Source organism: Solanum verrucosum, unplaced genomic scaffold (genome assembly GCF_900185275.1).
Source record: "Solanum verrucosum unplaced genomic scaffold, falcon-dt-bn FXZP01000182.1, whole genome shotgun sequence".
NCBI lineage: Eukaryota > Viridiplantae > Streptophyta > Magnoliopsida > Solanales > Solanaceae > Solanum > Solanum verrucosum.
In genome coordinates, this window is record NW_026020378.1 from 3,231,546 (window position 1) to 3,375,724 (window position 144,179).

The 144,179-nt window shown below is 33.1% G+C and overlaps 3 protein-coding genes and 1 pseudogene across 3 annotated transcripts; 2 read left to right on the forward strand and 2 right to left on the reverse strand.

Moving 5' to 3' along the window:
* The first annotated feature begins 95 nt into the window (after positions 1 to 95).
* Positions 96 to 956, forward strand: LOC125838886 (uncharacterized). Its single transcript, XM_049517902.1, has 2 exons — positions 96 to 350; positions 516 to 956. The coding sequence occupies exons 1-2, from the start codon at positions 96 to 98 to the stop codon at positions 954 to 956; spliced, it is 696 nt and encodes a 231-aa protein (XP_049373859.1).
* A 21,733-nt stretch (positions 957 to 22,689) lies between these two features.
* Positions 22,690 to 37,856, forward strand: LOC125838697 (protein RRC1-like). Its single transcript, XM_049517737.1, has 10 exons — positions 22,690 to 22,789; positions 25,665 to 25,741; positions 25,842 to 25,977; positions 26,133 to 26,178; positions 34,014 to 34,071; positions 34,155 to 34,304; positions 35,279 to 35,395; positions 35,485 to 35,650; positions 37,264 to 37,376; positions 37,783 to 37,856. Exons 2-9 carry the CDS (start codon positions 25,679 to 25,681, stop codon positions 37,299 to 37,301), a joined length of 774 nt encoding a protein of 257 aa, XP_049373694.1. The 5' UTR covers positions 22,690 to 22,789; positions 25,665 to 25,678; the 3' UTR covers positions 37,302 to 37,376; positions 37,783 to 37,856.
* Positions 37,857 to 46,190: 8,334 nt separating this feature from the next.
* Positions 46,191 to 111,600, reverse strand: LOC125838887 (uncharacterized; annotated as a pseudogene).
* Positions 111,601 to 125,838: 14,238 nt separating this feature from the next.
* Positions 125,839 to 126,794, reverse strand: LOC125838700 (dehydration-responsive element-binding protein 3-like). Its single transcript, XM_049517740.1, has one exon. The coding sequence runs from the start codon at positions 126,787 to 126,789 to the stop codon at positions 126,112 to 126,114; it is 678 nt and encodes a 225-aa protein (XP_049373697.1). The 5' UTR covers positions 126,790 to 126,794; the 3' UTR covers positions 125,839 to 126,111.
* Positions 126,795 to 144,179: the final 17,385 nt, after the last annotated feature.

Genomic DNA, 144,179 nt, shown 5'->3' on the forward strand with positions numbered 1-144,179 from the left:
TGTCAGCTAAAAACAAGCTGGGATTTATCATCGGAGCACAACCAATACCAGCTGATGATTCTCCAGATCTGTAGGCTTGGAATAGATGCAATGACATGGTGACCTCGTGGATCTTGAATTCATTGTCAAAGAAAATCGCAGACAATGTGATTTACTCGAGAACTGTGAGAGAGCTATGGATGAGCTTGGAACACAGATTTGGTCAGTCTAATGGTGCGAAGTTGTATCACCTGCAAAAGGAGCTCAACAAGTTAATTCAAGGCACATCTAACATTGCAGGATACTTCACCAAATTGAAAAGACTATGGGATGAACTGGATTCCCTTAATACTAATGTCAAGTGCAACTGTGTGTGCATATGTGAAGGGAAACAAAAGTTACAGAAATCTTTGGGAGATGAGAGACTCATGCAATTCTTTATGGGATTGAATGACACTTATTCACAAGCTAGGGGTAATATATTGATGATCAATCCTTTGCCTGATATTAATCTTGCATATTCTTTGATTCTGTAGGATGAAAATCAAAGAGAATCTTATGTAAATTCTACTGTCAATCCTGATTCATCTGCCTTTATGGTTGGAAATTCACATCAATATAGAGTCTCTAAACAGGGTCAGAGATTTATGGCTTCTTCAAGCAAATTTGGAAATGTTTACCCCAGACCTGCACCTACTGGATCTCAACAGACACAGCTACAAGGATTTCCCAAACAGAACCAGAATCCAAAATTCAAAGGCAAGAAAACAAAATACAACCCCAATGTCACCTGCACTTATTGTGGGAAAACTGGACATGTGGAACTTAACTGTTTCAGACTCATTGGTTTTCCAGATGATTTTCAGTTTACACATGAGAAGGGTTTCAATAATCAGGTAAAGGGAAATGGAGATCAAATTAGGGGAAATGGAGTCATGACTATGGAAGAAACAGACAACAAACAAAATTTTGGATAGATATTTCAAATCAAAATTACTCCCAGGAACAATACAATCAGTTTGTGAAGATGTTCAAACACATGAAGATGGAAGAGGGTACCAATTCAGGGATGGAGATCAATGCTAATGCAGTAGCTGGTACGATTATTAAATATCTTGGTTCATGTTTTTCTGTGACTAACTCCAGCACCTGGATCATAGATTTAGGTGCTTCTGAACATATGTGTTTTGATTCAACTTCTTTCAGATCATTATCTTCTCTTACTCCTCCCTTGACTATTAATCTTCCTAATTGTCAAACTATTCTTGTCACTCATATTGGGACTGTATCTCTGTTTTCTGATCTCATTTTAGAAAATGTGTTGTACGTTCCTAGTTTCAAATATAATCTTATGTCTGTGCATAAATTTTGCAGTCAATTTTCTTGCACACTGCTCTTTACTCTTAATCATTTTGTGTTGCAGGGCCTTTCAATGAGGAGGCTTCAAGTTTTTGGTGAAGTTTCAGAAGGTCTATATCTGCTCAAGCCTAAAGTCAAAGAGTCTGTTTTCAATTTCAGCAAGAACAAAGCTGTTTTACCTTCTATAGTTTCTAATAGTTCTTCAGCTTCCTTTCCCTGTTTCAGTAATGCTAGTTCTTTTTCTTTACCAAATTGTAGTAGTACTACACCTAATGTAAAGTTATGGCACATCAGATTGGGCCATCTACCTTTCTCATCAATGAAGAATGTCAGTTTCATTTCAATTCCTTCTAATTCTGATTGTTTTTGTGACATTTGTCCTAAGGCAAGGCAGTCAAGACCAACTTTCCCTATCAGTCATATATCAACTAAGTCACTTTTTGATCTTACTCATATAGATACTTGGGGACCCTACAAAGTATCTACACATGATAATTATAAATACTTCCTTACCATAGTAGATGACTATAGTAGAGGAACATGGACTTACCTCTTAAGCACCAAAAACAATGTTTTTTCAGTTTTACAAAACTTCTTTTATATGGTAGAAAGGCAATTCAATCTTAAAGTGAAGAGGATAAGATCAGACAATGCAATGGAGTTGGGCAAAAGTATTGTAGCCATCAATTTTTTCAACTCACAAGGTATTTAGCATGAAACTTCATGTGTTGCTACCCCTCAACAAAATGGCGTTGTTGAAAGAAAGCATAGACATTTACTTGAAATAGCTAGGGCTCTTTTGTTTCAATCTCAGGTTCCTTTAACCTATTGGGGGGAGTGCATCCTTACTGCTACTTTTCTAATAAATAGATTACCTTCTAGAGTGCTTCATGGAAACACACCTTATCAAATACTTCATGGGAAAACACCAAATTATGACATTTTAAAGTGTTTTGGTTGCTTATGTTATGCTAGTACTATTTCTCATGGAAGGGGCAAATTTGAACCAAGAGCTAAGGCCTGTGTTTTCCTTGGATATCCTTCAAATCAAAAGGGTTACAAAATCTTAGAATTGGATAGCCATAAAATAGTCATATCCAGAGATGTTTCTTTCTTTGAGGCTATATTTCCTTTCACTGTTACTTCTCCTAATTCTACTTCAATTTTCTCTACTCCATCTCCTGATACACAGTATTCTACTGTCACTGATTCATCCTTTGATGTTTCAGTTCTTAACATTCCTCCTCCAGAGTCCTTCTCTTCAGATTCTCCAGATTCTTCCTCTTCACCTCCAAACTGTCCTTCTCCTCAAACATTTCTTGTAACTGATTCTAATTTGCCCACTGGTTCTCTCCCTTTAAGAAGATCAGAAAGATCGACTAAAGGGACTTTACCTGTTCATTTTTAGGATTATTTTTGCAACAATATCTTTCTTACTCCTGTGTTCGAATCATGTTTTGCTGCCCCTATCACCTCTACTGGTCTATCTCCTACTGGGATTTCATCATCTAATCATCTCTTACTAGAGTCAGTTTCCCATATCACAGAACCTAACAGTTACTATCAAGCTTCTCTTCATCCAGGTTGGTCCAAAGCTATGCAAGAGGAGATAGCAGCTCTGAGATCAAACCACACATGGGATGTGGTTCACCTTCCCTCAAATAGAAGGGCATTACCTTGTAAGTGGGTATACAAGGTAAAACATCGTGCAGATGGTTCCATTGAGCGACTAAAGGCAAGATTGGTTATTAGAGGAGACATCCAGCGAGAGGGTATAGATTTCAATGAAACTTTTTCCCCTGTGGTTAAAATGACCACGATCAGGTGTCTTCTATCTATTGCAGCTAAGAAACAATGGCCTATATCACAGTTTTATGTCAATAACGCATTTTTGCAAGGTGATTTGCAAGAGGAGGTGTACATGAATTCCCCCCCGGTTTAGCTCCATCTAACTCTACTATGGTCTGTCGACTCAGAAAGTCCTTATATGGTCTCAAGCAAGCTTCCCGGCAGTGGTATGTCAAGCTTGCTGGTGCTTTGCATTTCAAGGGGTATACTGCATCTCTGAATGATTATTCTTTATTTTTTAAACATACAGGAGATTTGGTTTCTATTGTTGCCGTGTATGTCGATGACATTCTCATTACAGGAAATGATTTAATAGAAATTCAAAGTCTCAAAGCTTTCTTACATGTTGAGTTCAAAATCAAAGATCTTGGTTTGCTTCATTATTTCCTAGGAATGGAAATTTTGCGCGAAGACAGTGGGATCATAATCAGTCAACGGAAGTATACCTTAGATCTTCTTGAGGAGTTTGACATTTCTCATTTGCATCCTGTGTCTTCACCAATGGATCCTTCTTGCAAATTAACTGCAGATTCAGGAAAGCCTATGTCAGATCCAACAATTTATCGGCATCTTATTGGAAAGCTTAATTATTTGACACACACACGTCCAGATCTGTGCTATGCTGTTTTGAGCCTCAGTCAGTTTATGCAACAACCTTTTGAAAATCATTTTGCAGCTGCTTTAAGAGTCCTTTGTTACCTGAGAGGATCACCTAATCAAGGCATATTTTTATCAGCTTCTCCTTCTTTCATCATCTCTGCTTTTTGCGATGCGGATTTGGCTTCTTGCCCTGACTCTCGCCGTTCAATTAGTGGGTTTTTTATTTGTTTGGGAGGTTCTTCGGTATCCTGGAAGTCGAAAAAGCAAGCTTCTATCTCTTTGTCATCTGCAAAAGCCGAGTATCGATCGATGCGTCGATTGGTTGCCGAGTTGACTTGGTTAACTCGTCTACTTGCTGATCAGTCTGTTCCTCCTTTGTTGCCGATCCCTATTCGTTCAGACAGTCAAGCAGCGATTCATATTGCCAAAAATCCAGTGTTTCATGAACGAACGAAACACGTGGAGCTCGACTGTCATTTCGTCCAACAACAGTACCTTTCCGACCTCATTTCTCTCCATTTCGTTCCTTCCAAGGATCAACTTGCCGATGTTTTCACTAAATCTCTTTCTGGGCCTGCTCATCATCGAATTCTTGGCAAAATGGGTGTCATTTCTCTCCCCTCCATCTTGAGGGGGGATGTTGAAATTACAGATAAAGAAGCTCCAATTTTATCTTCTCCATCTTTAGAGATGAAGAAGAAAAAGTATCATGGTCTGAATTTGGACTCACAATCATCAAGCTATATCATGGAAGAGATCTAATTGCAGCCATACATTTAAGAGATTAAATCCTAACCATCCACCGCAAAGGAACCTAAAAGTTTCCACCAAGTCACGTGAGAAGCACAATGCCAGCATAGAAAGGAATAAAAGTTGTTATAGAAGTTACATAGACAACCAATAGGATTTAGACAAATATATTTGTATTTAGAATATCTTAATTTATTTATTATTTTTCAGTCTTATATAAGGACATGTATTCTGTACAGAGAAATACAACGAGAAAATTTCCCAATTACTGCTCTTCAATTTTCTACATATCTACTCTTGAATTATTTGCGTTTAATCATGCCCGACTAATTTGTACATTATTTTTAACCTATAGTAGTATCACTTGGTGCCATTTTGGAATTTGCTTACACTAGTGGGAGATTAAAGATTCCTTGGAAATATTTTAAGTTTTCAAATATAATTGAATGACATTTGTGATTGACACCTAATAGAAGCAATGTAAGAGAAGATTTTATTAAAACTTCGATATGGTGGAAACTCCAATGTGTTGAAGGGCTAAAATAGAAGGTGAAACAATTAGTGACCCACTTGATCTAAAGTGCTATGAATTCATGTCATGTCATGTCCTTGCACTTTAAAACAGTTATACTTCACCCGTTTTATTTTACTTTATTTTTATATTAAAAAATATATATTTTTTCATAAATTTATATCATTAGACAGTGTCTTGTGGCATTTATTAAAAATAAAAATAAAAAACTCACGGATAAGCACAAGCAAGGAAAGCTAGGTCTTACCTTACTAAATCCTAATGAAGTATCAAACCTCTACTAATTAACAAACATGAAGAAAATAAGAACTAGAGAGAACTAATTATATTATGATCACCACAGAGTTTGCTCATTTTAGTATAAATAAAGAATTTTTTTTTTCTCATATTACTCTCAGTATTAAATAATTATTCTCTCTATTTCATATTATCCTTTGTTGACCTAACACACCACTTAAGATAGCTTTAGTTAGAAGAGTATATTCACAAACTAAAAACCTTATATGATGCTTTGAAACTCTAACTTTGACGACTATGTTATTTTTATGGTAAAAATAGAAAGAAAAAGATATACTCAAAAAACTATTTTTATAAATCAGACAAATAAATCAAAATAACTATTTTTAATACGAGGATTAATTATAGTATGAAACAGGGAAGTATAATTCAAACCATTTTATTTGCTTCTATCTTTTCATGCCTCCGTTGATTCCCACAAATTTTAAGCAAAAATAATGGAATTTCTTTCAATGGTGGCAGACAAAATTAGGGTTTCCCCACAAAAGACAACACTAATAATAACATCAAAATAAAAAATTACTTCAGCTCATAATTGAAGATTTAATTTAATCAATGGACAATAAATTCCCTAAAATCATGATTAGCTAAGTGCTCACTTTTGCTACTTGTTTGATTCGGTACATTATATCGATAGTTTTTTTATTGGTGATTATATTTTATAAGATAAATACTTAATCTTAATTAATGATCATATAGACTTAAACTTGGTTGAATTGTATCTCACAAACACTTCATGCTGACATGGGAAATAAAATATATCTAAGTTTGATCGATGAGAAAGAAAATTTTAATGTTGGAAAATGGAAAAATGAAAAGATGGAGAGTGGTGTTCTAATTAATTTGTCTGGGCTAAATTTGGACGAGACACACTTTTAACAAATTCAAGTGATTAAATTTGAGTTATTCAAATATATATTTAGTTTTTTTATTTATTAAGATTAATAAGACTACGATTGAGATTCTTGATATTTTCTAAGGATTTATCCAAAGTCAAGAAAAAAGGGATCATTATTTCATAGTGAAACGGAACTAGACAAAGAATCAACGGAACATGACTAAAAATACCATTTTTATGTATTGAAAATAGAGTGATTTTGCTATATGTTATCTTATTATATCAAAAATGTCCTTGCCGTCTCAAAATTGGACCATATCAAATCTTAATTCTTATCTACTAATTAAATTAATTAGCATAGTTGAAAGGTACTTGACCCTTTTCTGAAATCTTAATCATTCTTGGTACCAAAAATGACGTTGTAAAGATAAAAAGACTCCTACATGCATTGTATCATCGTAAGAATTACTATTTGTTGCAATTCAGCCGTTAAGAAATAAGAGTAGAGGTGGTTCAATGTTTTGATAGTAAGTACGTTTTTTATACCAAAATATAATAAAGATCAAAAGCGCTCTCTATTTCTTATAACTGAAAGGTAATTTCCGAAGAATCAAAATGATGAAACACTGCAAAAAGCTAATTTGCTAATCGTCGTGACCAAAAAAAAAAGAAGATAATGTAACAGTTGTGAAAAGCTAAATGCTAAAGGGAATAAGCTTCTTTAATTTCACTTGTTGTTCATTTGACTTGAGTGATTATTAACCCATTATTAAACACTTTACTCCCTCTGTCCCAATTTATGTGACACATTTCGCTTTTTGAGAGTCAAACGAGTTAAGTTTGACCGAGAATTTGCTCATGGAATCTTCAAATTATTTAAAATGAAATCTATATATTTGTAAACTACATAAAAAGTACTATAAGTCCCAATAATTGATAATTCAAAATATTTAAAAGATATATGAAAAATTTACGGTCAAAGATAGACTTGTTTGAATCTCGAAATCCGAAATGTGTCACATAAATTGGGACAGAGGGAGTACAATGGACTGGTTTGACATATTTTTTAGTGCGAAGAAGTGTTGGAGTATAGCGTCTGGCCTATAATGACATACGGTGTGGGTCAAAGATGGGTTAAATTCACCAATTATTGTAAGGGGGGAATTACATAAGCAGAGGCAGAGGTCAGGTTTAAGATTTATGGATTCCATTAGGGTGTAAACTAGTGAATCGAGTCGAAATATAGATCACCGATTGAAAATAAATCGGATGAAAACAAATAAAATATCCGACTCATCAATATTTGATCTAGATTTTAATAAAATGGTTTAGACAACGAAAAATGTATATCTATATTATCCATGGCTTCTTAATATGTAAACAAAATTATTATTATTTTCTCCTTTTAGAGTGTTTTTGATATGAAGGAAAATATTTATGCATCTTTTTGTAGTATATAATAACCTAACTTTAAACAATGAGTATTGATATTCAATAACAAATCCTAGATAATTTTTATTTATTTTTTGAAAATATGATTTTGGATTTAAAAGGAAGAAATGATAGTCTCCTTTTGGGAGCAAGTGGGTTTTGTCTTTGGGCCGCAAAGCTTTAGTACTTGGGTTAGCAAGTTAAATTTTATTTATATTTACTAGTGTTTCTAATAGGATTTACAAAAAAGTTATTGAATTCGTTCAAATTTCATGATATACGCTAATAGTCTAGTTCCGTCTCTATACATAAATGGCCTTTTGACCCAAAGAAATACCAAGCATATATCATAAAAATTCAATTGACGATTTAGTTACCAAATTTAATCGAAATTGCAAGTCTCTCCCCCCTCTCTCTAAATGTCCAAACAAACTGGATTTGAGCTACATTTACCGAGTTCATTGAATGATTGAAGGAGTAGAGAGACACTAGCAAATTATAGCTTATTGTATATCTACAGATAAAAATATATATAATGTGTGTACATATATATGAGATAATTTCAGAGATCTCTCTCCAAGTTTGACTCTATAACACTTACCACTCTTATGATTTATAATATTCACTTTCCTCTATTATTTTGATTTATTTGCAACGATTCTTTTAATGTATTTATCATTAATACAAAATATTTATGAGATGACTATTTTGCCCTTGTTTAATTTATCGGTAAACATCAATTTTCAAGAAGTCCATTAGACCCAAAAACGTAACTGCCTATATTATGGTATCGCCCAAATAAGAATATTCTACTATTTGTTCATTAGAATATTTTGAAAAATAAATCTTCGTCAAAAGAAGCAAATTGCAATAATTAAGAATATTCTACTATTTGTTCATTAGAAAATTTTGAAAAATAAATCTTCGTCAAAGAAGCAAATTGCAATAATTGAAAATTCACCTTTTAATGTATGTAAGAAAATTATTCACTTGTTAATTTCTAACATGTAAAATAAAATATATCTTTTTCTATTTCTGCAACAAAAATAAAAATAAATTCTATATGGTAATAGTAATGACATGGAAGAGAGAATATATAAAATTGAGGTATGAACATGGAGAATATTGTTTCTCTTTTTTTGAAATAATAACCAAGAATTCTTAAAGATACTAACTTAAGTTGGTCATCCTAATTAGTGTCATCCTATGAGTTTTTTCGTTATCATTCGTGTCAAATTTTGGTCCCAAATACATATATGGTGCGTTTAGATACATAAGCTCAAAATTGGATGTAATTTATTTTAGATACATTGTATCCAAGTAGATTTACATGTATATGAGATATATTGACTCTCTCGCTTACCTCTCTCCCTGTGTATTTGTATTTTAGAATGTATTTGGTATCCCAAATACATATACCTAGTGTGATTCACATGTGTATGAGATGCACCTCCTCTCTCGCTCTCCTCCATCTATTCTCGCTTTCCTCCCTCATCTATCCTCTCTTGCTCACCCCTCCTCCACTCTCACTCGGCTCTCTCCCTATGTATTTGTATTTCAGAGTGTATCTGGTAGCAAAAATACATGTATCTATGTGTATCTGACTTGAACTCTGATATAACATTATTAATTAGTGAGATAATATGTAATTATTTCAAACTATAGGGAGAATTAATAAATATGACGGAAATATTTGTGTAATTATTAATATCAAATAGATTAAAAGAATTGTTGCTAGAAGATGAAAATAAGAGACTTAAGTATAATATCGTAAACCACAAGGAAAATCAATGTTATGAAGTGAAATTTGAAGGAAAGTCACTGAAAAATGACCATGAAGTGTATATAAAAAGTCTATTGATAAAAATAGGCAAAAGTACTCATGACCCCCCTGAACTTGAAGCTTTTTCGATGTACATCTAAACTATATTTCATTTTAATTATCCCTCCGAACTTGTTTATTCCTCCATCACGTACACCTTTATTGTCCACCTGACGTAGAAATTGACAACAAACTCTGCTAGGCGCGTGAGGAAGTAATTTTTTGCCACATCATAAAGCTACAACGGTAAAAAAAATGTAAAATCTCCATTTTTCTTGAATATTTGACATATTTTTAGAACTTTCTCTCTCTATTCTCTAACTATTTATTCTCCCTAATCCCTTCTCCCTTTTCAAATTTCAGAATTTTTCTCTCTTTTTTGTTTTAATTGCATTTGCTAAATTCATGAAATATAATAGGAGACTTGTTTGTCTATGTGGGACTCCTCCAATTCTGAAAATTTCATGGACAAATGACAATCCCGGACGTAGATTTCTCGGTTGTAGACACTATGGGGTATGTATTGTTTCATATTTTTTTGCTTTTTATTTGCCAAGTTCGTATTATGTAATTTTTTTAACTTTGATTTTATGAAATGCAGTCCTTATTTCAAAATCCTTGTAAGTTTTTCGATTGGTATGATCCAAAATTTCCTAGATAGGCAAATGCTGTGATTTTGGGTCTGTTGAAGAAGACCAACAAACAAGAAAAACAACTGAAGTGTAGATGGATGTTGAAGCTGATTTTGGGCATTAGTTTGATATGTAATGTGATATTGTTCTTTTATTTAGTGTGTCGTTGAATTTTTTTTTTATGAATGTAATTGTTATTAACACAAGGTCTTTTGGTTCTAGGGTTCTCATTTTGTGGATTAGTTTGGTTTGGTGTTTTAGTGATGTATGTTTCTATTGATTAAAGCTATATATATATATATATATATATATCTTTGTGTATGTTCAATTGACTTGTCATTTTTTCATAAAACTGCAGTTACATGTAATAGGTAATATGATAACAAAACACGGAATAATAACATAAAGGCAGCCTAACATAAAGACATAACATAACTAGTGTTTTCTTGATCATCAAACACAAACATCAGTGTTTCATTGTTTCAACCAACAACCACAATAACTTAAGTTCAGAGGCGGATCTAGGATTTGGAGGTCCTGAGTGCCACATTGTTAAGGTAAAACGGGTTGGTTGCTTTAATTTTAGGTTACAATCGAGTTATTTATCTTCTTTTTTTTTATAAACAAATCGATTAAACATGCATGTTAGTAATATTTTCTTTTAGATATTATGAGATTAAAGCTAACTAAACAATTCAATGTTTATTTTTTTTTAGGAATTAGTGGTCTTATTCGTTGAAACTTTGAGGAAAAAAAGATTTTTCATACTAAAATTTGAGCTTGTATAAACTATCTAATAGTGTTAACTTAATATATTCTTCCATTGACTTTATGTGTTGTTGCAAAATGTAACAAAGAAAATATAAATTTTAGTTTCAATCTAGTCCCTATTTAGCAAGAACGTTGGTGAAGATCGAAAAAACCTTCAAATTAAAAGAACTCCAATAATAATATTCACCAAAAACTATTATTTAAATATATTCTTAATAATATTTATGTCACATTTATAATTCAGTACTCATTAATTGATAAAAGAATAAACACGCGACACTCATATCAAGAGATTAATAATTAGTGAAAGAGAAAGTAAAAGAACTTAAGAATTAATTATGGTGAATAAGAGTCAATTTGAATTAATAAAAATACTAGTAAATAAATAAGAATGAATGAAAGAAAAAAAAAAACCTTCACACATTAATAAAAATGACAAAAAAAAAAGAAAGAAAAAGCTTAATAAAAATGACAAAAAAAGAAGAAAAAGCTCCAGCTTCCAAAAATTATTGGTGCAGGCAAGGTTCGAACTCGAGTTGCCCGTGTGACAAATGGCATGCTTTGTCAATTGGACTGTTCACCACATTGTTTTGTGGGTGGCAAAGAAAATATATACTAATTTTCTTATACATATATACAAAGTTTTTTCCGAGATCAGTGGGTGCCGTGGCACCCCATGGGTACCCATAGATCCGCCCCTGCTTAAGTTAACCACCAAAACAAAAAACAATCACTATTGTTTGGTTGAACAACCACACAAGCACCAAAATACAAAACAATCATTAATTTAAGTTTGGTTGTTACAACCACACAACCACAAAAGCACCAACACACATTGAACTAAGAAGTTTTCTTTGAGGGTGATTTTTCCTTGGCTTGTGCCGTTGTTTGAATTCCAACAACTTTTAATCTGGTTTGAATACGACGCATAACACTTTGGACTTGAAGTTCTCTTTGAGTCATGACCTGTTTGCCTTTCCATTTCAGTTCCTTGGTAGGTTTAAAACCAATATCACCTGTCACATACGCAGAACTCACCACACCAGTATTAACCCTTCTACTGCTAGACAATCATTGCTGTAATATTAACAATATAGTTATTTTGGGGATCACATTTAAAAATATAATTTTGACAGTTTTATAAGACACTTATATTAATACATGTATATCCAGTATCAGCAACAAATACACCTTGTCCAACAACTTTTGTCCTCTTTTTGTAACCACTTCCTGCACCTCTTCTTGTACCAGTGTTGTTGCTTGCTCTTTCATATTGACCTCTACCCCTCTTTTTTCCAGTAGTGGACTAATGTGAGTAGAAAAAGAATATACAACAAGAGACTAAATTAATATGTAACCTGATCTAATTTATAAAAGCAAATTAATGTGAATGTACCTCTTGAGTGGGTGTTGGTGTAGACTTAGGTTTAGGATTTTTTGGACAATTCCTCTTGTTATGATTTGGTCCTCTGCAAATTGAACATGTCATTATTATCCCCATTCTTGGCAACTTTCCAACTTTTCTCACTTCACCAATTTCTCTTCTTCTGTCTTTGGTGGCCTACCAAGCATTTGTCTTGCCTCAAGTGGTTCAACTATTGAGTTTCTTCTTTCAGGCCACATTTTCATGTTTGAGACTGATTGAATGAAACGAGAATATGTCTTCAGATATGTCTCTTTTCTATACCAGCTTGAAATTGCTTGTGATGCATCCATGTTCAAGTGGTTCATTGCTATTATACCATGTGCACATGGGATACCTTTTAATTTCCAAGATCTGCAACTACATTTCTGTTGACCCAAGTTCACAGTATGTTTGTATACCCCTTCTAACACTTCAAATCCATCATCACCATTCCATTCAATGTTGCACTGCATTGATCTTATTACATTGGTATTGAATACCATCATTGCCATTGGAGATATTCCATATGTCCATGTTTCAGCAAATGATCTTGACTTACTCACCCTACTCATCAACTTAACTCTAATTTCTTCCAACATAGTTACAATAGTCTTATTCCTAGGTCCCAAGATCCAAGCATTGAAACTCTCCACCATGTTGTTATCTATACTATCACATTTTGAAAAAGTTTGGAAAAAAGCTTTGCACCATTTCTCCTTGTTGTGTTTGATAAGGGCTTCAACTATACTTGTTCCCAGCTTGTATAGAGCATTTATATTGTACTTAAATTGTGCCTCAAAAGTGGATCTAGCACAAGCCCAAAATTTCTTCCTTCTCTCTATGCCTCTGAAGTTTTGTGACCAATTTGCTATTATGTGTCTAGCACACATTCTTGAAATACTTCATCTACAACAACTATTAGTCCACGTAGTTGCAAAATAAAACAATAAAGATTGCTAAATTCTGATCAAATTAAATTAAAGACAAAAATAAAAATAAAAATTCAGTTACCTTTTGCATATCACTAATGATAGTGATCTAGGAACCATCTCCTAGATTAATTAAGATCATCTTGCAGAATGGTCATGAACCATTTCCATGTGAACTTGCTTTCAGTACCAATTACTACCCATGTTATTGGATACATTTGGTTGTTTGCATCCTTAGCAACAACTATCAAAAGTTGACCCTTACAAATTTCTTTTGGAAAACACCCATCCAGCCCTATACATCTTCTGCATCCTTGTTGGAAACCCTTTTTCATAGCATCAATATATATATAAAAAGAGTGAAACTGTTTCATCCCATTTTCTGATTCTGAATCTTTAAGCTTCACAGCACAAGTGCTACCAGGTTTATTTGGAGTAACACATCCCTGTAGTTTAGGATTCTGTTAAATTCTGCCACATGATCCCCCATAATTTCCTTTAAAATATTTTTTCTTGTTTTTAAACAAACTGCCTTGCCTACATAAACATTCAACTCTTTCCTCACAAAATTTTGTATTTCCCACGTTTTTATACTAGGTTGAGAAATAATCCTATCTTTCAGATACTTACATAAAAACTTTGAATTACACAAAATATTATCAGTGGTCCTGGTACATCTGTACCTTGGGTTGTATGTCTTGATAGTGAAGTTCTCATTCCTCCCTTCCTTGTTTGCATACAACAACCATGGACAACCACTTTTACACTTGACTCTTACTCTAGTACTCTTATTCACATACTTATCTAACTCAACTCTTTTTTTATAGCATATTTTGTAACTTCCTCTCTAAATTTCTTTACACTTTTAAATACCAAACCACACTGCCATATTACAACTCACAAGTAGAATCATATATCACTATATACTCTCCCCCCCCCCCCCCCTTAAACTTCCTCCTTCAATTTCATCATCAGGAATAGGTTCTTCTTCATCACTTTGAAAACTATCACAGTCAGAACTGTCATAGTACGGCTCATCCTCTGTTAGCTTACCCTTGAATTTTTTTTTGCCTTTTTCAATATCTTCATACCCTTTATCAAGTCCAACTTCACCTAAAAAACCTTTTGGTTTTTCCTTCTTCTTTCTCCTCCTACTTTCTCTAAACTTTCTCACATCTTCCTTAACAATCCTCAACTCCTCATGCATATACTTCCATAGTCAATATATTGGTCAGAACAAATAGAATCATTGTCTATGTCTTCCTCTGTATTTTCTTGGGCACTTGGTTCAACTTCTTCTTGAATAGAAGGTTCAGTTCCTTGTTGGACAGTAGGTTCAACTTCTTCTTTAGTATCAGTCTAATTTATTGAAGAATAATTATCATCAGTTTCTTGTTGGACCCTTGCAACCCCATCATTCTCAACTCTTTCACTAGATGGAAAGGAAGAAGAGAAACCTAACCATAGATCTGGTTTTTTTGGTTGTGCAGTTAAATAACCATCAGATTTCTCATGTGCATTAAAAGACTCAACCACTTGACTTAAAAATTGACTAATTTGACCTTCAGTGGGACCCACATCCTCCAGAATAGTGTCATCACACACATAAATATCTATTGTGTCCCCATCATGCATAAATAATGCAACGTTACAAATGCCCATGTCATTTTTTAATTCCACCAGATCACCCCTTAGAGAAGGAACTGCATAAGTTTTTCCTAACTTACTAATCCCAAAAGACTTAGCATAATCTGCAAGTTCAGGAATTGACAAATGATCTTCATCCACATTCTCTACATATTCAGTCCTACCTCCAACATTGTAACGACCTAGAAAACTAGTAAGTGAAAATAGAGCCTAACGAGTTTGTTGTGGGGTTTGAAGTTGTAGAATGTCTTCCCGAGCTTAGGTTGAGGAGTTTAAGGGTTAAACGTCAAGGTACGACCCCCCAAGGAACAACCAAGGGTCCTTGAGGGGTACCCTAAAGCCTAACCCCAAGGCTTCCCCAATTAGCCAAAGGCTGTCAAAATTTTGGGAGCTACGGATGGGACCTACGCCCCGTGGATGGCCTCCGTGGGTCAAGGTCCCAAAATACATATTGCAGCCACGAACCACGAAGTGCCAGTATGGTCCGTGAACCCATCCACGATCCGTGGGTCGATGGGGTTCGTGAGTCACACCTGTAGAAAGCTGTCAAAGCTCGACCTAAGTTTGGGTAAATTGGTAAATTCCTTTTTAGGTTAGTTAAGTTAGGGGCGATTATTATTGATTAATTAAAGTATTTTAATGCTTTTATTTTCGTGGAGTTATTCCCTAAAAGGTATGGTAGTCTTCATCCTTGATTAAGTTTCATTCAAGGATCCCTTTCAAAGATGATTTCAAGTTTCCAAAATCCCCCAAAAACCTAAGGTTTTCAATATATGCATGGGTTCAATTCCAAAACGTTTTCAAAGGCTTATATATGATGAATTATGAATGGATTGTTGAATTGATGATGAATTATGGTGAATTTCTCCTATGAACCCATGTTTTCCCAAAATCCTAAGTTGTAAATTGTGATTAGGAATTGATTGATCATGAAAGTATGTTGAATTGTTTATATTTATATTGAATTAGTTATTGAATCATGTTAATTCCCTTATCTAATGTAGTATTCTAGATGGTTTGGGTTGATAATGATTCATAGCCTTGGAAGGAAATTTCATGAAGGATTTATGTATGATCATGATGTGAAGTATATGTGTGTGATCTCAATGAAAGTATTATGATCATGTTTAGAATATAATTGTGTTATTATTGAAAGAATATTCTCAATTAACACTCATAAATAATGATGATATAATGTAAAGGGTTTCTATAATGTTATGTTACATCTTGAATTAGTAGGCGTATGCATCATTTTCTTGTATAAATGAAAGTAATGTGGATTAATGAAGGCATCATTTTCTTGTATTGATGAATGTGGTAGTGATTGAAGCACCTTGAAGCGGTAGGCTTAGACATCCTTCTTGGTAATGAATGTGTCTTGACATAATGAATATGAATCGATAGGCCAATGGCATTGCTTTCATAAATGACTAATGAATGTGTTCTAAGGCTAAATTTTGAATCGATAGGCCAATGACATTCCTTTCATAATGAGCCAATGAACTAATGTAATGATGACTCTTAAATCGATAGGCCTATGTCATTCTTTTCCTAAAGAGTCGATGAACGAATGTAATGATGAACCATGAATCGATAGGCTTATGGCGTTCCTTCCATGAGAATTCAATGAGCTATCTTAATAATGTACCATGAATCGATAGGCTTATGGCGTTCCTTTCATGTGTAATAATGCACCTTGGGTCGATAGGCCTATGACATTTCTATCAAGTGTTAAATAATGTTAATGTGAATGAACTACTCTATGGGAATGGAGGCTAAGCACCGAGTGGATATTGTAAGATGGAAACTCTCTCAACGTTAGGTTAGGGTTCCAATGAACATCTTCATATCCCATAACTATGTGCCCACATAGGATATTAGCTAGTGGATTCATTAAGCTAAAATGTTATCGGTCCTACCTTAGGCAAGTAGACCAACCCTTATGATGTGGGATAGTACATTGGATTCCATGTTAAGCTCACATGGTCTATGTCGGCTAAACGCTTATTCCCATCATGTGAGATGTGCATTATGGTTACTTGAGAGGTTCTATGAAGTGTGGGTGGTAGTATGGGATGCCATCTATGCATTGCACGAGTAGGCTTTGAGGGGGCTATAGCGAGTTCTCTAATGTCTTAATGACTAATGAATGAATGTGCTTTTAAAGAATCTAATGAAGATGTTGACTTAAATGCTTAATGTAAAGATGCATGCTTTACTTAGATTGTATTATGAGTTACTTTCCTTGTCATGACTTATGAAATGTGTATGTTCCTTATGTATGAGTATTGCCTAAAGGTGAAAAGGAAGAATGGTAAGTTCACTTTTGGTGGCATTAATGTGGTACTTAGTGTGGATGGTGGTATGGGATGCTATTCATACATTGCACAAAGTGTAGCTTGGGGTTACTTAAGGTGAAGACTTTAATGTGATGAAATGGCTTATATGTTGATTATGTTCTAAAGTGATGAAATGGCTTGTATGTTGATTATACTTGTATCTTATGCCTCTTATACTTATGTTCATGAAGTTTTCTCAATCATACTTAGGACATTAAATGTGCTAACCTATATTTCTTCGATTTTCTACAAAGTATAGGTTTCGGCAAGTGAGTTGAGTTCTTCTAGTTGAAGCTTGGATTGAGTTCTTCCAAGACTAGTGGTATGTCCTCATGGATTCTAGGACAAGTACTTTTGATTCGAATATTGTTTTTAGATGGCCATGTGAGACTAGTAGACTTCCGCTGTTTTAAATGATGTTTTTCTATTGTATGGATTTAAAGAAAAGTTTTAATTCTGTACCATTTTCCTTATATCGAATGTTATGAATGCTATGAGGCCTGTATGAGGCTCTTCGGAGTCTTGTACGCCGTGTCGCGTCCAAGGTGTAGGCTCGGGTCGTGACAAATATATACTGGACCTACCTCACTCACCAAGATACTCCCAAATTTGAACTTTAAATTGAGGCACTTAGTAGCCATAGTGTCAACCTATAACTACAATAATAATTAATATATTGTACAAGGCAACAACACCAAAACATATGCAACAACAACAAAACAGAGGCAACAACACCAAAACAGAGACAACAACAGGAAAACAGAGGCAACAAAACCAAATTTTACTCATAAGCATACAATTATACAAGGAAATTATAATATTTAACAATACAAAAACAAAATAGATTAATTGGAACCTTAAAACCCCTACAATATTGATTTTACTCAACAACATACAAATATACATAAGGAAATTACAAAATACCCCAACATTTAACAATACCAAAACAGAATATTTAAATCAAAACCCTAGAATCTTAATTTTACTAAAAAGCCCTAATTTTTTGAAACCTATCAAACCCCTAATTGGAAGATCAGTCGGAAACTCAATCGGAACCCTAGTCGAATTATGGCGAATCATTAACGAAAAATAGGGCAAAATATAAATGAAAAGTAAAGGAAATAAAGATTAACACTTACTTGGTAAGAATTTCAGACAAATTTGAAATTTAATCGACCAACTTCACGTCTAGGAAGACCCAAATCCAGAAGGAGTTCCGCGAAATCTGCCCTTTACTTCGCGAAATTGACCAACTTCACGTCTTAGAGAGCCAAAAGCTTTGAAATCTACAAGAACTTCACATCGTTGATTACAATTCTTAGAGCTAAGGGAGAAGTTTAGTCCGGAAGTTATAGTGAGAAGCTTAGTCCGGAAGTTTTAGGTGAGAAGCTTAGGTGAGAAGATGAGAAGGTTTGATATTTATTTTTTGCCATATTAATTTATCTAAGTGGCTATTATTTATCCATCTGGAAATCCACATCACCACTTTTGTCAACCTGTCACGTGCGTGTAGTCACGATTGGAGCAGGTGGACAATAAAGGTGTACGCGATGGAGGAATAAACAAGTTCGGGGGGGGGGGGGGTAATTAAAACAGAATATAGTTTAGTTGTACACAGAATAAAAAGCTTCAAGTTCAGGGGGATAATGAGTACTTTTGCCATAAAAATATATGTAATTTGTATAAGTGAATATGAGGTATATGTGGAAAGTCCATTGATGAAAATATTTATATGAAAATCCTCTAGTCTTCATAGAATCGAAGGTTGATGTAGACCCTCATAATGGATAAGGTATAACTAATTCTCTAGGATGATGCATGTCAGTGAGACAAAGGAATGTGAACTTTTCCCCTACCAGCTAAAAGATATAACATCCACTTAGTATGAATATTGAAAACTGATTCGTGGAGAAGAAACATCTTCTACTGTATGAGATAGTTTTATAAATGTGTTTCTTGATCACCTTTTGCCAATGGAGTTGAAGAAAACTAAGATTGAAAAATTCATGAACTTCAAGTAGGGTAAGAAAAATGTGAGGGAGTATAGCCTTAAGTATACTCACCATTCTGATATGCTTATGAAGTCGTGTCGATCACGAGGGCAAAGATAAAAAAATTTCTTTCAGGAATAAGAATAATTGTTCTAAAGGGTATGTTGCACTATTGCTTCACAATTTTTTTTCAAACTTTTGATTTATGCTCAGCAAGTTGAGAAAGAGAAGTTGTAGGAAAATCAAAGTAAGAGGCCAAATCAGTTAATGATGGAACTAGTCATCAAAAAAACGATAATAGGAACATGTCATTCTTGTATACAAGGTCTCCAGACTAGCTCCATCGTCATCCAATGCACCAACACCCATGAATCAGAAATTTGAAGCATCAGACTCTCAATCTCAAGATAATATTGTATATTTGTATATGAACTCTTTTATCTTGTATGTAAAAAGTGTGGAAAGAATCATCTGGTGAGTATCATTATGGTAAAGAAGGGTGTTTTAGATGTGGTCAATTGGATCAGTTCTTGAAACATTACCCCTCTAGGAAGGGAAATAAAGCTCACTTCACTTCATCATCTGCCCCAACATGCCATGTTGCTTAGAAAGATACTACTTCATGTACATGCAGAGGTCAAAATCACTTGTATACTTTGTCTAGCCGTCAGGATCAAGAGATTCTCCATATGTTGTTATTGATATGTTGAAAGTTTTCTCTATAAGTGTTTAAGCATTCCTAGAGCCCAAAATCCACTTTATCATTTGTAGCCTCTTGTGTTGTCCGAATTTTATCCCGAACAATTTTTAAAATCCTTTGATGTTTCTATTCTTATCGGTGAGTGTATCTTAGTTAAATGAATTTATACAAACTACATTTTATTAATCCACCATAGAAATACAAAGCCAAATTAGACATAATAGACTTTAATGTTATTCTAAACATGAATTAATTATATGTTTATGGAAAAAAAGATAAATATACCCCTGAACTATCGTAAATGGTATCCAGATACCCTCCGTCATACTTTTGAAACATTGGTGCTCATGCCATCCAAAAACTAGAGCATATATACCCTTTATATAACAGACATACACGTGTCATAATCTTATCCACCAACTCGACATTTATTAAATATCGGATCGACGGATAAGATTGCGCCACGTGTCCCTATTTAGTCTTCCGTTAGAGTGAAGGGCATATATGCTCTAGTTTTTGGATGGTAGGGGCACCAATGTCCCAAAAGTATGACATAGGGTATCTGCATACCATTTACGATAGTTTGAGGGTATATTTGTCCTTTTTTCCTATGTTTATTATGCCACAATATAATAAAATTTTAATTTTCTAATGAACCCATTCATAAGGTGGGAAGATAAAGGAATAAAGATCGATTCATTTCATATCTAAAAGTTAGAAAATTAATTTTTATATAGGTGTATTTATCACCTAGTTATTATTAAAGAAATAAGCGTCAAAAAACACACTTAAACTATCTTTTTTGAGTTTCATACTGAACTATTAAAAGTGTGAATTTCATACATAAACTATCACTTATTAATTTGAGAATAGAAAATACATAAAGTCACCACTAAAGTTATCCCGAATTTTCAAAAAAGATACTTTAATAGTCACATTATCCCACTTTCTTTAACTTTGCAACTGTCATATTATCGCACTAAACAATTATGAACTGATATTATTATATCATTTTTCGATCAATCCCAGATTTTAAGAAGCAAGTGTGTTCACACACCAATCATTACATGACACGTGTTAATTTAATTAAAAATATAAAAAAAAATCATTTTAAGTTTTTTCTTTATTTCTCTCTCTCTCTCTCTTAATTTTTAACTTATTTTAATTTTAATTTCATCTTAAAATCCACTTCATCTTCCACCCCCCCCCCCCCCCCCCGCGCTTTCAAGTTGATCCATCCTTCCATTTTCTTTCTTTTTCTTCACCTCCCACCCTCACCGCACCCCCACGTCAAATTGAACCCCTCTCCCCTTTTTTTCTTTTTTGTTTCTTCTTCTTCTCCAATCAAATTCTTTATTTCAGTGATTTTTTATAAGAAAGAAATCATACTATTTTCTAGACTTAATTGAATTATTGATAACAAAACTAATTATTTTTCTAAGAAAATTTAAAATTTTGAAGGTATCATCAATTACTCCTTTTCATATAACTTTGAAATTAGAAATGATAATTTTAAAAGAATCAATGGATTCCCAAAAAATTGAATGAAATTGATTAAAATCGAATTAAAAAAACTACATGATACATCCTAGTCATCTTGAAATCTAATGGGTATCAAATTATTCGAAATATAAGAAAATATTTGGATAAAGTTTTAAAATTAAAGAGAGTAAAACTAATAGTGGTAAAAAAAGAAGAAGGTGAAGTTGTGGTAAAAATGATGACATTGAAAGTGAAAAACTTCAATGAAGATGATAATGAATTTTTGAAGAAGAAAGAAAAGAGAAAGAGAAAAAAAAAATAAGCAAAAAAAGTTAAAATAATAAGAAAATATATTTTATAAAAAAATACTTGTAAAATAAAATTATATTAGTTATTTTAGGTTACTCACTCTCTTTGAGAGTGCACACACTCTCCATGTAAGGTGGACAAAAAATGATGTAATTATATCAATTCAACATTGTTTAATGGAATAATAAGACGTCTACATAGTTAAAGTGTTTTTTTGAAAATTCGGACAAGTTCAGATGTCACTTTTCTCATTTGAGAAACACATGTCAAAAAATTGTTCTTGGTGCACGTTAAGTAACAAAGTTCTCGATGCACGTTAAGTAACGTTTGCTAACGTGAGATCATCGGCGATGGTACACAAACAACAACGAGCTGCTCCACGGCCACCGGCAAACATGGAAAATGCTTGAACAGTTAACCTAGACTCAGTAGTTGCTCATACACTTTCTCCATTGAAACTAGAAAGCTGGTTACCTGGCATGGGCAGCAATGCAACAGTGTATCCATTCTGGAGAAATAAGATGGGACATCGGCTCTGAATGAGACGGAACCTGAGTGTTCCAGTGCAGTGCGGAAGCTTTTATTCTCGGTTGGGCTGAAGGATACACCGCCGGCGGGGAAAGCTCAGTAAATACCTCCCATCACTGCAAATACAGTTTGAGGAAATCGTCAATTACTAGAAGGTATGAACCTGACCATCCATTTTTTTTTTGAAAAGGCTTAAGATGGTTTAAGCTAAAGTGTTAAAAGTGGGAAAATGCCCTAATTCTTCAATCTGTTTTGTTCCTTAATACGAACACATATTTATGAGTTTGAAAATGGGAGAGAACTCAGAGTAATGAGGTTGAAAATTTGCTATAAAACTCAAATAGCAGCTAGTATATTTATGTATGATAAATACACTATATATATAAGTTAGTTACAGTATGCAATTCTGTATTTTCTCAAGCAGATCAACAAACTCATGATCACCCGCGAGCCCATTCTTGATTCGCCATACAGACAGCAGAAAGAGGAAAGGCTGCAGGGCTAACCGGAGAGCTAATGAACGACGTGAGAAAATCGTCCAAAAGAGTTTAGAGTGGGTGCTTTCCGGCAAGCCCTGAATTCAATTTTCTGAGCTCCAAAGTAATCTCCAATTTTCTCTTCAATGTCTCAGCTTATTTTCTTGGAAAAGTTTTGTTTTTAGTAGTTGTTTAGATGCTGTTCTTTTGTTTGTTTCCACTGATAATTTGACTGTTTTCTATGTGCTTTTATGGATTGCTTTCTGGGTTTTGGGCAAGTCTTATCTAAAAAGGCGGCATCTTTTGTTCTTAGTGGTACAAGTATATTTACACACTTCTAACAGGTGGAAACTGACACATATGTCAGAGAAAGTCCCACCAGTAGATGGACAAAGCCAGTAGTAGAAATCTAGGAAGCTTAGAATGAGACTGGATTTTGATTTTATTTATGACAATTGTTGTCACACCCCGATATACCCCGAGACGCGGACACGAGACCTAGGACCATAAGTGATCCCAAGCTAACCCTGCTGGCATGATCATGAGCATACTAAAGAAAATAAATTGATGCGGAAGCTAAATCATAAATAAAATGAAAAAGATGGGGAATGCCCATATACTATAATTGAGATATATGAAAACTGATGAGTTTAATACAAGGAAGATATTAACTCAATACTAAGCTGAATCTATCTATGTCTGAAATAAGCCTCTAAACTGACTAGAAATGTTGGGACATGCCCCAACTAGGTCTAGCAAAACTGAAACTAAGACTAAAAGTAATAAAAATAAACATGTCACTAGTCCTCGAAGAATGAGGACTCACCACTGATGCTGCTGAACTGAAGATCGGGAATCGATCTAAGCGTGATCTGGATGCTGAGAACCTGAACCTACATCACGAGAAGATGTAGCGCACGTATGCGTCAGTACTTGAAAGGTACTGAGCATGCAAGATAGAGTAAAGTTGAAAGAACATATAACTGAACAAAGCAATAAAACAATGAAATAATCTGAACATGATATAGATACTGAATACTGAATACTGAGCTAACTGATGCAATGATCAAATTTATAACATGTTGAGACTGAATACTGACTGTACTGAAATATGATCAATGCAATAGAGTATGACTGAACTGTGGGAGCTACTAATAACCGACATAAAACCACATGAGCTAAACGTGGAGTCCGATGTATACGCCCCATCGAAAGGACCCAATATACCCTACCAGAGGTATATAGGCATGCAGGCGTGATCACTAAACTGATGTTGCCCATAGAGGGGACTTACACCTACGTGGCTCGTAGTTCTGGGACTATATGGGTACGCTGAACCCTATTCCAACTCGGTATTATGCTACTCCCAATGAATTAAGTGGTTAACTGATTATGACTGAATTTCTGTAAATACTGGATAGCTTAAAACTGAACATGCAAACTGAGAATGCAACAATTAGTCTGATAATGATGCATTAATAACTGAGGCATGTATAACTGAATAGCTGAGATATTTGACCTAGCATGTGTAATTCAAGAACTAAAGAAATGCATAGCTAGGGTTCTGAAATTCATACGAGAAATGATGTAATAACACGATAATTTGATTTGGAACATATTAATAACGAATTCATGATGATCTGCTGTAATTTTAAAAACCCTAGGTCTATTCATAATAAGGGAATCAAGAAACTGATTGAATTCTAGGGACCTAATGGGCGAAAGGAACCCACTAGTGAAATCCCACATACCTGGTGACGAATTCCATGGAGAAATCTTTCGATTTTGGGGATGGAACTGATGGAACCTTGCTGCGTTCTTGAACTAGGGTTCTTGACCTTTTTCTCCTCTCTAGCTTCTAATTTTCTAAGTTTTGATTAATGATTTTGACTAAGGTAAGTTCAAGTTATGTTTCTAGGCTAAAACTGACTAAAACCTTATGATTTAGGGTCTAAACGACGTATCTTAGGGGTTAAATAAAATAAAAAAAGACCAAAAGACCCCTGACTTGACTGCTGTCGGAGTGACCGACAGATTGGACTGGCGGGCCGTAGGTCAATCGACGGTCCGTCGATTGGAGTCGACAGTCGAGTATCTGCCCGATAGGGTTTCACTAAAACGAGCATAACATTTTACTCGGAGGTCAAAATTTAGCAAACTCGGTGGCGTTGGAAAGATAATTCAATTATCTATCATATCATAGCTTATGGGACACCTAATTCATTTTGTGCTAAAATTTATGACCATCTGAAGTTGACCCATCAAAATTTTCAGCTAACTGGCTGCTACCCTCACCTACGATCATACCTACGGACCATGGATCGATTGACGGTCCGTGCTGGTCGATCATAGTTTTTGTCAGAGGCTGGGCTTAAGGGGCATCAATCCACGGACACGAACCACGGTCCGTGACCTGACCTACGGACCGTAGGTCTAGACGTGGGTCAACACTTAGCCGAATTTCTGGCTGAGTTCTGGGGGAGTTTGCTGACATGAACCACGGACCTGCAGGACGGACCGTGGGTCCTCCTACGGTCCGTGGATGGTGCCCGTGAATGCCACCTGCAACACCAAAAATCTGCAATCTGGTCTCTTTTCGGATACGGGGTGTTACATTTGTCTTGCACTTTGCACTGGATATTCTGGTTTTAACTCTCAACCTTAACCTGCTAATCCCTAAGCCAAGGATTTGTTGACAATTTGTAGTTTAAACCAAAATTTCAAATTTTCTTTTAACTCGTAGATGGTAATGTCTATAATAAAATTCCATAAGCACCACAAGTAGTGTTCAGATGGTTTTACTAAGATAGTATGACAAAGTCAAGAACCCTTGTGGCTAGTACAAACTTTGGAAGAACGACTCCCATTTTGAAGAAAATCTTTGGAAGCACAAAAGATGGGAAAAGTGCCTTCCAAGTTAGTTGTTGGAATATTACTTTGTTAATGATGTTTTTCTGAACCGAAACATGTTTACCAAAAGTTATGCTTTCCAACTGAAGTATTTGGTGAGAAGATGAGTGCCCGGAACAAGACACCTTTCCAAAAGCATAGAGAAGAGGAAGAGGCAAAGAAAAAGGTATGAGCTATAGCAATTTTGGTTTGTTGTGAAAATGGGATGAATGATTAATGGTCAAGCAATTTCCATTTTGCTCACTATGTATGTCTTCTATTGGCAGAGGGCAGAGGATGAAACAGCTCGTCTGTATCAAGAGTTTGTGGAATCGTTCCAAGCGGACAATATGCCAGGTTCCAAAGCATTTATTAGAGGGGGAATCATCAATCCAAATGATAAATTGAAGATGGATTATGAAGGTCCGTTGCAAGAATCTGTACTATGTTTAATATTCTTCTTTCTTTGATTATGTATACAAGTCTTGTCTTATTAATTCTTACAAATAAATGACTTTTTTATTACATGAACAAATTATTAAACGTATGAACCTTTTCTATTCATTCGAGGATGGCAGATGTAAAATCTAAAGATGAGGGGTCAGGTTTAAAGAAGGGAAGTAGGTAAACTAATGCTTTTGATTGACCATGTTGCAATGTTGCTGTAATTTAGGATGCTGAATACCAAGATTTTCGTGATGATATCACTATTCTTATTAGGCCTTTATATGTTTATGTGTTTCCAGGTTGCTTTGTGTCAGTTAGTCTCCTTAAAAATTTGATTTATGCAAATTCAGTCTTTCTTGGAGGCTTGGACTTTACCTTCAAATTGTAACTATGTTGGTACTATGTGTATATGGAGAGGGAGCTTGGTGCCTCCACTATCTGCTATATGACAATTTCTTATGAAAAAGTCAATTATAGATTGGGGTCACTAAATTTTCCTTTTGACTATTCCATTAGGAGTTTGATCAATCAATTGTTAGGGAAATTTCCATACAAACAATTTCAACGAAATTCTGATGATCAATCTTTTTCTTTTTTCTATTTTTAGTTTTAGAACGATTCAACCTCCAATAAAAAAGAGATACCTTTGTTAAATTTCGTCTCTTCAACAAGTTCAATAATGACCATAACAACCCTATTGTTTAAGTGTCAGTAGCATAACATTTTGTTAAATAAGGTATACATGTTTTTGTGGGTCCTAGTGCAACTGGTTTGTCTGGAAATAGACGTACCCATATTTTTCCCACATGACTTGCTTTTTGTGTCATTGCCCGTCGACTTGCTTCTATTTGTCTAGGTATAATCCAAATAGGTTGAAGTGTCTATTTTTGTATATACGCCTAAACGGTCAATAATATCAGCATATGATAAATGGGATCAAACCAATTTACTAATGGGATACCCTAACAGGGCATGAGTTATAGTATCAGAAGCATTTCCTCATAGGCATACTCTTCGTGCTCTGTTAGACCTTCAAAGATGTGTGAAAAGAACTTAAATGAAAAACATAATAACATGGATATATATTTATACAAACCTTCTAACCTTAATCGAACTAAGGGTTTTCATTTTTTATTTGAGATAAATTCGAAATTGTTCGAATTGTATAATCATCAATTACTAACATTCGGTTGAAAATTCCCTCTGCTCCCATAGTCTAACACATCACAACAAAATTGATTTAATATTTATAGCTCATACTTTTTTGTTCTTTTAGAAAAGCAACAGAGTCAATTTTTCCCTTGAACTATTTAATGGCAAGACGTAGTAGAAGCCAGCAGAGCCTCACCCTCTTCAGTAGATCTTGAAATCACAAAAATAATGGAGTATATTGATGGGTTTCTTACCATATTACATTTCGATCATGTGCTTATGTCTTTGATTTTAGGATATGAGCTTGAGCTAGCCTTGAAACTGAGCTCATCATTTTATGCATTAGCACCAGACTCCATCACCTCTCTCACATTCTCCCAAATCATGAAAATTCTTGCTTAGTTAAAATTTCCACTAATGATGATTGTTGGACTGCTCCATACTAATATTTGATGCATCTGGAAACAATGTCAAAGCATACACTAGTCTCTTCCTTTGAAGCACTTATCAAAATTCTCCTACATTTCATCAACATATTGACAAATTATGATAGAATCGACAATTGGTTGGACTCTTTCGTTGGGTCTTTTGTCAAGGAGACTGATAAAAGCAATTCAGTGTGGAGGGCTTTTACCCAAGTTTGAATTCCATCTTTGCAAAAAAATGATTTTGTTAATTATTACCTTCTAAAAAAGTGATTTTGCAAAGTTTTAATTGAGGTGGGGCATATGTGAGGTATGTGTCTAGCAACAAGGGTATTTTGAGCTAAAAGAAATAGAGGGCAAAATTATCCTATTTCAAATAGCTTAAGGGTAAACTTGATCCTTTTTCTCTTTGTAAAAGTATGATCTGACGTGTTGTTAGAGACTTAGAGGAAACATAAGTGTAATGGTCTAATAGTGTTCAACAGCAGAGTGCACTCAAATCTTTACTCTTTAATGATTAAGGTGCAAATGAAGAAAAAAGGCAGAATGGTCTGATGGACCCTAATATTTGTGCGAGTTTGTATTCTGAATCCTTTTATTTGATCATTTGTCAACTAAACCCTTAAACTTAATGAAACTCAATATTTTAAGCCATATTTCTGACCATTGACCAAACTTATGTGACAACTTAATTATTGAGTTGACACAAATACGTGATATCAGGCGTTGAAGGAGCGTGAACATCAAAATTTACACTAAAAATATTTTTTATAAAAAAAAAACAAAAAGAAAATTAAAAATAATTTTTCTTACTTCTTTCTTCTTTTCCTTCCCCACCAACCCTTATTTCTCTCTTTTTTTCCCCTTCCCAGCCCTCTCCAATTTCTTTGTTCTCTTTTTTTTTCACATTTTCTTTCAAATTGAAAAACGATAATGTATTGTTGATGTAGATCTGTGTTCTCTTTCCATTTTTTTGGTAATTTAAAACCCATGAGGTGACAAAGATTCAATAGTTTTGAAGGATGAAAAGTGATTGTTGGATATTTTTGTGAAATTAGGTGAAATGTGTTATGTAAAATTGTGTACAAATATTATTATATATTGAAGTATTTTAATGGTGATTTATTGGCATCAATGGTGAAAAAGGATTTATGGTGGTTCAAATGATGGTAGATGGTTACATTTGCGAATGATAAAAACTTCGAGAAAAATTGAACTATGATTTTTAAGAACTTGAAGGGCCTTGTCACGGCAATAGACAATGACGGCCTAAAGAAGAAAACATAATTAAGGAGAATAGAGATGGTGTTAATGGTAGTTGTGGGTTGAGGAAGAAGAAGGAAAAGTGGAGAAATAACTATTTTATTTTTAAAATAGAATACGTATTTTTGTCTTTTGTGGAGTAACATTTTTGGTTAATAATTTAAAAATAGTCATGAAATAATTATGACATGGCATTAATATATGTGACGTGGATATGACATGTCATTTATGTAAGAAAGAGTGAGCAACACACATAGTTGAAGGAATTTAAAAGTCTCATTTTAATTGAGTTTAGGGCTCAGCTGAAAAAGGGTCAAGTAAAAGGTTCTAAAATATAAACTCATACAAGTATAAGGGTCCATAAGATCACTTCACCAAGAAAAAATAATGCAACTCTGGGAAAAAATAATTCTAAACTAAACAACACATTATATGGGGGAGGATTTGAAAAATTGCAATTAATGCTTACTTTTAGTAGACGTTTGGAAAATATTTGGTTGAAGTTGAAAAAGAGTATTTGAAGTTGAAGTTGAGAAAAAATATATGGAAGTTGAAATTGTGCTTGGAGCAAAAAACAAACCTGATATGAGATATTGCAAAGTGAGAAAATTTAAGTCAAAATAATGCATGTCTTTGGTTACAACAAGAGGATGAGTGTATAAAAATAATGCTCAATAGAGTGTATTAGTTATACTTGCATTAGTTATGCATAGACTATTTCTTATGCATTGTTTGGTTTAGTGTATTAAAATAGTATGCATTGTATAAAAATATTTATTTACAAAAGTATCCTTCACAATTATGGTGGAAAAGATGTAAAAGTACTTTTGAGGGGTAATTGGGTCTTTAACCATGATGATGCATGTATTAAATCATTTGCAATACTAATACCTAGAAATCCATGGTATTAATACACTGCTCAATAGACAATAGAGTGTATAACTAATGCAAGCATTAGTTATACATAGCATGAAAAAATGCACCAAATAAGGGACTACTAATACATATAGCTAATGCATGCATTATTTTTGCTAATGCACACTACCAAACAACCCATATAAACATTAATAACGCAAGGATTAGTAACACAGGGATTAGTAATGCCAAGATTATTTTTTATCAAGTGTTTGGTTCTTTGCTTCTCACCTAATCTTGTGTTTGATTTAGAACTCTACAAAAAAAACTTCTATCCAGTTATACCCTTGAGTATTTATGAAATTTTCTATTTCAAGTAATTGGGTCAAGGTAGAAAACTATTGGACAATATTAAAAGGTCATTGAACTTTATTTTGTATCAGTAAAATATTCAACTTAACACTTATATTTTCCAAAATCACTCAACTGCATTTATCAATAAAATAAATTTGATATAACAAAATAAATGATTTTATATGTTATATAAGTTGTAACGATTGATTTCCGTCGTTATAGAAAAGCCAACGGGGAAAAAATTTGGGCCGGAAAACTTTTTGATAGTAACTTGAAATTTCCCAATCTAGTCCAGAAATTTGGACGAAATCGGAGTCAGTGATGTGTTAGATTCATTATAGACATGGGATCATAGGATCTGGATTTACTTGTAAATATGGCCCTAGTACAACCTATGTACTGATCTGTTTCTATCAATAGACACAAAGTTACCAGTTTAAAAAAAAACAAACTATACAGTTATCCCCTAGTCTATTATAAAATGGAATAAATAACCCTAAGTGTTGAGTTGGCATAGAGAGTGCATTTCACTCTCTCAAATAGAATGAGTTGGCTATTTATTTTTATATTTATTTATATTGTTTTGTTCTCTTTTAATTCAAGAAAACATTTTGATTCCCAAAAAAAGGAAAAATAAACTTTCAAGAATATTTTGATGGGTCATCATGGATTTTATTGGGGTTCCAATCTCGTCTTCTATCCCCTTCATTGTTCTCCATGGTAGTTGTTCTTCATTCTCCTTCTTTTCTTCTTTCCATTTTTCGATATGAAATTTGCCATGTTTTGGATAGTGTGAAGCGAGAAAAAGACCAATGCCCTTACTTCATTGAAGTGAAACACAATTAAAAGAAAAGACCAATATATATTATATATAGAGAGAGACCATAGGACAAATAAAATCAAAGCTACTAATGGATTAACATCTAATTCTTATTCTTCTATCTCTACTAGATTGTCAAATTTTTTGTATTCCTCCATTATATTGATCATCAACTTCAACTCCATTATCACTTTCAACTTCATCAACTAGGGATAGGCAGCCACTTATTTTCTTCTCTTATATAAGCTGGAATTATTCCCCCTTAAACCATTATGGTTCTCCTCAACTCCACTTGGCAGCAACACCAGCAACACCCCAAGTGAAACTAGGATCTCCCTAAAAAATTGCTTCATCTTTATGATTTTCAGGTAGCAACACCTCAATGTTCTCACATCCGAATGAACTAAAAGTAAGACTTAGAACTTGGATGGTGAGCTTTTGTAAATCAAGAATTTTTGAACAATAATTCCTCCATCATTCAACTATTGAAGTAGAACAAATATTAAAAAAAATAGTAAGTGTAAAGAAATAACTTAAAGTTAAAGCTAAAAGGAACATAGAAGCACTTGGTCCCTTGGTGACTTCTTCTTTCTCTGTCTAATAGCCACCGGTAATCCAAAAATTACATCAGCGTTCCTAGAAGCTATATTATTCAGACTCTTCATAAATGTCATCGTGTGCATGTTGGATTCTTCAAAAATAGTGCACTTTTAGAGTATCCGACATGGGTGAGACAATATTTTTTGGAGAGTCTGAGCAACTTAGTGTTTAAGTGCTAATCTGATCTGGTATTGTATCTTGCACATCTTTATCGGCGACCAACTTACCAACACAATCATGGAATCCCTTCCACACTTTTTATCGTGTAAATCCTTCTCACTCTTATCATAAGAGTGATGGGCTCAAATAATCATAGCTTGCATGCAAAGGTCGATGAAGTTGATCTGATCACCTTTTATCAATGATCTCAAAGACCTTTGCATATTTTTGCTTGTCAAGAAATGATGCTTGAATAGCCTCTTACCCTGTCTGTAGCTTTATATAGATAACCCATTTGTGGTTTTTGCACCTCATTAGGGATGGCAATGGGGCGGGGGCGGGGGCGGGCTTGGTTGAGCTTAACCCGCAAATTTTTTAATCTTCCCCGCATAACAACTTTTTTCAATTTCAACCCGCCCCGCATAATTCTTTTAATATTTTCTTTTTCTAGTTAAGTTTGATAGTAAAAATAAAATTTATAAAAGTAAATTCATTTTTTCATTAAAGTGTATTAATATAATAGATAATGACTTAAAGAAATATTTTTTAGAGGTCAATTGAGAAACATGTAAGAAATTGTATTATTTTTATTAAACCAGTTTCATTTGCTATCTTTAATATTTTAGTAGCTTTAAAGAAATTATCTTAATAAATAGTACTCTCTCACTCTTATAACATGTAAAAAGTTAAAATTAAGTTTGAACCCACATAAAACCACATATACCAGCAACCCGCCCCGCATTAGTTTTAAAAAAAACACTTCAACTCTCCCCGCACAACCTTAAACCTGTTCCGCCCCGCATAGCCTTAAATCCACCCCGCCCCATTGTCATCCCTACTCCCCATCCATCAAACGAAGTACTTTAATCAAGGGACCACCAATTTTAAGAGCATCAAAAACATATTCCAAAACGAATAAGAAATAATTATGCGTGCAACTTCTTTCCCATCACTTCTTTTGCAAATTTACTAGTGTTCTATTTTTCTGAAATGAACAAGCTTCTCAAATTGGTGGCCTTTTGCATGTGCATACTATGCAAAGGTCTTGTCAGGTTTCACCAAGTTCTTTTCTTTTGTGAATCTCTTCATATTTAATAACAAAGGCCTTTGAACAATGTAAAAATGTACCCCATAGAGAAGGGTCTTTCTTCGAAAATGTCCCTGAACATAAATATATACCATGAGCTGCACATGGAGTCCATTAAACTTACGGGAACACTCTCTTCAACATATCACCCGCTTTAACATTTTCATTTGCATTGTTTGTTACAACTTGAACAACTTTCCTTTCTTCAACCTTCTCTATAGTGTTCTGAAACAAGGAGAACATTTTGATGGAATCAGTGGACAAGTCACTCGTATCAACAGATTCAAGAATAAGCTTCCTTTTGGAGAATTCACCAACACATTGAAAATCATTTTTCCAGTTCTTGCCGTCCACTTATCCATCATATAGAACATCCAAACTTGTTTCATTCTACCTGATGCTTCTCCACAATTTTTTGTCTCTTCCACTTTAGTTAGATAAGGACCTTTAAATTCATGATAAGTAGGGGGCTCATTCTTGGACCAAATTGGCCTACGGCCTCAATGAAGACTCCAAAAGTGTAAATATAATTGACACAATTAAAGGGGAATCCTGCATCGTACACCCACCGTGAAAAAGCCGCAATTGCACGATCCCTCAAAATATCCTTGGCAACATCATGCAAATTTCTTTTAAGCGCTTCGCCATGTCCCGTCTCTTGACTTCTGCGGAAGTAACAATCTAAAGGACCTTTCCTGCCGTTGATCCAGAACTTGAAGAGATTGTTTTTGCAGAAAGCGATAAATCAACAGCTTCACCTTCTTCCATTTCATCATCATCAGCGCCAACTCTACTGACCACTAGGCACCCGTTGGTTGCACATATATCTATTTTTACAGAAATGCATTACGGTCTTTCAAGAGTTTAGCGCATGGTTCTGTAACCTTGGATTAATGCCCTTTTCCCCTCAAACTAGTATCAAAATGAGCAATAAGTTCTCTATGCCCATAAGAAGAAAACACAGTGAATTGATTAAAAGCGTTTTTGCTTGTTATTAAATATGCTGATCACTGGCTTCTTTCTTCTTTAATTGGTTATATTGGTGCAAATTAATGTGTCATTAATGGTTTCTTCGTCTTTATTGCTGCTCTGTAGAAACATACTAATACTTACTCATGGGTGGTAATCATGTGATGCTACTTTCGGTTTACTTGTATATATGTATAATTCATCTTATATCACGTCTCCTTGATCCTTTATCTTTTTCGTTCTTTCCCTTTTATTTATTGATCCTGTCACTGTTCAAGGATAAGATTATTGGTAGCAATTATTCTGGAATGTATCTTGTGTACTGCAGGTATGTGCCTTCTTTCTTACCACCTCCTATGGCAACTAAGGGCAGAGATCATGAGAAGGTCAGTGGGTGTTTGAAATCTCTTTGGTGCAAGAGTAGTAAACTTGTAACTTCTAGATATCTAAATATGTTGGTTACTTCTAGCAGAAGGAGGACAAGCCGAGGGAAAAAGAGAAGGGCAAGGCTAGGAACATTGATAATTTCATGGAGGAACTGAAACACGAACAAGAAATGAGGGAAAGGCATAACCAAGACCGTGAACAGTGGCGTGATCGTCATACTGAAAATTCTGCTGTAAGTGGATTACGATCGGCAACGAAAAAAATGTTCAGATTGTTTTTTTTAATCTTCTGTTTTTATTCTTGAATTCATGAATCAGATCTGAGGAGATTTGGCAAAAAGTCAAGATAACGTATGATGTAATAGCTTCTATTCAGATTGAACGCGTTAAAACTTGAGGAGTGTTGGGTGCATTAAAAAAAGTTGTAGACAGTTAGTTACATCATGTTCTCTCAATGATATCTGGATCTGAATCTTTTGTGGGAACTGGAGAAGTTATTTACAGTACTTAGAAGATTACTTTTACCACATCTGGAGTAGATACACAAGTTTTGCACGAATCTTACATGTACACATCTTGTTGTAATTTCTGATGTGCTATGAGTGCGCACTGTCAGTTTTCTCAGAGCAACACTTCAACGACTATGAATATATGATATTATCACATGATCACAATTTGTCATACTATTTGCATCTATGATCCATTTTCCTTCCTTAACATCTAGGATCTGAAACATAAAATAATCTTTTCATGCATTTGGTCATCTTAAGATGAATTTTCCTTTATGTTACCCTGTGCAGTTAGCAGTTGCGAGTTCCCTTGTCATTAAAAAAGATGAATTTTCCTTTATGGATTTGTGTTATATATCGGATGGAGGAAAACAATTACATCTTTGATGATCCTTTCTTTAACTTTATCACTTTCGTCCACAAAAAATATAGGACTCCTTCTCACTCTCTGCTACTCATTGGATCACTAAACACCCCAAAGGCCTATCCCAGCCCTCTATAGTCTGAACATGCCTCCAATATCTACCTCTGGTCTATACCTGAAAACGTTTTAGGCAATGATCATTTGTCAAATATATTTACTTGGAAAAATAGTGATTTAAAATATGTTATGCCTAACCAAATGGAGGTTTGATATGACCTCTTGTTGTGTCGCAATGATGATATTTATATATCCTAAAATCTTACTCTTTCCTCAGCAATCTAGTCAGTTTGATGAACTGCCCGATGACTTTGATCCTAGTGGAAGGCCTGGATCATTTGATGATGGAGACACACAAACGACGAATTTCTATGTAGGAAATCTATCACCTCAGGTAAGGTTTTCGTGCTTAATTTTCATATCATTGGTTTTTGCTTTAGGTGTTTCTTTTGTGTGATTCCTATTTATTTTATTTATTTGCAGGTTGATGAGAATTTTCTTTTGCACACATTTGGGAGATTTGGCCCCATTGCAAGTGTAAAAATAATGTGGCCAAGGACAGAAGAAGAAAGAAGGCGGCAGAGGAATTGTGGTTTTGTATCTTTCATGAATAGTGCTGATGCTCAGGCTGCAACAGATGAGATGGAAGGTTACCTTCAGCTTCTTGATTTGAATGTAAATTTATTTCTTTATCTATTCTTTTGTTTAATAAGTGTGATTTGTGCTGCTCTTTGTAGAACACTTCTATTGCCCCCCCCCCCCCCTCCCCCCCTTTATTTTCCCCCCTCCAGACGTTTAGGAATTGTTCATTAGGTTCTTAGTGCTTGACCAAGTGGACTTTTTTTTTTTTGAAGTACAGAATTATAGGATCCTCAATGACAAGTGGTAGCCTCAGTAAGATGACAGCAAGTAGTTAAATAGGATATATGTCTGTTTAAAAACATACATATGGAGTTCCCCTAAGGCTTCGTTCTAGTGGTAAGAGCGCAACACGTGATGTGTAGAGTAGGCTCATGTCACGGGTTCGAACCCTGCCGCAAATGAAAGACTGGTATTTGAGTGGAGAAGGGCCATTATCCAGCAAATTCCGAACTGTGCACCACCAGCCTGGTGGGGATTTCTCGGTTTATAAAAAAAAAGAAAAAGAAAAACATACACGTGGAGTCTACAATGCATAAATGTATGAAGCAGAAAAAAGGAAGAAAAATTATGTAGCCAATGCTTTTATATTCTGTATTAACACAAGCAACAAATGTTGCTGATCTTACTTGTTTGTTTGTCTATTGGTTCCAGTTGACTGTCTCCATCCTTGTCCTTTTCTTGGGTTTCCTCTCCTTGTTCTGTGTCTATTCTGATTCTTTTTTTGTTTGAGATATACATCTGGTAGTAGAAGGATATTCACAAGGAACAAGGCTTTGGATCAGTGATTTTCTATTCTTTGTTTTGTCGATAGTCTTCTTCATGAAGTAGTCAAAAGAGAAGCGCAGAAGTTGAGGTGCGCTCAAGCTGGCCCAGACACCACAAGTATATATATATATATATATATATATATTAGCGAAGTGCAGAAAAGCGCTAAAGTTTGTTGGGATTTTAGGTGCAAAGCACAACCAAAATGTTGATTTCAATGAAGAAACACTAGTAAAGAAAGAACTAGCAAAATATATGAAGTAAAAATCATGTCCAATGTTTAAAAGCCATTTAAATTTCTGAATTTAGATGGGAAAAATGTAGTTTTTCTTATATGGTTAGTTTTCTTGTACTAAATTTATAATATCTAATTGCTGATCACTAACTATTCATTCATAACGTTTTTAACAGTTAATGAAATAGTTTACCAAATATATTTATAATTAAGTGCTGTCCTGTTAAACGCAAAGTCCATAGGTGATGAGGTGCTGTCTTAGCACGTGAGGATTGAGACTAAAACACCACCTAAGTTTGGCAAAGTACATAACCTGGCTTTAACTGAGCTTCAGGCATTAGCGCCTCAACTGAGCCTTTAATAACTTTGCTTCTTAGGTGGTGCCTCCTCTAGTTTCAACTATGTGCTCATTCCAAAAGTGTCTTTTCCATGACCTGTCTAAATTTGGTATGAAGTTGGAAATTAAATAGTAGTGTGGTCTTGCATGGGGATGCTAGCATGTGTACTAATTCCTTGTGCACCCAATTTATTGCTTATATTCTGTATCTTCTGCAATACTCCAATTGGATTTGATTTTAGCAATGTTTGTCTGATATCTAAACCACATTATTCTTATCCAGGAGTTATTGTTTATGAATACGAGTTGAAGATTGGGTAGGGTAAATCTGTCTCTTTGCCTTCTCAAGCACTCCCTGCTCCTCCTCCAGGACATATGTCTATCAGGAGTACGGCGGTTTGTCTATTATTTTGAGTACAATGCCCTGTTATATACATGTTAAGAATTTGATAAATGGTCAAGTCGAGGAAAATTAATAATCAATAAATAATAGAGTGAATGATTTGATGAGTTATGTATATTAAACTATTGTATGATCAGTTGAATACATCTTAAAAACAAAGACAATGGAAGAAGCATATGTTTCATGTTGGAATAAATTGTGTCTTGCATGTTGGTTTGATATGTATAGACATCCTGTAGTGGTGTATCTCACCCTTTTTCTTGGAAATGTTTCCCATGTAATAGCTGCTGTTAAAGCTGTAGTTCAGCATGCTTTCTATTGTTACCTCCCAGTTTCTTTTTATGATATCAGATTATGCTCATACACTTATTCAAGAGGTCTATCTTCTTTGACTTTCAGGGTGCAACTGTTATCTTATCTGGTCCATCAGGTCCTCCAGTTACTACTGTTCCAGGCCAGAATACTGAATTGGTATGGTGATTAGTTGATCGTTGCACATTTCCTTGTTCATTCTTTCTTTGTTGGATAATTATCTGATCTCTATAGCTCTTCTTTACAGTGTTATTGAAATATATCATGATTGAGTGAAGCAAAATGTTCAGAGAGTTTATGTCTATTGGAGTAGATTTGAGAGGGTTCTTGTCAGTTTTGTTTTAAATTGCAATTTTTGCCTTATACTATATAGAATAGGCATTTCACTTGGTATGGATTATTGTTTGAATAACAAATATGATCAAAATTTGAAAATACCAAGAAATCAAATAGGTACAACTCCGTATTTAGTTATTTTTAGCAACTTTGTTCATGGGTTTTGCTTAATCATGTGTTTTTTCTTAATTCAACCATGAGGACTGATGTTGCTTTAATCATACCATTTTAATTCTAACTTCTTTTTTACTGGATTTAACAAAGAATGTGAAGGAAGAGGACATTTTCAATAGGTGAATGAGAGGCGATTATGACAGTGTTTGGGGAAATGGAGAAGCGTTTAGAGGAGAAAAAATAGGGATAAAGAGAGATATTACAGATCTCTCATGCGCTTTTAATGAGTGCACTACATTCACTATGCCAGATCAGCAATGTGTGTCTAATAGACACACTTTGAATATACATTAGGTGTTTAAAAGGAAGAAGGCCTTGCTAAGGTGTCTAAACGGAAAAAACGTGCAAGTTCAAGGGGATGCTTATGTGTTAAGCCTTGATACTTTAAAGGGATATATAAAAAATTGACAATTATGTACTTGAAATAATAGATACACCCAAGCCAGATTTAGTACATGTTTTTGAAGTTACTGGATGTTAAATGGTGCATGCGCTAAAGACCTCTACCAGTGTTGTTCAGTTCCTTCAAAATCCTTGCATCTGACACAATTTTGGTGTGGTGTGGAATCTCTACATGCTTTAGTCAACCCAACTTGGATGTTTTGACTACACCTAGGGCCAAGAAGTATATATTAATTGGGTATTTGTTTTGATTTTTGGTTATATCATATATGTGTTCATATAGGGGCTGTTTGGTTTGAAAACATGTTATGCTGAGATTAGTTATATTGAGATTAACAATTAAGCCATGATCAGTTATTGACTGTTTAATTTATTGTATTAACATACAAAAATACTCTCTACCTTATTTAGTAGAAAAAGGGGTTTGAGGGACCTCACGTGTATTTTCGTCATTTTCATTGTTTTATCCCGGTATAACTTATCTCGGTACTATAATTCCACCCTCTGGCAGGAATAACTTATCCTAGTACTAATTACAAATCATGGTATATTTATCCCAGAATTAGTAATCAAACAAGGGATAAGGCAGTACTAAATGTTTATCACAGGACTACCTATGATTGTCCAACATACCAAACGACCTCATAAAGTATTAATATATTTTGCTATTATAGGAGATAACTTATGAACATAATATTTTGTGTTCACAAAGAACTTAATTATCCTAGCTTTAGTTTAAGAACCTCAATTCAGTGCCAATATATATATATATATATATATATATATATATACTTATTTATGTCATGATAAATTATTGGTTGTATCTTAAAACCTGTACTCAATACTCCTCTCCTCATCCCCGATTCCTAAGATTTAAGTGATGGCAATCCAACTTCTAGATCTGCACCTGTGTCAGGTGCCCACAACTGTATCCTGGCAACATAGTCTGCTGCATTGTTGGAATAGAAGATGACCACAGCAAGATCTGTGGAACAGTATACAAGTGGTTATATATATGGCGCACTCTGTGGAATGAAAGTAATTAGAGATAATTTGTTGGCAAAAACAAAAATATTTGCAACTTAAAGCACAAATGTTTAGCTCTCTTAGTCAACAAAAATGAAAATATTTGCACTCATATTTAGCTCTCTTAGCCTTTTGGTGTAAGATGAAAATGTACAGGATGCCTAATGTCCTTAGTTCTTTTCACATGTAGCTAGGTGTACTGAGATGCAATCATATTGTTGATGGTTGTACTACTCATCCATTGCACTCTCTCGGTGCTAACTAATTTTTGATAAAATTTTCATTACATTCTCAAAAAGGTATCAGCAGAAAGTTTTCTTAGTACATGAGAAAATATTGAATTAGGGAGTACTCTATTTGTTAATGCTTGAGCATATAAAGTAAATGCTTGAGTGTATATTCTCGTTATGAACATTTGATATGGAAATATAGCAGTTGAGTGGGTTAAGTCTGATGTGGACCTTGACTTTCCTAAGATTTCCAAGACATGAAAAGAAGATATGTATATTTCAAGAAAGTGCCTATATATGCGGTATAGAGAAATAAGTCCGACGAAGGTGATGGAATGTTTAAGGTTCAAAATATAGATTACATGCATGAGTTTGTAAGGGACGCAGAATACATGTCTTAGATCTTATAAATAGGGACATTTAACTTTTCTTTTGGAAGCACTTTCTTAGTGCTATTTCAATTTTCAATCAGCATGTCTTCTGATGTGTGATTTTGTACACATGTATTATTCTTGAGTATCTCCGATCTATAATGAAGATGATTACTAAGCACCTTTTTCCTATTTCATCTGATGCATTTTTTTTGGTCACTCCAAATGTACTTGATATTATGGTTGTTCCGCCTGAGGATGATCATCTATGCCACGTTATTGATACTATGGCTCTGTGTGTTCTCGACGGAGGTTGTGCTTTTGAACAAGCCATAATGGAGCGAGGCCGTGGAAATCCTCTCTTCAGTTTCTTGTTTGAGCTTGGCTCAAAGGAGCATACTTACTATGTTTGAAGGCTTTATTCTTTTGCTCAGGTAACTTGCTGCAGCTGTAAAGTCTGGATATATATTATTGCAATTATCAATTGGATGTCTGTTTTCTTCATTTTGATTTTAGTAGTTTACCTATGGAATGAGACGTGGGTGCACTTTTACGAAATGAAAGACTCAGCATGTTGACTTTCATAATATTCTTCAGAGCAGGGATGTTAATATGCCAAGTGTTGGAAGCTTAGGATACTTCCCTATTTCCAGAATATTTGGAGGCCCATTCTCTTTCTGTTTCAATTTTTTTGTGGGATTCTATGCCTCATAAGTTAAATATGTTGCTTTCAATTTGCTATCCTCAGTTTTTCTCTTGTTTGGATTTTTTTGATATGGTCCATAACTAATTTATCAGACAAAAGCTGAGGCGTCTTGAGGTTGCATTGATTGAATCTCTTGAAGAAGTTCGGATGAAATTGAGAGTAAAGTTGAAATCCATCGGCAACGCCTACAATCTGAATATGGTTTATTGAATTTCAGCAGAGATACATCAACAAAAGGTAAAGCTCTAAAACTGTCAGTAGTTTGAGATGTCTGTGTATTTATTTATTTATTTATTGAAAATTAAATCCAATAGATCAACATTTTGTGTTGTGATTTAACTCCCATGTCGTTGGATATTCAAGAGAGCGAGGAAGCTGATAAACAGCACTAATGTGTATTTAATTGCATGTGCAGGTCGAATCTTAGGTTTATACTGCTGTGTCATACTCCAATTCTATCTTTTTGTTGACAATTATTTTTTTCCAGAATCTTTTTGCCTTATGCCCATGTCGTCCCTTTGATTAGTTCTCAGATGCTTTGTTGATGTATATCTCATTTCATGGTAAACAATAGCTGAAGCAGTCTGGTTTAATTGCTCTAATTAATATTTACTGCGTTCAACAGCACTATCAGGACATTAAGCTGCTTCTTAGGAGACTATATTTTTCCTAAACTGTGTCTGTTAGTACAAGAAATGGTAATACAAAGAGGCAAATAACACATCACACATTTAAGCACTTAAGTGAGGATTTAGCTGTCACAGTATTATGTTGTAGATTCAATGTCCTTTTAACAATATTTTTCTCGGAATCTATATATAAGATGAATCACTTCTTGCTGGATAGAGTAGGTCATCATCATATTTATGGGAAGATTAGGTATCTGGTGCCCATAAGGATTAGGTTTGGTGGTAGCTTGTGGTATGGATCAGGAGCATGTCACGAGCTCGAGCTTTGATGCAGACTAAAACTTGGTGTTCAGGTAGAGAAAGGTAGAGGAGTGGGCCTATATCATGAGCGTTGTGCTACCTGGTTCTTGGAGATTTCGTATTAGAAAGAAAGAAAAAAAAAGACTTGGGTATCTGGTTGAGCAGGATACTGGTCAGGCAGCTTATATTACAACAACAATAACATACTCAGTGTAGTGTGTGCGCAGATCTTACCCCTACTTTGGGAGGTAGAGAGGTTGTTTCTGATAGACCCTTGGCTCAAGAAAAAGCATATATTGGGAAGCTTTTGTTTGCTGTAAGAAAGGCCACTTGACTGCCTCCCTTCTATTCATTGTCATCACTCTTTTCTGGGGTAAGAAATATTGCGGAAGAGTTTTTTCACGTTATCGATCAAAAAGAATTATTGTCACTTCTTTCTTTGTTATATTATTGATTTTATGTTTTTGTATACAAATTGTCTCATATTTCTGCTTTCATATAAACAGGAGGTAGGTCGTCTGTGGAGAGGAGAGAGAAAAGAGATTATTCTCGTGAAGCGTCGGAGCAGAAGTGGAAGCCCTCCGTGGAAATCTTCCAGCAGAGACCACGATAGTGACAGGGAAAAGCGTCGTGAGATGGAAAGGAAGAGTGGAGGCAGGGAGAGGAGACGGACCAGATGAATAGATATGCACTGTGCAAAATTAGAGTAGTTGCACTTACATTCCTCGGCAGAGATAGATGCATTTGAGCATTTTATCTTTGCTGGCAAGGTTGCACGATGACCCTCAATGGCCCCTGGAAGTAAGGTTATCTTCTGTTAGTATTCTCTATGCTATGCGCCACCCAAGAAAACTATGTTTCCCTATTCAGCTCTGTGGTCTAGCAAATTGTACAATTGCAGAGAATCTCATGAATGATCTGTTAGTACGTACATCTTTATGCTTCAAATTTTAGCTGCATTTGCTAATCCGTTTACTGGAGATTTTTTGCCTTCCATCTAAATTGGACTACAGTAGTTAGTGGTTCCTAGTTTTCATGTAATGTAATCTCATTTACATTGATTTACTGTCTGAGATAGTATTGTAAGTTGCATCATGCTTGTCCCCTGTTATTAAAGGTAACGTTGGTCTTTTCAAATAATTCTTGAAATATTGTTTCCATTTACCCCCTTCGTAATATACCCTTAACTCTTAAGGTAGATTAGGCCAACTTGTCGACCATGCAGGTTATTTGGGTAGCAATTGCACCCGAAAATCTATTTTCACGCATTTTGGCTGCATCGTGTTTTTTTTCCCTTCAAATTACTGGACTTGTTATTCCAAAAGAATTGAGAAATAATCTTATGAAGCTGATCAATGACACATTTAGGAGGCTTCATATTGATTTTAGATAAACAAGCATAAATTTCAAGACATACGATATCAATATATATCTATATATTTCTCAAAATGATATAAGTCTTTTCTGCTATAACTTAATCTTCTTCGTCACGTTACTCACCAGGTCTTTATAGTGTCTTTTACTCTTTCATTCATAGAAGATTGGACACTTAAGATTAGTGAAAGGAAAGGAACCTTTTCTTATTTCAATGATTCTCTTAATTCTACTATACTTTGCCATAGGCATTTTCTCATGCAAATAGACAAAACTCTTTATCAAATTGATGAATTGTTCAAAAACTTTCTTATATTTTCTTAGAATCTTCATTATTTTGTTCATTCATCCTTAGAGTAGAACAAAATAATATAATGTCATATGCATATGATAGATAATTGATTACTGGGCTCTATTTTGAGAATTATGAACCTGTACTCAATGTCTTCATGTAATTAAGTTATTGAGCTGTCTAGCCAATTTTTTTGTTGCAATGATGAAGAGAGTGGGAAATAAATGATCTCCTTGTTTCAATCCCCTATGAGATTGAAAATTCAAATGAGTGTTCATTAATTAGTATAAAGTATCAATTATTAGAGACCAACATTCACATCATATCAATAATGATTTCCAAAAAAGTAGAACATTCTTAGTAGCTTAGTTAAATCCAAGAGATTCTATCATAAACATATGCATGTCCAGTTAAACTGCCACATTATAGATTTTTTTTCTTTTATTGGTGTCTTTTATGATTTTAGGTCTAATAACATATTTTTAGAGATGCCTTTTCCTTTAACAAATCTTACATATTTCCTTGAGATTAGTTTTTGCAACACTGTCACTAACCTCTCATTTAATATTCTAAAAATGATCTTATTAATAAAAGTACTTAAACTTATGAGCCTTAAGTCTGTGAAATTGATATCTTTCTCCTATTTGAGAATGAGTACCAACTTAGTATGAGTTATTGTTACGCCCCGAGCCTATACCCTAAACATGGCCAGTACTCGAGAACCATTGCTGGTCCCGAAGAAAATCATTAGCTTAACTGACTACTTAACAAAAGTTTTACTCAAGTGATGGTAGGCTCAAAACAGAATTAAATTAGTTAAACTCAAATACTCATCTCATAAAATCTTTAAAATACTCAATAGCAATACTTCTAGTTTGTAAAACAACTCAAAGAGAGTAAATACTGAGAGACACAACGACTCTGTCTATCTATGAAGCCTCTACTATCAAAGAAGGATGTCGGGACTTTAAAGCAAAAAGTCTCACATTGGTGGTTAATGAGATGGGTGGACTCTTTATAAGGCTTGGGCAATCCTCCTCCCTTTGAGCTAGCTTTTCGGGTGTGAGTTAGACCCAAAACCTAATTTACCATGGTATCAGAGCAGGGTCCATCTCATCCAATGTTGGGGCCCAAAATATCAAAAATTGCCCAAAAATAACCCATGTACCAGATGCTAAGCACGGGGCATGAGGTGGGTCAAAAATTTCCCAAAAAACTGTCCATGCACCAGATGCTAAGCACTGGGCGTGAGGTGGGTGTTAAAGAAAAAGTGTCACATTTGTGGTTAATGAAATGAATGAACTCCTTATAAGGCTTGGACAATCCTCCTCCCTTTGAGCTAACTTTTGGGGGTGTGAGTTAGGCTCAAGACCTAATTTAACAGGGACAAGACCCACGACATCTCAAAACTACTAACTAGAAAGTAAATGAGCATTCCTCTAGAATGTAAGGAGGCTCACCAAAAGTTAGCTGAAGTGTAGGGTGATCTCAACAAAGAGTCTATTGATGATCGTGAACATGTGGATGGGGAGCATCAAAGGATTTTTCACAGTAAAGTTAATTTAGAAGATAGTGACCACAAATAGAAGAAAAGGAAAGACTTTGATTAAATATCTGTAAAGCGCCTACTTTTTAAGATGAACTTCTTCCTCTAGAATACTTGAAAGAGAAGAATAGCCACAAATAATAATTTGAATCAAATGATGATTAGTATTGTGTCAAGGTGTTGGTGTTGTGAAACTTACAACCAAGAAACAATGTCACACTTTTTTATAACACTTACTGTAGCCACCAATCTATGAAATTATTTTCTTTATGATATATATGTACATGTCACGACCCGATTTCTCGAATCATGATGGCACCTACTATGCTCTATCAGTAGGTAAGCCAACCCGTAACCCAAAACATCAAGCAATGAGAGAAAGGGCAGAAACTAGCAAAAACAATAATCTAAACAAGGACAACAAGGCGGAAGCAAACCAAAATAAATATATACAGAAATCCCTCCCAGAACCTAGTACAGAGCTATCTAATAAATAGTACAAATCCCAAAAGTGAACCACAACAAAGCGTGTCTCAAAGGCAAGAAGACTAGCTAAAACAAAAGAAGGAGACAAGACAAACCCAAAACGCCAACTACTAGCCCTCGTCTCTGAATCACAGCTGCAAAAGAAGGCTGGAACTAGTCACCGCTGGTAACTGGTACTGGGACCTGCATAACGAAGTAAATGCAGAGTAGCATGAGTACCAAAACAACATGTACTCAGTAGGCATCACAAGCCAATTGAGCAAAAAGGGTAAAAACAATAAGAAAGGGTAAAATCTAGACACATAAAGGTCAAAGCGGATATGAAAAGAAAGCACACGAGCATACCAGAAATAAACTAAGTACAACTAACCTAAACCTAACTGGACCCCCATAAGCCCGACAGGTACACAGAATAACTAAGTCTAATGAGAAAGAAGAAGACCGGGCTTCCAGCCCAAAGTAACAAAGATAATCTATCAGACTCCACCCAGCGAACAGTGCACTCCCAGCCCAGCTAGAAAGAGTGACCCCAAAGGACACCCAACCAAGCAGTCCACTCCCAGCCCAACTAGAAAGAGGGACCCGTGAGTGAGGTAGATATCGCGAGTCGTCCTACCATACAGTCAGCTCCCAGCCCAGCTAGAAAGAGCGACCCGGGGACACCCAGCCAGCAGCACACTCTCAACCCAGCTAGAAAGAGAGGTTCGGGGGCGATCGCCAATATCACCAAGTCTACCCAGCCAGCGATACGCTCCCAGCCCAGCTAGAAATAACGACCCCGGGGGTGATGGTATCTCTAATAGGATCCAATCCAACAACAGCCACCATGGAACGTCGTCTACTCTAAGAATTCACAAAAAAGGCTCCAAGCCTATACTATCTCAATCCAACACCTTTAGTGATGCACCAAACCTTCGAGAACGCGTCGGAACTAGAGGGAGAAGATACGAAACTGCAGCAAGCAACGATAACACCTACTCTAAGGCTCAAACTATCAGATTCAAGTCTGCTACTCCAGTCTACAACGAGCTAAGTCATCCGAACGACGTCGGCATAAAGTCAAGGTTATCCAGTCCACATGAGGCATAAGTCTAAGGCAATGCTAGCATAACCTAAACTAAGGACATCATGCTTACGGTTAAGGATAAACAAGGCATACAACACATAGCATACAATAGTATTTAGCACATAAGCATGCAACTCTACTAAACCGATTAACATGATACTACACCCGAAATATGACAAATCGATCATAACATAAGGTATCTAATCAAAGTAAAGTAGGAAACTGGTACACACCCCCAATTCACTCCAATCAACATGCTTTTACACAATTAAGCTCAATCTAAAAAAAAGGAAGTCGTAGCCTACCTTAAGTCTGACCGCGCGCGCTCCAAATCACTTTACCAGAGTTTGTCCTTCCCGAACGACCCTTGAACGATGTCACTCTATCAAATATAGGATCACAATGTTAGTACGGTCGTTTAGATACCAAAATCATAACAAACAGAGACGGGTCAATTTTGGAGTCACAATGGAAATCGTGAGACCCGCACCGAACTGTTGGGATTTGACTCCGTCAAGAGACTCAAAACAGCAACCCGAACTTGTGTTCCAAAATGGAACACAATTCAAGGCTTAAAACACAGCAAAAACCAACAAGCAAGAAAACCACACTTTAATCAACTTAAAAGAAAACCGCAGCAGTCTAAACTCGGAATTAACGAGAATTGGAAATTTTCCGGCACTCCTTGAACACTCTACTACAAAGCCACAATAATTCCCAACACGTGGGACTTCGAATCACCCAAAACTGAGCTAAAATGAGTGAAATATGGCCAAAACAAGAATGCCAAAAATAAAGGCTCGAAAAGGGTATAACAGTCAGAGTAATAACCAAATTTACCTCGAACGACGTGCACTCGAAAACTTTTAAACACTCTACAGCGAAGCCACCAAAAATACGAAGCTCCCGCACTTCGAATCCCCTAATTTGGTTGAGAGATGAGAGAGTTATGAGTGTTTTAAGTTTGGAAAGGGTTGCTTATATTTTCTGCATTTATAGCAGATTTTTCTGCAATTTCTTTCCAAAACTTAAAACTCCGACGAGGTACTCTGAACTCATTCGGAACCCCGTGCACGCAAACGAGATATACAATATACCAAATACGATATTCCGGACTCAATGGTGCAGTCAAAATTTCCATAAAAGGTCATCTTGACAAAAAGTGGGTCTCACACTAAAATGTCATTTTAAGTCAAAAATCACAAAAGGGCTCGGAAAAATATCGAAAACCTCGGGACACAAAAAAAGGGTCAATTCAGACCAAACTCGACATTCTAGAGCTAACTGCACTGACGAAATTCTCATCCGAGCGCATTTACTCAGAATGTTGACTAAAGTCAAACTTAGGCTTAAACTTAAAGTTAAAACGCCTAATCGCACCGACTCACACTGAAAATCTCAAGAGTCATGCCGACCATGCTACTAGCCTAAAATGGCCCTTCCGGAGCTGATGGAATGGCCAAAATTGGATTCTGATGTCATCTTTTGAACTTTTGATCAAAAATTATCGTTTAAGGTTTATAAACTCCAAAAACACTAAAACTCGCACAAAAGCCAAACGAACGACCAGGTGACCAAACTATTAGTCCCAGCAAGTCATAAATGACTTGGGGTCGCTATAAGAACGCTCTAAACGACACACAGAAGACATAACACAAAAATGACCAGAATGGTCATTACAATATTCACTACTACAAAGGATTTTCATCCGCGAAAGTAATGGTCAAGAAGTACCTGAATGCTCAAATAAGCCGGGAAACTGCTCTCGCATCTCCTGCTCGGTCTCCCAGTAGCCTCCTCGACTGGACGATGCCTCCAACAGACCTTAACAACAGGAATGACTCTCGTGCGCAATCTTATCATATCTCTGGCTAGAATGGCAACTGGCTCATTTGCAAATGTCAAACGGTCATCCAACTCGACTGCATCATACTAGAGCACATGGGACTCATTAGGAACATACCGCCGCAACATCGAGATATGAAAAACCGGGTGAATGGCTGAAAATACTGGAGGTAGGCCCAACTCATAAGCAATCTTCCTAATTGTCCGGAGTATCTCAAAAGGCCCAATGTATCTGGGGCTAAGCTTGCCCCGCCTCCCAAACCTCATCCAGCCCTTTATGGGTGACACACGAAGGAATACCCGATCACCAATAGAGAATCTCAAAGGCCGACGCCTTTGATCCATATAACTCTGGTGCCTACTCTGAGCCGTCCTAAGTCTATCCTGAATCACTCTCACCTGGTCCAAAGCCTCCTGAATCAAATTCGTACCCCGTGGCCTAGGCTCTGTACACTCAAACCAACCCACCGGAGAACGACAATACCTACCATACAAGGCCTCGAACGGGGCTATCTGAATGCTAGAATGGTAGTTGTTATACGCAAACTCCGCCAAAGGCAAGAACTGGTCCCAATGACCACCAAACTCCAAAAAACAAGCCCGCAGCATGTCCTCCAAGACCTGAATAGTACGCTCCGACTGACCATCAGTCTGTTGGTGGAAAGCTATGTTAAGGTCAACCTGAGTGCCCAACTCATCCTGAAAGGTCCTCCAAAAGCTAGACGTGAACTAAGAACCTCGATCTGATATAATAAAAACTAGCACCCCATGAAGTCGAACCACCTCCCGAATGTAGATACGAGCCAACCTCTCGGCGCTAAATGAAGACTGAATAGGAAGGAAATGTGTTGACTTGGTCAATCGATCAACAATGACCCAAATGCTATCAACACCTCTAGAAGTCCGCGGTAGGCCAGCAACAAAATCCATAGTAATGTGATCCCACTTCCACTCTCGAATGGGTAATCTCTGAAACTCACCACCAGGCCTCAAATGCTCGCCATTTACCTGCTGGCAGCACAAGCAACGGGAAACAAAGTCAGTAATATCTCTTTTCATGCCACTCCACCAGTAATGCTGCCTCAAATCACGATACATCTTCGTTGTGCCCGGATGGATAGAGTATCTATACTCATGACCCTCAAAAAGTATCAACTGTCTCAAATCCCCAACTCTCGGAACACAGATGCGGTCGACGAATCTCAGCACTCCATCAGGATCTAAGGTAGCCTGACCACCATCACCCGCTAATACTCGATCTCTAAGGGTCACCAATGCCTCATCCTCAAACTGACAACCACGGATCCTATCAAGCAAAGAAGATTGAACTCCCATATACGCCAAGACGCGTCTAGAATCTGAGATATCCAACTGAACCATGCTATTAGCTAAGAACTGAATGTCCAAAGCCAAGGGTCGCTCCTCAATAGATAAGAAGGCTAGACTACCCATACTTACCGTCTTCCGACTCAAGGCGTCCGCTACCACATTCGTCTTGCCTGGATGATAGAGAATAAATAGGTCGTAGTCCTTTAGGAGCTCAATCCAGCGACGCTGCCTCGAATTAAGGTCCCTCTGGCTCATGATGTACTGAAGACTCCCATGATCGGTATAGATCTCACATCGAACTCCATACAAGTAGTGCCTTCAAATCTTAAGCGCGAAAACTACCGCCGCCAACTCCAAGTCATGAATGGGGTAGTTGCGCTCATGGACCTTAAGATGCCTTCACGCATAAGCAATAACCCGGCCCTGCTGCATTAATACACAACCCAAAACAACGCCGGATGCGTCACAATAAACCGTGAAGCCCTTGCCCTCAACTGGAAGAGTCAATATAGGAGCAGTGGTTAATAACTCCTTGAGCCTCAAAAAGCTCGCCTCACATTCCTCTGACCAAACAAAGGGAACATCAACACGAGTCAACCGGGTCAGAGGTGCTGCCAAGGTAGGGAAACCCTCCACAAATCGTATGTAGAAGCCTGTTAGTCCGATGAATCTCAATAACTGAGGTAGGCCTAGCCCAATCACGAATAGCCTCAATCTTTGTAGGATCTACCATAATTCCCTCCTTGGATACAACGTGCCCCAAGAACGCTACAGAGTCTAACCAAAACTGGCACTTTGAGAACTTGGCATAAAGTCGTTGATCTCTCAAAGTCTGGAGCACAACTCTTAAATGCTGCTCATGATCACCCCTACTCCGCGAGTATATCAAAATGTCATCAATGAAGACTATGACGAAGGAATCAAGATAAGGCCTGAACACGTGCATCATCAAGTCAATAAAGGCAGTAGGGGCATTAGTCAACTCAAATGACATCACCAAGAACTCATCATGGCCATAACGGGTCCTAAATCTAGTCTTAGGGATGTCCGCTGCCCTAATCCTCAACTGGTGGTAACCGGAGCTCAAATCAATCTTAGAGAACACTGAAGCTCCCTGTAGCTGGTCAAATAGGTCATCAATCATAGGCAGAGGATATCGATTCTTCACTGTCACCTTATTCAACTGCCTATAGTCAATGCACATGCACATCGTACTGTCCTTCTGAACAAAAAGAACGGGAGCGTCCCAAGGTGATACACTAGGTCTGATAAATCCCTTACCCAAGAGATCCTGAAGCTAAACACTGAGCTCCTTGAGCTCTGCAGGAGCCATCCGATATGGCAGAATAGAAATAGGTTGAGTACCCGGCTCAAGCTCAATCGAAAAATCAATATCACGCTCTGGGGTAGGCCAGGTAGGTCAGTAGGAAACACATCTAAGAAGTCACGAACAACAGGAACTGACTCAATCGGAAGGACCTCCCTACTCACATCACGCACAAAGGCCAAATATGAAGAGCATCCACTAGCCATTATCCTCCTAGCCCGAATAAAAAAGATAACCCCAACTGGTGTGCTACCACGAGATCCATGTCACACCACCGAAGGAATACCAGGAATGGCTAAGGTAACAGTTTTAGAGAAGCAATCTAAAACAGCGCGATAATGGGATAACCAGTCCATGCCCAGAATCATATCGAAATCAACCATGTCAAGTAATATAAGGTCAGCGCGGGTGTCACGCCCCTGGATAGTAACTAAGTAAGATCAAAATACCTGATCCACAACTAAAGACACACCCACGGGGGTCGACACACGCTACGACGCTACCAGAGGCTCAGATATCATACTCAAGCGAGAGGCATAAGAAATAGAAACATACAAAAAAGTAGATCCCGGATCAAATAAAGCCAAAGTGGGCTGCTGACATAAAAGAATCGTACATGTGATCACATCATCTGATGCCTCATCCCTCGCTGGAGCTGCAAAGAAATGGCTATGTCTGTCTCTGCCCTGGCCATCAAACTTACCACCTAATCTGCCTTTTCGGGGACTACCCCGTATACCCTGATGACCACCTCTACGGTCCTGACCCTGACCACGGCCTCTAGCTGGAGGTGATGGTAAAGATATGGGAGCTGCCTGAGAAGCGGGAGCAATCTGACTATGCTGAGGGAAGTCCCTGGCCCAATGAGCCATCTCACCACACTCATAGCAACCCTGTCGAGGATGACTCCCAGAAGAACGACCATCATGGCCTGAAGAACCCGACTGAAACACCTCACGACCCTGAATCGAACTGGCCTCACTCCGACCACCATCTAATGCCTGAAGAGAGGCCTGGATAGGCCGGCTAGACTAACCCTGTCGAAACCGTCGCCCGGTCCTATCATAATTGTCACGCCCCAAGCTACCCCCAAGACGCGGACACGGGACCTAGGACCACAAGTGATCCCAAGCTAACCCTGCTGGCATGATCATGAGCATACTAAAGAAAAATAAACTGAGGCGGAAGCTAATTCATAAATAAATCTGAAAAGATGGGGAATACCCATATACTATAACTGAATATATCAAATCTGAGAGTTTAATACAAAAGAAATATCAAACTCAAAATACTAAGTTGAATCTAACTATGTCTGAAATAAGCCTCTAAACTGACTAGAAATGCTGGGACGGGCCCCAGCTAAGTCTAGCAAAACTGAAACTAAAGGACTAAAATACTGAAAAGAAACTCGTGACTATTGTCCTCGGAGAATGAGGACTCACCAATGATTATGCTGAACTGGAGATCGGGAACCGATCTAAGTGTGATCTGGATACTGAGAACCTGAACCTACATCACGAGAAGATGTAGCGCACGTATGCATCAGTACTTGAAAGGTACTGAGTAGGCAGGATAGAGTAAAGCTGAAATAACATATAACTGAACAAAGCAATAAAGCAATGAAATAATCTGAACATGATATAGATACTGAATACTGAGCTAACTGAATGCAATGACCAATTTATAACATGCTGAGACTGAATATTGAATACACTGGTAAATGGTCAATGCAATAGAATCTGACTGAACTATGGGAGCTACTAATAACCGAGATAAAACCACATAAGCTAAATGTGGAGTCCGATGTATACGCCCCATCGAGAGGACCCAATATACCTTGCCAGAGGCATAGAGGCATGCTGGCGTGACCACTAAACTGATATTGCCCACAGAGGGGACTTACACCTACGTGGCTCGTAGTTTTGGGACTATATGGGTATGCTGAAACTCTAGTCCAACTCGGTATTATGCTACTCCTAATAGATTAAGTGGTTCACACATTATGACTGAGTTTCTGTAAATACTGGATAGCTCGAAACTAAACATGCAAATTGAGAATGCAACAATTAATCTGATAATGATGCATTCATAAACTGAGGCATGTAAAACTGAATACTGAAATATCTGACCTAGCATGTGTAATTCAAGAACTAAAGAAATACATAGCTAGGGTTCTGAAATTCATGCGATAAACTGAGCAATAACATAATAATCTGATTTGGAACATTTAAATAACTAATTCATGATGATCTGCTATAATTCTAGAAACCCTAGGTCTGTTCATAATCATGGAATCAAGAATCTGACTGAATTCTAGGGACCTAATGGGCGAAAGGAACCCACTAGTGAAATCCCACATACCTGGTGACGAATTCCACGGAGAAATCTTTCAATTTCGGGGCTGGAACTGAAGAAACCTCGTTGTGTTCTTGAACTAGGGTTCTTGACCTTTTTCTCCTTCTTGATTCTAATTTTTCTAAGTTTGATTAATGATTTTGACTAAGGTAAGTTCTAGTTATGTTTCTAGGCTTAAACTGATTAAAACCTCATGATTTAGGGTCTAAACGACGTATCTTAGGGGTTAAACGAAATAGGAAAAGACCAAAAGACCCCTGAATTAACTGCTGTCAGAGTGACTGACGGAATGGAACTACGGTCCGTCAATCAATCGACAGTCCGTCAATTGGGTCCATAGGTCGAGTCTGCCCGACAGGGCTTCACTAAAATGGGCATAACTTTTTACTCGGATGTCGAAATTTAGAAAACTCAGTGGCGTTGGAAAGATAATTAAATTATCTATCTAACCATAGGTCAAGGGACACATAATTCATTTTGTGCTAAGAGTTATGACCATCTGAAGTTAACCCATCAGAATTTTTCATCTAACTAGCTGCTAACCTCATCTACGGTCAGACCTACGGACCGTGGATCGAATGAAGGTCCGTGCTGGTCGACCGTAGTTTGTCTCAGAGACTGGTAAGGGAAGTCTCTGTCATGACCCAAGCCTAGGGCCTAGACGTGACATGGCGAATGAGGAACCCGAAGGAACCCCAAACAAGCCTCTCAAACTTGTCATCACACTTCATCGGTCGCGGAAGTACAATCAACATTAATTAACGGGAAATAGGGACTAAGGGCAAACCATTTCAAAATGACATCATAGAACAAGAGTCAAGCTCATTTACAAAATATTTGTCCAACGCACACCTCTACATACATAGATAGGACGGGGGCCATGACATACTACCGGCTCCCCTCATAGTCAAAATACAATTGCAAGCTAAAGTCCCAAAACATAGGAGTAGGAAACATAACATAGCCCTCGAATCATTGAGGACTCACCAACAAACTCGGATAAGCACCGTACTAGCCACGTGAATGGAGAGAAGGATCAAGAGTAGCTCCGGTCCCTACATGGTGACATCATGTAGGCAAAATATGTGTTAGTACTTGGAATGTACTAAGTATGCGGGGTGCAACACAACAATAGACAAGGATACAATCGAAATATAAGAAATAGTTTCATAGGCATTATGAATAACAATATGAGGATGCATGATCAAAGTGAAGTCAAAACATGTTTAAGTAAATCTATACTAATAGTAGATATCATATGTGTATGCATGATCCAACCAATCTATAACCCCAACTTAGGATGGGGGATGTCGTTCACACCCGGACACCCTGGTGGCAAGGTATAAACCCCTCACATGGTTGATGTTGGTCACACCCCAAGCATCCTAGGTGGTGAGATATAAATCTCTCACATGGTTGATGTTGGTCACACCCCAAGCATCCTAGGTGGTGAGATATAAACCTCTCACATGGTTGTCCGGTTCTTTTCCCCCGGACCGGGCATGGTCATGCAACACTTTATATAGGAAATTCTCATTAGGCTCTAATGCAATCTCACGTATGGAATGAACATATACACAAGCTTAGTTTGTCATCAACACATCTCTGGATTGCCATACATCTCATAACTCAAGCTTTAAAGCATGATTCATCAATTCTCCATAGTTGGACATTTTGTCAAACACCTTGAAGGCATGTAATGGAATCAAAGAGCATGGAAAATAGGGTAGTAATTATGCAGCCAAACCAGTGAACAACCTACAACAACACCTTTTAACACCCACAATACCACATGAAAATCTCCACATCCATTCCAAATTTAGATTCAAGTTCTAGAGTCACAACATGCTCAAAACAATCACTTTTCATGTTTAAAATTCAATGTGCAGGAAATTATTACAAAGAACAAGACTAATTTATGAATCTTAACTTAAACCATGAATTAGTGAGTAGAATAGAGTCTAGGAACTATGAGTGGAAGGACCCATGAGTTCAACACCACATACCTTGAGTTCTTATGAAGGTCTTGAGAGTGTATTCAATGGAAGCTTGGAACTTGGAGCAAGAGTCTCTTCAATCTTGAGGAAGGTTTTGGATTAGGGTTCTTGAGAGAACTTGAGAGAAAATGTGTCTAAGTATGGGAGAGGTGTTTTGGGAAATGTTTTAGAGATGGGAATTGAACTAATGGTATATAGGAAATAACATATGCCCTTTGGAAAAATGGTCCAACACTTAGAAAAAAAAATGAGGCGGGTGAACAGTAAAAACGCTCACTGGAAATTGCATTTCCTGCCGGATAAATTTTACGAAAATGGGCATAACTTCTTCGTCCGAACTCCGAATGAGGTGAAACGAAGTGCGTTAGGTAGCTAACTCCAAGGGCTTTCCATGGATATGTTATGCGCCACCCAATTATTTGTGTGCTAGGAGATATGACCCTCCAAACTAGACCCTCGAAAAAGGCTTCACTTGGAAATTTCGGATTTTGATACGGTTGCTCTAAAATTTGGGTTAGACCCATTTCCCACTCAATTTGACCCCCTAAACAAGAATATGAAGTCGGATTTTCGAAAAATGAAATGAATTTTTTTGATATAGCTAAACAAGTTTCCGGTAACTTTCGAAGCACATTTTTAAGAACCTTTTGGGTCATTTCAGTCTCGATCCACGGACACAGACCACGGACCGTGGTCTGATCTACGGACCGTGGGTCTGTCCGTGAGTCGGGACTTAGCCAATTTTTTGAACTGGCTGGGGAGGGGTTGCAGTGGTGAACCACGGTCCACCAGCACGGGCCGTGGTCTGACCTATGGTTCGTGGATGGTGACCGTAACCTGCAACTTCTCAAAATCTGCATTTTTGTCTATTTTGAATACGGGGTGTTACAATAATAATCCCTAGACCTGGGGCGGAAGTCATTGTAGCTGCCATCATGCCTAGCCCTCTTACTGCTGCCCTCTTGGGCCTCGCGATGAAGATGCTCCATAGTACTGACATGGTCAACTACGTCTAAAAAAGATCGACCCGTAGAAACTAATGATTGGGTTTCAAGTCAAAGCTGTAATCTCAACCCACGAACAAAACACTTAACTCCCTCATCCTATGTAGGTAATATCATCTCGGCATGACAGAAGAGCTCGTGGAACCTAGTCTCGTACTCTGCCACCGACATGGAGCCCTACTCCAACCTACATAACTGATCCCTAAGGCGGTCTCTGACGCTACGGGGGATAAACTTGGCCAAGCCTCAGAAAACTTATCCCATAATACCGGTGGAGATCTAACTGGTCTGGTCTGAATGAATGTGCCCCACCACTGCTTGGCTGGGCCATCTAACTGGTAAGCAATGAAGTCGGCCGCTCTAGACTCCACTAGACCCAAAGTGTGAAGCCTCTCACGACAAGTAGTAAGAAACGCGTGGGCATCCTCACCCACATCCCCAGAAAACCTCGGTGGTGTCAACCTGAGAAACACACCAAGCATCTTCTGGTCCTCGAGCGGCATAGGTCTATCCGCTGCCAAGGGTTGTACTCCCTCAGGTAGTACCTGGACCTACTCCCTCAGGTGGAACCTGGACCTAAGGTGCCCTCACTATGGGCTGATCCTGCAATACTGGTGCTAGTGTAGCTGGGGCGGGTGGCTGCTGCATACCCCCAAGCACACCCAAGAGCTGCCTGGAGATCTGGAGTCAAAACTAGTTCGGGTGGCGACTGGGCTGGCCCCGGCCCCACCGGCTGATCTGGTATACGAGGTGTTGGAGGGTCCGCTATTGGCTCTGGATCCTCATCTCTCTCCTGGGTTAGTGCAGCGGCCCTGTCTCGACCTCGGGGTCAGCATCTACCCCAAGTTGGGGCTCTATCTGCAGGCCCGGGTGCATCACCCCTAGCCGCGCCACCTTGCGAGCGAGCCATCCTGCGAAAGAGTGAAACAAGTGAATTTCAAGGAACCAATAAAACACACGTTGCACGAAAGTGAAACAAAAGAGGAAATCTTCCTAAAGACATCATGTAGCCTCCCGAAGATAAGTTATGGACATCTCCGCACCGATCCGCAGGACTCTACTAAACGCTAGCTCTGTACAAGTGAGACCAATGAACTTGGGGTTCTGATACCAACTTGTCACGACCTGATTTCTCGAGTAATGATGGCACCTACTATGCATTACCAGTAGGTAAGCCAACCCGTAACCCAGAACATCAAGCAATGAGTGAAATGGCAGAAACTAGCGAAAATTATAATCTAAACAAGGACAAAAATAAAGAAGCAAACCAAAATAAATATGTACAGAAATCCCTCTTAGAACCTGGAAGTCACTGGTATATAGTTATCTAATAAAGAGTACAAGTTCCAAAAGTGAACCACAACAAAGCGTGTCTCAAAGGCAACAAGACTAGTTAAAATAAAAAAAATAGACAAGACAAACCCAAAACGCCAAGTGCTCGCCCTCGCCTCCGAATCACAACTGCAAAAGAAGGCTGAAACTAATCACCACTGGTAACTATTACTGGGACCTGCATCATGAAGTAAATGCAGAATGTAGCATGAGTACCAAAACAACATGTACTCAGTAGGCATCACAAGCCGACTAAGCAAAAAGGGTAAAAACAATAAGAAATGATAGAATCTAGACACAGAAAGGTGGATATGAAAAGAAAGCACACGAGCATACCAGAAATAAACTAAGTACAACTAAACTAACCCTAACTGGACCCTCATAAGCCAGAAGGTACACTCGTGCGCAAGTTTAAATAAAACCTGAACGGACCCCCATAAGCTTGATAGGTACACAGAATAACTAAGTCTAATGAGAAAGAAGAAGACCGGGCTTCTAGCCCAAAGTAACAAAGATAATCTATCAGACTCCACCCAGACAGCAGTACACTCTCAACCCAGCTAGAAAAAGTGACCCCAGGGGGCACCCAACCAAACAGTCCACTCCCAGCCCAACTAGAAAGAGGGACTCGTGAGTGAGATAGATATCGCGAGTCGTCTTACCATACAGTCAGCTCCCAGCCCAGCTAGAAAGAGCGACCCGAGGACACCAAGCCAGCAACACACTCCCAGCCCAGCTAGAAAGAAAGGCCCGGGGGCGATCGCCAATATCACCGAGTCTACCCAGCCAGCGATACGCTCCCAGCCCAGCTAGAAAGAACGACCCCGGGGGTGATGGTATCTCTAATAGGATCCAATCCAACAACAGCCACTATGGAACGCCGTCTACTCTAAGAAATCACAGAAAAGGCTCCAAGCCTATACTATCTCAATCCCACACCTTTAGTGATGCACCAAACCTTTGAGAACGCGTCGGGACTAGAGGGAGAAGATACGAAACTGCAGCAAGCAACGATAACATCTAATCTAAGGCTCAACTATCAGACTCAAGTCTGCTACTCTAGTCTACAAGGAGCTAAGTCATCTGAATGACGTCGGCATAAAGTCAAGGTTATCCAGCCCACACGGGTCATAAGTCTAAGGCAATGTTAGTCTAACCTAGACTAAGGACATCATGCTTACGGTTAAGGATAAACAAGGCATACAACACATAGCATACAATAGCATTTAGCACATAAGCATGCAACTCTACTAAATCGGTTAACATGATACTACACCCGAAATATGGCCAATCGATCCTAACATAAGGTATCTAATCAAAGTAAAGTAGGAAACTGGTACCCACCCCTAATTCACTCCAATCAACATGCTTTTACACAATTAAGCTCAATCTAAAAGAAAGGAAGTTGTAGCCTACCTTAAGGCTGATTGCGCGCACCCCAAATCACTTTACTGGAGCTTGTCCTTCCCGAACGACCCTTGAACGATGTCACTCTATCAAATATAGGATCACAACGTTAGTACGGTCGTTTAGACACCAAAATCACAACAAACGGAGACGGGTCAATTTTGGAGTCACAATGGAAATCGTGGGACCCGCACCGAACTGTTCGGATTTGAATCCGTCAACAGACCCAAAACAGCACCTCGAACTTGTGTTCCAAAATAGAACACAATTCAAGGCTCAAAACACAGCAAAAACTAACAAGCAAGAAAACCACAATTTAATCAACTTAAAAGAAAATAGCAGCAGTGTAAACTCGAAATTAACGAGAATCGAAAAGTTCCCAGCACTCCTTGAACACTCTACGACAAAGCCACGACAATTCTCAACACGTGGAACTTCAAATCACCCAAAACCGAGCTAAAATGACTGAGATATGACAAAACAAGAATGCCAAAAATAAAGGCTCGAAAAAGGGTACAATAGTCAAGTTAATAGCCTAATTTACCTCGAATGATGCGCACCCAACAACTTCCAAACACTCTACAGCAAAACCACCGAAAATACGAAGCTCCCGCACTTCGAATCGCCTAATTTGGTTGAGAGATGAGAGAGTTATGACTGTTTTAAGTTTGGAAAGGGTTCTTATATTTTCTGCATTTATAGCAGATTTTTCTACAATTTCTTTTCAAAACTTATAACTCCGACGGGGTGCTCCGAACTCGTTCGAAACGTCGTGACGCAAACGAGATATACAACCATACGAAATTTGATATTCCAGACTCAATGGCGCAGTCGAAATTTCCATAAGAGGTCATCTTGACAAAAAGTGGGTCCCACACTCAAATGTCATTTTAACTCAAAAACCACAAAAGGGCTCGGAAAAATATCGAAAACCTCGGGACACAAAAGAAGGGTCAGTCTAGACCAAACTCGATATTTCGGAGCTAACCGCACTGATAAAATTCTCATCCGAGCGCGTTTACTCAGAATGTTGACTAAAGTCAAACTTAGGCTTAAACTTAAAGTTAAAACACCTAATCGCACCGACTCACACTAAAAACCTCGAGAGTCATGCCGACCATGCTACTAGCCTAAAATGACCCTTTCGGAGCTGATGGAAACGTCAGAATTGGATTCTGATGTCATCTTCTTGAACTTTTGATCGAAAATGATCGTTCAAGGTTCATAAGCTCCAAAAACACTAAAACTCGCACAAAAGCCAAACGAACAACCAGGTGACCGAACTATCAGTCCCAGCAAGTCATAAATGACTTGAGGTCGCTACAGGAACGCTCTAAACGACACACAGAAGGCAAAACACAGAAATAACCAGAAGGGTCACTACAATATATATATTGAAGAATTGCATTTGCAACAAATCATAAGAAAATGGTGAACTACCCTACAAATCCTAAAGTAATGGCTAGCTATAGAGATATTCATGATATTATGGGAGTTGTGAAAGAGGATAAGCTCAAGAAGATATGAATGAGATATCACTCTCGAAAGGATGATAAAACTTAGTTAATTAACCATTCAACAATTTATTTAGGTAAACTATCCTTTCTAGATTTCTTTCAAGTGCACCTAGCTAGAGTGACCTAATTTGATAAAAAAATAAGTTGTTACAAACCCAACTTACATTGTTATGTTGCGAAATTAAGGATACTTAGGAGAACACAATATAGTGTAACATTGATGGAGACAGTAAAAATAATCCAAATCCAATATAGTGTAACACTGATGGAGATAGTTGTAATGACCCAAAAGGTCATTTTTGGAAATTTTAAACTATTCGTTGACTTTAGTTAATTAGTTGATGGGTAATTGTGGATAATCGATAGTTAATAGGCTAAAATGATAATTTATTTAAGACCCTATACTATTTGACCCATTTATATTAAAATAAGTAATAGGGATTTTCACTTTTAACATATAATTAATTTAGAAAAAAAGAAAGGAGAGGCGGAGGGCACGGTTCGCGGCCACAAGATAAGCGACCCATGCTTCAGGTAAAATCTCAAGTTTATTTTGTTTTTGTATTGTTGTTATAGGAAAAGAATAGTATATTAATGGTTAGTGATAAGTTATATTATTATATTAATATGTCAAATTAGAAATTTGGAGGATTATGGCGGTTTTGGTTGAAAGTTTTAGGGGACAAGATCTGTATGTTGGCATTAATTAATGGTTCATTCTTTCCATAGTGAAAAGTAAATTGAAATTGGAAAATGCACTTGTGCAGGTGATTTAGACAATTAGATGGATAAGTTGTTAGTTAGGGTGCAAGTATTAAGGGTTAGTATGGTTGTCGTCACTGGTTCATAACCGGTTGACTTTCATTTTTAATTAATATTAGTATACGTGCTCGGGCGATGCGCAAATAATATTAAAGTATTATTTCTAGTTGTTTCAGGTTGCAATGATTGATCATGTTAAATCATATTATCTTAAAGAAAATGTAACTATTGTATTCCACAATGAAACATACTAACCTTCATTCTTCTCTACCTCTAACTCCAATAATCGCATCTCTATATATGAATAGAGACAACGAATCATGCAAGCATCAAATAATTTTTTTATTTCACGTTTTTGTTTTTATTATATAGTTCACGATTTTAAAATTAAATTGCCAATATTTATTTTCAATTAGTTTATTAATTTGCACGATTAAAATAAAAATAATTGAGCGTACATGCAAGCTCTTTAAAAAATATTAAATTGAAATTCGAATTTATCTGATATAGAGTTAATTTTCAATTCAAATTAGAGAAGATCAATATGTGACTTCCAATTCAAATTCAAAATTTAAAAATTTACATTTAACACTAATTTAATTAACTAATTTTAAGCAAATATTATCCTATATAAATATTTTTTTAAAATAAAATTTATCCTTTTATAGATTCAAGTTAGAACTATAACTTATTTCAAACAAAATAATTTTATTAGTAAATTTTACCATTAAACGTAAATTAATTTTAATAAACATAATATTTTTGTAGTTGCAGTTTAGAAGTAAAAAAAATTATAGAACACTTTCTTAAAGTTGTCGTCCCCCAAAATACCTACTATATTTATTGTAAAAAATGACATACTTTCTTATTATATTTATATTGTGTGTTTAAACGCAATTGTTAAAATAAGAAATTCATATGTATGCCATTCCATGATGGAATATATTACAATAATATCATACATATGTTTAATAAGCTTCAATAGCAAAGTAAAAATCTAAAATTAAACATTTATATCGTTAGTATATCCAAGTACAAAATTATTCAAAAAGTTATTTAACTATCACATATTGTGTGATTGTGCTTATGATAATTTAATAAAATATAAAAAAGTTGGTTAAAACATGCATGGCACAGATCAAAAGTTTATTTGTATGATGATCAACAAAGTCTATTAGAATTGGTATCGAAATGTTTGTGCTCCTTAATCATAAAGCAATTTTATTTTTTTATCGAAGAAGATAATAAATAATTGATGAGAAGTTGTCACCAATTTGAAAATAAAAAAACATCAATTAAATTAGGATTTAAACAATTCAAATTATAAATTAAAAAGAAATAAATAAAAGACGACAGTTTTTGTATATTTTTAATATTTTTGTAATTTTTTTGGTGGATTATATAATTGAAAACTGCTACAGTAATTTTTATTTTATATTAATTTTAAATTTTGAAATTATTCCTTAAAATTCTCTACCATTATTCCTAAAAATTCTCCATCGACAAACATGGTGCATTTTTTTTAAAAAAAATTCTTAAAATAATAATTATTTATATATGTGTACATACATAATCATGCATATTATATACACTCACTCCCCCTACGCATTCTACATTATATCAACAAATTGAGAATCTTCACAATCAAGATTACTAATTTATAATTTTATAGAAAGAAAAATATGCAAATTTGTAACAAAGACTAACGCGAAAAAAGATAAAAAGAAATATCAATTAAACTATAATTGTTGTTCATTACTTGAATGGACGCTTATTTATATAATATAATAAATAATAAAGGGAATATGTAATTTTGCAACAAAAACATTTTACAACAAATAGTTGTTCATTACTTGAATGGATATATATATATATATATATATATATATATATATATAACCTTAGTAACTATACTAAAGGTAATCAACATACATATAATTGCAATAAAAACATATGTTTAAATAATTGAGAAGAAAGTAATAATAATTATAATAGGTAACTGTAGTTGTAGAATACTTGGATTAACATAAATGAAAATCAACTAACACTTGTACCTATCAGTATTTTGTCAGTTTTTTTAATTAATATATTTATTTATTGAGAGAATCTATAAATCTATAAAATATAATAATATATAACTATCAATTTTTTAACCATAAAACATTGAAACACACCGTAAGGGTGAGGACATGAACTCCATTCATGTGGAAGTTTATTCTTTATCATCCAAAGACTTCATTACATCTTGTGTATGCTTTACTTGCTTCTGAGTTCTGATTTACTTTTTGTTTTTGATTTGATGAATTGATTTTGTGTTACCTGCGACACAAATAAAAAGAAACGAAAAATTTAAATGATGATGAATATATAATAAATCGAAGAAGATGAAATTTTTACTCCCTAACTTTTTTTTATCTCATTTCATTTTTGTGCCCTCTCTTATTTTATGAGGATGTAATATATGTTTTATATCTAGTACAACTATGTGGATAATTTATGAAAGTGATTATGCAATAAGGAAAATGAGTAATGGAAAAGTAAATAACTATAAATTTTAAAAGACAATACCTATAATGCTTGGACAGAGGTTGATTTAAACTCTTATATAACACTCTTACCTTCATCTAGTATAGCAATTTGACAATATATTTTTTCGAATAAATAATCTATATTAAAGAATCAAATCATAATCATAAACTGAGCAAAAATAGTCACTAAACGCATGTTAAATTGTGACAATAAATATAGAGATTTTCTCAAATTTCTTCAATTTCTTGGTGAGGGTGAATAAGGAGCATAAAGATACTACGTTGACAATGTTTTCTCTATGTCTTTATTTACTAATCAAAGAACTTTTCGTTGATTGAATACTTAAAAGCCAAAGAAGAAGATTTTTAAATGAGGATTAGTGATTTGCTATAGTTAAGATTTGAATTTTAATTGAAATATAATTGTGCATGGGTTTGCAAGTTAGTGGGGGCAATGAGAGATAACAATGTGCGGTTTTTCTTTCTTCTTTTAAATTTTAACTTTTTAATTTAATTAATAACTTCCAAATAAAGAAAGTAATAATTTGTATTTTTTTTTAAAAAAATCAGATTTTAAAAAGGAAAACATACGTTACTTTGTATATCTTTCTATTTATTAGTTTATATTTTCAATTTTTGATGATTTATGTTTTTTAAAGTTTTTTTAAGTGATTGCAAATTTTTATTTTTATTTTTATTTTTAGATTCTTAGATTTTAAATTAATTCTTTTTTTGTGGTGAGTTCTTTTTACAGATTTTCTATTAATTTTAAAAATGAATGAAAAATAAACTACCCCATTTCTACAACTAACTATTAATTGACCGTTTTAACTTCTTCTTTTTTACAATAAGTTTTTAAATTTTTTTAATGGCAATTATTGTTTTTTTTAAAATCAGTTTTTTGATTGATTTTTTAATAAATAATTATTGTTTTTTGTGGTGCTAACACGTGGCACTTTTTCTTCTCCTTTTATATATAGATAGATTATATGAACAGATAGATATGATATTGGAAGAATTATTGTGTAAATCATATCAAGTGGATTGTGATTAATGGCTGGAAGTTGGGGCAACGAATTGTATTAGCAACTTTGGCTATTAAGTTGGAAAAAAAAAAAGATTAGATTGGAATTGGAATTATGGTTACAGCTTGTATACCTTTGACATAATTTAGTGGTTTCATTGGGAGAGGATGGCTTTAGATGGCTTAGATGTGGTATGCTATGAATTGGAGTAGATTACATAGATCAATTCACGTAATTTGGCTCTGGTTTTGGACCTTTCTTATAGTTATTATATTATGATTCAAGTTTTGATAAATTGAGTTATACAATTAAATATTAGGTATATTATATTATATTATATAAATAACATTAGATTGGTGATATTGGAGAAAATTGAACGAGTTGTCATGTTAATTGACATCAAGATTTAAGAACTTGATTATAATTTTGAGTGAATTTTTGGGTCTAGGCTAGACCTATAGTAATATGAGTATTGTTAGTTTTGAAAAATTATTGTGATTATTTATTTGAATAGATCGAGTTGATTTAGAAGTTCAACGAAAGGGGAAGGTTCAAGTCCCGGAGTGATTATTCGACTATTTCAGGTAAGTGGATTTCTAAACCCTTGTTAAGTGTATGGAATTCGTGTATTTTCTTATAATATGTGTTTGGGGGTAATGAGACTTGGTGATGGGTTGCCTTGTCCACATTGATTAATTCTAATGATGAAAAAGGGGTAATAAAAGGCAATGTGATTAATTGGTTGTAGGTGATGTGTTGAGAATGGTTCGTACCAATGGTGTGATGGGCATTGGTAAGAGTACTGGTGTTATAAAGGGAAAGTTTATTACTATAGAATGTGGATTGTAATCCGAGAATGCCAAAGCATATGGGCATTAGCTGATATATTATTGACTTGATTTATTATATGTGATTGTGTTCGTTATTGAACCCGTATACTTGTGATAGCTGAGGTGATTACATATCATATTGATATTTGATTGAGATGCATCATCCCTTTTATTGAAATCATATTGTGCACATGCATTGAGATGAGATTGAATAAAAGTTGGGCACGTGGAGATCGTCTGTGTTGGAGATGGTAAATTTATAATTTGGGCACGTGAAGATCGTCCGTGCAGAATTTGTTTGATTTATGATAGTGCGTTGAGATCGTCCGCACAGACACGTGGAGATCGTCTGTGTCAGTATATGGACCTCGCGAGTCCCCCATGGGTCATGAACTCTCGATGTATTTCTGAGGAGTATCATGTATATACGGTTGAGAGAGTACTTGGTATTCTGAGGCATATCATTTCATGGTGTCATATTGCATTGCATCACATGACATCCTTCATTCTTGATGATTTGTGTTTAATTTTATTGGTGGTTGGAAAGTACTTGATAATTGATTACCTCTATTTGATGAATTTGATCTTGTGTGTTGCTGATATTGTGAGTGCCTTTTTGTGGAAGTTGTGATTGATGAATATTGAGCTTGTTGTTGAATTGTGAACTGTTAGGTTGGGTTGATTTTATGCAAGTTGTAGTTGTGGAGGTTCGGTTGGGGTGTAAGGAGTACTCGTATTCTATCCACTTAGTTTGTGTTTAGAGGTTTACTTGCTGAGTACCGTGTGGTTTGGTACTCACCCGTTGCTTCTACAAATTTTTTTGTAGGTTACGAGCCTAGATTTTGTGATACTTTCTATTCTCTTATTTTTCGAGGCTTCTTGGAGATTCGTGAGGTAGTTGTTTGTAATCTCAACAGACCTTCTTACTCCTATTTATGATCTCGTTCTATTCTAGAAACAAGGTCATTTGAGACTTGTGTTTTCTTTTGAATCAATTGTAATACTTTAGAGGCTTATACACGTGACAACCAGATTTTGAGGGTATTTTTGAGTTGATTATGAAATTTCCGCATTTTATTGTAATGGTTGAGTTTTAGGCTGACTTGTCTTGGTGGAATAAGACGAGTGCCATCACGTCCATTTTTGGATCGTGACAATAGTAAAAAAAATCCAAATCCAAGATCTTGTGAATTTTGGCTAAGGAATAGTGGATGAGATCTGGTATATGCACATGCAAAGGGTATAAGAATATTATCCAACATAAAAGCATAAATTAGAGTTATATTGAAAAACTTAAACTATTGTTTGGCACAAAAAATACATAATGTCATTCTAGAAACTGAGCCACTCAACCTAAAGAACATTTTGCAAGAAGTGTGAAAAATACCTTAAAAATAGCTGAGAAAGCGAAGAAAATCAGAGATTATGTTGAACCCTGGAGTTCAAATTCATCATTTTCTCAAAGAAGGTGATCAACTAGATAAATACCTTGTAAACACAACTAAAGAATAAGAGGGACAACATCAATATTATCATACATTTGAAGACCTACCAATTGTCACTGATAAAAAAAAATTGAACATAGTACGTCAAGGCCCAAATACCATCAGTCAGGATAAGAACATGCACAATCAAGCAATAATAAATATGCGAATTGAAGGATTACATAATTAGAGGTTGCAGTAAGCTAAGGAGAGTTCACAACAAATATATTCATAGGAAGACAGAGAAAAAAAAGAATAAAACAAACATATTCACATAAAATTGTCTCATTTTATTTTAGGTAATACAATTATGTACGCTTTAGGTATATTAACGGAGAAGAACAACCTTTATTTTATTTTGCATAATTTAGGAGTAAATGAAAATTTATAGTCTTAATTATTCATAATATTAGTAATTATATTGCTATAAAACCACTGAAACTTAAAGTCTTAAACATATTACTCTCTTCCTTATTTTTCACTTGTCTATTTTGAACTGTGTACACTTCTTAAGAAATACTTATTAATGGTAGTATTTTATTATAATATTCATATTAACTAATGTATAGTCTTAGATCTTAAAAAATGATTTGAAGAATAAGTAATTAATATTGAGGGTAAAAATATTTTAAAAAATAATTATATTTTCTTAATATATTAAAATGACCAATAAAATAAAATTTTATTTGAGATTTTGCCAATTTTCCTGCTTGTATGTTTCCATATTTAAAAGTCACACATGATGTAATGAAAGTGAGTCCTCAAAAGTTGTGGGAAGAGAAAGAGCCAAAAGAGGGAAATATATTATTAATGAGTGAAAAAGAGAAAACTAAGATATGTAGTGTTTGTTTGCATGCAAGTTACTGATAGTTTGGAAGCAAGATAAAAAATAAGGTCCATTACTTTTTTTTGTCCCTTCAATTATTATTACTAGGTCTGTTTCTGTCAATCACATGGGACTTGGTAATTTTGTCTCCACTGCAACTATATATTGTATTATTTACTATATTAATTAATAATGAAAATGATGATGCTATAGGACTATTTAGCTATCATATTCTCAGCGTAAAACATGCATCTTGTTTGTGTCAGATTTTATATCAATGTTATCATAAGGTACGTATCATTTATATGACGTGCCCACTCCAAATTTCATTCATTTTTCACACAAAAATATGTATGTTTGATCACTATTCTGTCTCTATACTTTGGTTTTTGCACTTAACTTTGATCTTGCATATTCACCTGCAGTTTGTCGATTCTATCATTTCACATTTTTTGTCCTGCTGCAATCAATAACTATTTTTGTGATTTTCCTTGAAAGGATTTAATTTTTACATTAATAACTACTCCTTCTAGTACATATTAAAAGTGTATTGTTATTCATAAGGATTGTAGTAGAGTGGTAATTATTTTTTCATCCTTAATCAAAAGTTACGGGTTCGAGTTCTCCTAGGTATGGAGTCGTTTTTATAGGGAGTGTTTTACCCCTGATGTGGGATTTTTCAAAGCAAATTCGAATTTAGTCGAACTCCAATGCAGATATTGAAGTTCATTTCTAATCATATATCTCCTAGAATGTTCATACATCCATCTCATATCCTAATTATTTCCACAACTTACTTCTTCTAAAAGTGGAAGTTCTTGACTCGCCAACACTCGCCTCATACAACATAGTTAGTCTAATTACTATTTTATTGAACTTACCTTAATGTTTCGATTGCACATTCTTGTAACACGAAATTTTAGATGTGAACCTTCATTTATTCGCTCCACACTAATATGAAAATTGTCGTATACAACAAATGGGATACATTGGCACATGTTATAAGATGTACCATTGGTTCATACTTTTGACTATGTGGAGGCAGATTCATCTTTCCCACCTCAAATTTACTTAAGTCGTTTGGCATAGGGTGTATAAAATTAAATAGTGTTAATTAAAGTGTCTCACTTCTATGTTAGCCTTGTTGGTGTGAGCTAACTAAGTTTAGGCAAGTCTCGATAAAATGGGGAAAACCTCAGTGTTGAGTCTTAGCAATTCTCATGTAGTGGGACAAATCTTAGCGAGGACGATGAGTCCATAAGAGAGGGTGTATGTGACACCCAAACTTAAGATAAGAAGTCTCATATCAGCAAAAAAAAACATAAAAGATGTTGAATATATAAGTAAGCAGTGGCGTACACAGGATTTTTTGTAAGCAGTGTCACCTTTTAAAATGAAAAAATGAATAAACAATATAACATCATATTAATATATATATATATAACTATACCTTTTTATAAAAAATTAATAACTTTCGATAATTTCCTTTTTTTAATAAAATGTATTCAAAATAATACCATGTGAGAAAGAAGGCAAATGAAAAGAACCAAAAAATGAGGCCAGACAGATTCGAACCCGCGACCTCACTTGCAAATTTCAAGCCTAAAACCAGTTGGGCAGCGGACAACTTCGATTGAAGGAGTGTCACATTTATAATATATAACTGTATATCTGTTTTTTCCCTTCTCACACTGTACATTTTTCGTAAAATTTTCCGACGAAGCAGTGTCACGTGACACCTCATAGCCCTTGCTAAATCCGCCCCTGTAAGTAAGAAGGTTTTACGCACTAGTAACACATTTTAAAATCATGCAGACCCAAAATGAACAATATCACTAGTAGGTTATACCATTACATTGAATGAAGAAGAAGTGAGCAATTTTGATCGAATTTCGGATTTGTATTTGAGAATAATGATGTTTGAATATTCAAAACTTAACATTGAACTTGTAAGATTTTTAGAATCCCATTGATTATGGAAGATTGAGTTATCACATGAGCATGATTTATGCTAAATTTTCTTTTTTAAAAGATCCTATAGCGCACTTCACGCACATTATTAAGGGTTGTATTTGCATTTCAAGTCAATTTTTGCTAATAAATATATATATGATTCATATGATAACAAGTTATAATATAGCTACAAATTATAATTAGTATAACTTACCTAAGGAGCTAAATTACATTTTATCCCTATTCTTTTTTAATTTACAAAAATTTCTCAAAATCAGTGTTATCTGGATACATAGCAAACAAGTCAGATACATTAAATTTGATATATTAAAACAAATTCAGTTACACTTTTAAAGGAAAAAGAATATTAAAATAAACTCAGTTACACTTTTAAAGGAAAAAGAATATTAAAATAAATTCAGTTACACTTTTAAAGGAAATAAAATATACAATTGAATGTGAGTTTCCCAAATCACGCTAATCTAATTGATTTTTTTTTAAAGATAAATAACAGAAAGTTTCAAACAATTTCAATGAATATGAAAAAAAAAATCATTAACTAATTAAACCAACATCACAAATAGTAAAAAAAACCCCAAAAAAAATGAGATCAACAATAGAGAGAGTTACTAGCAGGGAAGCATTTTTTTCTGTTCGGTGGTGATTTTGGAGTTGAATCGGAGGTCGTTTGTGGTGGCTTTTGGTGATTTTGTTTGGCTAAAAAAATCACCCCCAAAATCTTATCTACCAATCTAGTTGATTTCAATCTCTCACAAATCTTAACAAATTCAATCAAATCAAAATTCAAATTTCTTCTCTCAATTCTCTTCCAAATCCGCTCAGCTTCAATTCAAAATTCAAATTTTCTTCTCTCAATGTTATTCCAAATCCATCTAGCTTCAAACAATTCAAGTTTTCTTCTTTCAATTCTCACCCAAATTGTAATAGATTGAAAAAATTTGAAAACAATAGCTGTTACATGATGAATACATTCAGGAATCTGGAAAAGCAAGGTGAGTTATGAACGATACATAAGTGATGGATTTTAAATTTCTTCTCCAGTTCATCGAAAATCCTTTCAATTTTGTTAACAAGATATTGCTGCATCTTTCAGGTTTTTTCTATAACAACTGTTATTCACTGTGTCGTCACTGAAAAAAGATCTATATACCCTATGTCCTAATCAAAGCCGAAGGCTGAGTCAAAGTCTATTATACCGAAACTATTTTTGAGATAGATAGATTTATTAATATATTACTATTTATGTATCTTGTTTAAATTGATAAGTGTTGTATTTCTACTAGTTACATTAAATAAGAAATTATTGTCCATAAGATGTCAGGTTTGAGATCGATACATTATTGTTTGGTACTTGTTATGTATCATATACATTTAGTATAAATTCAAATTTACGTATCGTGCTTAAAAAATTAGTGCATATTATTTATGTAACTTATTTTGTTTGAGAGCAGAATCCATATGTATCAGAAATTTGTAGATGAAAAGGTTGATACATGATAAATGATACATTTGGTAGAGTTTTTGTCTCAAGTATCAATACTAATTAAGGTTATGTATCAAAATTAATATTTGAACACAATACATTGTGCATGACATAATTGTAATGTATCATAATGTTGAAACGAAAACAGTATACATTAATTTAAGAAACAAAATCAACTAGATACATTAAAAATCTGAACCTATATTTATCAGAAAAGATAAACAACCAAAAAATAAAAAATAAAAAGACAACAATCTAATCAACGGAAAGCAACGAAGATGTATCCTTCTCAGATTAATTGGGTAGGCCCAATACTGAAAGATCAAACCAATTAATGGAATGAAGTGTATCAAGACCGCCATTAAAATTCCTGAAACCATTCCAAATGCACTCTAAGATGAACTATCTGCATTAGCAACGTTTTTCACCCCTCTTCCAGTAAAGAGACTGGGAGTAACAAATTCAATAATCTTTTAAGATGAAAAAAAATTTAAAAAAAAGTTTAAAAGAAATTGAAAATTGACGTGATGGAAATAAATTTACCTCTTGAATAACTTGAAATCATTAATTGGAAAAAAAAAGATTTGAAATTCAAAAATGGATTAATATAGGTAACGGTGGAGAGATTTGTGGCTTGAAAAAAGGAAAGAAAATCGTGGGTATGAAATTTCAAATTAATGTATCCAAAAAAGGGGATCATTGAAAGGATCTTCGATGAACTGGAGAAGAAAAAATCTTGAATCTCAAATTTTTTGACAATCTTGAATCAAAATTGAAAGTCTCTTCGATGAACTTGAAGATTCAAAAGGAAATCGCCTGTCCAACAACAATTTCATCACTTTTGTATCATTCATAACTCACCTCGCTTACCCAATATTTCGACAAAAGTTTTTGAATCAATCAATCTGAAGGGTTTCTTCGTTGAACGGGGGGAGCAATTTGAAATTTTGAAATTCTTCATTCTGTTAGAATTTTCCTTTGTATGATTGAGAGTAAGAAGAAACGTAAGCGTAATTTATGAGATTTAATTAATTTTTAGATTTTATTCTCTTTTTAGCGCAACAGAAAGATTCTTCTTGTATTAGAATTAATGTATCCGGATGGTGACTTATATACCGGAATGTACAAATTTTAAGGGATTATTGTAATTAGAAAAAGAGTAGGGATAAGATGTAATTTACTCTTTACACTATGAGATTTGTGTAAGTTATACTTTAATTATTACTTAAATTTTTCTCTTCATTAATTAGGTAAAATGGCAATTGAATTCAGGCCCATTGGCTCATTTAAGAGTCATGCTGTCCTAGGTTGAGATTTTGGAGGGCAGTAGCAATTTTATGGAAAGGAATTTGTCTTCCACTCTTAAGCTTAAAATGAGGAAAAATGGACCACTTTCACTATAGTGCCAAAGAGTCAAAGTGCGCTCATCCACACAGTCTACATTTATCACAATGATTGATAAATCATAGTAGTAACTAGTAACTACTCCCTTGTCCCAATTTTCTTTTAATCCGTTAAAACAAAGAATTATACGTTTTTATATCAATTTATAATTACATATATATCTATCATTTATTTAGATCATAAATTACAAAAAGGTTCTCTTTTTTCCTTAAACTTTATATCAAGTCAAATTAACTCATATAATTTAGGACAGAGAAAATAATAAGTTTACTGTCCCGAAAGGAATTTGACACAATTAATATTTTAGAAATTATCTACTACTTATTGCGTTTCATCCTATATCTTCTTTAATTTGTTATAAACAAAAAGGGAAAAGGGTCTGATATACCCTCTCAACTTTGTCAGTTAGGCTAATATACCTCTCGTTACAAAAGTAATTTACATATACTTCTATCGCTACAAAATGACTCACATATACCCCTTCATTATAAAAGTGGCTTACATATACCCTTCATTATAAAAGTGGCTCACATATACCCCTATCGTTACAAAAATAAAAAAATAATTTTAAATTTATTAATTTTTAAAAAAAATCGTGTATTTGATCTTTTCACACCTAAATTATCTGTTGACTTCTTTGATTATTATTATTTGAGTTTTTGTTCTTATTTTATTTTTTTTCTTTCATTATTTAGTAATAAAAATCAGAGAAATAAAAAAAAAAGTGTGAATGGAAAAAGATTAAAAATTTAAAAAATTAAAACTATTTTTTTGCGGCATATTGTAATTTAGTTTATATCTATAAAAATAATTTGGGGGATCTATAATAAATTTTACAAGAAAATAAGTGAAAAATAAATAAATTTGATCATCAAAATAATAAATTCAAATTAGTTGATGAATAAAAATAGTCACGGAGAAAAAATGTGTGAGAAGGATCAAATACACTCCTACATAGATTATCTTTTTCTTCAATAAAAAAATAATTTAAAATTATCTTTTTCACTTCCGTTAGTGGAAAAGGATATATGTGAATCATTTGTGTAACTAGTAAAGGTATATATGAGTTATTTTCATAATAAAAGGTATATTAGCTCTAAATAATAAAATTGACGGGTATATCAAATCCTTTTCCCAAAAAAATATATATATATTTTCAAAATTGAGAAGAAGAAATATAGTTTATAACTTTAGAGGATAAATAGAAATTTTTGGAGGCAAAAGCCCAAAACTATTATAAGGAGAATATAGACTTTTTTGGTTTTTATGGGTATTTTCTTCCCACAGGTTGCTGACAAATAACATTAGCCTTAAAATTCAGAGGTCAGAAAAAGCGAAAAAGTTGAGTGGATTGTGGATCTTGTCTTCACAAATTTAATTTAGGCCCATTGGCCCATTTATGACTCACTAGCTTCCCATTTTAAAGCCAACTGCCATTTTTATTTTATTTTTAAAAAAAGGAATTTGTCTTTCACTCTTAGGACTAGTTTGGTACCAAATAACAATGAATAACTAATTTCAAGATTAAATTTTGAATAAATATAATATATAGTTGTAATAAATTATGAAATAATTTATTTTGGATTTATTATTTCAGAATTTAGCATATTTTTATTTTATCTTAAAGGTGGAATAACAATTCTAAAATAACTAATTCCAAAATAATTAATTTTAGAATAACTTGTTTTCCAATCAAACCAGACCTTTCACTGGTACCAAAGAGTCAAAGTGGGATCATCCAAACCGTCTACATATATCACAATGATTCATAAAAGGTAACTTACAGAAATTTCACTAGTTTATTATTTAATTACCTTCTTTTCATTAATTATGACGAAACTTATCAAAATTTGGACTTCAAATACATGTATCTAGGATATACGGGATCAAAATTGTGTATAATTTGTTTTAGATACATTGTATCCAAGTGAATTTGCATGTATCTGACTCTCTCATTCACCTCTCTCCTATCTCGCTTGCGACTCTCCTCATGTGTCTGGTATTCCCAGATACATGTATCTAGTGTAATTCACATATATCTCGAATACATAGACTATATCATTCGCTTCCTTCCTATTTCGTGTCTCTCTCCCTGTTTTAATGTATTTGATAACATAAATATACATATCTAGATATATCTATTTTGAAATCTCGCATGAAATTAATATAATCTTTTATTACATTTAAAAGGTAATGATGCCAATCAAATCGAGACAAATGAAGTAAATAGGTGACCTTTCACAGGCACCCCAAAATAAAGAGTCTAAAGGCTCATTAATTGGGTTTGGGTCCATTCATTTATACAATTATTATTATGCCTAAGTAAAATTATTAAAAAGAAGAAAAATCCAAACCAATATATTGAGAAACCAATTTCATTCTTAATCTATTGAAATGAGAAACTTAACTCAGTCTTTTTCATATTGCCATGTATTCCCCTGATTTCAAAGTCTTCATCTGAATTTGGTCCTTCATCTACGAATTGTAACATGGCAAATACCATTAAATCCTTATGAATCGTCAACATTTTTCGCCATAAATGTTTGAAAAATTCAGGTGATAAGTCAGAATTTGTTGCCAAATCTCAGCGATTATCATAACAATATTGGCAAACTTTTATGCAATATGTTAGGGTGATAACTAAAATTTAATTAGAAATTTTGATGATCATTCTAGCAAAGAATTATCTTTTGCATAATTTTTTTTTAAAGAGGTTAAAATTTAAACTGTGGCACCAAAAAATTCTTGGTTTCCATATGTCCCAAATAAAAATGGTAATTTTACACAAGTCTCGTAGTATTGAGAGCTAATTACATCTTATCCCTATTCTTTTCCAAATTACAAAAATCCCTTAAAATTTAAGGATTTCAAATACATCACTCAACGACTCGATATATGCATTCTGGTTTCTGATACATTATTCAACATCCGATATATCGCGTCCCGATTTCGGATATATCATTCAATGTCCCGATACATCGTGTCCTGGTATATTACCTTTGTTGATACAACACACACTTGTCCTGATACATCGTGTAAGAGTGATGTATCCGAATATAGGAGAGAGAAGGAATTTTTTTTTAAAAAATTCAAGCGGTATAAAATTTTAAAAATATATGGTAAAATAAGTTGTGTATTTAGCTAATAAAGGAACACTAAATGAGCCTGTACTTTTCAGGATTTTCTTGTTCATTTGTTTAATTTTCAATGTTAAAATAAAGAGTCTATTTGGATTATAGACTTATAATAATATTATACACAAAATTCTAATTTATAATTTATTTTTGTTATTTTAGCGTAAAAACAAGTTATTTATTTATTTTCGTCAATCATTATAAAAATAGTTTAAAGTTATTTTAACTTAATTTATTTTGAAAATAAGTCAATCCAAAGTTACTAAAAGGTAAAATTGATCAAAAGGAAAGCTGCATGGTGACAAGTGAAGCCTTTCTTTGCATGTACCTGGATTTAATAATTTAGAAGAATGGGATGGTCCATCTCCATCACCTTTTGTATTGTGTTTTCACAAACCCTAATATTGGGATGTCATATCCTGTCACTCACATGGGGCTTATTTCTTATGTCTTTTGCGCGCTTGCAAAAATCATCCATCCTCCCCACACTATGGACTTACATGTTATATAATAGCAAAGTCAGAAATTCAGGTAAGAGAGATTCAAATAAATTAGATCGTTATATTTAAGATTGAAAGTTTAAACTTATGACCTCAGATAAATTAACTTAAAACTCCTCATTCTATTTTTAATGAGATGATTAAATTGAAACTAGGGTATATACACATGAATGATTCGATAAACCACAAGTTTAAAAATCTTATGTTCTATCTTAAACTTTTCTGCGCCACGAGTCAGATTATCACGTGAAAAGGGGGTAATTTCTTGGTGTATTTGTACGTATGACATGACAAATATAAACTTTTTTTTAATTATTCATTCATGTTTTAGGTCAACAAAATGTACCCAAATAATGCTAGCTCATGTGTACCCTACACCCCCGCGCAAACACCCACTTCTGGAATTCCCTAAAGTATATGCTGCGTCTATATATTGAAAACGCCCAAATGGTGTGTGGATTTTCTTGGCTTTACCAATTTTGGTCCATCCATCAAATCATAAACTTAATTTGTGGTGTTCATTGTATTGAGCCAAAAATTAAAAAGGGGTACCACAAATATCAAATTTGTTTGGAAGTTGAGGCCTGAAGGGGGATCTTATGACATTACCCTTAATATTTCTAAAAATAATGGACCTTCCACTAGTTTATATGGGGCACATTGGCACATGTTAAATTATAATTGTCGAACTCATGAACATCTTCTCATGACACTTCCATTATACGATAACATTGAGAACAGAAAATGGCCTCATATATTTTTTGAGTAAATTTTAGGTTTAGCAAACATAAAATTATACTTTTATGTTATAGCTATAGTTTGTATAATTGCGCTTCATGGCAAATTTTATGTTTGCTATGGAGCATCCGATTTGTATAAATCGCAGGCAAGCATTTCGTTTGTATAAAAGCGCAACGATTGTATATGTATATCAGTTAGATAATTGTATATATGTAACTACTATGTATATGTATCAATGATTGTATTTGTATATCTGCATAAAATTTGAATTTGTATAAAATTGAATCGAAATAAAACATTTGTATATCAACTCTCTCTCTCTTTATACAACACAAATTATACATTGTAATTTGTATAATTTGTGTTTGTATAAAGCGAGAAAGAGAGAAAGGCAAAAGAGAACTGGTAGGGGAAGATTTGTATTTGTATAATTATAAGTGTATATGTATTTATATTTGTATATATAGTTTTCTCTCGCATTATACAAACACAAACGCAATTTATACGTTTATGTTTGTATAAAAGTGAGAGAGGTGAAGGAGAGTGGCGAGCAAGATTCCTGGGGAGAGAGGCGAATGGCAACTGTTTGTTACAAATTAGAATTGAATGAAACTGTGGTTATAGAATCTAATTTGAATTAATAGTTGGCAATTTTATACAATTTTTCGTATTTTTTAACTATAAAAAATAGTTTGAATATATCTCTCGTTATATTTTCATGCCAAATATATTTATCTCATTATATTTTTTATCTAAATATATATATATATATATATATATATTATTTTTATGCTAATTTATCCTTTGTTTTTTAAATGACAGACACGTGACAAACTTAGAAATAAATAACATTATCTCCAATTTTAAATATCTGATTCACTTTACAAACTCACCCATTTAACCATCCTTGTCCAAAGTGAATTAGGTATTTAAAATTAGGGTTGGATTGTTTGTTTCTAACCTCGTCATGGGTAAAAATAAGAATAAAGCAACATAGTGCAAGAAGTATATATATTTAAACTATTTCTTATAAAATACAGGATATATTTAACACTTTTCCATATTAAAAGTTAGAACGTTACTTTGATAATGTGCAAGGGGTCTAGTTCATTTGTCCAGCTTAAATTCACCAATTATTATAAATGAGTCGAGTCTGTTGCATAGGGCTTACCTAGTGCACATGCGGTTTAAATCCATGTGTGGTTTGCAGGCAATTACACAGTGGGAGGTTTACTCAGTGCGCACAAAATGCTCACCGCATAGTGCTCACTCAAAAGGCAGAGGCTTTGACAGAGGTTATAGCGGCGCGCGCGTTATCCTGAGATCAATTTTTTTTTTATAGATCTATGGAATGTTTTAGTTTTACCACTAATTAGTAAATGCCAAAAGTAATTCTTGAAATCAATTTCATTTCTTTCCTATACTATACTAGAATAAAACGTAAAAGTATCAGTTAAGGGTGTACATGGTCGGGTTGGTTCGGGTTTTTCAAATATCAAACCAAATCATTTGTGTTGGATTGTTAAATCTATAAACCAATAAAACTCGGGTTTTTCAACCTCGGGTTTTTTCGGATCTTTTTGGGTTTTTCCGCTAAAGTATTCATACAAACATATAATTTACTTGTACTTTAAATATTTCTTCAGTCCTACCAAAATACAAATATCTAAGGTATTTCTTAAGAATACAACACAAACAATGATATGATTTATGACACTAAAATATCCAAAAATAATAATAATAATGAAATCGCGTAAAATAAATACTGCAAATTAACAAGTCATAATGAAAATGATCATAATTTAAAAGTACTAAATCATGCTAAAATAAGTTTAATAAGTATTAGTTACATGACTAAATATTAAAGGAAATTAAAATTAGATTATGTACTTTAATTGTCTAAATCAATGTAAAATCAAAGAACAAATATTCAATATTATTGTCATTCTTAGTGTTAAATTAATTTTCTTTTTGCATTAGTATTAATTTGATTTTGATTTAAGTTTTATTATAATTACAAACATCTATGGACTATAATCTTTATGGAACCATTCAAAATTCTAAGTTTCAAACTTGAAATAATATATTAAAAGATAAAAACTATGAAAAAGTATAAGAAATATTTAAAAATTATATCAAAGTAAATATTTTTATGTATAAAATAAAATTTTAAAATTATATATATAATGTCGGGTTGGTTTGGTCTCGGGTTGGTTTTTTTTAGTTAAAACCAAACCAACCCAAATATAGTTGGGTTTTTTTTCAACACCAAACCAAGTCAAACCAACCACTAATCGAGTTTTTTTTCGGTTTGACTCGATTTGCAATTTGATTTGATTTTCGGTTCGATTTTGTACACCCCTAATCAGTGTTTTGCTACCAACCTTAGGTAAGAACAAAAGTCTCAGATGGAAACATATTATAAATATATAAGGTATGTTAATATTGTTATTAATAATGTGAAAGTACATTTTTATTTACTCAAAATTATATCTTCCATATTTCCTCACGTAGTGCCGCTTTGATTCTTTTTTATCGATTGAACATGTGATTTTTGTTATTGATAATGAATGACGATTAGACTCAAACCTAACACTTTTACTTATTCTAATACTATATTAAATTGTATAATTACTTATCAAGATACATAAATTATTAAAAAAAACATACTTTTATTTATTTTATTATACCTTCAACGGACTAGATTAACCTAACGTACCAAATGTCATAACAAATGATGAATTGAACTAGAGAAAAATCCAAACTTACCAAGGCAGTAGGGGTGTACATGGCCGGGTTGGTTCGAATTTTTCAAATATCAAACCAAACCATTTGTGTCAGATTTTTGAATTTATAAACCAAACCAAACCAATAAAACTCGGGTTTTTCAACCTCAGGTTTTTTCGGATTTTCGGGTTTTTCCGGTAAAGTATTCATACAAACATATAATTTACTTGTATTTCAAATATTTCTTTAGTCCTACCAAAATACAACTATCTAAGGTGTTTCTTAAGAAAATAACACAAAATATGATATGATTAATGACACTAAAATATCCACCAAAAAAATTATAATGAAATCGCGTAAAACAAATATTGCAAATTAATAAGTAATAATAACAATGATCATAATTTAAAAGTACTAAATAATGCTAAAATAAGTTTAATAAGTATTAGTTACATGACTAAATATTAAAGGAAATTAAAATTAGATTATGTATTTTAATTGTCTAAACCTATGTAAAACTAAAAAACAAAAATTCAATATTATTGTCATTCTTAGTGTTGAATTGATTTTCCTTTTGTATTAGTATTAATTTGATTTTGATTTAAGTTTTATTATAATTACCAACATCGATGGACTATAATCTTTATTGGACCATTAAGAATTCTAACTTTCAAACATGAAATATTATATTAAAAGATAAAAACTATGAAAAAGTATAAGAAATATTTAAAAATTATATCAAAGTAAATATTTTTACGTATAAAATACAATTTTAAAATTATATATATAATGTCGGATTGATTTTTTTTAGTTGAAGCCAAACCAACCCAAATATAATCGGGTTTTTTTTTTCTAATACCAAACCAAATCAAACCAAACCACTAGTTGAATTTTTTTTCGATTTAACTCGATTTGCGATTTGGTTCGATTTTCTATTCGATTTTATACACCCTACAAGGCAGTATATCGTCATCCCTTTATCATTGCAGTGTGAATTATGAGGCTGCCTGATCATAAAAATAAAAAATGAAATGAATCCAAATAATGATATGATGAGACCACCAGCAGATAATATCTTCTTCTTTTTATATATATAATATAATATTTGGTTCGAAGCAGATATATATATCTTCAATCATATGCTATCGAAATTCAGTTATTAATTATGAATTATGATACACAATTGTTTTATTCATGAATTAGGGAAGGTAAAGTAAATCCTACGATTAAACTAGTGTATTAGTAAAAGTTCATATATACTATAAGAAAATCTATAAATACCTACGTATGTAGTTCAATTATTTTATTTAATTATGAAAATTTGTAGTAGTTTGGAAGTGCTCGTCCTTCTTAATTTTTCAACAGATTTTAATCCTTATATTCTTTTTGTTTCAATTTTTAATTTGGTTCTCCTATTTTTCTTTTTAGTCTGTTTAAAAAAACATGTTTTTTTTTTACTTTTTGACAATGTTTTAATTTTAATTTCCACATTACCTCATGACATGTTTAAGATCATAAACTTAAAAGGTATTTAAGTACATTTGATATATATTTAATTTCAGATCATAAAATTCAAAATTTTCACTTTCTTAAACTTCATACTAAATTAAAATAAGACGATCAAACTAAAATGAAGGAGTTGGAAAAAGAATCATTTCTTAATTACTTAAATTGGAACTCTAGATCTCATCCATTATGCACACCGTGTATGTTCATCATATTTTTGTCTTCCGTCCAAGGAAATATATATTGTCAAAACACATATATACGTAGAGGTGAAATTAAGATTTAAAGTTTAAAATTTTGAATTTGTTATTAAATTCATAACTTGTCTTAGTTATCAGATTCACTACTAAATATTTATAAGTATTTAATAAATTTTCTAATAACACAAATACATAATCAAAACAAAAGTTGCTTGAGTTTATCTAAACCCACGACTTATTATTATCCTCTGATTATTTACGAGGCATGGATGTGACATTTTCCCCTCATATAAACAAAAATAATACAACACACTCTACCCTCACTTCAACACGTTTTCTGTTGTTTTTGCACCCCATGAATATATATAGTACTAGAGACAGCATAGCTGTTTGATGATTTCAGAAATTTAATTATTATGGCAACCCGCTCCCCTACAAATAGTGGGGGTGCTAGCAGAGCAGGAGGTGTCGTAGGACCATGGTTCATTTTTTGTGTACAAGAAGATATATGGCTATTTTTGCACCTCTCAAGAGCCACTTGTCAAGAGGGCTAATTAATTCAATTTGAGAAAACAACACAAATTTCACGTGTTTATGTGTTAATAAGGTGCTCTCACATTATTTTAGGGATATACTATTTGTGTCACTTTTATCTTTGTCAGGTACGTGTATCTAGTGCACTTAGATACATATACATAAGAGTGTGAGTTGAATTAGGAGTGATTTGTTTTAGATATATTGGTATCGATTCTTATATAGCTAGGATACATTAACTCTCTCGCTCGCCTTTCTCCTATCTCGCTCGTTTTCTCCCTATGCATCTGTATATCTAGTATCAAATATCATGTGTATATCTCAGATACATGCGAGTAAAATTAGGAATAATTTATTCCCAATACACTATATTCAAGCGTGATTCGCATATATCTAGGATACATTGAATCTCTTGCTCGAGTCTTTCCTATATCGCTCGCGTCTCTCCGAATGTATTTGTATATCTGGTACCAAATATCATGTATATCGAATACATGCGAGTCAAATTTGGTGTAATTTGTTTCGGATACACTATATCCAAACATGCTTCACATGTATCTGAAATACACTGACTCTCTTGCTCGCCTCTCTCTCTATGTACATGTATATCTTGTATCAAATATTTTGTGTATTCGTGCATCAATACATGTATCTCGCTTGAAATCTACTATTTTGAAGGAATGGTGTATCTCACCTGAAAATTCGTACAAAATTATTAATTACTATAGGAAAATTTAGTAGATATGGTGGAAATATTTGTCCAACTAGATAATTCCCATTCTTTTTCTATTTCTACTTCTATTCTCTACGGTATTATTATAACTTCTCACATTTTTACGCCATATGTCGTAATTTATATGAGCATTTTTTTAGTTAATCTCAAAAAAAATGACATATTTTTATATTTAATAATAATTTAATTTTAAAATATTCATTTTATTCTTAGTACGTAAAATAATTTATAGTCAGACAAATATATATATATGACTTATTTTAGATCATAAATTTCTTTTCATTTTAAAATTGTGCTAAATTAAATTATATCACATAAATTTAAATGGAGAGAGTATTAATTAGTTGTCATATTTAACAAACATAGTTATTTCTTCTCTTTTTAAAAAAAGAAAAAGAAAAAAAGAAACACTAGAAAAATCTCTTGGAACTTTTTTGAAATTGGATAAACGTATTTCTGACTAACATGTTACATAATATTTTATTTGAAAATTCTAACAAGTAAAAGTTAATGGTGAGTAAACAAAAGTAACATTTTGACTATTTTGTTTTTCAAAATAACGAATTATTGATAGTGTGTCAAATTAAAATTTGCATATGTGAAAATACATTATTAGGTGTTCTATTTTATTTTCTTATTGAGATCGAATCTAAATTGTGCTTAAGAAATAGTTATCCAGGGATGTATGAATTCTCAAGAGTAAATAAAAAATTGGATACAAATTACAATTCTAGTGACCGTCGAGGATGATTTAACTACATGAGAAAAGTCACATGAATGCAAGAGATCTAAAAGAGAAAGAGAAGAAAAACTAACTTAAAAGTGTCAATAGTGTGATAATCCACATAAAAAACTTGATTACAATAATAATGTTCTATCTAGAATGTTTTCGTATCTACATGAATTATATATTGACAACAAGAATGACCGATTAAATAAATTGTTGTGGTATGAAATATTCTTTAAAAAAATATCTAAAAGAAATTAATTAAAAAGTAATTTAATAATATTCTTCTTTTGATTCTTTCCAAACTCTTTGTAAAATTAACCATTATTTGAGATTTGAAAATAGTTTATTTCCTAAAAACCATTACAAATGATAATTTTGAAAAACTAGGATAAATGAATATATTTTTAAATTCATTTATTGTAAACTATCAGAAAATGTCAACAATTACTTTCTCTGTCTGATTTTATGTGACATCATTTAACTTGACACAATCCACAGATATATGTTTGATTATAAATTATTTCACAGTAAAAAGAGAATTGTAAAGTAAAATCATTACTAATTATAATAAGATAATATTTTTTTATAAAAAAAAATATATTAAAGTAGAGGGAGTAATCTTTATATTGAAATAACTCTCTTAAAACCAACTTAACCGGCTTTAGTGATTGTAAATGACAAGTAAGATTTCGTTGTCGACATGAAAAAGGTGCCTAAAAGAAGAGCTGAATTCCACTATGGAATCAAATTTGATATTTTCTTGTCTTATACCCTCTTTATTTCGTACTAACTGGATTTTTGAGGTTTTCTTATTATTAAAAGAATTAAATTATTCAAAGTTCAAGATAGATGTTTGAAACTTTTTTATATTTATTTTTTTCTTTAAAAAATTAGATATTTTTTAGGAAATAAATTATGTTAGTTACAAAGTTATATTTATGACTTCACAACGGACAATAATAAAAAGTAGGGTTTAAATTATATATTTTTGTGTTTTTCTTAATGAGTATGCATTACATTACAAATTCAGTTAATACGTCCATTTTTTTTCTCTACAAGATTTTTAAAAAATAATAATAAAATTGACATTCTCACTAATTTATCCTTTAATTCTTTTTAATATTTTATTTATATGTCTTATTCATCAATATCAAAATTATCAATGAATAGTATTATTGAAAACTTTACGATATTTTAAAAGATAATTTCTTTTAAAAATAAAATAGAAACAACTTGGATAATTCTATTTATTTATTTTTTAAAATAAATTAAAATAAACACTTTTAGTAATGTGGATAAATTTATTATGCAGCTATATTATCTCTATAGACAGAAAGATTATCCACAAAATTTATTATTCAAGTACGTGTAGTAGGTAGGAGAAAACAAATGCCCCCTCCACTTTATTTTATGACTCATATTATTGAGGTCTCGGGTTCAAGCCTTCTTGAATACGGAGTCGCCCTCAGGATGTTATGGCGCGAAATTAAATTTAGTCGAGTTCCAATATGAATATCGAATACCAGATGAAAAACAAAAAAAACACTACTTTCAAAAAGATATTTATTAAAAAAAATATTTTTATTAGTTATGCTTTAAAATTTAAAAATAAAACAACTTTTTTAATTTGCTAACATGAACAAACAAAATATAAATTTATTTAAAATATATAATTCAATAGGTATATAAAAAATGAGATGGGTGAAAAAACCATTTGAAGAAATAAGGGCCCACAAAATTTTGAGAATCAGTAGCTGATGCTGACACTGATAACGACTGTCGGCAAACGGATATCCCGCTACGTGTACCTTCTTTAGCACATACATTTACGACATTAATATATTGTATTCGTTACTATTTAGCTATCGTTCTTACGAAAAATAAATGTTTCTTGTTTCATCTTTTCTTTTTAATTGTTCTTAGTTATTTGTCCATTTTTGACAAATCAAAATAAAAATAAAAATTTAACTTATTATATCATCAATTAGTTACTTTTTCAAAAAAGATAGACTTCTTAAAAATCTTAAATTTTTAATTCATCTACTTCATAATTAATAGGGGTAAAATAGTAGACTCACTATATCAATAATTGTTTTCTTAATATGCGTGTTAATTCAAAAGTAGAGAAGTAATTAGGGACAAAGGGAGTGATATTTTTTGTACATTTTTATTTGTCTTTGTCCAACAATATTTGTCCAGTATAGAAGAAAATCAAAAGATAGGGCCTAAAATGCCCCTCAAGTATTTGAATTGGTACAAAATTACCCTTCATCCACCTATCGGCCTTAAAATACCCCTGACGTCCACCTTTCGGCTCAAAAATACCCTTATGTCTAACGGATCATACTCATTAGGTGGATGGAGGGTAATATCGTACCAAATTTCATAGTTTAAGGGCATTTTAGGCCATTTTCCGTTAAAATAATTTGAAATTACTTAATATATAAGCTCACATGATTGACTTGATTTTGAATTTCATAGTAAACTTAAAATTATAAAAAGGTTAGGCATCTACTCTCTACACTCCTCCCTCCCCGACCCTTTACTTCCTATCTCTTTCTTTTTTTTTCTTTTTGAATCTTGCCTACCGTTTTAATTTTTTTTATTTATGACAAACAAGAGAGAGAAAAAGGAGGAAAATAATGATGCATTCATATAGAAATAATTAATTCAATAAAAGATGACTTAATTAAGCAAATATGTACAAATATTACGTTTTTCTTTTGTATGTACCCAAAATTAAAAGTAAAAGAATAAAAATAAGCATTTCTCTTGTCCCCACCCTCATCCCATCATAACAATAATACTAATTAAAAGAATATAAATATGTGAGTTCATTTCAAGTTTAAGTCCCGAATATCCTAATTAATTAATAATAAGAGATTACAAAAAGGAATAAAAGAGAAAATGAACAAGACATTTGGATAATTGAGAGAAAATTTTATATTAATGAAAATAATATTTTTTTAGATGGACAATCATTCGGGGTAAGTATGAATTTAGTTGGAACCTCATTTATGAGTTGGGTTACGTTATAATAAATTCGGGTCAATTTAAAATAGGCCAATAGAAAGATATCATGAAATGAATTAATTTTTCAATATTATTTTCAAGTATATCGGGTCAAAATATGACTAATAAGTAGTTTTATAGAAAAATATCATTTTTAAAAATATCATTTTTATTATTTATTTGAGAAGGGTTTAAATTTGGACCAATCACATTAAGCAATATAATAAATAAATATTTAATAATTTTACTTTAAGGGAGCTATTAAAAATAAGTGCATATATGAGTCAAAGGATTAACATCGAGGGTATTTTGAGCCGAAAGGTGGACATCAGGGGTATTTTAGGGCCGATAGGTGGATGGAGGGTAATTTTATACCAATTCAAATACTTGAGAGACATTTTAGACCCTTCTCCGTTTATTATTTTGTGTCTATTTTATCGTTGTTATTAACTATCATTCAATATCTAATACATTTCCAAAAGTATCAAATTTAATATATTCAAAGGATAATACAATAATATTATATTTCTTAAAGTAGTGAATAACTATTGTTGGACAAATGAATTACTTTATCATTTCATAAAATCAATGTATAAATGACAACATTCTTTCTATTTTATCATTGAGCTTTGAAAATATGAATTTGACCAATATAGAAAAACAAAATAATTTATTCATGTTCATTGGTCAAATTAATCAATCAAAATAAATGAAATAAATATCAAAAACACACCTAAACTATCTTTTTTTTTTTGAGTTTCACCTTAACTATTACTTATTAGTTTGAGAAACACAACTCAGAGGTGTGTGCAATACACTCTCTCTTTTATTTGAAAAAACTTTGACACATGACATGCCACATAAAATATTTCACCTTGATAAAAATTAAATAATAAATTTAGTATTACTTAAAGATTAAAGTATTATTATCCCCCAAAAAATAAATTTTTTAAAATAAATAATTTTTAAAATATATATTTTTTCCTTACCCACTCTACCACCTCCTCCACCTCCCCCTCCCCCCCCCCCCCCCGACAATCTCTCAGTCCTTTTATTTTATTAATTTTCTTTTATAAAATATTTTAGACAAAATTCATACTTCACCCCCCCCCCCCAATACCACCCACTCATTCCCAAAAAAGATATGATATTATTTTAATTTTTTTAAAAAGAATTCTACCCTATCCTATCTAACCCTCAGCTCCAAATTTATTTATTTACACTTTTTCATTTTATGTTATATATGTACATTTTAGGAATTATTTTATATTTGCGGCATGTAAAAAATATTTTCCTAAAAAATATATGTATATATCTAACACAAAACGAGGAAAAAAAAGAATCGAAGAGTTAGGTGGTGTGGAATTATTTTTTTAAAAAATACAATAATATCTAATTATTATTGAAGAGGGAGGGGCGGGAGATGAAGTAAAAAAAAATTTAAAAAAACTTTTATAATTTTTTTAAAAAAAAATCTAAAAAATTGGGGGCGGGGGGTGGGGGAGAGGGGAGAGGGGTACGGTGAGAGGAAGTGGGTGGTGGAGTGGGGTAAAAAATATTTTACATTTTATTTTATAAAAAAATATTATTTTCTTGGAATAATATTTTTTTTAATCTTTAATTTTTAAAATGTTTTGTCCATTTGGAATATGATGTATCAATTTTTTTAAAATAAAAGAGAGTGTAGTACACACATCATGAAGAAAGTGAAATAAAAGAGAGGTGTGTGTTTTTCAAACTAATAAGTGATAATTTAGATATGAAATTAACAATTCCAAAGATAAGAAACTAAAAAAAATAAAAAAATATAGGTGTGTTTTTGACACTTATCTCCAAAATAAATTAATTCAGGTTCATTTATTTGAAAACCTGATTTCAAGAAAGCTCTAAATAAGAGTATAATGATGAACTTACCTAGTTTCTTAAGGAGCGTGAAATCTAAAATGATGACAACTAAATAGGAACGAGGGGAGTAATATTTATGTTGTCTTGTCTTATATTATAAATATTTAATAATTTATAAAAATAAAATCAACAGAATTTTACCTTTAAAATTAATTCTATTTGACAATATAAACAAGTTTGTAAAGTTTTTTTAAAAAAATTAAAAAGTAACTTAGTACGATTATCTTTTTAATTTATATTTTTAAATAAACATGTAAAAAAATAAACAACTAATATATAAGAGAGGCAATAAAATTTAATTATAAAAGTATTTCCGAATCTAGCGGCATCTCTCCGTGGATTTCTCAGTTCATTATCACTACTATTAATTGAAATAATAAGGGTAGATTTAAAAAGTAATTAATGATTTATTTTTTGGTTAAATATGTCAAATATTTGAATAAGCCATTTATCAAAACAATTAACATGTGGGACTAAAGGAAGCAGAGTTTCTTTCTAAAGCAAAATACTTTTGCATTCCAGAAAATAAAATTATATTAGGCAAAAATTAATTGGAGTGAGTAGAGAATTGGAATCAGCAAGGATATTCCTACAAAGAATTTCCGATGAATTGGCCAAAGAACAAAAAATAATAATAGATATGTGGGTATCGTACTATCGTTTTATAGATATTTGAGCACGGTAGAAAATTATTGACTGACATCATTAACGACATTAATCCATTAGGTGTAGTATTTCAGGGTTTGAGTAGAACTTTTTCATTAGTTGATATTTTATTTTTTGTAATCAATAAATAGTTTGTTTTCTTGATTTATAGGGTATTCTGATTCCAAATAGTATAATGACGATAAATATTTTTTTGTGTTCAAACCTTTTTTATTACATTGATTTTCACTGAATCGATTTTCGTAACTAAAGCTAATAGCATTGAATTCAGCTCTCATCTACAAGATGAAGGAAAGCTCACATCTACGATAAACACTTATTATACTACAATTTAAAAACTCATATCTTCTCAATCTCCTTCTTAATTATTTCACTGGTGTAGTTAATCCAACCGGCTCTAAGAAGCTTAAAAGCTTCTTCCAACTTTATATTCGTTTACTTTAGCATTATTTCCTACTATTTAATCTATTAAAATAGCAATATTTTAATCGATAATTAATAATTAAATCAAAGATGCGTGTCCTTATTCTATATAAAAACTGTACCATTTTTCCAGTACACAAAAATATAGAATTTTTAACTGTCCGTTGTAATTATCCAACGTATGAAACACTAAACAAATAATATGATAGTTAATTATAAAATATATAAGGAGGATGTTTTGAATTGTTGCAACATTGACTTGTCTCAACACATGAGTAGATAAATAATAAACAAAGAAAAAATTGTTTTTTTTCACTTTTCCCAATAACTTGACACAAAATTAAAAGCCTTTTAATGAATAATTAATAATACTACATGTACATTGTCTACCATTTCTGAGACTGGAAAACAATTGTCACAATCAATTGTTTTAAATTGTGGTATATATCCTAAGAAAATAAAAACCCTATTTCAGGTGCCACAAGTATGAATTCTTGTATCAAAATTTTCAATAATTTCGGCTAAAAGTGAGTGACATTTTTTCAAATAACAAAATCTTACCTAATTGTACTAATAAAATAAAATAAATAAAATCTTACCTAAATTTGTTTTCTTGTTTTCTTGTTACCGACTGTTTAGACAAGAATATATATATGCCTTTTAGTACTTTTCAATTAAATAGTTTTTCATTGACTCGTTTTTAGTACAAGGTGCTGTTTGATATGATTTTTAGTTAAAACAAACAACCAATAAGAATAATATTATGGTACTCCGATTAACTAGTAATCATTAATGTTAACGTTATTAATATTATGGTGATTAAATAGTAATCATGATCACTAATTACTTAAATAGTTTGCCTAAGATTGTACAACTAAAAGCTTACTATCCTGTCAAACTTTAATTATCGTGAGCTTTGATTAAATTCTTCTAATGTTCTTATAAAAACAATTCATAATTCACACATAATTTTACAATCAAAATTTATTAAAATTATTTTGTCATAGATATAGATTGCATTTTTTTTTAAATACCAAAAATTGCCTACGTACTCTACGTCATTAAAAAATAATGTCTTTGTTTTTATTTTCTTTACCTTTTAACGCTATAATTATTAGAGTTTCGGAAATAATTACTTAATTATTTTTTCTATTTCAAAATAAGTGTCTTAAGAACTTATAATAAAAATTAATATATTTTTTATTACATCCTTAAAGGCTTAAACGCCATCTTAATAAAGTTTATTTTTTATAAAATATTTGTTAAGTATAAATAATTTAATAAAATATATATTATATTTATTACTAAGATGATATTTTATTTATTTAGAAGCGGAGGAATACAGCTACTAATACTAATAGCCTCATAAAAAGAGACATTACTTTCAGGTTTTATTTTTCAACATACGTGACATCGCTTTTTTCCTCAACTTGGTAACAATGAAGCTGCCGACTTCGTAAATAAAAATATTAGAAAACTGATTAATTTTTTTTAAAAAAAACAATTGCCGACTTGAAATATTAATTATTAAATATCTCCTTTTACCAGGTACATTTTTAAAAGAAAATTATTTTTAAAATAAGAAGGATAAAGGTATAAAAATATTATTAAGCATAATTTACTTTTCCCACGAGTTCTTTTCCTTTCGGATAACAAGACTACAGCAATCCACTGTTTTTTCTTAATAAATTTTTTTGGAGAAATAGGGAGATAATTACAAGGGAAAATTAAAATCTCACCTACAAGATTAAAGTTTAGATAGTCAATAAGTTAAACTATTAAAATTATTAATTCACTTTACAACTTGTTTCAGTGAAAAATATAATAATTTCTCGACTGCCTAAATTTCAAAAATAGGTCAATTAAAAGGAAAAATGTTCTTATTACTCAAACTTTAATTTAAATAGAAGTTTTGTTTAAGATGAAAAAGATAACTAGGTTATCAAAAGAGTGTTAAATTTGAAGCTTTATTTTTGATGAATAATGGTGCTTTTCATCTAAGTTTGTAGCCATTAAATAAATAATTGGGTTCAAGAGACATAAAATTCAGCATACAAACTTAAAATCATGCTTCTATGAGAGTGACCGCAATCTTTATACTATCAATTAAAAGTGTGTTTAATTTTTTTGGTAAAATTTTTAAGGTGATTTGAAACAAATTCATGGATAATTTATCCTTTTAGTTAAAGAGAATTTCGTTTTCTAATATTTAAAAATTATCTAATTTTAATTTTTTTATTTCACTTTTAATAAAATAATTTATAACTGGTTTCGAATCAAAAGTATTATCGCATAATTAATATTACATTATACTTGTTTCAAGAGTGTTCTTATTTTCGTGAGTTTCTATAATAAATTATTTAAACCATCGATTACAAATTTGTGACGCACACATGACACAATAGAGAGTGTGCTGAATTACGTATGACAGAACAATTTCTCCCTACATTTTATTTTTGTTTTGATCTAATATTACTTTGATATTCTTCTTAAAATAATACCCCTTATTAAGTGTTATTTTATTAAAACTTTAAATATGACTATAAATATTTTATGTCATTATCTAATAATATAGATACAAATAAATAATATTAATTGAAATTGATATATCTTAAGTTCTTAACTCTATCATTTTTGACTTATAAATTATAAGTTATAAATTTATCTAAACTCGGTATTACTAGTTTAAATTATTTTTATTTGTCCACTTTAAACTTTGCACGATCATTAATAAGTAGTAATAATTAATATCTTATATAATGTTCATATATCATTAATAAGTAGTAATAATTAATATCTTATACAATGTTAATATAATTGATGTATAGTCTTAAATTTAAAAAATTAATTTAAGTAATAAATAATTAATGTTAAAGTAAAATAAGAAAAGATATTATTATTATTATTTTGATATTTAAAATAAATAAATAAAAACAAAAGAATTTTTTTTTTTAAATAGTGAATAAGTTAAAATAAAATATAGAATCAATTTTATTGAATGGAATTTGAAGGTGTAAGAATCTTCGGGAGATCTGTGGGATGAAAAATGAAATTACAATATTTTTTATTTTTTTTCTTAAAAATCGGAAGGATTTTATTTATTTAGTAAGCAGGGCTTATTCATACAAAAGAGGAACTAATCTAAATGATGTAGTTTCCATAGCATCTCCATCTAGAGGATGTTTTACAAATAATGGAGATGCATCAAAAAGATATAGTTTACTATTATCTAAATTTGGATCCCTTGCTTTCCTTTCGTATGTTGCTAGTAGGTCTGCCACTGTATTAGCCTCCCTTGGTATGTGCTCCGTCCTTGATTCCTCCATTTGTTTTAGTAACGATTTGCAATCCGCATAAATAGTGAATACATGTGAGTTTCACATTAAAGGATAAAATATTCTCTCTAACAAAGACGACTATGTACTCATGAGGATTCAATCCAAAGACTTTTTAATTAATGAGGATTCAATTCAATTTTTTTTAATTAAGAATAAAAGAATATTTATCACTGTACCACAATCGTTATGAATGACAAGTTACAAATTAGAATAGGTGCAATGTGGCATAATTAATCAAAAGCGATTGTCTTATCTTAATAATGAGAATGAATAATGATGACTCAGAAAAATGACTTTAATGTGTTTGTCTTTTACAGACAATTTAGTTAATGCAAAATGAAAGGAATCAAAAAATAATGTCAAACAATTATGACGAATTGACCATATTAGACGTTCAATATACGTGGGACTCGAAGATTAGTGAATAAACTTGTACTATTATTTTATTTATTTCAAAATAAGTGATATTTCATATTTAAACATATCTTTTAAATTTTAAAAAAATAATAAGATTTTTTAAAATTAGTTTATTCTTTTGTAAATTGTAAATATGTTGATATCTACTCCGAAATAGCTTTGACAACCCCACAATTTGTCTTGTGAAAGCATAATTTAGCAAACATAAGGTTTTTTTGTTATTGATGATGTCTTATTTGCTTAACCCTAATTATCACAAGATATTTGTTTATATGACTGTAATTTGCATAATGACTTTTGAATAATATAATCTAGTATATTATAAAATAGTAATTTTACACCAAACTAATGAATAATTTTGATCATTTTAAAATTTATGAATATGAATCATGTTCATATTTTTATATATAAAAAAGTAAATATAATTTTAAAAATCATGATCAAACAATACTTATTATAAAAATAATTAAATATGATATGATAAAATTATTATTTTTCACGCGATAGAACAAGTTAATATGAATAAGTAAATATAGATCGAGGAAATAATTCCAACTCCCTCCCTTGCCACACTCTAGGGCGGGACCCTCTGAGGATTTCTAAGTCAAACGGATGTAATTAAATATATTTAAATATTGATTGAGAAAAGCAAGTGGTTTTGAAAGTGGCACGTAATTTAAGTTTGTTTTTCCGTTTATTTTTACTTATTTATTTTATTATAAATAAATAAAAAATTTATGTTCCATACTATTGAGTATTAATCATTTTAAAATCACGGCCTAATATGTCTTATTTTATTTATTACTTTTTAAGAAATATCTCAAATTAAAAACGAACAACTATAGATAAACCGAAAAAGTAATTAATAAGAACCCAAATCTTTTTCAATGATATAATTATAAGAAAGATTATCATGAAAGATTCTTCACTTCTAAAATTAACGTTCGAAAATGATCCTATTATTGCAGTAATCAATCAGTTGTACTTTATTTATTATTATTGCCGTAATTATTTTTATAGGAAGCTAGCCGAAAGCTACATTCATTTTCCTATTATTATTATTATTATTATTATTTCTTGCCTCTTTTTTCTTCCCATCCCAAAATTAATCATTTAGGTTCCCACTAGGTTGATAAATTTATAAAAATATAGGATATAGAATCTACATTCCTGCTAAAATAATTAGAGACAAAGATGTAGTTACCAATAAGAGAACTTTACTTTTAAGAAATTCCAAGTTTGTGTTATTTAATTAAACGAATAATTCCTCTTTAGGGGTATTAGAAACTTATACTATTATACTTATGTATTAGTGCGTCTGACGCTAATGCAACGATTGCTTATTAGGAGACAAGATGCAAACGTTTGGAGTAATTAAATATTTCATCTTAATTAAGTCTGGTTTGTAGTTGGTTCAATTAAAAAATTGAATTAGAAAAATAAATTAATAACAAAAATGATTATACATTTGTTAATTTAAAGAATAATTCATACTTTGAATATCATATTTTAGGACTATTTGATGGATATACGTGGACTTCGTCTTACCAAGCATAAATGTTTTCATGGAATGACGTTTAATTAAACACAATACATGGTCGATAAAGTTAATTTATGAGTTGAATTTCTTTTATAAGTATTAAAATTGGTAAGAATTTTATAAAAGCTAATATACGGTATAATATTGGCATGTCATACAGAAGTGAAATTATTACTCCCTCCGTTTCACAAAGAATGACCTCATTTCCTTTTTAGTCAGTTTAAAAAAAAATGACCTCTTTCCTTTTTTGGTAACATTTTACTTTTAGCTTTTCACGTGGCATGTTTAAGACCACAAGATTAAGGGCAATTTTGTACATTTGACATAACTTTAATTTAGGACCACAAAATTCAAAAGTCTTCTTTCATTTTTTAAACTCCGTGCCAAGTCAAACCAGACCATTCTTTTTGAAAAGGAGGGAGTAAAACATTTTTCAAGACTATTAAGAGTACAGATGATGAATATATAGGTCGACAAGCTACATGATTGACCAATCTACCAAACTTTAAAAGCCAGAAAGACATTATAAATTATTGTCAAAAGATATATTCATCTATTTGGTGTCAAATCAAAGAATACAACTCATGCATTTAAAGGCATGTCTTTTACTTCCTTTGGGAATTTATTCATCTCATCTTTCGTTTAATTTTTGTACGTACATATCCAGCTAATTTTTATTTATTTTTTATGAAGTGCTTGTTTTTTCTTCAAATGATTATTAATAGGTGAATAGAAAATATCTAACTAGACAACAATGACTAGAAGGTCCCTCAAATTCAAATTACGAATGAAGTTTTTCACAGATAAGATTATTTTTTAAATATATTTTTATTTTTAGAGTCCGTTTGATTTAGCTGATTAAAATAAGTGTGAAAAGATATATTCAAAGTGTTGAAGTGCTTGGTAGTATGTTATTAAGCATTTTTTTTCCTATTAAAACGACTTAAATGTGTCGTCAAAGTTACTTACACAAAATATAAATTTTAAAAATATCTTATTATGAATTGAAAAGAACAAATGACAAAAATGAAATGTAGAGAGAGATAGGGGTTTTGTTTTAGAAGGAGCACTTGATTTGAAGAATAAAAACTGATATATTAGAAATATAAAAAAAAATAGTAAGAAAAAGGTTGATCAAAGTAAACTGCTTATAAACTTTAATTTTTTTATTTTTGGTTGATTTAAATATAAGATAAAATATGCTCTAATTTAAGATATTTTCAGGGATACCCTTTATTTATTTATGTTTGTGCCTTTAGATGATTCTTTTTTATATAAATAAAAAAAGTAATCAATTTTGTCATATTTTTATGATTATAAAAGCCAAAATTTGATTGTATGCATTTGATGTACGAATAATGAAAAATTACAAGGAGATTTTGTTTGTATTAAAACTACGTATTCAAGTTATTGACAAACCATATGATAAATGATATTTCTGATACTCTCTATCATGATATGGATAATCCAAAATGCAATATCAACTCAAACTTTATTAATTATAAGATAATTCAACAAATAAATCTACCTCATGCATGTTTAAGTGTTATGAGCAATTTTCTTTAGCCGTAACTATTATCTAATGAGCTACTATCAATCCTTAGATGTACCATTACTTTGTTTTAAAATCAATTCGAAAATATGAATAAGGTAATGTAACATGGTATCAGAGTAAGCAGAGGTCTGAGATCGGATCTCACTACCGCCTAAATTAAAAAGAATTTCTATTAGCTTGGTCCATGAAAAAAAATCAGACCCGCAAGTGAGGGGGCGTGTTGAAAATATCATTAACTAATAAAAGTGTGCTCTCTCTAATAACTTAAACTTTTAGATGAGATGATCTCACACTTTTAACATTTTCACATCTTTAAATAAGTATAGAAACCCAAAAAATAGTGGAATTAAAAAGAAAACAAAAAAATTGTGAAAAATAGCACAAAATATCCCAAATAGTAAAGCCAAGAAGCTACTACAAGTCTACAACTTTGGATGCATCGTCAAGGGTCGCTATCTGAAAATAAATCAAAGATAGAAAATAGAAATGTTATTTTAAGATGCTACCTATGTACTAAATAATCGGGTTTTTCAATAGTAATCAAAAAGTAAATCTGGAATATAATAAAAATATTTTCATGTTTGGTTGGGTAAAATGTTTTGGAAAATATTTTTCAAATCAACTCATATTCCTCAAATTTAAGGAAATTGACTTCCCTTCGTAAATTTAGGAAAACATTTTCCAAAACTCTCTTCCAACTTCATATTACATTTTTTTGTTGAAAAAATAAATTTAAAGTTTATTTTTAAAAAAATATTTTCAACTTTAATTTTTTATTTTTTACCCCACCCCTACCCCGTCAGCCCCTAACCCCTCCCTCCCCCCAAAAAAATAAAAAAATAAATTATAGTTTATTTTTAAAAAATATTTCAATTTTTTATGTTTTCACTCCAGCCCCCCACCCCCAACCAAAAAATAATAATTTATTGGTTTTTAAAAAAAAATTTCAACTTCAATTTTTTATTTGTTTACCCCACCCCTCACCCCTACCCCATCCCCCTATCACCCCTCTCCAAAAAAAAAAACTAAAATTTAAAGTTTGTTTTTAAAAAATATTTTCAATTTCAAAATTTTATTTTTCACCCCACCCCACCCCGCCATCCCCACTCCCCCCCCCCCAAAAAAAATAATTTAAAATTTGTTTTTTAAAAAATATTTTCAATTTTTATTTTTTATTTTTTATTTTTCACCCCACCCCCTACCCTCGACCCCCCTTCAACCCCCAGCCCCCCAAAAAAAAATATTCTTTTTTCACCCCACACCACGCGACCTCCCTCCCCCCCCCCCCCACATCAGCCCCCCAACCCCTCAAAAAAAATAATTTAACTTTGTTTTTAAAAATATTTCCAATTTGAATTTCAATAATTATTTTCTACTCTCTAATAAAAATAAAAGATATTTTTCATTCATAAATTAAACACTAAAAAATATTTTCTACTCATCAACCAAACATGAAAAAATAAGTCAATAATCTACTTGTTTTTGAGAAAAACATTTTCCTTCGTACCAAACACACCCTATAGCTAACTCCTTACGACATTTCCCTACTACAATTCTCTGATCGTAGCTACTTGTTTCAAAATTCTACCCACTCAAGAAATTCCTTACAACTCAATGCAACACATATTACAAAACCTAGTAAAGTAAATAGGTTTAAGACTAAAAAAAAATCAAACTAGACAATTAAAGAACTGTAAGCAATAATCTTCTTATGAACAAGTTCTTCTTCGTTGCTGATCGATTGATACTCTCTCACAATAATACTTGAATATATTCTGAATTCATATAGTGGTATCTATCGTATTCAACAAAGTGATCTCCCGAACATTTTAAGGTTTAGGTTGAATTTAACAATTGAAATTGATTTCAGAAGATTGTATATCAAATTTCGAGTTGTTGAACAAAATTCAAAGGAAAAAGATGTTATGAAATTTTCATAGAGGAAGTTATGGTGTCCCGTTAGGATCTTGTGGTCGAATCTAGCGATTTAATACTCCCTCTGTCTCTAATTACTTGTCCACTTTTAAATTGACGCGCCTTTAAGAAAACAATAATTGGCATAGTGAGTTTACCATTTTATCCCTATTAATTATGAAATGAAAGAATTAAAAACTTAAGATTTTCAAAAAGTTCTACCTTTTTCAAAGTAATAAATTGAGGGTATAATAGGTTAAAAAAAATTGTCCTTTATTAATTTGTCAAAATAGACAACTAATTAGAGACAACTAAAAAAGGAAATGTAGACAAGTAATTAGGGACAGAAGGAGTATAATTTATGGTCAAAATTATGGCAATTCATCCGAATTTGTACATTAATATTTGTGAGGCTGCATGCTTTGTTCATTAAAATTTGAAATTTGACTGGCTTTGGGTCAAGTTTTAGCAACCTATTAGAATTTTGATCGTAGAAATTGATATTTTTATAAAAAATGATAAAAAAATAATTCATTAATTTAAAATTATGACGATTCACTAAAATTTAACTTTGACCGCAAATTATTCTTACAACTTTTTTTACGGGATTCAAACTTAAATGATGGTAAGAAAATTATTATTTGTGCAACCACACACTTCCCTGATTCTTGAAACAAAATTTTCTCCCGACCAGAGTAAAAACTAGTAATATTTTTAATTGACAATTAAGCTTTGTTAAGTAGCACCTTTCTCATATAATTGATTGATTAAACTCTTAAAAAATTTATTCTCTTAAATCACAATGCAAGAAAACAAACTATCTTGTCATAAGGACAGAATGTCATGTGCTTTACATTAGATTAAACTAATTCTATTTCTTAGTGATACTCAAGAATAAAGAATGATTATCTTTTAATTTGTAGGAGTAGTAACCAATAAGGATTTAATAGAAATGATTTTTCACAAAATCAAAGTGGCCCAACAATTGATAACGATATTTCTTACTTTATGGAAAAATAGATTCTCAAAGGGAATGATTAGTTGCAGTTGATTTTATTTGATTAAACAAAGTTTGTTAATTATCATACTATTATGAGTAAAATTTGAAGAAAAGTCGCAAATTTCGACTTTAATCACACAATTAACACCCTAAGAAAGTTCTAAGTTTTTCTCTTCTTTTTTTTTTTGCTTAAATATGGAAGGTGTTTTATTTAATTAATTATGAAGATTTAACCATACAAAACAGGGGAACTAAAACTAGATGATCTAGTCTTTCTCTTTTAGGAATGGGTAAAATTAACACATCTCTTGAAAGTGTACATAAGAAAATGGGTGTTATCAATTACAAGCTCTCTTATTAGTTATCCAACAAATAGTTTTCGAAACAAATAAACTTTGACTTATTTTAAGGATAATAATATTTTTGATACCTAAATTATTGGTAAATTTTACTTTTGATCCTTGGGACACGAGACTCAACAATTTAACCTTTAATTAATTAAAATAAGTATTTTTGTCCTCTTTGTGTATAAAATATATTGTAATGGATTATATATTAAATTATATTACCATCAAATATGAAATATTGATACAAATTAACATATCACATGGGTAGTTGAGTAGTGAAATGATTAATGTTTGTGATAAATTTGTGAATATTCACAAGCTAAGAAATCAAAATGAACAATTCAATTAATCGAAATTTGAACGTCCATAGTCATATATCATAGGAACTAAAATAAAAATTTATCGATAATTGAGGGACTAAAAATGCAACAGCCCTTTATTAGTATATAAATATGAAAAGGGTCAAAAATGCTCTTAAACTATGTCAAATTGAACAAAAATGTCATCACTTATTAATAATTTGATCTAGAAATTTCTCTGTCATAAATAGTTTGGTTAAAAAATATCTTTACAACAAAAAGTTTGGTCCAATAATACTCATATTGTTACCTAATGAGTCAAAAATGCTTTTTTCCTAATGAATCTATTAGTTTTCTTTTTTAGACACACTCTAATCCTAATAAAAACATTACTTTCAAAGAACATTATTCTTGTTTTTTAATTAAAAAATCACTCCATATACCTTTTAACTAATAATATACGTTATATATATATATATATATAGTCACCCCATACATATATAAAAGATTATCGTTGCCCCATCATTAATTTTCATTTAGAAAACAATAAAAATAAAATCCTAAGTTTTCGTTTAAAGGGATAAAGTATCCTTTTCCACCAAAAAAAAATTACACTCATAGTTGAGTGAATTTCTGAGAAAAAAAATCCATAATTGAGTTATCATATGAGATATTATCTTGAGAAAATAGTGTATAGTTTAGTTTTGGTATTACTAATCTCTTATTTGGTTCAATTTATGTATAACTAAATTATGCAAGTATTCGTTATACAATATTTAGTATTATCCTATGCAGTGGCGGATCCAGGATTTAGAGTCCGTGGGTGCCAAATAGACTTATCGATTAAATTAATTTTATATTTGATTAAATTATTTGTCTTTTCGATATATATCATAAATCAATCAATAAAATGTAAATAATAAGATATTACACTTTTATTGAGTATTTAATCAAATAAAAGACAAGTCAAAGGAGTAATAATGTAATTAATTTAATTTAAGTCAATAACAATTATAAAAAAATAAAAATAAAAATCGTGCCAGTGCTTGGAGCATTTTTTTTTTCTTAAAAAACGTCTGCATCAAATTTCTCAAAAAAATAGGTACAAATGGGATTCGAACTCGCAACATCAGCCTTCTAAAGTTGCCCTCCTACCATGGCACCACAAGACAATTTTGTTCTGTGGGTGACACGCTTTATATTTATATAAATATTATATATATATACCTATGTATATATAGAGTTTCCGTCGAAGTTCGGGGGTGGCGTGGCACCCCCAAACCTCTGCATAGATCCGCCACTGATCCTATGCATAACTAATATATAAAAACCATTGTATTAGCAATATCAAGGTTATTAACATATGTATATATTAACATGGTTAAATATATTGTTACTCCTAAAAGTGTACAAATAAAATAATGTGGAGGATATTTTTGTATACAAATAATTTTTTGTTTAAAATTATGCAATGCATGCCATTTTTAAGGAAATTTTTAATATATCAAATCAAATATTGAATAAGAAATAATGCCAACATAACTAGTTTCAGCATTACTATTCCTCAACATAACTACAACAATGCCCTATATTCATCACTATTCTTACACTCTACTAGACCACCCCTAACCCCCCCCCCCCCCCTCCACACCCCCACCCCAAAAAAAAAATGAAAGGAAAAAGTTGAAAGTTGTACATTATTAAGAGGGATATTATAAAGCCTATATAGATGCAAACGGATATGAGGGACCATGCCATAGAAATATCGACACATGTTTACGTAAATAATTCGAAAAATAATATGAAATTTCCATCGAGAATTTTAGTTTTTTGGTGTTTATAAGTTTTTGAATTTCCATATTAGAACAAATTTATGATTTTCTTTTCTTTCTATATTTTTAGGATGTGTTTGTGCTTGAAAGAGTCGAGTGAAGTGTAGATATACTCGATTTTTAGGATGATTTTAATCATTTTACAAATTTAATCACTTCGAAACACACAACGGTTAAATAAGGAGACCAATTAAGGTGACCTGTGAAATTTTTACGAAATAATTAGCATGCACTAAATATAAATAAAACATACTTCCTCCGTCCCTTTTTAGTTGTCCACTTTAGAAATGGCACACAGATTAAGGCAACAATGATTAGCACAGTGAAGTTACAATTTTACCCTTATGACAACTTTTCACTTCAAAATTACAATCACTTCTTTGAATTCAAGTGAAATAAATTGGAGGGAAACAACATACACTTTTTCAATTTTCAAGAAGTGTAAATAAGGGTATAATAGGAAAAAATTTGTTGTCCTTTCTTGATTTGTCAAAATGGACAACTAAATAGGGACAACTAAAAAAGGAAATATGGACAACTAAATAGGGACGGAGGGAGTATTTACTTTCATTTTCAGTCTACACCCACATGACTCAACATATCATCGTAATAATAGATTTATAATTATGGAATTTACTGTCGAAGTCATTGTTATTATCCGACACAATTGGCAAGTCATCTCACAAAAATATCATGAATCTCTTTCTGACACTCACTTTCTAGGTAAAATAACATAATAAAAGTGTCTCAAAGTTCAAAACTCAGCACATATGAAAAAAATATATTAGATGATTCCTTTTATCTGTTCTAATTTAAATGGACTGAGTTATCTGATATTTGTCATTGATAAGAAGTGACAGATATCTTGTGAAGTTAGTTGAAGTGCGCAAAATTAAGCTAGTCATCCGAACATAGTAATCATTAAAATAATAGTAATAATAATAATAGCAAAAGTGATATAGACTTTTTGTTAGTAAATTATTTATCTTTTTGAATTTTGGGGTAAAGTGGGGATAATGTAAGAAGACAAAAAGGAGAAGGAAAGTAAAGGCTAATGGGACCTAAATACATGAGGTTGAAAGTGCCCTCACAGCTAAGGTTTTTTTTTGTTTGTTGATGATGGGGTCTCTTTAATTTGGTTGATTTGATTTTTTGGTACGGATGAATCTACATATAGTGTCCAATAATAGAGAATTGTATTATGGGCATGAGGATTTTGGTGTCTGATTGTCATACATTTGCATATATAGTTGATTGAGTGGGTGAGATGGTTCTTCAATTTCACTTGGCTAGTTTTTCCTTGAGCTTCCTCTCAATTATTATTTAGTGGGTATCCAAAAGTTGAATTGTATGAGTAGAATGGCTACTCCTTGAAATGGTGGGGTAAATTAACTTTTGAAATAGATGTGTACATACAAAATACTTCATGTCTACCTATTCTCCCTATTTTAAGAAACAACTTCATATAGGCTTTTCATAGGGATGACTTTGTGTACCGCCTCCATTTTACTTGGATTTTTATGCAACACTCTTGTTTAAGGAAACACCCCACAACAAATAAAGAATTTTGTGATAATTATTTAGCAGCAATAATAAATATATATCGTTGTTCTATTATATTTTGTAGCAATAATAAATATGTGTATTTATATCCAACACCTTATATAAATATCGTTAAAAGATTTAACGATTCTAAATATAATGACATTAACTCAATTATTGCAAAAAATATTTTTATCACAATATATATATACTGGGATCTTTTAGAGTTAAGATTGCTCTTTCATGATTTTGTTCCCATTTTTCTAATGGATTTTCTCCATAAGATTTTTGTAAATTTTCTTTAATTTTCCTTTATGTCTAAGTAAAGTATATGCATATAGTGTATACGTAAAAGTTATAATATGAATAAAAAGTTTGATTTCCTTCTCTTGCATTTCTGAATCTTTCATCTGATAGATTTATCACTATCGGACAGTTAATTCCTTCTTTGAAAGTCGATTTGACTAGTATTTGGATTCCTCCTAAATGAACATAATTCATTTTCTTTCTTTTCTTTTCAGGAATTTTCCTAAGAATCTGTTCTATCATAGGTTTTCATTCTTATTAATTTTAAGTTGAGTAATTCTTTGATTTGAATTTTAAATTCAATTTTGTCGTCTTCATTGTAGAGCATGGGTTTTACTCTAATGATTATACTGGGATCTTTTAGAGTTAAGATTGCTCTTTCATGATTTTGTTCCCATTTTTCTAATGGATTTTCTCCATAAGATTTTTGTAAATTTTCTTTAATCTTTTCTAGATTAAGGCATTTACACTTATATATATATATATATTGTTGCTAAAAGAAAAATCTATTGCTACTAAACATCTCTTTTATCGCAGTGACAAGTTGTAGGACAAAGTTGTAAGAACTAATTAGAAAAGTGAGAATGGACTTAATTTTGTGTTATTTAAAATATAAATAACCATAAAAGTATATAATCTATTGATAATTATGATAGTAGTGGGGACTTTCCACTTGTGAGTTTGATTCTCACTATCCCTTTTCCCCTTGCTTCTCCTTCTCTCATGTAATATAACAACACACTATAATATATTTATATGATAACCTAAAAAGGTAAGGGAATTTTTTGTGGACGGAAGATGTATATATTTGTCCATATTTAATAATTGGTATATGAGATAATTAAATATACTGCCATAGTTTCTTTTTTCAAGAAAATATTTGTATTCTTTATTAAAAGTGGAAGTTGTCCTCAAGAAGAAGAGATCTTGAAAGGCCCACTATTGTTTGATTAACAATGCACCTTAGGATAAGTTGACTTCTATCGCTCTCTTAGCTTTTTTAGTGGTTGGCACTTCCATTGGACACTATTTCATTTCTTTTAGGCAATAACCCAAGAACATATCTATTGCACCTAAAAAGGCAAACTGGTTGGCCTATAGACGTGTGACCCTGTCCTATTTCACACACAATGCAAGACGTTTGAATTTAGTAACTTTCCAAGACGTGCAATGTATATGGTTTTTTAATTTATTATTTTCCATGTGGATTCTTGGTTCATATTAGTTACTAGTGTGATCACACATACAAGGATTATTGTTTGTTGGGATTTGGGAGGAGTAGCCAAAGTCCCCTTGTATGAGTGTCACGAAGCTAGGGTTGGCTACCCTACTCTCAAAAGTATTATTAATTGTTTGGGGAGATAGGCTAATACTTCCTGATGTACCGTGGACTTCTAGTACTTATAATATTTTAAATATGAAGCTTTGCATGTGTCTTAAGCATTTGCAAGTAGATTTGATGGTATTTTAGCTATGTTTGCAGGAAAGTAGGTTGCGACAGTCTGAGGATGAAACTTAAGTGAAGAAACTAGTTTTTGAAGACCTACGGGTCAACCTACGAGCCGTATGATTGACTCGTAGATGAAGGCTGAAGATGATGGTGATATTTTGGCTAAGTATAGGGCAACGAAAGCAGACTACGAGTTGTAGAATGATCTATGAGCCATAGGTCTGAGTCGTAGAAAAAGTTAGAAATTGTGAGTCCCGGTACATTGAACGATGAGTTGTTAGGACGGACCGTGCAAAGGTCTACGAGTCGTAGATCATGTCCGTAAGAAGAGTCCAAATAGCCTTTGAAGAAGCTGCATTCTACGGGCTTGGTCTACGAGCCGTAGACCATGAACCGTAGACTTGACTGTCGAAGCCCACTTTTCTATGTTTCCTTTTCCTAGTTTATTTAGGATTAGATGTTTATAAATAGTCATTTTCTTTCTCTTTTCTTTTTACTGTTAGATAATTGAATACTTTGTTTTTGGTTTTGAGAATTATTTAGTGAACAATTTGTCCATTTTAATTCTTGAAGCATCAATTTATAATACATCTTTTGTTCGTCAATGTAAGATTACGAAATTTAACTACTCTAATTATAAGTTCACGATTTATTTTAACAACCTTATTATGAATTGTGATAACTCAAGCATGAGTAGCTAAATCCACAACTAGGGTTAGGGGAACCATGATGAATTAACAAAGTAGACCTAATAATTAGTAATTCTTGAATAGTGTTTATGCATGGATTGTTAATCTCTTTGCTATAATTGCCTTTTGTTGGGTTTTAAAAGGTGTGAATAGAAAATGAAGAGTTGCGACTTTTATGAAGAGTTGTGACTTTGATGAAAAGTTGCGACTAGTATGAACAGTTGTGACTTTTATCAAAAGTTGCGACTTTTATGAAAAGTTGTGACTTTTATGAAAGGTGGTGACCTTTCCGAAAGATTGTGACTTTTCAAAGGTTTGTGACCTTTCCGGTAAGGCACAATAAAAACCTTTTCACACTACCCTCTGTTTTCTATAAATTGAGGCATTTCCTCTCATTTTAAAAGAACCAATTTCTGGACTTCTTCTTCTACTACTAAATCTAGTATTCTAAGTGTACTTTACTGTCGTTGAGTGGCTCGCTGACACCAACGTTTCGGGTATCAATACACTGGTGATTGAGATCATTCTATCTTGGGAGGACATATTCCAAATCAAACCTCGGATACTAGAGGGGAATAATTTCCTTAAGGGGACACTGTGCATCAGTGGGCTTGATCTTCTTTCTGTTTTTCCAAATTCTGGTATGTGTTACAGATTTTAGATTTGTGAATTAATTTATGTTCTTCTATTCTTCACTGGTTCATTAAACTTTGGTAACTTCGTGTTTCTGCAAAGTTTGTTGGAATCAGTAAGATTCTTTAAACACAGATTGACAACAATTCTTCTTTAAGAAAAAATATTTCGTATATTTTTTCTAATCTGTTTCTGATTCTAGTTTCTCTACTAGTTTTAATTTTCTAGTTGTGAAAACGTTCTTAAACTTTATTGTGTCTTACGAAGTTCTTCAAAGTTTTGTTCTAAGTATCTTAGGAATACAAGATCAACAACAATCTTAAGGAAATTATTATATTGTTGGTATTTCTTGTATTCTACTGACTAAGAGAACCAGATCATGGAAGCAGAAGATTAATGCATTACTTCTCCAAAATTCGGTGCTTTGTTTAGCAAGGTCGAAGTGAGAATGTACAGAAAAAATGGTGGTATTCCGGTTAAAGATTACACCAGGTAACCTTCTTATTATTTTGTCTAAGGAGGAAAATAGTTTCTAAGAGTTAACAACTTTGATTTTTTATCATGTGTATCTTTGGATAAAGATCTGCAAACCATATATTGTGGAATGAATTTTGCTTGGCAAATAGTGTTGCCTTTAAAATTCTTTAGTTTGAAAAATGAGATATGCATATTTTTATTTGATAAAATAGTATGTCAAAATGTTATAGTTGGAAGGCTATTGAAAATAAAAACATTTCTATGTGATAAAGAATATGTTTAATTTTGCTTGGAGACGGAAAAAACTTTTGTAATTTTGTACTTCATGTGAAATTTGATTGTGTCTAATTTTTGTAGACTAAAAACTTTTGTAGTTTCTACTCTGGATAAATCAGACTGTGCAATTGGTTTGAACAATATGAAAACTTCACATAATAAATCAATGTTGTACTTTTGACTTTCTATAAACTTCACTGTTATATAGAAACAAATTGTACAAAAAAGTTTATCTTTATTGTTAGTATTCTAAATACGAAGTGGTATGTCCATTTGTGATAGAGGGAAAAATACCAGTGACTTAGAGTTTGTGATTTTGTGCCTCTATGGAATGAACTTTGACACTATGTAAAGATTGTCAAAGAGAATTGAAGCAATATAATTCTTTTGTAGAATAATATTTCCAAAAGAGATTTCATACTGCTGATATACCGTGAGTTTACGGTATTTCTAATACATTTCACTAACAAGTTGTGTGTGTCTAGGGCCTTTTTGTATTGGTTTTTATGTGTTTTTATTGTATTTTGCAGGAAAGATGTTCAGACGCAGAAGTATAGAGACAACTGAGAAAAATGCAGAAAAAAGGCATTCATGGAGGTGATCTACGGACCGTAGGTCCATTGACGGTCCGTAGGTGATGATCGTAGATCATCAGGCAATGTATGGATGACAAATCAGGGAAATCTGACCAAGTGTTGAACCACGGTGGCCATTGACGGTTCATAGATTGATCTACAGACCATACTGATCGATCCGTAGAATGAGACTGCGAGGGTTCCAGTACCTGATTTTTGAAGATTCTAAGTGCGAAGCTACGGAGGGGATTAACGGACCGTAGATCGATCTACGGTCCGTCCTGCAAGTCTGTCGTTTGCTTCAGAGAAGCTGATTTTTGAAAGCTGAAATATTTTCTAAGTCCTGGCTGACGGAAGGGACTTACGGACCGTAGATCCATCGACGGTCCGTAAGTCAGTCTCGTGGAATGAAGTCGCGTGCCTGAACAAACTTTCCTTAATTTGTTTCCCTTTTAATTTAGGATTTGTTTTCTATAAATAGGGCATGTAAACCTTGTTTTTGGGGGTTAGACATTATTATTCTAGTTTTACTTTGTGACTTTGGGAGATTTATTTGCAACCCTAGCAATTATTAATTTCCTAAGTTCGTTTTGAAGATTTTGGCTTTGCAATTCAAGTTAAATTTCTGGGTTTATTATTCTATTTACGTAAGTTCATGATTTCTTCATCTACAACTATGAATTGTGTTCTTGCTAATATGGGTAACTAAATCCACAACTAGGGTTGTGGTAACCATGAGCGATTAACAAAGTATGAATAGTAAATAAGCAATTCTGGAATAGTGTTTTGCATGCATTGATAATTCTTTTGTTTAGAAGTCTTTTTAGCGAGTGCACGCGTTAGAACTCGCCTTGTTGCTACTTGCCGGACCAAGGAGGTAATCAACAAGAAAAGAATTATCAACATAGATTTAGTGTGATACTATCTAATAAGCTAGTGTCGATTGGTGCGAAGTAATAACTAAGCCAAACATCCACTTGAAAAATATGGTGTCCGTCACAATGTAGCCACTCCTTACCATCCACAGACTAGCGGTCAAGTTGAAGTATCCAACAGAGAGATCAAACAGATATTGGCAAAGACTATGAATGCTAATAGAACGGATTGGTCAAGGAAGCTTAATGATGCTCTATGGGCATATCGCACTGCATACAAGACCCCCATAGGTATGTCCCCTTACCAACTTGTATATGGAAAGTCTTGTCATTTACCAGTAGAACTAGAGCATAAGGCTATGTGGGCAATGAAAAAGTTAAATTTGGATTGGGGCGCCGCATCTAATCAAAGGATGAATGACTTGAATATGCTTGATGAGTTTTGCCTAAAAGTTTATGAAAGTTCAGCCTTGTACAAAGAGAAAATGAAGAGGTATCATGATCAAAGAATTGAAAAGCGAGAATTTGTGGTTGGTGATCTTGTGCTGCTATTCAACTCTAGGTTGCGCCTGTTTCCAGGCAAACTCAAGTCCAAATGGACCGGGCCATTTTTGCTCAAGAAAGTGCTCCCTCATGAAGCGGTTGAGCTTGAAAATAAGGATGGAACAAGGTTCGTGGTAAATGGGCAAATGATCAAGATCTATCTAGGAAATGCTGAAACTGTGCAAGAAGTGATTGAGGCCTACAATCTTGATAAAGTCTGAGTAATCAAGACACTTGCGTCGTGCCGTGACGTTAAATCAAGCGTTGCTTGGGAGGCAACCCAAGATGTACAATCTAGCCAACGATAGGGTTCTGTTTCACATTTAGTAGTTTAGCTTTCACTGTTTAATTGCGTCTTTGTATCAATTTAGGTAGGTGTTTTAGTTCTTAGTGTTGGCTAGAATTAGTATAGGGTCCGTGTCTAAAAAGTGTCCAGAAAATGTAAAAAAAAATAGCCTAATGGTTGCTATATGTGCAGGTACACCACGAAATAAATCTGCAGAAAATGGTCTGGTGCTGAGGTCTACGGACCCCATCGACGATCCGTCGATTCATCAACGAACCGTAAATGGTGTCCGTAGATCCCAAGTAAGCCCCTACATTTTTCTAAGTGTAATAGTGATCTACGGACCGTAGATCGACTCACGGACAGTAGACGGGGTCTCGTGAGTCCAAACCCTAAGGCTGTCTGACCCGACCCGGACCCCTCTATTTAAAAAAACCCCATGTTTTAAACCATTCCCCTTCCCTCCATTACTCCCAAAATCGTTTCCCCCATTCCTTAAACTCCCTAAATCACTCCATAACTCCCCCATAATATCATCCCTTCCATAAATTCCCAAATCCCCTTCCTTTTCAAATACAACCCATTCCATATTCCACAAGAAGGGTCCGGTGTTTGGTCAATAGGGAAGAGGTGATTCATTGGTCTTGCTAAGCTTAGTGGCGTCACACAATCACCCCACTCCTCATTGCTTGTAAGGTAATAGACTTTCCCCTCACTTTGATTTTCGATTCATAGATTGAATATAGAAAGTCGAGAGTTGGGTCTTGACCTTGGGTAGTTGTTAGATAAAATTGCATGATAAACTTCATAATTACAATGCCTTTGGAACGATAAATAGTGATTGTATAACTTTATTGTATGTGATTGTAAGTCTATATGTAAGTTTCAACTTAGGGTTCCAAAATTTGTCTAAATTGTTTGGTAAAATGACCAGTCGGAATCTTAAGAATGAAGAACTAGCATAATTGAATGTTGAAATGCATGATGAAGCTTTGTTAATGTTGGAAAATAAGGCCAACTATGATTGATCAGAAAATTATGGATGAAACCTGGCACAGATGGCATCCACGATACCCCGTCTACGAAACGTAGATCCATCTACGGACCGTAGATGAGGTTCGTCACTGGATGCACTCAAAAAAATTATCAAATGTAAAACCACGGACGTGGACTACGGACCGTTCTGCACATCTGTGGTTTCCATTTGCAACCTATATAGTTGGCCCCCTGATCCACGGAAGAGCTCCACAGACCGTAGATCAATATACGGACCGTAGATACCCTCCGTGGATGACCACTGTAGCTTATGTCTGAATTTTTTTTGGGACTTTGTTATTGTTCATTTATAATTCTCAACTTCTTCTTAGTATAGTTACGGTTTGTCTTGGGTACAAATATCGCTCCCACAGGTAGAATGGCACCGAAAAAGCTGGTCACCCACTCAAAACGGGGCAACTCAAAATCTATTGCCCCTAGTTTTCGGTTAAATGATGAGGACACAGACACCGACACAGATCCAACATATGTGCCTCTCAACACTAGGACTTATTGCACTGCACCTCGAGGCATCCCCCGAAAGGTGCTTCCCGACGTAGTCACTGTCTTTCAGTCTGATGAGGAGCACACACTGATCGGGTCACCAACTTGGGCTGCTTCCAGTTCAGAGGGGTCTATGTACGGGTCCGAGTCTGCCCATGCTTCAGGCTCCGAGTCTGCCCACTTTTCACAATCCGAGTCTGCCCATGGTGCAGGGTCCAATGCTAAAGCAGCCACAGAGTCTGGAAAGAATGACCAAACAGCCTCGTCTGATGAGGCAACTAGCTCGGAGTCCATACTTGCACCACGAAATGATGACCCCACTCCTGTAGCAGGCGAGCTAAATAGGTAGTGTGTAGAAGGCCAATGGCAAATTTATCGGGATGCCAAGATGGTAAACGACAAACAGAAAATGGCCCGACTAATTACAGAGGAGCGCAGAGTCGTCACGGGGAGCTTGCATACTGTTCCAGACATTCACCGGTTGTTCAACCTTCACAAGTGTGACTGGATGGCCCGATACCCAGGGACGCATAGCGAGGAGATTGTGCGGGAGTTCTATGCTTCCTATGTTGCCACTCTCCGCGGTTCCATTTCCAAGCGGTCAAAGCCCCTAGCTCAGGATCCGCTCACTTCCACTTTGGTTTGAGGTTGTCCGGTGGACATATCACCTCCCACGATCAGACGCTTTCTCTATGGTCCTACCACGAGTCACTCTTGGTCTCTCAACACTGCTGAGTTTGACTATAGATGGGACATCGTGTGGAGTGGCACTTTCCAAAGGAACGCTGAGCAGCGAGAGGCTATTCTACTATGGTTGGCCAGGTACATTGCTGCAGATGGCGAGCGTGCGGAATGGGTTGCCGCTCCACGATTGGGCATCCGAAAGGCCACATTAAATTTTGTGGCCAAGTTCTTCTAGCTAGTGGTGCGTAACAGAGTGTCGCCGACAAAAGTTGACAATCAAGTCACGTGGGACAGAGCGGTCATGGTTGCGACATTGGTAGCAGGAGTAGAGATTGACTTTGCCCACATGTTGTTGGCAGAGATTCACGAGAGGGCATTCAGGACCTCCACTACTTACCCCTTACCCTGTCTAATTTTTCATTTGTGCAGGGATTCTGGAGTGCCGATCTGGCATTGTGACAAGTTAGTCCACCCTACAAGGGGATTGGACATCGGCCTTATTCGAGATGAGACAAATATGATAGTACCTCGCAGAGAGCCTCAGGTTGAAGTACCTCCCTTGAGTGTCGATCTTGCAAACACAGTGGGGCAGGCACAGGGCAATGACCTCAGTATCCCAGATCACACCGACACTGTCCCGGGCTCCTCATCTCAGGCAACTAGTATGGCTCCTAGCTCTTCCCGGTCCACACCACAGTTAGGAGCTACTGTTGTCCCATTGGCCAGAGTACACAAGTTAGACGCTCAGATGGCCACCCTGCTGCATCACATCCAGCCGTGGATGCAAATATTGATAGCCGAGTCCGAGGCCAGAATGGAGCGCAGGATGGAAGAGATGATGGACCGGAAGGTCCAGGCTGTTAATAAGCGTCTTGATTCCTTTGAATTGCGAGTCCTCGAGCGATCAGCTCCGGTCATAGACCTATCTGCTTTGTAGGCTGACTTAGCCAGCCTCCGGACTGACGTTGATGCCATCCTTGCCGCATCTTCAGTTGAGCCTCAGGTTGCACCTACTGCACTGGCTGATGATACAGTGCTGGATGCTCTATTCAGTGGGACCGCCGAGGAGGAGAAAGCTCAGAAGAGACAGCGTCGGCAGGAGAAGGAGGCAATGAGGGCTTCAATGTTAGACGAAGAGTTGAGCCAGCAAAGGGTGCGCGAGAGAGTTGCAGGGGCATCGAGTTCTGCCCCAGTTGTAGAGGTGCAGCCCGTTTTGGGGGACGTTGTGAGCACCACTGATGGTGCGGAGAGATTGATAAAGAGCACTACTGAGGGTTCTATGATTGTTGATTTAGGCGCTACTGAGGGTGCACCCACTGGTGCTCCAGCGGGCTCCGGGAAACCGGACCCCCCTGCTTGTTGATGATTCGCCAGCGCTTTGCGCCACAGGTTTGTTTCACCCAATCCATTTTGTTTTACCGTTTTTGTATGCATTGGGGACAAGTGCATCTATTTTTGTTGGGGGTGGGTAAACGGATTGTGAGTGATAGGGTGAAGTCTGAATAACCCAACTCATGAATCCTCTCTTGGGGTTTTCTTGCCTGTGTTCTTTTCCCCCAGGAGAGTGTTTAATTTTTGTTGAACCGGCATGTCTTAGGATTGTATGTGTAGAAGCATGATAAAGAAAGAAGCATGATAGCTTATGAAAAATGATACCCGTCAAATTTTGAGATGTAAGCCAAAAGTTGTAGGTTACGATTAGTTGAATATGTTGGCTCTGAGTATGACATAATAACGAATCAACTCGATGGCATGACTTGAGCTGAAACTTGAACTGGGTAATCTGATAGTCTGATAATGAAACTATGTGCCAAGAGTGGGTGAGAATCGTTGAGTGTTCAAACGGTTTTGTACAAAACTAGAACTTGCCCGGTTAGTCCTGCTAAGATAATTCAATCTAGAGGTTAGGAAGTGATCATAGACCATTGTTCTGAAAAGTCCACAAATTGCCTAAAAGAAGGATCCAACCAAATGAAATAACTGCTCCCTTTGATCCAACTTTGAACCTAAAAGTAAACCATTTCTTTCTAAAACCCTGAACTCACCTTCTCATAATCTACTATGTTGGCCCCGGTCCCTCCTTGGACATGTGCACTTCGACTTAGGCCAAAAGCCTAAGTTGAGGGTGGCTAATGTAAAAAGTAACTTCAATATTGGCCTTGACCCGACATCGGGTATTGTGCACTTCAACTAACGGAAAATCCATAAGTTGAGCGTGGCTATGAAAGAGGAAACTGAAAGAAAATTGGGTATGAAAAGAGTGATGTGACAAAAAAAACGTGAGGAAAGGATGTGACTTGTTGAAAGCTAAAAGAAAAATAAAATAAAAGTAAACAAAGTCTAAAGTCACATCCGTGGTTGAAGAAAATTCAGGGAAAAAAGGTAAAGCGATAGTATGACAAAAATAGGGCAAAAAGAGGTTAAAAGCCTAGTGTAATGTCAAGGAGGGCAGAAAGTTACTAAGCAGTAACCAAATGTACCACACCTGACCCTGAGCCTACGTTACAAGCCAATAAAGTTCTATAGTGATCCTAGAGTCTAGTTTGGAGAGTCTAAGAAGTGAAAATAAGGGCAAGCTTATGACATTAAGCACTAACTGTATTTGAAATTACTTCTGAGCGTAAGTGTTGAATAAGTCCTTGTACCATGAATGACATTCAATTTTTGTGAAAAGGGGATTTCGTTTGAAGTAAGGGCACTAGTTACATTGTCGAAAAGTTGGTACCTTGGTGACAGTGAGAAAATGTCTGTTGTGTGTCAGTTGGTCGATCAGTGTCATGGTCTGATTTGCATGGATTAGCTTGTCGAGTCTAAGATAACGAAGTTGCATCTGAAAAGTGAGGGGGTTAGAGAGTCATGTGATTGCTTGGGCCTGAAATGCTTGATTCTATACAAGTGTCGTTTAGAGTCGTAGTGCATCGCTTGAGGACAAACAACGAATTTAAGTTGAGGGTGTTGATATACCGTAAGTTTACGGTATTTCTAATACATTTCACTTACAAGTTGTGTGTGTCTAGGGCCTTTTTGTATTGGTTTTTATGTGTTTTTATTGTATTTTGCAGGAAAGATGTTCAGGTGCAGAAGTATAGAGACAGCTGAGAAAAATGCAGAAAAAGAGCATTCACGGAGGTGATCTACGGACTGTAGGTCCATTGACGGTCCGTAGGTGATGATCGTAGATCAGCAAGCAAGGTATGGATGACAAATCAGGAAAATCTGACCAAGTGTGGAACCACGGTGGCCATTGACGGTCCGTAGATTGATCTACAGACTGTACTGATCGATCCATAGAATGAGACTGCGAGGGTTCCAGTACCTGGTTTTTGAAAATTCTTAGTACGGAGCTACGGAGGGGATTGACGGACCGTAGATCGATCTACGGTCCATACTGCAAGTCCGTCGTTTGCTTCAAAGAAGCTGATTTTTGGAAGCTGAAATATTTTCTAAGTCCTGGCTGACGGAAGGGACTTACGGATCGTAGATCCATCGACGGTCCGTAAGTCAGTCTCGTGGAATGAAGACGCATGCCTGAACAAACTTTCCTTAATTTGTTTCCTTTTTAATTTAGGATTTGTTTTCTATAAATAGGGCATGTAAACCTTGTTTTTGGGGGTTAGACATTATTATTCTAGTTTTACTTTGTGACTTTGGGAGATTTATTTGCAACCCTAGCAATTATTGATTTTCTAAGTTCGTTTTGAAGATTTTGGCTTTGCAATTCAAGTTAAATTTTTGGGTTTATTATTCTATTTACGTAAGTTCATGATTTCTTCATCTACAACTATGAATTGTGTTCTTGCTAATATGGGTAACTAAATCTACAACTAGGGTTGTGGGAACCATGAGCGATTAACAAAGTATGAATAATAAATAAGCAATTCTGGAATAGTGTTTTGCATGCATTGATAATTCTTTCGGTTAGAAGTCTTTTTAACGAGTGCACGCGTTAGAACTCGCCTTGTTGCTACTTGTCGGACCAAGGAGGTAATCAATAAGAAAATAATTATCAACATAGATTTAGTGTGATACTATCTAATAGGCTAGTGTCGATTGGTGCGAAGTAATAACTAAGCCAAACATCGATTATGATGTCTAATATGAGGTAAAGGTAAGGGTTAGTAAATTATACATACGTAGCCGGACCAAGGTGCGTGGTGAAATTCTTTAGATGCCGGACCAAGGATTTAGAGATACCTAACTTATCACTTTGCATGTAATACACTAGAAAATGATTGCTATTATTAGGATTACTACGTTATGAACTTGTGGGGAACACGTATACCCTAGTTATTTCTCTTATCTTGATAACAACCAAAGTTGAGTTTTGATTACTGATTACTTATTAAATTCTTACTATTTGTTTCACACAAACAAAACCCCCTTTTTATTACCTGTTTCTGGAAGTAATTTGACTAATTAAATATAATTGTTGGTTAAAGTAAAGTCTAAACCATTTTCCTCGTGGGATCGACCCCAACCTATAAGTTGGGTTCTTTACTTGATAACGATCGCTTATACTTCTGTAGGGAGGTGTAATTGCCAATGACATTTTGATAGTTTGGGAAAATATGTGGAAAAACTATTTTCAAATACTTGAAAAATATTTTTGAGATCACATTTAAAATGTGGGGGTTCTTTGCTTATGATAAATATAAAATTAGACTTGGTGTCTAATTTAATTTTGGAGCAAACGATATGAAATTCAATGATACTTTTGTATTATGTTAGATCCACAAAATTCTTGGAATATATTCGGCATTGTGGTTGTTTAGTTTCTCTATTACTAGTATATGATGTGACTAGTATGAAACTACCAAATTATATATATGCTTGTTCAAAATAATTGTGTTCGTTTATGATAAGGTGTCACTTAAAATGTTGTGATTTTTCATGAAAAGATATGTCTATTATAATAAAAGTATTTGCATAGACATGAATATTGGTGAATAGTTATTCGTTATGTTTTGTAAAAGAAACATTTGGACTATATTACCTTTATTGGACCTGATAAAACTTTGTTCATGGTAGCTCTATAACAATCAAATTGAAAGTTATAGAAAGGTCGTGCTGAAAAGGACATTTGACAAGGTGATGACTCTAAACAATGTTTGTGTTATACAAAATTCTAAGAAATAGGAACAAATATCTGTGAGGAAAAGCTACCTCGCGAAGAGCTTTTCAAACTAAATATTTTTATTTGTTCTTACTTGCTTGAGTCAAACTGTTTGTGACATGAACACTTGGGACATGTCAATTACAAAACTTTGTAAGGAAAACTGATCAACTTAGAAATTTTGTCTAATTTTGAGTGCAATAAATAAAAAATGTCAAGTTTGTGTGAAATCTAAGTATGCTGAGCATTCTTATAAATCTGTTGAAAGGAATTCTAATCCCTTAGAATTGATTTACACTGACATTTGTGATATGAAGTCAACACCATCTTGTGGTGGAAAAGAGTATTTCGTAACTTTCATTGACAATTGCATTAGAAACGACTATGTCTATTTGCTGAATGGTAAGGATGAAGCAATAGAAACGTCTAGACAGTATAATACTGAAGTTGAAAATCAGTTGGAAAAAAGATAAGAAGTGATAGGAATGGAGAGTATAAATCTCATTTTGCAGAAATATGTTTGAAAAGTGGAATTATCCATCAAACTGCTGCCCTATTCGCTTCAATCTACTGGGGGGAAAAAACTGAACTTTGAAGGAAATGATCAATGCATTACTTATAAGTTCGGATTTACTACAAAACTTGTGTGAAGGAACTATCCTTACTGCAAAAGGGAACAACAAAAAGTTTTGCCTTTTCATAAAGAAAGCAATAAAAAGTTTTGTTTTTCCAGGACACAATCTATTCCATATGAGAAATGGAAATGAAGGAAATCCAACTTGAAATATTTCAAAGTGTGGGGGTGTCTAGCCAAAGTCCAAGTTCCTATTCCTAAAAGGATTAAAATAGGACCTAAGACAGTGGACTGTAATATTAGACTTGAGTAGTCTAGTGAAAGGTCTAAACGACCTTGGAAAGAACAAAAGGAGAATGTACTTAATAAAGAGATTCCGACCTATAGTAAATGTCAAAGGACATCTACTTTCTTCAAATAAGATTTTGTACATTTCTTGTGTCCTCTGTAGACTCATCCTTTTGGACAAATGGTGTTATTAGTGAGATTGATTCAATATTGAGCAATCCTATTGGAAGTTGGTTGATCTTCCCCCACGAAATAAACTTTTGGGTTCAAAGTGAATCCTCAAAAAGAAAATGAAACTCGATAGAACTGTTGACAAATATAAAGCAAGATAAAAACAAGGCCTTGATCTTTTTGACATATACTCGCCAGTAACTAAAATTACATTCATTTGGATATTAATTGTGTTAGTTGTGGTATATGACCTCCAAATTCATCAAATGAATGTGAAAACAACTCTCTTAGATGGAGAATTGGATGAAGAAATTTACATAGAACAACCCGAGGGTTTTGTGGTTCCTGGTAAAAAAAAGAAAGTGTGCGAACTTGTTAAGTCACTTTATGGGCTAAAACAAGCGCCTAAACAATGACATAAGATATTTGACCAAACTATGTTGGTAAATGGATTTAAGAAAGATGGAAATGATAAATGTGTTTACATTAAAATCACTAGGTCATTGTTTGTTTGTATAATTGGTGATATGTTGATCATCAATAGAGACACTAATGACATAAATGCTACTAAACGTATGCTAGAAAGCAAGTTTGGAATGAAAAATCTTGGAGTAGCTGATGCGATCTTAGGTATAAGAATCCTTAGAACTCCATAATGTTTAGCGTATTCGCGGTCTCATTGCATTGAAATGGTACTTGACTAGTTCAAATATTTGGATTTCAATATTGTCAAGTCTCCAAAAAATTTGAGCTTTGCATTTCAAAAGAGTGAAGGCAAAAGTGACTCACAATTGGATTGTGCTAGAGTATTGGGAAGTATGATGTATATCACGAAGTGTGCGCGATCAAATATATCATTTGCTATTAATGAACTGAGTCGGTTCACGAGTGATCCCAATCGAACTCATTATATGACAATGAAAAGAGTTTTGGAGTATTTAAGAAATACTTAAAACTATGTCTTGCATTATAACAATATCCAGCAGTATTGAAAGGATATAGTGATGCGAATTGGATCACCGGACAAATTAAGTGAAATCCACGAGTGGATATATATTTTACTCTTGGTAGAAGAGCAGTGTCTTGGAAATATTCCAAAAAAAAAGACATGTATCGCTAGCTCTACAATGATCTCTGAGCTAGGTGCTCTAGATAAGGTCGGTGAATAAGTTGAAAGACTCCGAAATTTCTTGATAGATATTCTTTTTTGGCCCAAACCATTGGCATTAGTACGCATACACTTTGATAGTCAAGATGCAATAGGTATGACATGAAGAATGATGTATAACAGAAAGTCTCGCCATATAGGACATAGACAAGATATCGTTAGAAAACTACTCTCTAGTGGAATTATCAGAATTGACTATGTAAAGTCAAAGGATAATGTGTCGGATCCACATACAAAAAGGCCTAGCTAGAGAGAAAGTTTAAAGATCATCTAAGGGAATGGGTTTATGGCTTAGGACAAGTCATCATCGAGGTAACTCTATCTAGCAGACTGGAGATCCCAAGAGCTAGATTCAAGGAGAAAAACAAAGTTCTGATTGACGGTTCGACATTATCGACAAACTCAATCCATTATCATGATGAAGACAATGCTCAGGAAGAAGGATATAACATTAAGGCTTGTTAATGAGTTACTAAAGCTTAATGTTTTTAATGATTTGCTAAGTTTGGCAGATTTGACCAAATAATGTATTTACGCGATAACACGGTTAGAAATCACCTATGTGGGTGTGAAGTGTAAGCCGCTTCAAAGAGAATTATTGTCAAAAGCTTATTCTCTATACACTCATGAAACTATGAGGTGTTCATGGCTGAAACGAACACAATCGTAAGAACCATAAATGGTAAAGGGTTAATTGTGTGACATATGATTGTCTAGGTATACACCAAAGCTCGACGGTTCAAAGATATCGCATCTATCGATTGACTGAGTATATCCGACATATGTTCACTACGAAAAGTCCAAGGGGAAACCTACTTATCCAGATGTAATTAATTCTTGCTTGTAAAGTACACATACTTGTCAATTTCTTTGTCTTAGATTCATTCCCCATTCATGTGGGGGATTGTTGGGTTTTAAAAGGTGTGAATAGAAAATGAAGAGTTGCGACTTTTATGAAGAGTTGTGACTTTGATGAAAAGTTGCGACTATTATGAACAGTTGTGACTCTTATCAAAAGTTGCGACTTTTATGAAAAGTTGTGACTTTTATGAAAGGTGGTGACCTTTCCGAAAGATTGTGACTTTTCAAAGGTTTGTGACCTTTCCGGTAAGGCACAATAAGAACCTTTTCACACTACCCTCTGTTTTCTATAAATTGAGGCATTTCCTCTCATTTTAAAAGAACCAATTTCTGGACTTCTTCTTCTACTACTAAATCTAGTATTCTAAGTGTACTTTACTGTCGTTGAGTGGCTCGCTGACACCAGCGTTTCGGGAATTAATACATTGGTGATTAAGATCATTTTATCCTGGGAGGACATATTCCAAATCAAACCTCAGATACTAGAGGGGAATAATTTCCTTGAGGGGACACTGTGCATTCAGTGGACTTGATCTTCTTTCTATTTTTCTATATTCTGGTATGTGTTACAGATTTTAGATTTGTGAATTAATTTATGTTCTTCTATTCTTCACTGGTTCATTAAACTTTGGTAACTTCGTGTTTCTGCAAAGTTTGTTGGAATCAATAAGATTCTTTAAACACAGATTGACAACAATTCTTCTTTAAGAAAAAATATTTCGTATATTTTTTCTAATCTGTTTCTGATTCTAGTTTCTCTACTAGTTTTAATTTTCTAGTTGTGAAAACGTTTTTAAACTTTATTGTGTCTTACCAAGTTTTTCAAAGTTTTGTTCTAATTATCTTAGGAATACAAGATGAACAACACTTTTTAATGGTGACCAACGTTAGAACCCGCCGTATTCTTACTTTTCCGACCAAGAAAGTAACGAATGGGAAAAGAGATTAAACAACGAAGATCTGACAACTACAACCGATATCTAATAGCTAGCTTGAACCACCTCTGTGAGAGCTAATCTGGGGTCAAGGGTAAGGGTTAGTAAAATACACGCCCGTAGATCGACGAAGTTGCGAGTGAAATTTCCTACCTGGGCTACCAACCACTTAGGAGATACGTAACTTACCAACTTTGCATGTTAAACACTCGACAATGTTACTACTATAAGGTTTACTACATTAAAGACTTGTGGGAAACACGTATACCCTAGTTTAATCTTCTATGATTCTACAAAATATTCAATCCTGTTTACTTGTTACTAAAATCATTCAATTAAACTTTGTTTTTACAAAACCCATTTTTATTAAAATAACAAGACTAAAAATACAATTAACAACAAACTAGCCTAAGTCTAGACCTCATTCCTCATGGGATCGAACCTAACATATATTAGGTTCTTTATGTGAATAACAACAACTTATACTTCTTTAGGGAGGTGTATTTCACGACCCAAAAATGAACGTGATGACACTCGTCTATTCCCACCAAGACAAATCAGCCTCAACCCAACAAAACGAAAGAAATGCAAAAAATAATAAAACAAGAACTAAATAAAGCAGAAAAACTTATTCATTCTATTAAAATCCCCAAAATTTGGTTATCATATGTACAAGCCACTAAATATATAAAGTACGAAATTAAGAAATAAGTATAAGTCTGAGTCTTTGTTTCTCAAGTAGAACAAAGCTTAAAGAAAAGGGAAAGAGGGCCCGCCGGAATGACAAACATCTACCTCTCAAGTCCTTCACGGGCCTCAGAAAAAGAAAAAAAAAGCGATCACGCTATACAGGGTTCGGTACTTACATAATTGTAGAAGTAAGGAGTGAGTACCAACAATACAGTACCCAACAAGTAACCTAATAAATAAGGCATCTAGTTAGAAATTGAATACCCTTTACGCTCCAACCGAACCTCCTCAAACTACAACCTGCACAGAAATTGGCCCAATCTAGCAATTCTATAATACATGGTTCACAAGGATCAATATCCACGGTTCAATAGTCACAATCAACAATCAAACGAACCAAGTAAGTCAATCTCAAGTCAAGTAGTTCAGTCACACACAACAAGTACATCAATCTCAAGTAACAAGCAAGTCACGCATAAGCATCTAATACATCAAGTCACACTAATCAATCTCTTGTCGGTATCATTTCCCATCAGCACAATATCACTAGCCGAAACCATTTCCATTGGCTTTATATCAAATGATCACTAGCGGAAACTATTTCCCATTGGCTTTATAAACACTTGCCGAAAATGACCTCGGCATCACAACACTCGCCGGCAAAAACCTTGACATCATAACACTCGTCGGTAAAGACCTCGACATCATAAATCATCACATGTCTCATCACGGTGTTCATAATAAGGGCACACAAGCAATATCACACCACACGGAAGAGACAACAATTCCTACTATTCAAGTCCACATTTATGCTTTCAAGCATTTCATAAATCAGTCAACAAGATTGGCTCACTCCCCGTTTGAAGTTTGGCTCACTCATGCCCTCGTCGTTAAACTTTCCACATAGATATGCCTTTGTAGACATTGGTTGGTTTGCTGAAAATAACCAGCTCATTTTCCCTTTCTTTATATGACAAATGGAATTGCCACATTCCTTTTTAATTACAACATAGCATTTATATGAATGAATAAATAAATAAATAAATAAATTAATACACATCTTTCAAATAACCTATTCGACCCGTAAATCAACCCCCTTGACCCGTTCGTATATCATATCCGACCCAAAAACCACCCCTTTTAATCCATTATCAAAGCCCTAATTTGTGGCAAACTTCGAATTAGGGCTTTGATAATGGGTTAAAAGGGATGGTTTTTGGGTCGGATGTGATATACGAACGAGTTGAAGGGGTTGATTTACGGGTTGGTTAGGTCATTTAAAGAGGTGTATTAATTTATTTGTTTTTTCATATAAATGCCATGTGGTAATTAAAAAGGGACGTGTCAATTCCATTTGTCATTTAAAGAAAGGGAAAATGAGTTGGTTATTTCCAGCAAAACATCTAACGTCTACAAGGGCATATCTATGCGAAAAGTTGGATGGTGAGGACACGAGTGAGCCAAACTTCAAACAGACATATATCTAGACATTTTCGAATAGTTTAAGGACATATTTGACCCTTTTTCCTTTAAAATGGAACATGGAAACTACTCCCAAGGATTTTATTTTACTTTTTGGGGGGATATTCTGCAATAGCATTATGATGATGTCTGATTCCCTTCTAAGGCTTGAGACAAAGAATACAGTTGATATACTTGGAATTACTTAAAAAGAGAAAACGTCCAAATAAGAACTGACTGTAATAAAGCCAGTAACTCTTATGTCAAAGCAACTACTCATTTTTCCCTTCCCCTTTTGTTTGCTTTTCCATTTACTATATTTTATTATTTATTTAATTCCCACTTGATATAAATTGGAAGAAAATGATGATGAATCCAAGAAAGATACTGTTACTATATTAGGAAATAAATCAATTAACTCTAATAATATATAATTTTTAGAAAAATATAAAAAAGAATTGTCAGTATCACATGGTTATAATATACTTTATACCAACACCACATTGATCATTTCTTTCTCCAAAATGCCACATGACCAAAGAAAGCAAATTGTTACTACTTCTTTCCTTTGACAGTCAACATTTGGAAGGGCAACATAAATAGGGTTTTGAAGCTCATTAATTTCTATTTATTCACAACTCAAATAAATTTTTCCTATGTATTTCTCTATTCAGAAACCTTGATGACTAGTACCTACCTTTACCTTTTCCCTCTAATTATCTAGTTGGGTTTGTGGGGGGTGGGGGTGGGGGGAATGAAATTGCAAACCAAAACTATTGGAATTATTACTTGTTGTGACTTAATTTATGTGACGTTTTTAAATCATAAATTTAAATATTTAGTAATAATTTAACTTTTCATTTTATTTTTTATAAGATGATTCATAGTGACAGAACAATTATGATTTATTTTAGACTATATATTTTTTTAAGGAAAAATTATCTAAATAGATAACTTATTTTATCATATTCTCGAAAATTCTCTATTATTTGAAAAAATTACAAAAATCCCTACTCTCTCCTATTTTTTGATACATCACTTTACGCGATGTATCGATCGGATACCTCACTTTACGTGATATATCGGGACGTTGAGTGATGTATCCGAAATTGAGATACGATGTATCGAAACGTTGAATGATGTATCCGAAATCAAAACGCGATGTATCGAGACGTTTTAGGATGTATCCGGATTCCATCAAAGTTTAAGGGATATTTGTAATTTAAAAAAAAAATAGAAATAGGATGTAATTAGCTCTCAACACTATAAAATTTATATTAAAATTCCTTTTTAAAATCATTTCATGTTAAAATTTGGTGTCCAATTAAACGTCTTCACATTGAGAGGATATTTGAATGTTACGATGGAATAGTTCAATTGCATTTATGGCGCACGCAACTAAGAGGTAAAATGAAGAAAGAAAATGTATGTGTGTCTCTCATATATTCGAACAGAGTAATTGTGTAGAGGTTAAGTGTTATATATACTAGTTTATAAATTATTTCAATAATTATGTCACTAATTAGATAATTATTAAAAGTACATTTCTTATAAAAAAAAACACTAGTTGATAATCTAGTACCTATGGTAATTAACCTGCTATATATTAGTACTATCTTATGTTAAAATTCACAAATAACTTTTTCCCAAAGAAAAAAGAATTTCACCCTCCTTTTTTTTTATTCCATCCATCTTAATTTATGTGACACTTTTCAAATATAAGATTCAAACAAGTTTATCCCTGATCATGGTTTTTTATATATCTTTTAAATATTTTGGAATTCATATTAATTATTGTGATATACAATACTTTCTACATAGTTTCCAAATATATAAATTTTATTTCAAAAAACATGAAGATTCGTAGCCCAAAAGTTAAAGTTAAATTGTTTGACTCTCAAAATTCAAACTGTGACACATAAATTGGGATAAATGAATTAATTTGTTTGGCTTCATTGATTCAAAGTATAAGGTTCAAATGAACTAATGTTCAATATGAATTCAGACAAAAATCTTAAATTTTTTAACGATTAAAATTTATATACTTTGAAACGGCATAAAATTTCCATTAAGTCACAATAATTTACAATTTCATAAAATTAAAATATTTGAAAAATTATGATAAAAAATACTAATATTTCATCCGTTTCAATTTGTTTGGACTATTTTGACCTAACACAGAGTTTAATAAAATAAAAACTTTTGAAATTTAATATGTTAAATGAACTAAAAAATACCCCTTAATGTTGTAGTCATGAACATTTCAAATACAAAACTGGAATTAGAATGTTGTTAAAAGGGGAAAAGAGTCTTTCCATTTAAACGGATCAAAAGAAAAACAAATCAAACAAATTAAAATAAACAAAGTATCTTTTAACTATCTAAATAGTAACTGAAAAGAAACAAAATAAGTATATAACTTAAATTTCAAATGTAAACCTAGTGAAGAACAAATCTTTGAGCTTGTTATATAGCATTAGCTCAACAGTTAACATCAGTCATTTAAAAGAGTAGAAACAGAAGAGAAAGATCAGATAGGTGAGTAGACCAACATTGACAAGGCATGTATTTATGACACTTTTAATTCTTCCCTTCCTAACACTGTACAGTTAGATTTATTTATTTAAAAAAGAAGTAGAAATACAGAAAGTTACACAAAAAGGGAATGAAAAGTCTTTTTAGCCCCTCTACAGAAAAATTGAAGAAAAGGCTAAAACATTCTTTTATACAACCACCAAAAAAAGAAAAGAAAAATCCACAGTCCACACAAATTCCTGAAGAAGATTTTTACTTCTTCGAGCGAGCAGGGAGGGTTTCCACAAGTTCCGATTCCACCAGACACTTAATTAAATAGTTATAATTAGTAATTCCATAACAAAGAAGGCTCAAAACAGCTAGAAATCATTCCCCCATCTTCAGGATAATACCAACCTGTTTCCATAGCGGAACAGTCGGCAAAAACAAAATCATTCTTCAATTCATCCCCGAAAAAAGATGTTCCTAGTCTCGGCAACTCAATTATTTGCGTCAATTCTTCTGATGTCGCCAAATCTATTGCAGATACCAGCGATGATAAAGATGAAGATGTGGACATATTTGATGATGATGAAGTTGAATTATTCGGAGAAGTAATATCATCATCATTATTAGTATTATTATTATTATTATTATCAAACTTGTCCATAGCTGCGGCTTTTGCTGCGGCTGCTTGAATGTCACGCGGGCTAAGTGTAGCTGGTCTAGGAAGCAAACCAGCTAGTTCAGGAAAGTTGAGTATAGCTGAATTACCTTTTATGCTTAACGCTGCCACGTCATGAGCTCTAGCTGCCATTTCTGGATTTGGAAAAGTCCCAAGCCAAATACGTGATTTCTTACGTGGCTCGCGAATTTCTGACACCCATTTTCCCCAATTCCTCATTCGAACTCCTCTAAAAACTGGATGCTTGCTGCTATCGCGATTCCTCTTTATCGACTTGTTGTTACTAATAATTTCATTATTATCTTGAGCTGCTACTGAATTCATCTTTACACCAAACATAAAGAAGAAAATATTGAGCTCAATTTTAGTTTGGAATAAGAATATTTTTCTTTCAATATGTCCCAAAAATTAATAGTCACCCACACAACACTTATAAAGGAAGGAAGGAAGAAAAGGGGGTAGGGGACTAAGAAGAGGGGGGATGGGGGACCCATAGAAGAAAGGGTTCATACCCTATGGTACGATAGGGTCCCCTTGCGCAGTAGGAAACAACCAACCATTTCATTTAAATTGAATCGAATTGAATTAAATAATGATATTCGTAACTTGTAGTTTGTGAAAGTAGGAATATAGCTTTTTTCTAGACTTTTCATTTCAACTATGTTTCACTGTTCATTTCTCCCCTTATCATCTTATAATATATCACCCACCATATTTGTCCATTCTACATGTGCCCCTAACAGTCATGTCTGATTAATGCTTTATTCATTCAGAGTCGTTACAGTAACTATCCACTATATAAATTCTCATTAATCATGTTATATTTTGTAAATTCATTTCATGTTAATATCTTTTTTTTTGTGGTGCATTTTGACTAAATACGAAAAAAACTTATGTAACTTTTGGTCCGAAACAAACTGTAGATATTTATGTGGTTGTAAATCAATTTCATTAAAGTAAAATGAAAAGTTAATTAGTCTAAAATTAAATTACTTTTAAATATAGAAAGATATTATTCTTTCTTTTTAAAAAAAAAATGCATAACATATATTGGAACAAACACTACCAAAAATTTACTATTTTCCTATTGAATTTTCCATTAAAAATGTTTAATGACTATTTCCACATATATTTTAATTGAATTGGTGAGGAAAGAAAAAATTAAAAAATTCCTTACTGTTTAAGTGAGAATTTTTTTTTCCATGTATTTTTTCAGTAAATTAATTCAATAGGAAATGAAAAAAAAATCATGTTCTATAATATAAATTTTCACTGATTCTGAGTGATTTTTTTTTGCCTAGTATTGAAAGAGAGTAATTAATAAAAATTAAAGGTACTAAAAGTTCTTTATGTTTCCTAGTGATAACAAATAAATCTACTAAATATTATGTAAGAAAAAGCACAAGACCCAAGATAATAGTAAGTTTTAGATATAAAATAAATTAATAGAATTGTTCTTTCGTTTTCTTTGCCAATAATTGCTACTCCTTATGTCCCTAATTACTTGTCCATTTATTTTTTAATAGATGTCCCTAATTACTTGTTCATTTTGACAAATCAAGAAAGAACATTTTTTTTACCTATTATATCCTCAATTAAATGACTAATTATTTTTTAAAATGTAGAACTTTTCAGCCACTCCATAATTAATAGGAGTAAAATGGTAAATTCATTATGTCATTAATTATTTTCTTAATAGGTGTGCCAATTCAAAAGTGGACAAGTAATTAGGGATATAGAGAGTGGTAATGCCTTCACTAAAAACAGAAATTTAATGGTTGCAGAGTGTAGTGTTTGTACTTTTTTCTCGATAGTATGCTTTATTATGTTTTAGTTACACTACAAATAACCGCTGTTTTTTTGTGTACTTTATTTTTGTGCTACAAAACAAGTATTCCGTTCTGTGCAGAATTAAATAGAAAATAGTAATGGATTGGATTGTTTTATTTTTAATGCACAACAGTTCTTTGTCGACATTGTAAAATGGAAAAAGTTTACAAGTTGATCAATTCTTTTTATATTATAAACTATTTTTAAAAGACAAATTTGTCCTCATTGTAGAGGGAAAAAAAACTGTCGATTCTCAAAATCACAAATTACTGAAAGTAGCTTTACTGGATTTGAAACATCACTTTCTTTTTTTTTACTGCAGAGAAATTTGGTGTGAATTATTAGTTTTATCGTCAAACTATTGACAACTTTGAAGATATTCTTTTATTTGATTAACTGAATTTAAATACACTTCTAATCTTGCAATGTAATATGACTGAAATACACCCCTAAATTATTCTCATCAAGATTAAGGTGTTTTCAACTCTTCTCTCGGTCATGCTCCTACGAGAGTTTGACACCACTTGCTATGTCATGTTGAAGATCGAGGTGTATATAAGTTTAGCTAGTCAAGTAGAAGAATGTTCTCAAGGTTGTCAATAGTTCGAAAACAAAATAATAATTTGTCTCAAGTAAGGGGTGTTATAATTGTATTATTTACCAGTGAAAACATTACAAATCAGGAAGCTAGTAAAGCTTACTTTGGTCTGTAACAAATCTTGTTAAAATTGGAGCTCTAACATATCCCCTAATAAGCTCAAAAAATTAGATTATGAATGAATATTTCAATGCCCGATGAACTCTCCGAGGAGGTGTTTGACCATGAAATTTTTTCATTTTCTCCTAGAGTTGAACTTCAAAAAAAATATATTTGATTATAAAATTTCCAATTTCAGAATTTTTAAGAGTTTGAAAAACATTAAAAAGGTGTCATCACTCCAAATTACTCACAAAAAGTCATAAACAATGCCAATTTGTATTCATAATCAAACACAACAATTCTAATATGTAGGCTACCTCCTTTGGCAAACTATCCACAGTTGTACACCTTTGCTTAAAGACAATGAAAAGCTTGTCTTTGGATCCATGTGAGCAGTCTATTCCATATGTTGATGGAGAATTGACATTGGATGAACAAGTGTTCTGTGGATTCTTCTTCAACATGGCTCAAAGAAAGTTTAGAAGTTTTACCAAAGATCTCAATCTAGAAGGAAAGCATCCACATCACAACAACAACATACCAGTGAAATATTCTCATAACTGAAATCTAGAAAGGATAGAATATATGCAGATCTTACCACTGCTTCGTAAAAATAGAGAGTGGTTCTGAAAGATCCTCGGTTCAAGGGCAACAAATAACACCTCGACATCACAAAGTAGCAAAATACAACAATCCATTGTGGTGGAGTGGTAAGTACTCTTCATCCTTAATCAAGAGGTATCGGGTTCAAGCCCCTTGGTACGGAGTCGCTTTTGTTAGGGAGAGCTTTATCCAATGTGGGGCTTCCCGGCGCGAATTCAGATTTAGTCGAACTCCAATGTGGGAACTGGACACCGGATTTAAAAAAAATACAACAATCCAATTTGAATTGTTTTTTTGAAAAAAAAAAAAGGTATTTGTAAAAACTCTGAAAGTTCTACTCAAACAAGTAATTTGATCCACGAAATTGGCTGAAATTAACTAATCAAGATGATTAACACAAGTTTCTTTTTTGAGTGAAAATGGGTCGGGTCCATATGGTCAAATAACGGGTCATAACCTAATAACCCACAAACATAACACAACCTTTCTCCTCTTTTTAAATCTATCACAATTATTACAATCAACGTAATAAATGGGTTATTATTTGCCATACAAAAAGTAGAATATTTACTCATTAAGTTATTCAGCTGTTTTTATTTTCATAATTCACATTTTGTGGAAGTGTTCGAATTTTAAAATTTAAAAGTACTGTTTTTAACTTTATATATGTGATTACAAACATAAAGACTTACATCACTATATTGAAAATACAAAAACAACTATTATTGGTCACATATATAGTAATGTCTTCCACCTATTATAATCATGCTACCCAAGAAAATAACATGTTCATATTGCCACTAATTTCTTCAAATATTTACAGGCAAGTGCTTCAAAATCTAAGGTAATAAAGTTGAATATGAAACTGTCTTAGAAAAAAGGGTAAGTTAATTCTGGTCGGTCAGTTAATATAATTACATTTGTATATTAAACAATAATATACAAAGAATATGTATTTATTAACTATTATTTTAGTAAGTGATTATAATATAGTGTAATTTTCCTTTTATAAATAGTAAATTACTAATTAGCATCTTTACCCTATAGTTATCCACCAATTTAGTACTCCCTCTTTTCCTAATTACTTGTCCACTTTTGAATTGACACACCTATTAAGAAAACAATTATTGATATAGTGAGTTTACCATTTTACCCCTATTAATTATGAAGTGTTTGAATTAAAAATTTAAATTTTTTAAAAAAGTTCTACCTTTTTCAAAGTAATTAATTGAGGGTATAATAGGTAAAAAAATTTTGTCCTTTCTTGATTTGTCAAAATGGACAAGTAATTAGGGACAACTATAAAAGGAAAAATGAACAAGTAATTAAGGACAGATAGAGTATTTTAGTAATATCAATATAACTCTATTGGATTTCGAAAAAAACATTTTTTTCTTTTTAACATTCTTTGCTTGTTTGGGTTGGGTTACATTTTGACGCGGCGGGTTATATTATTTTTATCCTATTTTGACTCGGTTGATTAATGAATTATTTTTTATTCAATTTATTGAGTCAACTCAACCAATGGGTCATGATCCAACCATAGAAAAATTGAACGTGTTAGAATTGATTTTGTCACCCTTATTTGTAGTTAAATTTCTTATTTGTTGGAGTAATATTTTATTTTTTGAGGGCTAGTAATTATTCTCCCATAAAAGGAGAGTTTCCTACTAATTTAGTTGGGATGAGGAAAGAAGGGACAAATAGTGAGAAACGTGGGTAAGAATATATTTGGTGAGTAGCTAGGGTTTTTGAGAGTAGGTGATAATATTGTTATCATTGTCGTTCAATATTTTATCCAAGTACTATCTTCTCTTATTTTGTGTGCCTTATTATAATTATTATTGTGTATTGTCTTTGTTATATCCAACTTTAGGTTGCGATGGATAGAAATGATAAAATATAAGCCTAATCGTTTTTCTCGAATTGCTCTAGTACGATGGAACGGGGGAGGAGGGGTCCGTCAGAGAAAATCAATATGATAAAAGAGTGTTTTGCCGTGTAAGATCTTCGAATTAAAATAAACCATAACTATCATCTACGCAATAAAACTATCGAATAGAAAAGTTAGCTTAACGGTAGATTAAATTTTCCCTTCTATAACAAACAAAATCTTCGTATTTGGAAGATAAATTAATGTGATGAATTGTATTGTTGTATATAGAGAAGTATTGAAAACTCTCCTAAACTTGGCACAAATTATTAGTTTCATCTCCGAACTATTATCAACCTTAAAAACACCTCTCTAATAGACTAACTAAATTTAGATACACCCCGATTTATCACATGACATAACAAGTGGTCTCAAACACTTTTAGGAACATAGGGATCTTAATAAAAAGTTGAGAGATGTGTTCAAAACACCCCTAACTTGGTGATAATTTAGGGGTGTATTTCACTCATGTTGCAAGATCTGGAGTGTATTTTATTTCAGTTAATCAAGTTAAGGGGTGTTTTTAAGGCTGACAATACTTCGAGAATGAAACTAATAATTCACGCCAAGTTTAGAAGTATTTTCAATACTTCTCGTATATATGAAAAATGGTAATACTACAACAAATAGCAACAATTTTATTATTACCGTAAAATCCATTATTTATCACAATGTAAACCAATTTTACAAGAAAGAGTGATTTTCATTAGCATTAATTAGTGCATTACTAAGGATGATGTTCTAGGGGAAATTGTTGGTAAGAATATATGTGGTGCAGTTAATTAGAGTGTTGTACTCTCTCGGTCAAGTCAAATTCACGCATTAAACTCCCATACAATAAATATGTACTTCAATGAGAGGATTGTTTCAAAAATCTATTTATAACCCATAGTCAACTTTATTTGTTCGTTATATTAAAAAGAGAAGTATTGAAAATAATTAGAACTTGACATAAATATTCCTCTGTTTGACTAACTAACCTTGGATATATCCCCGATCACTGCCGATCTGTCACATAACATAGCAAGTCTTCTCAAACTCTTGTAGGAGCATAGAGAGTGTTAGAATCACCCTTAAACTTGACGAGAATTTAGGCGTGTATTTCACTCATGCTGCAAGATCGAAGGTGTATTTAAGTTCAGTTATTCAAGTAAATGAGTGCTTTTAAGGCTGTCAATAATTTAGGGATGCAGCTAATAATTTGCGTCTAGTTTAGGAGTGTTCTCAATACTTTTCTCTACTAAAAATAAAGTCATCTTTATTTGTTCAATTTTAAAAATTAGGACAAAACTTATTACTTAAGTCCTAAATATAATTACTCATAATATTAACCTAATCATTTTTCAAAATATATGTGCTAGTAATTTGTTAATATATACAATACAAATACTACATGTAAATATTAATTACTTCAAAAATACAAATATATAACATTTTTGCACAACCTAATCCAAATTATTGTATTTAATGTATAATAATAGAGAACTAAAAAGGCATTTTTATACATATTATATATAAGACAAATTAATAATTTGCTAAAAATAAGAGATTACTAAAAATAAAAAATTTAGAAATATTATTGGTTGACGAAAAGTATAGCTCTATATTAAGTTGGTCCCAATAGATAGGTAGAGAACAACTTGAAGATTTCAGCGTAGGGGCCATTTTATTACATAATATATTCGTCTTTTTATATATGACAAAATATACAAATAATTAAATACAAGTAGGTCAATTGATATGATTTTTGAGGGATTAAATATATTTAATTGTATATGACAAGATATTGTTGTCTTTTTCTTCCAGCAAGTTCTAACAAAACAACAAACAAGAAAAGAAAATGGAATTTTTGATAATATTTTTTGATTTGGAAAGAATAAAACATCTATAACTTTCGAGAGAAATATTATATTATATGTATTGGATGTTTTTTTTGATCTGATTCAGATTTTGCTAATCCTTACAGACTTACAGTGAAATTTGATATAATCATGCGTTATGGTGAAATGATAGGACTGCTCCACTACTTTTAATCAGAAATTTCAATTTTGAGTCATGAATATGGAGAAAATTTTATTGAGAGTGTCACCTTTAAAATGGGCTCTGTAATATGTGATTCAAATTTAATTATAAGTCGGAGCTCTAATATGAATATCAAACGGACATTAGGTGACGTAAGTTTTCAAAAATTTCAATGCCCTCTATCTTTACATAATGATGAATAAATTGCATTTACAGGGACTTTTATTAATGCCCTTAATGTATTACAAATGATTTAAAATACCCTCCTTTCACCTATTGAATCAAAATTGCCCTTAACGTTTTTTTTAGGTTTAAAAATGCCCTCTTTTGACAGAATTATGACATGACATTATTGGATCAAATAATTAAACAATTGACATTAATTTATTGATTCACATGAATTTTTAACCCACCCACATAAGTCATAACCGACCCGTCCATAGTGAACCAAGCTAGTAAACCCCAAAACAATCTATCCCGTCAATTCTTATTTTACACCTCCATTTTCAGATTTGTTCCCAATATCTCTGTATGCTAAAAAAAGAGAGGTTTCTTTGGGTTTTGATCTTAGAATGTGATGATGGTAAGAAGGGAATATATGACTTAATAAGATGTGTTCTTAAGCTTTGAAAGTAACTTTGATAAGAGGAAGACTGAAACTTCAATTTTTATACTTGGCATTTTAAGGTTAATTTACTAGAAGTATATTGGTTGTAATTTATAATGAATATAAATGGGTCTCATCAAAGGTCAAATAAGTTCATGAACGATTGAAGAGGAACTTTCACAGTAGTATCAGTATGAGCTGATATGGTATATGAATTCATCCTCTAATTATACCATTGATTTTTTTCATAAGATTGATTCATTGGTTCCACGTATTTGGCCTTATTACCATTGAATTTTACTTCAATGATTTTGTGAGATATGTTTAGAGTCCAATAAAAGGATCTATCCGAAGGATTGTAGATTTATACTGAAAATTTCAGTATGAGCAACAGATTTGAAAATAGGCGTAAAATGAAAATGAATTGATGGATTAGATTGTTTTGGGGTTTGCTAGCTTGGTTCATTATGGACGGGTCGGTTATGACTCATGTGGGTGGGTTAAAAATTAATGTGGACCAATAAATTAATGCCACTTGTTTAATTATTTGACCCACTAATGCCATGTCATATTTCTGTCAAAAGAGGGCATTTTTAAACCTAAAAAAAATGTTAAGGGCAATTTTGATCCAATATATGAAAGGAGGGCATTTTTAAACCATTTGTAATACGTTAAGGACATTTTTAACCCTTTTTTGTCCAAAGGGTTTTTATTAATGTCTATTGCCTAAGCAAAGTGTTTATCCTTTCTCACTCAAATAGTTGTCTTCTTTGTTCAAAAAATACAGAACAGGAAAGAATGCTAGTCGGCTCGATCAAGTTTTAGTAGAAAGAAAATTTAAAAATTTAAAAAATTTAATATCTCGAATATGTATATGGGTATATCTCAATTTAAAAGGTCAGGAAATAAAAAATTTAGGGAGTATACTGCTTTTTTTTTTGTTCAATCAGTATCTTAATGCAGAAGAATTATATTCACGTATATCTTTAGTCTTGTCAAGGTTTTTAAATAAAAAGCAAAAATATAGTAATGATTGACTTGAAATTTTACCAATAAAAGAAAAGAACAAACGCGAAGATCGAACTAGGACAAAACTTTGAGCCCATAACTCTTGAATTCTTGAATCTCCGTTATATATAACATCAACATATATGATACATTGATAGTCTCTCTGTTCCCTTATAGTTGTCATGTTATATTTTCCGAAAGTCAATTTGGCTAATTTTTAAATTTAAAATTAGATTACATTAATTCAATAATTTAATCTAAAAAAATTTAGATATTTAAAAACTATACGAAAAGTACTATAAATTGCAAAAAACAATTTGCATATTAATATGATAAAAAAATACATTGTAAAATATTAGTCAGAGTTCTTATCGTTTGACTCTAAAAAGGGAAACTATGACTGTAGACATTGAAATTTTGTGGACTCTACAAGACGTGTTCAATTCGAATTGGGACTCTAGAAGGTGTGTTCAGTTTCAATTAGAATTCTTGGAGGCTCCTCAACCCTAAACCCTAGTTTATGCCTATATAAATGGTACTAAATTCCCTTAAAAGGCATCTCAAAATTATATCCCATAAACTCTTGGATATTTTTAAAGATCAAGATCTCGAATATTCCACAAAGGTCATGGAATATTCATAAATACGCCACTAACGGCCCTCGAATCATAGATAAATCTTAGGAGAGTAGAATCAAGGGAGGAACAGAATTGTATCCGCTATCTTGATGAATAAAGTTATGTTTCTTCAGATTTTATTTGTGTGGTTTATTTATTTTCCATATGTTTAAAATTTGTTGCAAACAAATTGGCACGCCCAGTGGGACCAAATCTGCCCTTCATCTCTTCTCTCTTAAATCAAATCTGAAAATCTGAAGCTGCAAAGGTGGAAGAATGAGTACTTCAAGCCTTGTCTTTGAGTTTCATCGAGTCTACACTCCGATAAGCCTTGAAGCAGGGGGCATTTGTAGAAATTGAAATTTTGTGGACTCTACAAGACATGTTCAATTCGAATTGGGACTCTAGAAGGCGTGTTCAGTTTCAATTAGAATTCTTAGAGGCTCCTCAACCTTAAACCCTAGTTTATGCCTATATAAATGGTACTAAATTCCCTTAAAAGACACCTCAAAATATCCCATAAACTCTTGGGTATTTTTAAAGATCAAGATCTCGAATATTCCACAAAAGTCATGGAATATTCATATAGAGGTCAAATTTAAATCATCCTTGTTCGAGAAATACGCCGCTAACGGCCCTCGAATCATAGATAAATCTTAGGAGAGTAGAATCAAGGGAGGAACAGAATTGTACCCGCTATCTTGATGAATAAAGTTATGTTTCTTCAGATTTTATTTGTGTGGTTTATTTATTTTCCATATGTTTAAAATTTGTTACAAACAATGACAACTAAAAGAAAATGGAGGGAGTAGTTTAATAAATGAGATATCTTCGATTTTAATCAAAGCTCTCATGTCCGAGTCTTGAAATTGAAATATTTTTAGTAGAGAATTATTCCATTTTAAATGAACCTTGCACAACATAAAAACCGGGGTAATATGTTCTGAAAACTAAAACGAATGAAAAAAAATCGTTAATTGTAAACTTATACATAAATGGTTTACACGTGACACAAATTTTAATTAGTCAGTCTATTATATTTCGAATATCAAATGACTAAATAAAACAAGAATCCGCGATGTAACAAACTTATACATGGTTATTTCTTGGAACTCTTCAATTCTATCAATAGGTACTCTCAAACTAAACAACACTCCAAGTAATTGAAATGTATGGCACGTTTTACAATTTTAAAAAAAATCATGATTCATGACAAGTGGATCTCCTCTTAAATTTTGGTTCGAGCTAGCTAGTTAATTAGTTTGATGTAGCGTAACTACGTGATTTTAATTTTCTTTTGTTAGGTAATAACATATACATATACTTGTTAGATTTGAAAGCTCACAGTATTTAAACACCAAGAACATGCATGGTGGTTGATCTTGGTCCCATGGGGTGTTGTGTATATATTGTTGCATTGAACAATCATAGTTCAAAGTGTGTGTGTGGTTGCTAGTAGTTGCAACTCTCTCCTTCCCCCCACTTTGAGTCACCTAGCATTAGTCACATCTTCACTTCTGTCCCCAAACCTCCCCACCATCACCCCATAATTCCCGTAACGTTTTAATTTATACACGATAAAAAATATATTCAGAATTTAAATTTTACGAGTATAATTTATAAAATTCTTAGTATTTTAAGTTATGAATTCAGATATCATCTATCTTTGTAGTTTGTACATGTAGTTAGCGCAAAAGAATAATATCAATATGTTTTAACTTATTGTATGTATTATCGCAAGTCATCTTATTAATTTAATTGTGTTAACAAATATACAAAAGTTGATATCATGAATCCCAAAAATGTCATAAAAAAATTAAAATGGTGGGCCCAACCTAGGTACGTGTCCATGCCTAAGCACATCCTTCAAAAGATGCTTACCGAGATATTTATGATATATGATATACTAGTAAAGGAGTAAGTTTTAATTTTTTGGTTACTAATTAATGAAAGTTAATTAAGGGTACCCTACAAATTTCTAATGTTTTGTGGCCATTTTTTTTCTTTCGGCCTAAATCAAGGGGCCCTTTATACGAATGAATATTAAAAGATCCATATCATTATTGATTCTTCATAAATCACCATCATCGTGATAAGTCATACTACTATACAGTACTGTACATGAATTTATAAAGAAATTTGTGAATGTATATATATACACATACATAAAAGTTCATAATTGATGGTTTCTCTTTTAATTTCTACATTGTGTACTTTGTTTGGACCAAAAATGGATAAAATGTCAAGGAGATGATACCTCTACGATGATATGTTCTACGTTGGTGAATAAGTGAAATTTCCGATTTTTTATAAGATTTTGACAATCATTTTTATTTGTTGAAATGACTGATCATCTAATCTTATAGATGAAGTTGTTAGATATATATAACATGTTTTTATTATTTTATTCATGTATTCTAAGTATATGAGTCACGTCTATCCTAATTTACTTTTTACCGATATTGGTTCTCATGTTTTACATATTCCATGCTCCAAATATCCCGTCATTTGACATGCGTGTGGGGGAGGGGGGGGGGGGGATTAGCTTTGGGGGTTGTGAGTTAGTCACAAAACCTAATTTTAAGCTCATTGACCTCATAAATCCTTTGTGTACCTACGAAAATTGAAAACTTGAGTATGTATATTCTCATTGGAATACAATTAGTAAATATGGATCATGACATGATCAATAGTACGTATATCGACATGGATTGTGATGTAGTGGTGAGACTGTTTTAGTACTTTTAATTAGAGGTTTCGGATTCAAGCTCTAAGCATGGAGAATCTCATTGAGAGCATCACTCCCAAAATAGCCATACAATATACGATTCAAATTTAGTTAGAACTCTAATGTGGACACCAAATATCGATTGGGAAAAAAAGTAGGGCATTTGAATTCCCCCAATCAATAATAACTCAAAGTAAATATCCCCAATCAAACAATTATTAAATGCTGTCTATGGAGTGGTAAAATCAAACAAATACCATCTATCGGCTCTACTCTGCGTGTAAGCTTACTAATGGGAAGAGGATAGAAAAAAAAGAAATAAACTGACAAACGTATAATTAAGAAGATTATGTCCAAAGAATCTTTTTGTTTGGCTCTCAAAATATCAAAGATTCTTTTCCTAACTTTAATCTTCATGAAATCAACCTTAATGTATTTAGGCATGTTTATTTTCCGCTGTGGGTCTTATGCATCAATCGCGTATATATACAAGATTTTGTGTCAACTATATCGACTTATTATCACAATTCAATTAAATTGCGTGTTCTAAATTTAAAATTTTACTTCTCGTAAAAATTGATATTTACTTTGAATTATATATTTTTAAGTGATGTCAATATATTTGTATATACGTCTCCACCACTAAATAGCTTGTCAATCATTGGTTTTGGCACCAACCTCCTAGACCCCCCCCCCCCCCACCCAAGGACCCCCCTCAAATTAATAAATCCATTGTTGACAGACAATTCATTTAGAAGAGAGGATGCATTTGACCATGAGCAGGGTAGAGCTAGAAGTTTGGGTATGAATGTAGTCGAATTTAGTAATTTTTATTCAAATAATATATTTGTATTAAGAAGTTTATTAAATATATACAAATATTAAGTTTAGAACCTAGTTATTAACACTTGAAATCGTCGTTATAGAATTCAGTTTTCATAAATATCTCATGTTTCATATAAGTGTTGGAGCAGTCTCAACTCTCAATGCAGAGTATTGAGAATAAGTTGAAAATCGTACAAACAACAAAATGTGCTGTTGATTGTTACAACAATTGGACTTTTGAACGCGTAGAAAATTATTACATATTCTATCTTTGATCATTCTTTCATAAACACACACTTAATTATGGCCACATATTTTTTTTTTAATTCTTTGAATAATAAATTTTACTGTATAGTTTTAGGGACCTCTAATAATTTTGATTGACAATTGGGCATGACCATCTGGCCCGATTGAGGACAACGTTAGGCTTTGAATTGTTAGTCCTATATATTTTGTGTAGGGCATGTGTACTAGGACAATTAGTTTGGCAATATATTGATTTTGTAAGTTAATGTAATAAATCCAAAAACATTTGCACAGAAATGTTTCATATCAAGGTTGGATAGGCCAAGTCGGTATCTATCTACTTTTTATACAATTGACAGTTCAATATTGCACTTGTTTAGGGTACGTATGAGGAGATGAGAGCATATCTAATCTTATATTTATAGGCAATAATTATTGACCTCCCTCCCTCGCCTCTCTCTGCAATTTCGCTCGCCTCTTTCCTCTCTCTTTGGCCTCTCTAAACTCTTTCTCTCTCTTTGCAATACAAATGACAACAGTTAATGATACAAATTAAATACTGTACAAATATTAACAGTCAATGATATGGATACAAATGATAACAAAAATACACATGGTAACACATAAATACAATGCATAAGACAACAAATGAATACAATAGTCTTTGATTATATTTGGATAGAATAGTATTTGTTAATACAATTGTATTTGTCGATACAAATTGTATTTGGATGCAAGTTGTATTCGTTAATAAACTTGATACAATTGATTTGCATCAACAAATTGAATACAATAGTCTCTGATACAATTGTATTAATGTATTCATGATACAATTATCAATCAGATATACAATTATCAATATTTGATATACAAATCAATTGTATCTCTCTCGCCTCCTCTCTTTCCTAGATCTCGCTTACCTCTCTCCTCCCTCTTCCAATATCGTCCACATCACTCCTGCTTCTATTATGTAGCTACGAATGTTGGTGATTTACAACAATGATCTTGGAGGGGAATGATCTTAAACTTTTGATCAAGATTATCTCATGGGCAAAACTTCAAATTTTACAATGTTTGTATATGGAGTAAAATTATTAACTTTTGACCTTGAAGATTTGCATACAAAGCAAGCGAAAATACTAAGTTCAAAACTACTCATTTACAAGTCTACTATTGTTACTCAAGATATTTCTTCTGTTATAGTGTTTCCACATCCCATTTTTAGAAATTTGACATCTCTTCTCATTATTTCGTTGAAGTCTGCATATCCATAATGGCTTCAACGTGTTAATGATGTATGATTGGAATTTCAAGAGCATATACATACTATACAAACATAAGCAATCCTATCTAAGAATTTGCATTTCATAGGTAGACTCTAGTTTATTTTCAAGCCTTTTTTTTCCTAAGAAGTTTGTTCCAAGGCGCCTATTGATGCGACAGGCAAACAAAACCATTTGACAGTATCAATAAGTTCAACAAGATTCAATCCATAAAGAAAGTATGAATTATCATGTGTTGTTAGATAGGTTTGAAGAAGAAGACAAGAGAAAAATACTTCAAGTTACTTTACATGGGCAATCAATCTTTTTTAATTCATGCGTTTGTAATAGAAAGTTTGAGACTGATAACTCAACTTTCTTCTTGATTGACATATTTTTACATTATTTAAGCCTCCTCATTTGTAATGTCATCATGGAGTGTATTACAAACTCTATGGTGATTAGAAAATACTTAGTTCTCTCTAGCTCTTAATTATTTTCTTCATGCTTGTTAGATAATAGACGTTAGGTACTTCATTAAGATTAGTAAGATAAGACCTAAGGTACATTTGTAGAATAAAGATAGTATAAATTAAATCCACACCTCCCCACTAAAACACGGTACTAGTTGTCACATTCTGAGACCGACATTTTTAATAATGTTAATAACTAATATGAAACGGAAAATGACAAAGACTAGCTCCCACAAATGTCACTAGATGGTAACTAATCTTCAGATATTACTAGATGGTAACTAAAATATATAACATACATAACGTAATAACTAATATACACTTATGGTATATATTTTAGATATTACTAGTAAGATTTTAATTATTTTGACGGCAGCCGACTTGGGATGTTTTTCCCCAATAAGGCAAAGTATCGTTCTGTTTCAGTCTTACAAGTGGAAAGAAATAATTAAAATAAAATTTTGACTTTTTTATATTAAAGTCTCCATTGCTTTCCCTTTCTCAAATTCTGTTGACTAAAATATAGTCCAAATTCTCCTTTTATCAATTTCATTTCATATAAACCTGAATCCAAATCTTATTTTAGATTTTGTTGTCTAAATCTTGTCCGACATTTTAAAAGATAAACAATAATGATGATTAAATATTACAAATTTAAGATAAGTTTGTAATTCCAATCAACTCATCTAAAGGTCCAAATCGGGAATCAAATCCAATGCATCTGTTTTTCAATTTCTATTCTTTGTTATCTGTATTATACAAATTCCCTTCCTTCAAACATATATATATATATATAAAAGTTTTACCTAACTAGCTAGATGTTATTTTTAAGTTTTGATGATTTAATAAAATATGAAATCTAATCTCACGAGAGACTGAGAGTGCAACTGTGTGAAAAGGGCAGTTTTAAAAAGCTGCAACAACCACTGTAACAATTGCATTGGTTGGTGCGCGACTATAGAGAATAATAACTCTCCGCCAATGATATGTTGCACTGGATTATTAGTTTATCCTATATTAATAATCATTGTGACAAACAACATAACCTAGCTAGTTTTTGCATTGGAAGGATTAAATAGCAAAAGTCATTCTCTTCGAGAAATATTTTCTCACTTACGGTGATAGAGTTATCTTTCGTCTTTAGTTGTTATTAGAGAAGATAATTTTTGTGCATATTCACAGTAAGATCTATTCATGTGTAATAAAGGAATCAGATCATCTCAAGTTGTATTCATTATTTGAATCTTAGTTGTACGTAGCTAAAGTTAGCTATGTGGTTATCTTGAATCCTTATATCGACTTAGTAGTTGATATATTGGGCAATTGAGGTAGTGTTTGGTTTTATGGGAAAAGGAATTAAGAATTTAATTCCTAGATTGCAAATCTGAATTTTAGCTCATTTGAAGTTAATGGAGTTGTGTTGAAATTCCGTGAGATGGATCGTGATTTTCTCCTCTTTAGAGTAAAAGGATTCCAACATCAAACTCTATGTATTCTTTATTTTAAATTTTTACTTTCCACACTATTCTTATTGAATCAAGGGACTTGATCCATTTTTTGATAGTGACCGCATATAAGTCATCACTAGCTCTAATGTTTTACAGACATTTTTCAAATGAATGGGAATATTGGTTACAATAAGCAAAAGTAATACTCGTCATTTGTACGTAAATAAAAAAAAAGAGCCTTTAAAATGATATATAGGCAATATTCTTACTTATTCAACGAAACTTTGCTCAAGAATGACGAAATCAAATCATATGTAAAATAAACATTATTAATTTGTCAAATGCTCAACAAACCTCTACATTAACCGTACACACCAAATAGTATTAATATTTTGTTTAGTGAAAATTGAATAAATCAAACCAATGAAAACTCGAAACGAATCAAAAGCTACAGTAATATACATCCCCATGTTGATTTAGTTGGACTGACAATGAGGTCGGCCGAAATTTGGGTAATAAGTGAAAAGTAACAAAAATATGGACCAGCACTATCATATTGGGAACACAAAAAAAAAAATTGACTTCATCATACATTCTTTCTCCGTTTATTATTACTTGTTCAAAAATTTACATTAATCTTAAAATATAATAAAATATATTTTTTGATTTTGTAACTTCACTTTATTTTATATTTATGCCCTCTAACTATGACTGTGCCTAAGTAGACATATAGAATAAGTAGACACATGAGTCCTACGTGGCATAATACACGTAGGATGTGATGTGTATCTATTTGTTCAACTTTATATAATTTTAAGTGTTGTGTTTACTTATGCACACCCAAAATTGTAAGCATAAATGTGAGCTGAGGCCAAATTAAAGACATAAGATATGTATTATGCCTATTATTTTTATTCCACAAAGATGAAATCACAATCCTTAGTAACTAATATCGAAATAATTAATCTCGAAATAACTTATTATATGTTCAAACAAACCCTTACATATTGAGAAGAAACATTTTGACAGTTTCTCGTGAGCCTGCCTGCTTTGCTATAGAGGTTGTTAAGGCACACAAATCAAGAACTGGTTTTGTTAAAAGTGTAAACCATCTCGTGTGCCTGGCTGCTTGCTATACATGTTGTCTACTCAATCGTTGATATTTATTTGGCGATGCTAAATTAGACCATACATCTAATAATCTCGATCATGTAAAATTAGATTTTGACCCTATTTCATATTTCATAAGTTAGTTCATAGAAAAGAAAATTGTTTTAAGTCTTGTAAAGAGAGATCACAAATTTCATTAATCATTAATATGACACTTTTTTCATTTTTCAGCACTTTCCCTTACGCCCCAGGCTAAACATCTAATTGTTAAAGAATGACAAAAAGTCCACATCGATGGTTAATGAGACGAGTGAACT

Coding starts and splice junctions, on each gene's coding strand:
- LOC125838700 (XM_049517740.1), bottom strand. CDS start 126,789: ATGTTTGGTGTAAAGATGAATTCAGTAGCAGCTCAAGATAATAATGAA.
- LOC125838886 (XM_049517902.1), top strand. CDS start 96: ATGGTGACCTCGTGGATCTTGAATTCATTGTCAAAGAAAATCGCAGAC. Junction 351..515: donor CTAATGTCAAGTGCAACTGT/GTGTGCATATGT, acceptor TTGATTCTGTAG/GATGAAAATCAAAGAGAATC.
- LOC125838697 (XM_049517737.1), top strand. CDS start 25,679: ATGAGTGCCCGGAACAAGACACCTTTCCAAAAGCATAGAGAAGAGGAA. Junction 34,072..34,154: donor AGGGCAGAGATCATGAGAAG/GTCAGTGGGTGT, acceptor GGTTACTTCTAG/CAGAAGGAGGACAAGCCGAG. Junction 35,651..37,263: donor TGCAACAGATGAGATGGAAG/GTTACCTTCAGC, acceptor ATTCTTATCCAG/GAGTTATTGTTTATGAATAC.